This window comes from Sus scrofa, chromosome 2 (genome assembly GCF_000003025.6).
Source record: "Sus scrofa isolate TJ Tabasco breed Duroc chromosome 2, Sscrofa11.1, whole genome shotgun sequence".
NCBI classification, from domain to species: domain Eukaryota; kingdom Metazoa; phylum Chordata; class Mammalia; order Artiodactyla; family Suidae; genus Sus; species Sus scrofa.
The window spans coordinates 112,191,423-112,335,601 of NC_010444.4; the positions used below are offsets into that span (position 1 = coordinate 112,191,423).

General features: G+C 34.4%; 1 long non-coding RNA gene across 1 annotated transcript; it reads left to right on the top strand.

Moving 5' to 3' along the window:
- LOC110259772 lies at positions 41,823 to 95,602 on the top strand. The gene is made up of 4 exons (XR_002342112.1): positions 41,823 to 42,034; positions 47,771 to 47,842; positions 91,323 to 91,421; positions 95,433 to 95,602. It is a non-coding gene; the product is annotated as an uncharacterized LOC110259772 (long non-coding RNA).

Here is a 144,179-nt window from a genome sequence, read left to right on the forward strand (position 1 = left end):
TAATTGTTAGTTCCTTTCCCTCTTTCTCTATGATACACCAAATATGCCCTGCCCATTTCTCATTTTTGAAGCTTTGCTCATACTAAGGCTATCCATCATGCTGAGCCTACCTCCATCAAGCTCATTCAAATCAATCCAGCTTTCAAGAACCAATTAAACCCCACGAGATGATGTTCTGCCTTAGTGCATTCACTTTGGGCCACAAGACTCTTTCAATATTCTAGAATTCACATCATGTCATTGTTAGAAAAAATTAGACTCTATAATCAAACATTGATATAAATTTCTATCTAACATGTTACACATGTACATTTATTCTGCTGAATTAGCTTGTAAAGAGAGGGTCAGTGTCATATGCTTCTGTATATTTCCCCAATGCAAGGACTGTAAGCTGAACATAGCAAGAAAAATAAAATAACTCCTGTCTACCCCATTCTTACTAGGACTGGAAATGTAGTTGGAAAAGAAGAATTTATATCCAACTGAGATACTGAATCTACTAAAGGGTAGCTCTCAATTCACCAGAGACATTGTCTACATTGAAAACATTACACTGTATTTTTAAAAGTTAGCACTAGCCTGCTCGTAGGAGTGGAGTAGAGGTTGATACACTCTTCAGTAGGGAAATGAAGCAGCACATAGCGAAAGTCTTATCCGTGAACATCTCCTTTGTTCTAGCAATTCCATTTCTCAAAATTTGCCATGAGGAATGACAGCTGTGTTTAAAAACAATGTCCATGATATTTTGTTTAAAATGGGGAAAATATGGAAAGAGCTTAAAATAGTCTTAATATGAAATTGATTAAATGAAATACAATGCCTCCATTTAAAATAATGTCAAGAAAGAAATACCTAATGACATTTAAAAGAGCATTTATACTATCTTAGTATAAGATGTAAGTTACATAAAAATATCATATAACATTCTTTTTGCAAAAATATAAATGTATACCAGTTCATAGAAATAGATGAAATGGCTATATAGAGATGATAACCCCTGGTTTGAGGAATTGTGGATGGAAATTTTCTTCTTTGTGATATTCTGAATATTCCAAATTCTGTAATGTTTTACTTTTTACATTGACACTGAGATACCTTAAGAATAAATTTTAACAAAGAAAATATAAGTGAACTAAAGAAGTTAAGCCTTTTTATATCTCTACTTGCAAAATTCTGTTATTAACAATAATATTTGGCATGATCAAACATTGAAATAAAATTGGTACAATTCAGATACTGAACTGATTTAAATGTAATTTTAAAATATTTGAAAAATGGCACTAATCTCCTTTAATGGGACAGTTTAACATATATCTAGAGAAAGTGACAGAAAAGAAGAAAAAAATTAAATATAAATCAAGAAATATATAAAGAAGTGCCAAAAGAAGAGCATAGCATTTCTCCATCTAAACTGTTACATCGGAAATTAAAAGCCTGAAGATTCTCACATGGGAACTGATTTAAGATAATGGAAAGTCATAGCATTGTCAACACCCTTTCCCTGTGTTTTTTGATACTTTTGATCTTATAAACTAGATAGATAAATGCCACAGTAAACAGGATGGGATAATTTGATAGAAATTATGTTTAAACATATTTTATGTTAATATTTCACATGAATTCAACTTAACACACTAATGAAGCACTAGTAGAAAAATGTGTTTTCTTTCTCTATGACCTATTTGTGTGGTCCATATTTCATGAATGTCCAATGAATTCTAAAAGTTGACTTTGAGCACACATTGTCTACCTTTTTTTGTAGGGGAAAACAGTGCAGACAAGGTTACCTGAACAGATAGGTAGGAGTAACTATACCTATCCCAGAAAACAAAACAAAACACAATGGAGTATTTATTGGCATTGCAAAGATAGAAGCCTAGGAAGAAGATTGAGCCAAAAGAACACTGGCTACAAATATCTGGTCATAGTGCTTCAGCATTAGGAGGGAAGTTTGCACAGTGCAGACATACTCTTTCTGAGAGAACACACACTCTTTCCAGATGTTGCTTGATCACTGAACTGGTGGACAGTTCTATGAATATCTGAGCTCATTCACTAGGGATCCAAGAAGAATCCAAACATTCTTATTTGAGACATTAACCAAGCATGGATATACTCTTCCAAAATCAAGAATAAATTAATAGAAATGAAATCCATACACAACTGAGTAAAAATGTTTATAACAAACAAAAAGCAAAGAAAAAAAGTATAGCACTAAAAATAGAAAAAATCCATTTTGGGAAAATATTTACGAAGGAAGCAAACTTCAGATAGTATCTGTTCATGTTGTCCTTTAAATTCAAGAAAATATTTGCTCTCTGAAACAAAAACTCACTATAAAATATAAAAAGACAACAGGCTGAGTGGAAAGGAGAAGTTTTTGAAAAAAAAAAAAAAGCTGAATCAAATATAGCAAGAATATAAGAAAGCTAATGGTGCCAAAGCAGAATTAAAATTGCAAAAGTTGTTGAAAAAGAAAAACTACACTAAGAAGAAAAATTTAACAATGTAAGAGAAACCTGCTTAATTTATCAGTTACATTCCATGTGCCAGACATTATATGATTTCTCTGTGTTAATTAGTTTGCGAAATTTGACACCTTTATAAAGGAAGTACTATTATGTCCAATAATAAATGAGAAAACCAAGACAGAAAAAACCAATGCCACAGCATGCAGTAGGTTGGAACTGAAGAGTTTTTCTTTCTACTAAATATGTAGAAATGCTTTTCAAAACAAACTTTTGAAAGAAATAAAGGTAAATACTCAGGATTCATAAATGAAGACAAAAATAAGGCAAAGATGTACTTTGCAATGATGCTACAGGAGTCCAGGCCAACTGTCCACACAGAATAAGGCTGAGTGGAGGCAACATGAGCTCCAACATCCATCCATTCAGAGGCAGGGGATGTAGATTCTGGAAGCATGTATCTGGGACCTGCAATTAAGTCCCAGAAATAGAGCATAGTTCACGTATCCAGGTTTGAAAATGGCAGGGTAGCTGACAAAGCCACTTAAGGAAAAAAAAAATCTGCAAGAAATATAATAATCCACACATAGTTCAAATATGATTGTGGAATATCAACTTAAACTGTCTTTGTTCTGGAACCCCAGCCTAAGAAGTTAAGACACAAACTAAACCAGGACTTTGAATCCCATACATCTCTACCAGTATCCAATATAAAACTACCCTGAAAATAGCTCTTAACACTCAAGCCTCACCAAACAAGTCTAGACTGTTACCAGAAAAAATGAAAGGATGCCCAGTTATATATGAATTTTGGATAAACAATGGATGAATATATACCATGTATTGAATTTGGAAAGAGAAAACTACACTAAGATGAAAGAAAAATTTACATGAGGCATACATTTATACTATATAAAAAAAAATCATTGTTTATCTGAAATTCAAATTCTAGCCTAGCATTCTGTATACTATTCGCTAAATCCAGCAAACCTAACAAAGGTAAAAAATATTTTTCTGATGATAAGCTCAAATACAGACATACACAGAGGGACAGAAAGAGAAACAAACCACAGCAGAGAAAACACAAGTTACCAGTATAAAAATGAATGAATAAAAATGACATGTTATAAATAATTTCATGCAAATAAAATTTAAAACCTAGATGAAAATTATGCCTGGAATGTAAAGTTGGTGTAATTCTCCATTATTTAAAAGAACAAAGAAAACCAGTCATACCATTGTCTCCATAGAAGCAGAAAGGCATCTGACATATTTAAAATCTATCAGCTAGAGTTTCCTTCAGATAAAAATATTGATATCCTGACATTTCCCTCCTGTGTTTGGGCACAAAACAAAGATATCTGTTCTCACCCCATCTATTTAACATTATAACGGAGGTCATAGTCACTGTAATAAGGCAAAAAAAGAAATAAAAACATATTAAACAGGAAAAATTAAAGCTGCTTTTCTTTACAGACAGTATGTGTAGATACGTTTTTTAATTTATTGGGATTGTCAGTTTGTAACCGTAGCATAACTAGGCTATTATAATTAATAGACAACATTAACATATTATTTAGACATACAGAAATAACTGTGAGAAAAACTAAGAATAAAAATGGCCAAAATGATTTTGTTAGAAGATGGAGATCTGGGAACAAAAGAGGTAGAAGAATGGATTTTGTTTTTTATTCTATGCTGTTATGTATCTGCTGATTATTAACCATTTTCTTTCACTAGGAGACAGTCATCTATAGGTCACTCCTATTTCAATTCATCTTGTGAGCAAGGCTCCAGTTGATTTTTGTTCCAAACTATCTTGTAAAAGATGTTTGTATAACAAATAGCTTTGGAATATAGAGATAGTATCTTCCCTAAAGATTATAAAGTGCAGTTTTGCTTATAGCCTTGGAATATGTGGCTCCCTCCACGGCAAGGGGCAGCCTATTTACTGCCCTTTATAAAAGAGTCATTTTCCCTAAGCTCAGATTTGTTTTCCTGTAATGAAACCAACTGCATAAACAGGTATCATCTCCCTCTCTTTGTATTGCTCTGTGGGCATTAAGGATCAAATATCTGGCATAAAAACAATGATGATATCCAGGCTTCTGCCGTTGCTATGAAGCATATAGTATCCTCACCTCTGACCCAGGGGTCTTGGGTCTTCTGCCATTATCAATCCAACTGTGGTGGGCTAACTTGTTAGCCTGTAAATGAGGTAAACTATCAGGCTCTTCATTGTCTTTTATATGCTTATGACACTCTATGAATATTTTACACATTTTAAGCTAAAAAGTTAAAATGTGAGCATTTATCTATCTCAGTGTGTAGAAAGAAGACTTCCTATGGATAAAAAAAAGGGGGGAATTTAAATTGATTGATAATATTTTTATTTAATCTATTTTATCAAATATAGTCAACAGAATTAAGAAACTTGAGACTGTGGGAGAGAAAAAATGCTTTTTTCAACCTTCTTAGGGTTCCTGGTTGGGTCTGAAAATTAAACAAAGACAGATTAACAGAAGAAAAACATATAAATCTATTCTCTACAAGTTTTACATGACACAGGTGCTTTCATAAGAAAATGAAGACCCAAAGAAACAGACCAAAGAAACTCTTTTTGTTAGGTTTGATGAAGAATAGGCAGTTGTGCAGAAATATGACAGCTTAAGGAGTATGAGGTAAGAGGAATAAACTGGGGAAACTCTCACTTGAGGTTTTCAGGGGAGAATGGTAAGGGAAAGGTCAAAGTGACTTACTGCTTCTGCCATTTTTTCAAACTCCTTCAGCTTAAAATATTCAATATGCCAAGTTGCTGTTTTTGGAGGTAGAATGTCCTGAACTCTATCATGACAAACTTGGGGGGAAAAGATTTGTATTTTTGATAGTACTTATTTAATATTTCAAGAGAATTTTTATGTACAGTTTTTTAAAAGATAAATAGAACCCATTAGAACAAAAGAGGAAATACTTTCCGTTACCATGTGAAAAATGTTAACCTAATTAGTAAGGAATTAATTCACATTTCAAATTACTGAGATATATTCCTTATATTTGACTTTAAAAAGGAAAAAACTTAAAAGAAATGAATCACTTTTGGTCAGCGAGTAGAAAAATAGTCCCTGACATTGCTGAAAATAATTTTTTTTTTTTTTGTCTTTTTGCTATTTCTTGGGCTGCTCCCGCAGCATATGGAGGTTCCCAGGCTAGGGGTCACATCGGAGCTGTAGCCTCTGGCCTATGCCAGAGCCACAGCAACTCTGGATCTGAGTCGCGTCTGCAACCTACACCACAGCTCACAGCAACACCGGATCCCCAACCCACTGAGCAAGGGCAGGGACCGAACCTGCAACCTCATGGTTCCTAGTCAGATTCGTTAACCACTGCGCCATGACGGGAACTCCTTTTTTTTTTTTGAAAATAAATTATTTAAAACGTTTTGGAAATAAAATAAAAATATTTATCAAAGTCTTAAAAAATATTTTACCTTTTTACTCAGTGATTGAAATTTCAGAAATCATGTAAATGAAATATCAGGAAAATGAACACATTTATCTGAAATGATCTAAGAACTGAAAATATTAATTATAACAATTCAAATTTGCAAATATCCTTAATGTTCAACAATATAGCATTTATTAAGGAATAAGCTGTAGTCACACAACTATGCCTGCTTTGGCCATAAAACTTATCCTACAAACTAATATTTTTAAAGAAGTAATATATATAAGTAAAAAAGAATTTTAAGTACTGTTTGCATATGCAGAATAATTTCATTTGTCATATATACAGATGTAGACAAAGTTTGCAAAGTTATACATACTGAGTTGTACTTATAACTCTCACAGAAGGATTTTATAAACTGTTTCAGGGGAGAATGGTGGGGGAAAGAGCAAAGTGACCTTATTCTTGGATTTTGTGAAATAAGAGTTACTCTTTTTTTTTCACTTATACGTATTTTTTGATTTATCTAAAATCAATATCTATTGCTTTCATTATATGAAAATATTTTATTTTTAAAGTCCAAATAGAAATATGTTAATTCCTTTGGGAATATATTCTAAAAAGTCAATAAAAGTAGAGTTTCCATTGTGGCTCAGTAGGTTAAGAACCAGACATAGTGGCCATGAATATGCAGATTCAATCCCTGGCCTCACTCAGTGGGTTAAGAATCCAGCGTTGCCGCAAACTAGGTTGCAGAGGCAACTAGGATCTGGTGTTACTGTGGCTGAGGCATAAGTCTGCAACTGCAGCTGTGATTTGATCCCTAACCCAGAAACTTCCAGGTGTGTCAGTGAAAAGAAAAGGAAAGGAAAGGAAAGGAAAGGATGAAGAAAGAAAAGAAAGAAAGAAAGAAAGAAAGAAAGAAAGAAAGAAAGAAAGAAAGAAAGAAAGAAAGAAAGAAAGAAAGAAAGAAAGAAAGAAAGAAAGAAAGGAAGGAAGGAAGAAAGAAAGAAAGAAAAAGAAAGAAAGAAATTTCTGTAGCCCTCAACTTTAAAAAAAAAGAAGTCAATAAGAGGTGTGCCTTCTAATTTAAATGCATATAAGATTCACCGGTTTTTTATCTGACAATAGAGAGCTGATCAAATTGTGTAACAACCTCCTAATGAAATCACAGACATTAGGTATTATATAGTAGAAAAATAACATTTTGGGAAATTTGTTAATGACATCAAGTAATAGAAAATTATAAAGTAGTATGTGGAATGAAAACCACCTATATTTTTAAAATGCAACAACAAAAAGGACTAGAGGGAAATAAATTGAATATGCATAGTAATTTTCTATGGATTCTATGGATTATAACAAGATTATAAGAAATTTTTGATTTCTTTGATTTTGTTTTCCATTTTTTCTGCAACGATCCTATTTCACTTTATATTGTAGCAATGCAACCTATTAAAAATCCAGTCCTGCAATAAAAAGGATCAGAATCAAGGGAGTAGATGTGAAGAGAAAAACTAGATGATATGTAGTGGGAAATGTTAAGAAGAAATTATAGGATTCCATAATCTATTGGACTGAAGAAAGTTTTGCTTTATTTTTTAGTTTTTTTTTTTTTTTTTTTTTTTTTTTTTAACATCTAGATGGGTTGCTAAATGGGCAGGAAAAATGTACAGAGTATGTGTGATAAAATCTGGTAGAATTCTACATTTGAAAGTCAGCAACATGTTGGAATCTGTTAATTTTTTTAAATTTTATTTATTTTCCCAATACATTATTTTTTTTTTCTACTGTACTTGGTGTTAATAGATGCAGACTATTGCCTTTGGAATGAATTACCAATGAGATCCTGCTGTGTAGCATATGTTGGAATGAGTTAAAATCATTTAGTGATGAAATTACCTAGAGATAATGTAGCTAAGAAAATAAGAAAGCCTAGAAGAGAGCCCCACAGAATCCTGAACAGTTACCAGGTAGTCTGCAGCTAAAGAAGGTGAACTTTGAAGTCAGAGAGATCTAGACACAAATTTATCACTCACCATCACTGTGGCCTTTGGTAAGTTATTCAAACTTTCTACAATGCAGTTTGTAGAAAGAAACTCATTTCTTTAAAAGAAATATTACCATCACCATAAAGTTCTAGAGTGTCTTCACAATAGCAGGAAGTAAGTGCTCAATAAACAATAGCTAATGTTAGTAGTGGTCATTGCCTTTGGTGGTAGTAGATGTAAAAGTCAAGAAAAATAAGGAACAATCAGAAAAGAAAAACATATCTGGATAAAGAATGTCTTGAAAGGCAAAGAAGGAGAATTTCAAGCCAATGTCAGTGGTCAACAAAGCTGAATCCATGTAAGATGCAAATCAAATGCAATGGTTTTGGTATTTAGATCATCAGAGATGTTTGCAGAAATAATTATGTCAAGCTTGTAATCATATTTTTCTTTTTTAAAAAAGCATCCTTGGGAGTTCCCATTGTGGCTTGTCAGGTTACAAACCTGACTAGTATCTATGGGGATGCAGATTCAATCCTGGCCTGGCTCAGTGGGTCAGAAATCCAGCGTTGCAGTGAGCTGTGGTGTAGGTCACAGATGCAGCTCAGATCCCGTATTGCTGTGGCTGTGGCTCTGATTCAACCCCTAGCCTGGGAACTTCCGCATCCCACAGGTACAGCCCTAAAAAGCAAAAAAAAAAAAAAATTAAATTAAATACTCAATAGAGTTACTATTATTTATTTTTCTTAAATTGAGGTATAATTGACATATAGTGTCATATTACTTTCAGGTACACAATATAATAATTCAATATTTGTATGTATTGTAAAATGATCATTCATCATAGGACTAGTTAACATCTGTCACTAAATGTAGATCCAATTTTTTTCCCTTGTGATGAGAACTTTTAAGATCTAGTCTCTTAGCAACTTCCATATATGCAGTACAGTATTAACTATTGTCACCTGTTGGATATTACATTCCCATGACTTATTTATTTTATAACTGGAAGTTTGTTCTTTTTGTCCCACTTCAAGTTATTACTATTTCTTGACAATTTGTTTTGTAATTCATTTAGTGAATTCATAAAGAAATAATGAAGATTTTTTTTATCAAGACAAAAATGAATATATTAAAATAAAACAAAATCTGCCACTGGGCAATTTCGAAAAAGTAAGGGTCACCTTTGGTATGTCATTTTGTTTTCTTTGCATCTGATAATACTGGTGAGATCTCCTTCCCAATAGGGCTTTACAGCGGTTTCCAAATCTTCAGAATTCTTGGCAAGAAATGCTTGTTGGAGAAAATTTTCTCTTAAAAATACTGATATTGCCTCTGCTATATCAATCTCTCAACAGAACTCTTGGTGAGAGAAAAAGACACGGGAAGAAATAACTCTTCAGGAGACTTCCTCCTCTGCGTGTCTTATTTATTTATTTATTTTTTAAGTCAACATAGTTGGAAGCACCTTGCTTCAAAAAGGAGCTGAGAGAAAAATGTCACAAAACCAGAGAATATATTTGGATTTTTAAGGTAGGAGACAAAAGGTCACGGATTAAAACTAGATAAGCAAGAACAAAGGAACAACAGCAAGAACATACTTGGGAACACTGAGGTTCAGCCAAAACTTGGAGCTGCTGCTCAGGGTCCCCAGACCACATACAATAGCAGCAATTTATCAGAGTGGGGGTTGGGGAATGCCCTGGTGCCAGCTTGCAGCAAAGCTGAGCATCTTCAGAGTGAGAGCAAGGAACACTTCGCCTGAGATGAGTTTTCCAAAGCTCTCATAGTTATAGTCGCCGTACTTCTCTGTGCTTCTTTGTCATCAGGGTTAGAGAGGCCTCGGAACTAAAAGCAGGACAGCCAGACCAAAAAAGCACACAAAAGTCCAATATCAAATGTATCATTTTCAAGCTGAGAGTGCATGTAATACATTTTTAGAAAAGGAATATCAGTATAATAATAATGGAAATGGTTTTTTCACATTTAAGACCCTAAGAGATTGTGAAAAGTTAATCCACCTACAATTCACTTTTATCCCACACATTTTTAATTGGAGAGACCGAAAGATGCTATTCTTTAAAAAATAAATTGTCCAGCTTAGAAACTATATCTGAAAAATAGTAGTTTATATTAAAATCAATGAAAAAAAATCCATGTTCCATATGACTGAGTATGACTGCTCCCTGTCAGACTCCAGATAAAGCAGGAGAAAGGCATTTTCTCAGGTCTTTTAGCCTGAGGGCAGCTCTAAAACCAAAAGAATCAGAAATGGCTGGAGGGAAAGGGGGAATTTTAGTCCCACTCTCTCCATCCTTGGTTGTTAAGTAAATATCTTCTTTGTTGACACAGACAACAATTCTCTACATTATGAATTTTTACATTGGTTTTGATCTGTATTTTCTATTTCAAGTATGTTTCTAAATTTGGAACATTATGAAGAATGATGAGGAAAAATGCCTACCTTCCATAACAAGAGTACTCCCACAACCTTATAAGGAATGAACATGAATGTAGCAACAATTGTATTTGGGGCACAATGGATTCTATTAAAATTGCCACAGAACTTTTTTCTACCCATAAATATTTCTTTTCACTTTTTTATTCCTTTCTGCTGTCACTACATCTAAAATTCATTTTTGAAATATATATTATTCACTACAAGAATTTTTTTTATTTTTAGTTATTTTTTTAGTTGTATGTATTTTTTCTTTCTTTTACTTCCTTTTTTTTTTTTTTCTTCCTTTTTTGGGGGCAGGGAGTCTTCCTTAAAGAACATTTTCTGATATGTCCTCTCTTCTGAAGTGTTCTATTTTTTTTCCTAAAAGTAACCCTTTTATTGTGTTAATAAATAAAAATCCAAAGAGCTTTATTCAAGGGTTTTAAACATTTTAAAAATCGGTCCTATTGTAATAGGAAACCTTGGAGACTCATTGAAATAGCAGCAAAGGCACAAGTTTCTTTTTATTATGAAAGATGTTTATGTGAAGAAGAAAATAGACAAGAGAAAGTAACTGCTTCAGAATACTTGATGGGCACTTTAATCTTCTATTAATATGCAAATTTTGTTCTTTAGAACCCCAGTAAGAGTTTTTTTTTCCAATCGGGCTATTTAAAAGTAGTCCTATTCTCCCAAAGGTCCTTCTTGCATGAGTCTAAGTGAAACAGTGTTTTTATGCTAATTCCCAAGATGCTCTTGTATGCATCATTTTCTTTTGAAATTATATGGAGTTTATTGAACCACATTTGTAAAACATTCCACAGTTGATTTCTTTCTAAAGATCTCCTTTAATAGAACTGATTCCCTTGTTGATCTGTGTCATAGGAGAATGTTAAAGAAAATCAGTTTTAACAGCATGGAAAAAATAAGAAAGGGCTTGTGGATAGAAATAAAGATACAAACTTATGAACAGCAAAAGGACATTTTTTGTTGTGTAATTAACCTCATCAAGAATTTGAGCTTACTAGAAACTATTGCATTGATGTTAAAATTGTAAAGTACCTCTTCATAAACATAACTCTCAAGAATAATCATCAAGGTACATACCCATAGGCTTTGACTTTTTTTCAGGCATTTCTTCATCACATTGCATTTCTTTTCAATTCTTTGCCTTTTCAAAAAAGGCTATAATTATAACGACAATGAGATGACAATTCCCTTATTGATGTAAAAATTAGAATGAATAGTAAAATTATTTTTATATAGGCATACTATTCTCCTCACAGCAACCATTTCACCTACCTAGTTCATATTTAAAAGAATGAAACATTTTACCTCATTTCAATTCTTGCTATTTTGGAGAAAGGAGTCTCAAATAGGTTATCAATGTGGTGATAATGTTACAGGCTTCAAATCTTCCTCAAGGAGATTGAACCCAAAAGCCTCTGGCCATGTCATGTTAGAATGCCCCATTCCCCACCTAGACCAGCCTGGGCTGCTCACTCCCTGCTAGGAAAGGAATGTCACCCATTCCCCACCCTGCTTCTGTATAACCTGTTCCCCTTGCAAACAAGGCTTCCTCACCCAAAACCAATCAGAAGATCAAAACTGTCCCCCCAACCCCCCACCACCCCGTATGGAGATCAAAACAACACATTGGCAGGGGAGTTTGGATAGGAAATTAGTGGGCCTGGGCAAGAGAATACAGGTCTCCAAACAGGTCCCTGATAAAGAGTATAAAGAGAGACCCGCAGACCCAGCTGCAGCCAGGGCTAGTCCCTACCCCAGGATGGCCTTCTCTCTTTGAGGGCATAAATTAAACTTCCTGTACACTGCTACCTTTTTTTTTTTTTTTTTTTTTTTTTTTCTTTTTTGTGTGTGTGTGTGTGTGTGTCTCTTTAGGTCCACACTTGTGGCATATGGTGGTTCTGATCTACCCCACAGCAACCTACAACACAGCTTACAGCAGCTCCAAATATTTAACCCACTGAGCCAGGCCAAGAATTGAACCTGCATCCTCATGGATGCTAGTCAGATTTGTTTTGGCTGAGCCAAGATAGGAACTCCTGCTACCTGACTCTTGATTGTGATCAAGCACAGGAGTGTTTCTTGCTCAGGAGGATGGACCGGAAAGACTCATTAAAAGAGCCCAGCTTAGAGCTATCACACTAAGGTGGCAGTTCAAGGGGAAACTCCCTTTGACCCCGAACGATCTGATTGTTCCTGCCAGGGGAAACTGCCTGCCTCCATCCCTTCCAGACAAGACCACGGGGGCTCTATCTGGCACCACCAAAGCGCTTCTCAGCCTGCACCTCCAAATCCTTGTTGTGTGTAAGCAAGGACTGAGGAAGAGACAGTGCAGGGCAGAGGAAACTGACAATATGATAGATATTTTTCCCAGAGAATGGGTATTTATTGTTTATTTACTTTGTTATAAAAAATGAAATCTGGGAAAATTTTTGAATGAATAATTTTTCTTTTGGACTAACAGGATTATTATGAATTGAAAATTTATTGATTAATAGAAGTTGTGACCCCCTCACCCCCCAAAATATCAACCCTTACTTTAGAAATATCAACTCTATATTATTTCCTAGCATAAAAATTCTCTTCAGAGTAAGTTATAATCCATGCATAAAATTCAATCTGATCATAACTCCTTTAATTTTTTTTAGCAACACAGTACCCTTCACCTTTATAACCTAACCTATATACCTTATAGGGGATTCTAAATGACATTTGTCACCCTAAAGATTAAATCACACTTAAAAAGAAGTTTTGCTAACATGAAGGGAAAAAGGGCATGCTTTCTCCTGACTCTGTGCCTTTTCAAATTTTCCTTTGACTGGAATATTTCTCTATCTCCTCCACCTGACAAAATTCTTCAAGGTCTAAGTCAAACACTTTCTCTAACAACTTCCTTTGATCCTTCCACTACCCCAGGTAAAACAGATTATTCCATCTGCTAAAGACAAAAGAAAAAAAAACAACAAAAACAGCTCACTGTGTCTCTTACACATCTCTCTCCCAGCAGTTAACTCATATTTGGAATTGTTTTGTTTACATGCCAGTTTCCTCTAACAAAAGTCCAGACATCTGTCTTTGTTACTTTTTAATTCCCAGAACATAGTGAAGATTCGATAATTTACCTGCCTAGCCCACTGTACATGCTTAACTACTAGTACTGAAAAAATGAAAATAGATGAAAGGGTAAAATTCCAGGGATAAGATTTATCCTGATCTCTATGATGTTTCCTTACTAGGTTAATCAAAAAATCAAAAGAACTACTGATGCTATTTGAAAATAAAAAGCCCACTTTTTCATTGCAAATATTTGGTAGAGTTCAGAGATGTTTTTAGTTATATAGTATTATGTCGATTAGAGAGAGAAAAAAAGTCCCTAAAGCACTGAAATCTATAGAAACTCCTTCAAAATTTGCCAGTTGGTATCTGGAGGAGAACTAGCCTGACAATAAAAAAAAAAAAAAAAAAAATCTCATTCCTTAGCAATAACAACTGTGGAGTATTGATAACCAATGCTTTAAATCTCTCTGCAGATTTACCAAACAGTACCTACTGCTCTGGGACCTAGAGGCAGTGAAAAGCATGTGATTTTAGCAAGCAAGAAGAACTAACACCAGTCACACACAAAAATTGATGGAGTAGGTTTGATGATTGGTTTAGAAAGCACAGAGCTGACTGAGTTATTACCACTTGGTGCATTAGGGATAATAACTGTGCAGACCCTGTATAGTTATAGGTACCAGCTCAGCAAAATCTAATCTTGCCCAGAGAGAAATATTTATATTTGGCATATAAGTTTTTTCAAAGGCATAAAAAGTCCACAGTATACACTTGGAGGGAATTTGTTCCAGGGATAAAAGTAAAAAATACTATCTTGATTGTTAAGAGGATTACTCATGGGCATTAGAATCAAGTAGCTAGTGAGACTACTAGCTGATGCCCTGATTAAAATCTCATCAGTATAACTGCGTTCCCTGGGATAAGTCAGAAGAAATAATTTACTGCAATGTTCTATAATAACATCCTTGAGAAAACTCCTACCAGGCAGATATGACTCACATGGGCTAAGAAATATGTCTAATGTATTTAGCAACAATTAATACTGGCTGTTGTTATCATCTTTGAAGTTGAAGTCGTGGCCTTATGTCAACCCTTACTCTTCAAAGTGAAGAACTTGTCATATTTAAATTTTCCAACCATGACTAAATGTAATCCTCAAAGATATGTGTTTCTGCTACTGAATATTCTGAGAAAATCTGTGGGCCAGAAGGGTAAATGATATTTTTAATGGTTGTTTTCCAATAAAACAACTAAACTTTTGCTTTAAATGCTAAGTAGGCCATAGAAAAACAAACTAGAGAGAATGAAGTAGATTCCTTTCCTTGGAGCAATATAAACAAAAAATAAAATAATCAATGACTGTAGTTTGACACTTTCTGTTTTTGGCATTAGATATACCATTTTTACTGTGTGTTCATTTCCACTGAAGCTTTCAGTTGGAAGAATATGCTTAAAGCTATGGTCTGAGAGGAAAGGCAATTCTAGAGACAGATTTATAAGGTGAACTTTGCATGTCACTGGAACACAAATAAACTCATAAAGAGTAGCCCTATCAGAAGTAAGATTTAACCCTAAAATGCAAAAAGTGGCATGACACAGTGTCTCTCGTTTTGATAACATGAAGCATAATATTTTAAAAGACTAGTAAAAATACAACTGGAAATTTATGGAAGGTATTGAGTTAATGCTGTCATATGTACCATAAGGAAATTTCTTGGTAAATGAAAAATTCTTCAGATAGCTTGTCATGTCCTTACCAGCCAACCAGAGAATTAAATTGCTATTCGTGCTTAGCAAAGTTCAACAGGGCAGTAACTGGGGTCAAATTTTCTAAGACCTTTGAAGCTAATTAGTATGAATTCAAAGGTTATTCTCTGGAACTCTAAGGAAGTTGCTGACTAGTCTCTATTTCTCCTTTCTGGCACTCTTTCCTATAAGCTAAGGCATTTTACAAGGCTTTTCTTTCCCCCCCATTTCCACCATTTAAATTCAATTATAAATCTATACATGTAGTACAACTCCAAATAAAAATCCATTTTTTCTAATCCCAAACTGAAATGAGCCCGATTCAGAGAAAGACTTACAGGACTTTTTTAAGATAGTGTACACATATTGGGAATGATTCTGCTTACAGACCAATAATTTCTTTCCACAGCTAATGGTGCACAGAGGCCTAACTATTGTTTAGTAGTATTATTGTTATATTACTCCATTAGCTCATCAAAAGCACTGTTAGGAGGATTACTCAGAATTCTGGGATCAGGAATATAACTACTTTATTTTAATCCGACTAGAGAGAGATCATCTTCTAAATGAATAAGCCTCTTCATCCATTTGACTCTCTTATAACAAGTTTATGTTTAGCATAGTCAGAACTTAGTTTCACCACCTCCATATCCATCCCAAACCATTGCTCTTAACTTCCCCACTTCAATGTGTGATATTTACCCAGTTGCTTCAGATAGAATCCCTGAATTATTCTTGATTAGTCCCTCAACCTCAGTTTTCACACCCAACCTATTAACACTTGGAATTATCTGTCTATGAAGGTGCCTAGATAGATCTTGAATCCATCTATCCAACGTCATAGTAACCACCTATCATTTATACCTCATTATTACAAAGTCTCCCATATTTCCTATTTCTACCCCTTCCCTTCCTCCAATATGTTCTTTACAGGCTTTGATTTAAAATACAAATCATCTAATCTTACTCAGCTTTTGAAAACTTTTCCACAACTTCCCATTGGACCTAGAATAAAAATAAAACTGCTCACATTCGTGCAACTTAAAATGTGGTGCCAGTTTGTGCAAAAATTAAGAATAAATATTCAGAAATGCTTATACTCATTTGACATTGCTGTGACATATATGTATATGCTCAGTGAACTTGTTTTGTTGCAAAGTTGTAGACCGGCTCATGCTGCCAGAAATCACATGGTGAGTTATATGTGGCTCAATGTGCATATGAGTTATAGACAAGGGGTCCCCGTGTTGGTCTTTAATGGATCAAAATAAGTGTGTGTGTGTGTGTGTGTGTGTGTGTGTGTATACACATTTTTTTAAAGAATAGTCCTTCACTACAAATAGTTTAAGCTCTGCCGTACATAATCTGGCCCCAACCATCTCTCCAGCCACTTGCTTCCACATTTTCCATATCACAGGAAACTTCTGACTTCCAAAACTATTTATTATCCTTCTCTCTTAACCATTGCACTTGCTGTTCCTTATGCCACTAATAATCTTTGCCTCACTCCATCCCTGCTTTGCTTTATTGTTACTTTAAGAGTTGGGTTTGTACCTTTATTTAGAAAAATTTCCACTTGCTTTTTCCTTCCCAAATGATCTTTTTCCAATTCCCTCTCTTATTTTGAAGAACTGTCTGTTTTCCCTTGCTTTGAAGTTTTGTTTGTTTTGTTTTTTAATGCCCTCTTTTCCTTGGTAGCTGTCTTCTAGACATGCTCCTGCACATGAGGGGACTTCCATTCTGCTTTCTATCTTTGAGATAACATATGCCCATTTAATTCTTTCAGCATTCTGAAATATAGTGAGCAAAAAAATATGTTTCCTTTTAGCTTTCTAATCTCAGTTCATTTCAGGTAGCAAATGAAGTTGTCTCCAAGTTTGCTGTTGTTGCTCTGCTGGCATGAAGAAGGAAGTATCCAGAGTGCCAAGTGTTAAACAGTTCAGGGCTCATGGAAGGGAAAAAGCAGGCAAAGATTGTCATAATATTGGAATGGGAGAGCTAAAAAGAAAACTAATAAGAAAAAAAGTGATAGGTCCAGACAAAACTATTTCATCAATTAAGAATATGAAAAGCTAAGTATATTCCTTTAGTTCTACATTGTTTTAAAACTTTTGTAGTAAATTTGTAGAACTCATCCAAAGTAGGTTGCAATTTTCTCTAATTTTGATAAGTTGGATATTCTGCAGGGCCACATTGAATCAAGGCAGAGAATAAAACTAAATCTTGGGTAAAATGCATGTGAAAAGAATTTATTGTCAATTATATGGCATAGACAAAATATTTGCAATTAAGCACGTGTAATATTAACTGGTGTAAAGTAGTTTTTTTACACTGGTTTTTTTCTCAGTGAAATCTACCATTTTAAGATCATAGTAAATATCAGTAATCTTAAATGTACTTTATACATTGGTGGAGTTTTTTTAAATACATCAAATTTTTTTAAAATCTAGAGGATATAATTCTTTAAGGCTATAAGAAAGAATAAGAAATGCTAAATATATCTGTAGTTCCCTAGCAGAAAAGAAAATTTTATAATTCTTTAATTTTTAGAAATATTACTACAGGAAAAAGGACAGCATATGTCTATAAGCTTATAAGCTGTTGATTGCTAGACTTAACAGTATTAGAAAAAAACAAGAGGAAATAAGATATTTGGACAATGCTTTAATTTATAACAAAAATATCACTGTCATTCTATTAATAAAACTCTTTAAGAAACAACCTGTATTTCCAGTTAGAGGGAATGGGGATCAGAAAAAAGAAAATCTCTGTCCAAGTTCTTTCCAAGAATCAGTTTGTTTGTCGTGAAGGTGTTATGCCTAAGATTAGGGGAAGAATCTTGGAAGACTTGCCTCATTTTGCCCCCAACAATGAAAATTTCTTGTCAACTGTCCTGTTTCCTCCTTCTCCGGCCATTCTATGATCCATTCAATCATCCATTACCTGGACAACTGTAGTACTCATCTCTATGTCTCTCTACTTTCAAAACTCTCTGTCTCTAATCCATCATTCCTCTGTAATCATAATTATCTCTATAAAATATAATTGGATCCTCTTAGGTCCTTCAGTCTCTTTCCTATTGTCCTTATATCCTTTCATGACCCATAAGAAGTATATGATGTGCAAAGTCTGAGCTGTGCTTTTCTCAGCCTCACTGCTTCCCACCCTTCCCTGGCTCTCCACTCTCCACATGCCTTTTTGCGGGGTAGAAAGTGTTCCTCCAAAAAAAAAAAAAAAAAAAAAAAAAAAGAGGCAGTAGGAGGAGAAGGAGAATTATTAAGTAGGAGAAGATAGAGGGAATGTTGGGGGAAAATATTTGAGGAAAGATCTGCAAATCTGCATCCTGTTTGTTTCTTAGATGGTAAGTTTGGCAAGTACTAGGCCATGTCTATTTTTCCCATCATTGAACACTTAGAGCCTGGTAGAGTGCTCTACAAAGAATAGGCACTTGATAAATATATATTTATGAACAAAACATGAATTTGTTTGAAATTTTCAAAACCTAGTGAAATGGAGAACTTGGCTTACTCTTTTGTAATTAATTTTCAGTACTTCTGTCTACTGAACAAGCAATATACCATTTGTGGAAATCTTAAAAGACACAAAAGTGGAAGTATAAGGTGGTAAAATAAATACTACTATCACCTCCCGAAGAATAATTATGACTAACATTTGGCATAAATCCTTTAAAACTGCACTAGCCAAATATTTTTTTCTGCCTTTTCCCCTCCCTTTTTAAAAAAATTAGCTACATGCAATTATGTGTTCTTTCCATTTTGTCCAAGAGCATAAGAGATGTTTTCAATATGGCACATATTTACTAAAATTAAAAAAAAGACAACAAAAAAAAGCTTTTTCTTTAACTAAACAATATTTCCAGATCAGTTATTTTAGTTCCAAATAGTTTGGAGGAATTCATTAACCATTTTTCCTAGCAATTCCTAAATGTCCTTTGTCCCCAGAACAGGCCTTGCTATCAAGACTATGGTGTCTGACAATGGAGTGTAGAAAGAGAATTATCTAATTTCTTTTTTTTTTTTTAATTGTTGTTTATTTTTTCCACTGTACAGCATGGGTAACAAGTTACACATACAGATTTACATACTTTTTCCTCCCATTGTCGTGTTGCGATGTATGTATCTAGACATAGTTCTCAGTGCTACACAGCAGGATCTCATTGTAAATCCATTCCAAGAGCAATAGTTTGCATCTGTTAACCTCAAGCTCCTGATACCTCCCACTCCCTCCCCATCCCCTTGGGCAACCTCAAGTCTATTCTCCAAGTCGATGATTTTCTTTCTGTGGAAAGGTTTATTTGTGCCTTATATTAGATTCCAGATATAAGTGATATCATATGGTATTTGTCTTTCTCTTTCTGACTTACTTCACTCAGGATGAGAGTCTCTGGTTCCATCCATGTTGCTGAAAATAGCATTATTTCGGGGTTTTTTTATGGCTGAGTAGTATTCCATTGTGTATATATACCAAATCTTCCTAATCCAATCATCTGTCTATGGACATTTGGGTTGTTTCCATGTCCTGGCTATTGTGAATAGTGCTGCAATGAACATGTGGGTGCATGTGTCTCTTTTAAGTAGAGTTTTGTCTGGATATATGCCCAGGAGTGGGATTGCTGGGTCATATGGTAGTTCTAAGTATAGATTTCTAAGGTACCTCCATACTATTCTCCATAGTGGCTGTACCAGCTTACATTCTCCACAACCCCTCCAGTATTTGTTATTTGTGGACTTATTAATGATGACCCTTCTGAATGGTGTGAGGTGGTATCTCATGGTAGTTTTGATTTGCATTTCTCTAATAATCAGCGATGTTGAGCATTGTTTCAAGTGCTTGTTGGCCATCTGTTTATCTTCCTTGGGGAAATGTCTATTCAGGTCTTTTGCCCATTTTTCCATTGGGTTGTTGGCTTTTTTGCTGTTGCATTGTATAAGTTGCTTGTATATTCTACATTAATCTGTAGAATTATTAGCCCTTGTCAGTTCCATCATTTGAAACTATTTTCTCCTATTCTGTAAGTTGTCTTTTTGTCTTCTTTTTGGTTTCCTTTGCTATGCAAAATCTTATCAGTTTGACTAGGTCCTATTGCTTTATTTTTGTTTTTATTTCTGTTGGTTTGGGAGACTGACCTGAGAAAATATTCATAAGGTTGATGTCAGAGAATGTTTTGCCTATGTTCTCTTCTAGGAGTTTAATGGTGTCTTCTCTTATATTTAAGTCTTTAAGCCATTTTGAGTTTATTGTTGTGCATGGGGTGTGTTTTAGTTTCATTGCTTTGCATGCAGCTGTCCAGGTTTCCCAGCAACTCTTGCTGAGGAGACTTTCTTTTTCCCATTTTATATTCTTGCCTCCTTTATCAAAGATTATTTGACCGTAGATGTCAAGGTCTAATTTCTTGATACACCTATTCTTTCTGGTAGGAACCGCCATGGTTGATCTGAACAACCCCATTTTGTGGAATCAACCACATCTCTAGAATGTATCCCAAACTCTTCTCCTTGATATGGAAGAGAATTTCTAGCCGCATTGGACTCTTAACTCGTCTGCCAGAAGACACAGCAGTGTGTGAAGCAGTTTTCTTCCTTCTGTTTCCATCTTCCTTCTTCTAAGTAAGAAGTTACAATATCAGTCAGGATTTCCTCTGAAACTCAGGTCCTTGTGCCAAATCTTCAGGGAACGATATATGAACAAAAGAATTTATATATTAGAAACCAGATTTGAAGTGCAGAAGTGTGCAGGTTATATTTATTTTATATTTAAAAAGGAAGTTTTTAGGAATATTTTCTTAATATTAAGGAAATTTACTTACAATAATATAGAGTTAAAAGCAAGAAATGCTATTCTACTTTCAGTTGCTCATTATATTTAAGCACAGAGTATATGGACATGGACTGTCTGAGTTTAAATCATGGATCTACAACTTACCAGCCCGTAACCTTGGATAAATTATTGAACATTTCTATGCTTCAGTTTTCTTTTTTTTTTTTTAATTGAGGTGAGATTCATATAACATACAGCTAACCATTTTAAAGTCTGCAATTCAGTGGCATTTAATGCATTCACAGTGCTGCGTGGCCATCACATTGCATCTTTTCAGTTTCTAAACTTTTTTTTTTTTGTTTTGTTTTTTGTTTTTTGTTTTTTGTTTTTTGTCTTTTTGCTATTTCTTTGGGCCGCTTCCGCGGCATGTGGAGGTTCCCAGGCTAGGGGTCCAATCGGAGCTGTAGCCACCGGCCTATGCCACAGCCACAGCAACGCAGGATCCGAGCCGCGTCTGCAACCTACACCACAGCTCACGTCAACGCCAGATCGTTAACCCACTGAGCAAGGGCAGGGACCGAACCCGCAACCTCATGGTTCCTAGTCGGATTCGTTAACCACTGCGCCACCACGGGAACTCCTAAACTTTTTCAATATCCTAGAAAGACTCTGCATACCCATAAAATTCTCATTCCTCATTTATTCGTACCCTCATCTCCTTGCAATTAACAATCTGACTTCTGTGTCTTTTTGACTATTCTGGATATTTTATGTGAAAAGAATGATATACATCAATTTTGTGCCTGGCTCCTTTCACTTACCATACCGTTTTGAGGCTCATCATATTATAGTGTGTGTATATATATATATATACATATATATATATATATATATATATATACACACACATATATATATATATCCTTCATTTCTTTTTATAACTGAATAATATTCCAAGTATAGCTACACCAGAATTTATTAACTGTTCATCTGTCGATGAACACTTGGGTTAATCTCTTTAATGGAGATAATTGTAGTCCTTACTGTGTAGGATTGTTATGAGTGTTAATTATTATTTGTACAGCATTCAGGATAAAGGCTGTTTCAGTGTTTCTTAAATTACATAAATGAGTATAATTCTACATATGGAACTGTATATATGTTATTCATATTTATATATTTATGGAAAATAGTGGTCATAAATATTTCCAAATAGTTAATGGTTATTTTCTTAAATGTCAGTATTATGAATGACTTTTTTTATTTTTCTAATTTTTTTTCAAATTTTATTTAAATATGTCTTTTTTATGTTAAATTTGTGAAATTTGTCTATTGTCAGACACACATAATAATTATCTTTATATAATTTCAGAATCATTTCTATCCATCTGGATTGTCTAACACAAAGAAATGGTTTAATAGGTGCATGGGCCCCTGGCATTTAAGCATGTTCTTTTAAAACTATATTTATTTCAAGTGGCATCTATGATAAATTTGCTTCAGATATTCTCTGCAGCCTCTCCACTCCTGCATATTATTACCATGGTCAAGTTCATGATTTGGAAAACTGTTGTTGAGGCCCAGGCCCCCTCATTTCCTCTATCTTATTAGTGGCCAGGGGGAGGAATATTGGTGATGCTGCAAAGACACAATTAGCAAATTAAAATCTGCTGTCACAGAACCACATTGCAGTGGCTGTCATGAGCCATTTTTCCAAAAAGGATCATTGCTGTGATCCTAAACAGGCTTGTAGTGGTGTCAGTTCTACTAGGGTTGAAAATTCCAAGTGAGACCTGTTAGACACCAGGTAGGAGAGTGAGAGAAGATAACAGCAGTTTCCAGACCTCATGTGTATATGTGTGACCCATGACAGCATGAGGCATTCCTGTACTAAGTTCTAGGTACAGATATCAAATGCAGAGAGTCTGGTGTCTTCTTCAGACAATGGCCTGCTCATTACACCCAATCTTAGTCTTCTGTAGGATGAAATTTAAATATAGAAAGCAGATATACTACTTTACCTTTTGTTACTGAACCTAGATGTCTATGTTGAGAGAAACAGACGATATGCTTTAATCACTCATTTTTAAAAGTAAAATTTACAAAATAAATGTTCTACCCCTTAACTGTGAATCCAGAAAGCAAATAGATTTCACTTAATTATGAGGCCTGGCTTTCTGTGGTGCCAAATGTTCTATTTTGCATTGTAATGAACAGAACAGACCAAAATGATATTGTGATGCATACAAAAACAATTCAATTGCATCATTTTTTCTCTTCTTTCTAGAGTGTATTTTGAAACGTAAGGTATCAAAAGTAATTTCCATCAATATCACTAGGGACTACTTTATATAAAATTTTCTGCATGCTGTCCTTTGCAATTTTTTTCTGTCAATAAATATATTCCTACTGGACCTTATAAAGTCTATAGAAAAAACCCACAAAGTTACTAGAACATTTTCATAAAACTAAAGAGTTATGTCAGTAATAACATCCATAAAGGAAAACAGAGTTCTTAAAAGAAAACAAGATCAAGTAAAGTGTAGGGTCACTTTCAGATTAGACAAAAATGTCTTTTTACTCTCTTTTATTTTAATTAAAGCAAATGAAAACAAATTGGGGTTAGAGAAATCACACCTCACTTCCTACACAGTCCTTCAGGCAAGTCTGCTATATGACATCAGTCAAAATTAAGCAAAGGGTCTTATAAATTATACTTCTGGATTTCATGATGTGGTCTCATGTTACACCAGTACAATGCTTCATAAGACGGCAGGAAATTGCCCTGTCCCGTGGTACCACTGTATATTATTATTAGGAGTGATGTAACAATTCAAATGCATGTTACATTAAAGAGGTTCAATGACTTTACCATACCAAAATGCCCCCTGAAAAATAATTTGTTATTATATCATGTAATACTAGATCTATTGAAAAAAACTTGTCATTTCGGTATGAATCAAATACATGATTGTCAAAATCCAAATATTTCTAACAAAAATTTTGTTTTGTCTAGATTATATCTTTGAAAATGTAGTTAACATAATATATGTATCAAAAATTTCTGGAAAATGGTCTATTCTTTCACAGGAAGGAGAAATAGAAGTAAAAGTTGCTCACTTGTATGTACAGCCATCAACTGTCCTTATTTTCTTCCTAGATTTGCTGCCAACTGAAAATTTATTATCTGTCCAACATTCTCCTCCTGAACTAGATATTTAAGAATGAGAATTTTGCCTATCTCACCTAACTCTTGGCACACAATAAGTTCTCAGATCATATTTGCACTACTCTGAATAGCCATATATAATGACCAATGAATTAGTATTAATTTTTTCAGAAAATTCCTCCAGTCAATATTTATCCAAATATGGGACTGAATAACCATGGTAAAAAGAAGAAAACTGAATAGGAAACTCTTCTTATTAATTTTTAAAGATGGTCTTATATTGTCAGTGAAAGCCAATACCCTTAACTAGGAGAAGATATTTTGAGATAAAGCCCAGAAGGAAGTGAGGTCAAGACCACAGAAAGGTGTTCCCCATATCTGTGATATGTTTCTGTTTTATAGATAGAATCATCTGTGCTATATTTTAGATGCCATATATAAGTGAAATCATATAGTTTTTGTCTTTCTGTTTCTGACTTACTTCACTTAGTATGAGAATCTCCAGGTCCATCCATGTTTCAACAAATGACATTATTTTGTTCTTTTTTATGGCTGAGTAGTATTCCATTGTATATATGTACCACATCTTCTTAATCTACCCATCTGTAGATGGGCATTCAGGTTGTTTTCAGGTCTTGGCTATTGGAAGTAGCACTATGATGAACATAGCTGTGCATGTATCTTTTTGAATGAATGTTTTGTCTGGATATATGCACAGGAGTGGGAGTGCTGGATCATATGGTTTATTGGAAGTTTGGGGTTAGCAGATGCAAACTATCACATTTAGAATGGATAAACAACAAGGTCCACTACTATATAGTAGAGGGAGCTATATTCATTATTCTGTGGCAAATCATAAAGGGAAAAAATATATATATATATGTATATATAACTGAATCACTTTGCTGTATAGCAGAAATTAACACAACATTGTAAATCAACTATACTTCAATAATTTTTTTAAAAAAGAAAGACCACAGAAGGAATATGACTAGAAAACAAAAAGCCTGCTATCATTAATCATACTTTAGCATCCTATAAACATGTAGACGAGAAGTGAAAATATCTTCATAAGCCATTGTTTCCCTAGATATTGAAATTACATAATATTCTACTTTTACCAATTAGTACTAAGGACTAATACAATTACATATCAGAAAATAGCTCAAGATCTTAGTGGCTTAATGCATAAGTAGGCCATATTATATGAATGAGTAAAAGTCAGCCAACATTTGAGTTCTGAAAATCTAACTTGCTTATACTCCTATTTTTGTAGGCAAGTGTTATGTTTATGTTTCTAAAACTGTATTATTAATCTTAAAATTGTTTTATTTTTAAACATTTAATATATGTGCATACGCATATAATGTTAATTATCACTTTGAATGAGTTAATCTGTCTGTATCTGTTTTATCATCAGCAAAATGGAGATAATAATACTGAATACTTAAGTTTGCATAAGTGTTAAATAAGTTCATACTTGTAGAGCATCTAGGAGAGAGCATGACATATAGAAAGCAATAGAAATTAAATAATTATAAATAAATTAATTTTTAAATCACATACATAAAAATGACATATATAATACATAAAAATTAAATATTTCTAACCCCATTAGATCATAGTTTTTATCGTATATACCAATAGTAAACACTTGGTAAGTGCTTAATGCCTAACCAATCATAAGTATTTATAGTAATCCAGAAAAGGGATGATGAAAACTTAAGGGAAATGACTTAAAGAAAAAAAATAAAGAGGGTAATTTACTTCTGATAAATTAATCCATTTATAAGATTAATTTCATTCATCCTCAAGGGGAAAAACATACTAATGGCATTAGCAAAATACTCAATAGTTGACAAGCACTTTCACATACATTATCTCATTTAGGCTTCATAATTATATTTATGATGGCTGAAATATAAAATGTTTATGTTATTTACTCATGATCACATTTCTAATAAATCCTGATGCCCATCCAATATGTAACCAGCTGTTGTTTCACAACATTTTATATCTCTTTTCAAGGCACTGAAGAAAATGTACAAGAATCATAGTTTAGTTTCATCTTATTTTGTTCTTTCAATAAATATTTTTGAGCACCTACTATGTGTCAGGCATTATTCTAGGTACTGGAAATAGAGAAGTTTATTTATTTATTTTTTCAAGACTCAAAGTGCAGAGCTTAAATCCTACATAGTTTAGAGCAAGAGATAGACACTGAAGAAAGTTAGTAAAATATGTAGTGTTTTGATGGTGGCAAATGCTGTATAGTCAAATAAAGTCGAAGAGGGAGCTAGGTGTGCCAGGAAATGAGAAAGCTGCAACTTTAATAATGTGCTCAATAGAGTGTTTAGGGAAAGTCTCAATAAAAAAAGCTATAGACCTGAAACTAGCCTTGTGAGCTCTTGTGGCTATCTTGAAGAACTTATTCCAAGGTTAAGGTTAACTCAATAGGAGAGTGTCTGGAATTTTTATGTACACCAATGGACTGAAGTCAGAGTGAGGAGTAAAGGAAGAGATAAATGAACAGAGGTAATGGGAAGTCAGATGGTTGCCACCCTTGTAGGACATTTTAAAACCTTTGCTTATTTTCCAAGCTGGAAACCAAGTGGAGAATTCTATGCAAGAGAGTGGCATGATTTGACTATGTTTCAGAAAGGATGACAATGTGATGTCTCTTATTGCTGAATTGACTAGGGTGGAAGAAAGTGGTCAGGGGACAAGGGCAAAATAGTCTACTGTAGTAATTCTGGGGAAAGATGACAGTGGCTGGTTCAGGAGATTTGCAGAGAATGTGGTCAGAATAGTTGAATTCTGATATTTAAAAGCTAAAGTCAATAGAAATTGGTGATAAGTGGGACACGGGGTATAAGAGAAAGAGAGGAGTCAATGCTGATTTGAAGGCCTTGGACCTGATACCCTGGAAGAATGGAGTTGCTGTAAGATGGGGCAGCCTGCTAGAAGACTTGGGTTTGGGTGGGGTATGGTGGAAATAAGGTATTTGATTTCAGACTTGTAAAATTTGAAATTCATATTAGATAGTCAATATATTGAATAGGCAGTTAGATATTTAAATCTACAGTTCAGGACAGAAGGTCAGGACAAAATATAAATTCAAGATATATGTGTATATTCACACTATATTCTATATATGTTACCATATATAATATTTATATATAATTATATATTATATATAATTTCAATACTGAGTTTAGAAGGGAGCAGCAAAGAAGTGAGAAGAAAGAATAGAAACAGATCAGGGCCAAGAAGAGGAGAAGGCATCAATAAATTGGTTTATGTTGCCACTGATGTGAGCAAAACTTGTTTTAAAGGACAATAGGCCATCATTAGGTCAAGTTTATACAATGAAATATTTATATAATGGTATATTGAAGAAAACTAGAGAAATGTTGGTCAATCCTTAACCCCACATTCTTATAATTTATCTAGGGCTCATAGGCAAATGGGCAAAAGAACCCATTTCCTAATGGGGGGCAATCATGGAAAAGTTGAAAATATGATTATAGTAATATAAACCTTACAATTAGATAACAATTTTTTCCTCCACATCATGCAAGTAAGTGGGAGCTGTGACAAATTTCAGTCAACTGTGTGGCCAGTACACAAAAGTAAAAGCAGGATTTTTTCCTCTGTTCTAATAGATCTAATCATGGTCAATTTGATCTTAGAAAAAAACAGTTTTCCCTCTTCCAAAGAATGAAATCTTAAATTTATTCCAAATATGTATGTAACTATAAATGCATTTTACTTACTCTAGAGGAGAATCAGAAGTAATATATCAAAAAACTAGCTTTGGATCATTTTTTTTTAATAATCATCACTGCCATAACCTATATGCTTACTACTTGCCAAGATCTTCATTCAAGCCTCTTTAGAACATATTTTTTATTTATTGAATTACCTGTTAATTAAAACATAATGCAAAAGAAATTAAGAAATTTGTGTTCTTTCTCTCACACTTTAAAAGGATTAAATTATAAAGGGTCAAATTATAAATGTAACTGTAGCACTCATAAAGGTTATATGGTAGAGGTACCAACTGAGCAAGAGCTGCAAAATTATTAGAAAGAACAGCTATGTCAGAAGGGCAAATGTAAAGATTTCATTTAAGAAAATAAGAAGTATCTCTTTGAATGCAAGCTTTGCTCAAACCATGATTTTTTTACCTGATTTCTATTTAATCATTCAAGTCTCATAAAAACAGAGAAAGAGCAGATACAGCCACAGAAATATACGTTGAGTATTTTCCAGTGATTCATTCTGAAAGCATATTCACAAACGTATTTTTCTGTTATTTATATCAATGGTGATCAATTTATCCTCAAAATGTACTTCTCTTGCCACCTACACACTGACAGAAACAAACCAAAATGTACAGATGATCTTTCTGTATAAGTCCCACTTAAGCATTTATAAATGTGTCCTGAATACTGCCCTGGATAAAACTTTTTCTAACATAGTAATGTGTAAATCTCCCTTCAAGTTCAAACTGCAACACGATATTTTTCACCATCTACCAAAGTTCAATGACTTAAGATAACTGGGAATAAAATAGTCCTCTAGTAGAAGGAATTTTCTGGGGTCTCAAGTTATTCCTGTATTCAGTGTTCTCACGCATACACTGTTGTCTGAAAACAAAATCATAGGACATCTGTCATTTTGCTTTCCTCCATCGTGTAACAAATAATCAAGAAAATAAAAAATAAACCATAAAGTTTCCAAAGTTTATCAACACCAAAAAAGTAAAATCTTATTTTGGTACAAAAGGAGCAGAAATAGACTTTTTTTTCCCTAAATCAGCACAAGCACATTTACCTTATAAAGACTGGTACCCATGGGGAAGAATGCCATTCATTTCTCATAAGTTATACAAGGAGTCAATGGCAGGTGTTAAGCATGAGATAGAAATGAAAAATCTTCAAAGCAATAACAGACATATGAAACACATCCCAAAGGGAAATAGGAGAGCCACAGGAAAGAAATAAAGTGAAGTGAATACAACCTCACAACTAGTGCAAATCCCTCAGGAATGTTCCTAATATGAACCGTTAAAGCCATGTGTTTAACATTTGATAAATCTAAGTTCTTCTTTGTCAAACGGGAAAGCTCCAGGCACAGTAAGCATTAACCTGATCCCATAAAAGGCATTATATTGTCTGTCTTTACATTTCACTGCAAAATAACTTTACAAACATGTACCTCCATATCTTGCTTCTATGTTTCATTTCTTATGAGTTAAATAAATAGATGACCTTGTTTGAATAGTAAGTTCAGTGAGTTCACTCTTTTAAAAGATGGTTATTGAAATATATCATGGCCATGTCTACATAATGGAAACATCAGAAATAATCTCCTCCATGCTTGGCTCCACACATCTTTTTTCTCAATCAAAGTGACATGTCTAAAAGGTTCAATGAGAAAATGTATCTGCACAGCAGATATGTTGCCAAGCATGTGTTTCAGCCCCATGGAAAAGCTGCCAAAAATAAAAATAGAGGGATGTGTAATAAGCATGTGGTGTGACAAGAATATACAAACTGAGGGATGGATATGGAGGGTCTTATTCCAAATCTTTCAGTAAGTGGCCTTGGGCAAGTCATATTCTTATTTTAGATTTCAACTCTTTATGTATAAAGTGAAATTGTTCACCAAATAATCTCTAAAGCCCTTCCATCTCTAACACTCCATATTTTTAAATTATTCCAAGCTGATATTAAGCAGAAAAATAATTAACTATGACTGTAAATTCCAGGGTGGTTGGTCTGTTTGTCATCCATCCCTGCACAAGCACTTGTGTACCAAGCACTGTGGAAAATTCTTGACAAAATGTTTATTTGTTTAATCCTCATAACAACTCCATGAGAAAGGTATTTTCATTCCCTCCACCATTTTATAGATGAGAAAGATTAGAGAAGTTATTTGGCCACAAACTGCATATTGAATCCAATGTATTAATCCATAATAACTCCATTTTCTACTGCCTCCTAATCAGAAGAATAAAGAATTCTTCCTAGGAAAAGAAAGTTCAACCAAGCTTTTCAGAATAGCCCAGTAAGGAAATGAAGTCATTAAGTCTTATTTGGAAGTCAAGAAAGCAAAATTGATTCCACAAAATCAGTACAAACTGACAAGGATTAAGACTCATTTCCAATTGTTTTCCTTAGTCAGAGAGATTTTTACTACCTGGTGATTACTTGGAGTGGTGACTGCAAAATCCCATGAAAAGTAGAGAAGTGACTGAAGTGAGACAATAAGGCCACCTTAATGGGCTCCCCACATTAGAGTTTTGGCCTAAAACAGGAAAAGTAACTAACATTTATTCAACATTTAATCTTGTTCAATAACTAATCTATCTCGAAATCCAATTCTTCTCTTTAATAGCATTTAGACTTTTTTGGCTTCTCTCACTATAATTACCTCTGTCAGTATGTAAAATATCTGCTCAACTTAAAAATGTATAACATCAAGAACAAAAACTACCCAGGGCATGAGTACTTTAAGTATTATCCTGCCTCCGTATTTTTCCAGAACGCTCAAATTCTATGATGGTTCTGGTTAAGGATGCTCCTCTTCTCAGAAACGTTTGCAATCCAGAATATTTGCCAAAGAGTTCATTTTTATTTTTAAGGTTGAGGTGGAAATAACTAGAATCTTATTTCAGCGAACTTTCTACTTCGAAGATGGTTATTTAAGTAGAATTAATTATGATATAGTGTCAAATTTCACGAACTACGTGGAGGAGGCCAGGGACAAAAGTGCACTTGAGAAATTAGTGGGGAAAAAATATTTTTTTACTCAGAGAATAAGTTCTGTAAACTTCCCGTTATGAAACAATCTGAGATTATAATCTAAAATCCAAAGAATCATGACAGTGCTTTTTTGGAGGCTTTTAAAGTTAGTATCCCTTTCCTTTAAAATACTTCAGTGGGCTCTCCAAAGTAGTAAGACAAGATGCTTTTACAGTGATTTATATGGTATTTTCCATCTTAACAGCTGCACTCTTTATGTTTGTAGTATTGCCATGTGGCACACTGTTCAAAGCAATGGAGTTTTAGAAGTCCTGAAAACAGGATGTTCACTTAAGGACTGTATAGAACATGTTACAAATTTAAAATATGAAAAGGAAAAGAACTCACTTGCAAAGAGCATGAAACCTGAATCCACAAGCTTTTCCAATGCTTTTTATGCAAAGGGGGATGAGAAATGTTCATTCTTCCAACTGTCAGCAAACATATGTATGAAGCTTAACTGGCTTTCATAACCCCCACAGGGCTTTTTCCCTTGGTTTAGCTTCATTTTCCAACAGGTTTTCAGAATCGGTAACATTGTTAAGCAGTCCTTCTCTCTTACAACAAATCTATTTTCTTTCAAAAAGGATATATATTTTTTAGATTAGAGCGTGTTCTCGTCTAGATATTCTGAGTGTCTAATTTACATGCATTTTCTACTTTTTATAATATATTCAAACAAAAAAATATAAGTTGAACATATAAATACAAAAGCTGTTTTTTTTTTCTTTTTAAAGCTGCACCTGCAACACATGGAAGTCCCCAGGCCAGAGGTCAAATTGGAGCTACAGCTTCCAGCTTATGCCACAGCCACAGCAACACCAGATCTGTAACCTACAGAGCAAGGCCAAGGATCAAACCTACATCCTCACAGAGACAATGTTGGGTCCCCACCCTACTGAGCCACAACAGGAACTCTGCAAAAAATATATTTTAACCACAAGGAATAAACCTATTGTTTGTTGGAATAGGAGTCTAAAATATGTTATAGAATAAACTACTAATTAAAAATTATTAATTATAATGATAAAATTTAACGCTAAAGAATAAATAATTTCTTGTCTGTTGCTTAACGACTAAAAGAGATAACTTTTAGAATTAAAAGATAAAAAAAATCTTAGTCTCAAATGAGTACTTTTCTTAATATTAACACTGTATATAGGACAGATTATGCAAATACAAAATTAAAAATTAAACTACTTTCTGCTTTTGCATCTAAAAATCCCAAAAGATCAAAAAATATTAGTATTAATATTCAAGTTTAATTACTTGTTTTAATCATGTTTAATCATATTTATTATAAACTGTATGACAAGAAATCCAAATATTTTGTGGATCATATGTTAGAAATAATTGAATATGTAACACACATAACCTGTCTAGATTTTTAAAATTCGACTATATTCCTTTAAATATTCAATAGCATATATAGAAGGCATAATATGGCCAAAGAAGATATTTCAAACTATATGTTTTTATAAAGTAGTAGACATATGACTGACTTGACCTGAGAACACTTACTATGCCAACTTCAATTTCTTTCAAAATTGCTTACCAAACTATAATACAAGATAATGGATAAAAAGAGTAACAGAATTACTAATTCAAAAACCCAATTTATGATTCTTATCATGGGGTTTGTATATGTTTAAAAAAATCACAATATAAAGAGCAATGACATATATCCACTTGGATAAGAAGCCAAATCTAAAAATGTTCCAACAAAATTTTTTTTCAGTCCCTCTTGCCAGTGTTGGTTTCTTCAACAAAATGCTAATGGTCAAAGCTGATGGTGATCTGAAACCCAGCCCTATCTCAAGCTTTTATCTTCTCTGCAGTCATCTCATAGATCAAGTGATTAAAACATAAACCAAAAACACTTTATATAACGTTTACATATTAAGAGAAAATGGTTATAGATCTGATGAGAGAGATTCCTTCCACAATATCCAAAACCTTTGACACAATCTCAAGTTTCGAGTTAATTATAATTCATATATTTATTCATTCTTGCATTCAACAAATAATTATTGAGCACCTCTTATATGATGTGTATTATTATAGGTACTACAGATGAAGTGGAAGGTACTGTGAATTATTTCTCTCCTCTTATTACCCTATATTATAGAAAATAATCAATAAAAAATATGTAAGATAATTCAGATAGTGTGAAAGTTTTGAAGAATTAAAATTGGGAAATGTGATAGAGAATAATTGCAACTATGCCTCTTAGAAGGACAGGAAAGATGTCTGAGGAAAGACTGAACTTGGATGATGATAAAAAAGAGTCATAGTGAGGTACTCAGAAGAGATAGTAAATATAAAGAGCCTTATGAAAAAGGCAAATATATGTTTATAGAAAACAGAAAGATCATTATTGTTGGAGCATAGTATATAAAGCAAAGGGAATTAAATCACATCGTCAGAGAAATAGGTTTGTGGGTCCTCTGCTTACAGTTGGGCATCTTATGTGAAAGGTACTTCCTAAAGTTTTAAAGAACACAACTACACAATAGTGTACAGTAGAGAGATACAGTGAGCATCTCAACTTGAAAAGGAAACAGGAAACTCAGTCAGTCCTTACGAAAGCTCCTTCCCAGTACCTCAAGTGTGCAAACTTCTTCATGTGTTCTTAAAGCAGACCAGGGCATCAAGGAGACCCCAAAACTCTTTGAGGATCTATTCATACTATTTACCACTGAAAAGCATATTGTCCCAGTGTATCTTTGTAGTTGATGGCTCAGGAGTTTTTGTACTGCATTTGGAATGGTTGTCTTTCATCTGCTGGGAACCCCTATACCTAGGATTCAGCCACCTGCGTGTTCCCCTATGAGTATATTAATTTCTCATGTGCTGCAAGAGAGCAGAAGATAGACTATTATGCTCCCTCAGCTCTGATAGTATGTCAGTCTTCTTGTTCATCCTGGCCAGTGGACCAACAGTGAAGATGCTATTTTCTCATATTTTTTTTTTACTCCAGTTACTAATCGTTACCCAAAAAAAGAAGTTTCTGATATAGCTTTGAATGACATCCCGGATATTTCTTATTTTAGCATGTATTCTCAAATTTTCATAACGCATAAATAGAGATTACATGGAAATTGTTGTTTAAATACAAAATATTTGAGGTTTGTGTTAAAGCCAGTGAAGCTTTTAAAAATTGCACCTAGATGTTAGTTATTATAATTTTTAAATATATTGTTCAAATTATAAAAGACATAATGATTATGTAGAAAATTTAGAAACTACTAAAGAAATGAGAAAATATGAATCAAAGTGAATGAATTCCAGCAAATGGAGATAAACATTTTTAACAATATTTTATAATTCCCTCACTGATTTTCATTTGTACATCTACATATAGTAATAATTATTAGATGGAGACCACAAATTTGAAGCCTATCATCTGCTCTTATCCTATAGACGTTGCAGAAAGCATTCCCAACTAATTGAAAATTATCTGGAACTTCAATCTTAATATATATGAAATATTCCACTGTACATTTGTATCATAAATTTTATATCTCTCTTTCTTACTAAGCATAGTATTTATTTCCAGTTTTTTTATGTTGCTTATACTAATGAGAAAAGAGTCTTCTTTGAAAAATTATCCTCTATTTTTTGGTGTATAGAAATGCTGTGTATTCATTTTATATTTTACAATTTTATAGACTTCTTTGAGTTAGAAAATGCTATGTGTTTTCAATAAATATAAATAAATTATGTTTCTTCTTCAGCCAACCATTATGTCTCCTTTATTTTAAATAATGTTATATTGGCCAAAATATCAACATGTAATATTATGCTCACTACACTTTTTCAATGGCAGTAATTCCTCTGTTTTATAATTAATTATCATGTTGATCCTGGACATAAAAGAGGTAGTCTTTATTATACAAATTAATATAGACATAATTATCTAAATTTTAAGAGAAATTGTTCTTACAAATAGAAGCTAATATTTGTATTGCGTCCTTGATCACTGTTAGCATATTTCCTAAATTAACTTATTTAATTCTCGCTACAAACCTCTTAGGTGCATACGATTATTAGGGACATTTTACAAATGAGGAAACTAACATGTAGAGAGGCTGTGCATCTATTAAAATTATATAAATCTATTAAAATTCTCTATTAAAGAGACAGATATTAAAATTCCCATATGGTTTGTTTTGCTTATACTGTTGATGCTTTATCACAGATAAGAGAACTTCAAATTAATTGCATTTGGGGGATAAAATCTGCTTAGTCTTGATGAATAATTCTGCCACTGTTCCATGTATTCCATTAAGAATTTTTGTGTCTATATTAATATACAAGATTATTCTTTAATTTATTTCTTGTGGAATTTTCTTTTTTTCTGGTTTTGGTATCAAGGTATTGCTAGATTCATAATATTATCAGCTAGCTTTCCACTCTTATTCTGTCTTTTGATACAGCTAATAGTTCCTTAATACTCTACAAATGCATTTTTGATCTTCTCTTTGATCTACAGGTTATTTAGAAAAGTGATTTTAAATTTCGTAGTGGTTTAAATAGAAATCAATTAGCAGAAGCTCAGATGAACCAAATGTTATTTGCTTGGTAGTTTTAGCTTTTGCTAATAAAGGTCATTTATGTCACATTATGAGCTGAAAATATTGACTAAATACTATTTTTTTAAGCAAATTGAAGATTTTTCCAATACTTGTGTTCAACCATCATAAACATGACAAAGAATCTAACCTCTTACAAGAAAGTAAGTGATATAATTTTCTTATATATAATGTATATTTAGTGTTAAATACTTGTATTTGTTATAGTTATATTTGCTTGTATGAAATATCAAAACTTACAGTTACATAAGCTTCCTATTATTTTATTTTTTTTATTCTATCACCTAAGGATAAAAGATTCTTACTATCCATTTTAACAACCATTATCTCTATAAATTAATCCATTTTGCCTTTTTTTTTTTTACTTTATGTATCTTGATACTAAAAGTCATAAAATGCAAGACTATCTTAATTGTAGATTGAGATTTTTATCAATATAAAATTATCTTCTTGGCCATGTTTACTTTTTGGTTACTAACCAAGCTACTTTTCTCTTTAATTTTTTTCATTTTTCTAATAAATCTTCAAAATTATTTTGTTTTTAGATAGGTTGTATTTTGGCTTTAGTTTTCTAGATTAAGTAGCATGTAGCAGCATATTATTTTTTAATCTAACACTTGAGATTTTAACTTTAAAAACTATCACTTAGTCATTTTATATACTTTAAAATCATTGATGTGTCTATTCTTATATCTGATATCCTGTATTTTGATTTCTATAGTCCTAAGATTTTTTACTCTTCTCATTTTTCTATTCTATGATGTATGCATTATTTGATTTTTTCCATTTTTCTGCATTTTATATTTCTCTAAATACTGCCTAAATAAAAATGGTATTTCTTGATTTCCTCTAACATAAACAGAGAAATTACTTTTACTTCTCTGTATCACTCACAGTATTTGATTGATAGAATATGATATTTGAGGTTTAGCTTTCTGTTAAAATTAATATTTCACATTGTACATCTTTTGTGAACAACTTTTAAAAATTGAATTTATTTTATAGACACTTCTCAGCTAACTATACTTTTTCAATGTCTTTTACTCAGCCTCCATTCTTTAAAAAAAAAAATAAAAACTTTATTATGTGCAATTTTAAGGATCCACAAAAGAAAGAATAATAGCTAACCCTTACTGAGCAATTACAATGTACTAGGCAGTATTCTAAGTACTTGAAAATAATTAACTTATTTAATAAAATTTTTAATGACTTTTGAGATAGAAAATATTATATTTCCATTTTATAGGTGAAGAAACGAGGACATAAATAGAGTATTTCATTTGCAAAAAAGTTATACAGCTCAAAATAGCAAGCTCACATTCAAACCTAGGCTCTCTGTCTACTTTAGCCACATACTTCACTCTGCCTTTAAGCATTCCACTAATGGAAGTATATAACAAACTCTATTCTAGAGTTTATTCAGTATGTAATTTTTTAAATTTCATTACTTGAGTAAATTTCTTACCCATTTTTTCTTTCATCATCTCTGCCTATATGATATTCTTATTATTTCAAAATTCTGTAATCCTATAATTTTTTATTTTCTCTGCTTTGAATTTATTCTCCAGTTGTTGAATTTGATATTACTGGCTCTCAAAGTTAGTTTTCTTTGTGGATTTTAGAGTTCGTTTTTTTTTTTACATAAATTGAACTGGGAAAATTTTTTTGATAACTTCCCTTTCTCCCTCTCTTTCTCTCTTTTCCCTCTCTTTCTTTCTCCACTTTCCCTCTCCCTTCCCTTTGCCTTTCTCTCCTTCCCCTTCCTCCCTCTCCTCCTGCTCATCTTTTTTCTCTTCCTCCTCTCTCTGTCTCTCTCCCAACCCAAGCCCTAATCTATCTGGGACTTTTTGCCCAGAATTGCACCTTTTTCCTATAATGAAGAGACTCTTACTGAGTAGCTATGATGATCCAATCATAAGATTATCTTAGTAACAAAGAAGCTTGGGGAAACTCTCATTGTCCATACACATCTGTGTCCTAGAGCTTCAAACAGTGAGAGTCGCAGAAGTGCATGGAGAATCTGAAATTTAGAAATACCTTGGATACTAATTATGTGACTTTTAAAATTTAATTAGCACAGAATATGAGTAGAATATGCAGCATATGGAGAATCTATGGGACAAGATTTTCTTACCATACCACTTTAGAGAATATTAAACATCTATATATGGGCTAGGCTTTTGTCTCCAAGACAAACTTTTCCTATGATAATAATTAAAGTTGGAGTAGACTTACTCCATGGCATGATCCACAGCAGCTGCTAACCACAGAGATTCCAGGAGTTGTTTTTCTTTAGGGAAAGCTGTGACTGTGGCAAACACCTGGAGTTCTGTACATAACTCTTGGTATACTTATTCCCAACCTCTTAGTTTTGATTCACTTCTAAGTATCTTTGATATATTTGTTTTAGTTTATGTTTGTATTAGCCACAACTCCATTATTTTCTTCAGTGCTGTAAGTGTACCCATCTGTTCTGTAGTCCCCTTGGATAAAAAAGTTTGGGAATTCTGGCATATAGCAATTAGTAATCACTGGACTGATTATATTCACTGATTTCTGTTTTGAATCTACATAAATTTATTCCCCAAAATTTCACAACCAAAGTTATGGTCCTAGAAAAATGAAGGATTACATAATTAGCTGGTAAGTGTACTAGGAACTAGGAAAATGTAAATATCAACTTTAATATAAATCATCTAGATTGGCTAGGCCGGATGTCTGAACTTCCCAAATTTATGATCCTAGCTATGTAACATGAGGCACACATTTTCATAAAGGACTACAGACTTTTATAGAACTAGAAAATGATTCTTTTGAAAGAAAACTAAAGTACTTGTTTTATAAAAATGTTGGGCCAAATGTTCATCCTTTATTATTCTCCCATTGGAGTTTTACAGGATGAGAATCTGGCATTTATTAGCAGGTCATTTGGGGGTCGGTGGCTGTGGGAACCCAGACTCTTTGTCTGCATTTTATCTTCACCATATGATTTTGGTATGAGTATTTAAGTCTCATAAAGCATACATTTCATGAATATTTAATAATTACATTTTTAAAATAACGCAAATTAAATCACCTGTCTATTACAATGCTATGGTATCAATAAAGATTCATTTAATTCTTCATTAGGGATTTTGAAATATTTTAGTTTGATCTCTCATTTAGCTATGGGTAATATATGGGTATATATGTGCGTGTATGTGTCTGTATGACAGTAGTTCTGAATGATTTCAATTACTGAAAACGATTTTAATATTTGTCTCCCTAGTTGGATGTCTGAGTAGACAAGTAATTTTAGATTCCATGTAAAATGTGTAAATGGCTTTAAAATAAATGATATAACATAGGTATAAAATGCATTTGCTAAATTGCTAGATAATCAGATAAATCTACTCTAAAATATTAGTAGAAATTAAGAAATTCAGCGAAGCCTACCACAATAAATTAAAGTGGAAAGAAGAGTCCGTTGCTTAAATGATTCATCAAATGTATTTAGAAAGCATTTATTTGAACTTTGTGCTGCATTCATTCAATGCAACCTGAGAAGGCATGATTCCTGACATTTGATAGCTTTAACAAAAAGTACACAACAAAGGCATAAAGAAAATGTTAAGGCAATATAAAGGTTAACACGAAATGGCATCTTGATTAAAAACACAGGACTTGTAATCAGAAGACGCGCTACTGAGTTCTGATTTTGCCACTTATTGTGCAATCTTGGGCAAGTCACAACCTCTTGGTTCTAATTTCTGCATCTTTTAAATGGTTCTTGGAATAATATGTATAGCATTTGTCTGCAAATCTGCGACTCAGCCCCTTGTTTACAGTGCCTCACCCACTCTGACCTCCTTGCGGTTCCTCAAAAACACCTCTACCGCAGCCTTTGGGGAGGCTCTTCCCACTTCCTCGAATGCTCTTTCCTTGAACAGCTGCTTCTCTTCCTTAAAGTTCAGCTTAATATTCCTATATGCCCTTGTTTCAGCTCCATGGGAGACTGGTTCTGCCTCCCTTCAAGACTCAAAAGATACATAATTCTCTTAAACAGACCAAAAATTAACAAATTTCCACTATAGGTGTCCAAAAAAAAAAAACTATAAAATCTTCAGACAATTAGCACTCAGAATGATGGGTAAATTCAGCAGTTTCTAAAAAAATGAGTAATAGTACATCAACAGACACCCAAATAATAATAAAAACCTAAGAGAATAGAAGAATCAGGTAAAAGTCTTGAAAACTACTGTCTCGAGGAGTGTTTCTCCAGTCAATCATTTAGGAGGCTTTTACAGGAGCCAGGAAGATGTGAGTTTCAAGAGAACATTCTTGGCATTCAGTGGGTCATATTGCTTTTATACAATTTAGGTCTTCTTTATATGCAGAAACTGAGGTTCAAAGAGATAAAAATAATTGTCATATGGAATTGCAATTTCTGTTCTGCAATTGGTTATTTATCTGGCACTTTCTGTGTATTACCAGGTGCAAGTATATTTTCTCCATCTTCACTATATTTTCCCCACATTCACCATATCAATAGGGTAAACCAAAAGCTGTAAATATGACCAGAAATGGAGGAAAATAAAGGAAAATTATTTGGAAAGATCAAATTTAATTAGAGCATTGTTTAAAAATTTTGTTTCATTTTCCTTAACTCTTTTTCCATTTTTATCCAATTAAAAAAAAAAAAAAAAAACTTAATACTTACTCTAGTACTGCAAATCTTTTTAGGTAAGATATTTATTTCAATAAACTATTTTATTACTAAAATCTAAACTATGCAAGATATTCAATCACACTTTGTAAGAAAAATACTAATAAAACATAAATACAGGTTTCCAATTCCAATAAGTATAAAATGTTACAGGATAAAAAATATTTGTATATTCTGTCAGGTATTATGGTATGATGAGAGCATTGTTCTGAAGTCAGCATGGCTTTGATTCAAAATCAAATGTCAAGACATATTTCTTTCTGTAAAGTGAAAGAATGCAAACTTTCTAGGGTTGCTGCAAGTATTTCATGAGACCACATGGGTAAAGTACCTAACACATAGTAGGCACTAGGTCATGAATGTGCCTGATTTGTTCCTATGTGGCAATGATGGCATGCTCAGAGTGCCTGAAATACCATTAAATAGCAAAGCTCCAAACGCCACTATATCTTTCATGTTCCATTTAGATCTACTCTCTATTAGAGTAGTCCATTCTGTCTCTTTTGTTGTTAACACCCCAAATTCTTTATCCCTTTTTTGGGTACCAGCATCCTAATGTTCTTTGAGGCAGTAGCCCTTTACCACTCTCCATCCCTGCTGTTCAGTTGGGGATACCCACTTCTAGCTTCAGAAGAAGGCACATGGCCCAAAATGGCCAGTAAGAGTCACATGATTTATTTAAGAATGACCTTGAGACCCAAACCAGGTCAATGATTTCCAGGAGTTTTGCTGTAACTACTAGGAAAAAACACTCCTCCCACTGAGTTGCTAAACTGCTAGGGTGAAAACCCAGAGCCATCGTGGGCTATCATGAAAGGAGAATTTAGTTTACAATGAAACTAGCAGAAGTAACAATGATGGAGAAAAACTAGTATTTGAAGGCATCTTTTAAGTGTCAGGATCCAGTTACAGCTGAGGACCAGCTATACCTCACTTTTTCAATTATGTAAGTAAATCTACCTGGCAGACAATTTTTAAATTGGCCCTTAATAATCCAGTTTTAGCAATCCAACTTTAGGTAGTCAGCAACAATCCAACTTTCTGGTTTACATTCCTTTGTGTTATCCCTTCCCCTTGAGTGTGGGCTAATAACTTCTAAAGAAACAGAACAGAGGAGTGATTAAGTTAAAGATTGTGACTTCTGTCTTACTGGCATATTCTGTTGCCATCTACCCTTGCACATTTTGAAGAAGCAAGCTGTCACGTGGGTAAGGTCAAGCAGTGAGGAACTAGGTGAATCTTTGGGCAAGAGCAAGGGAGAAAGTGAAGCATTCAACCCAGGGAGCTGAAATATTGCCATCAACCACTGAGTTTTCCCAGAATGTTGCCTCAGGCAGCCCAACCCTTCCACAGCCGCTTGGCGAGAACCTAATCGCCTACACCTGACAGTGCTTCTAGGGCAGCCGCCTTGCATGGGGACTCGGGGTGGGGTAGCGAGAGGTGATCTTCGGTGAGACTTGGGATTTTCTTGCAAAGCTACGTGAGCCAGATCCTGTACTGACAATTCTGAGAAAAGGACTCTCGGGGAACCAGGATACCCAGGTGTTCCTCATCCCAGGACTCTCACGGGCTTTTGTAGAACTCCCGAGATCCCGCGAGATTGGGCTTCTTTTGAAAACTACACCGGGCAGCGTCTTGGTTTATTAGCCCTGTCCCTGATGTTCAACTCATTCCAGATTATCCTCTTCCTGATCCTTCATCTGCACGCGGGATCCTTCAGCGTTCTTGCCTTTGGAAGAGCCTTACACTGGGCTGACACCCTGGTTGCAGTACTGTGAAAGATGAGGAAAGCAGAGGACCAGGTATGCTGTGCTCAGATTCCAGACCTACAGAAACTCTGAGATCATAAATGGGCAAGTTTTTTTTTTAAGCAGGCAAATTAGGGTCCATCGGTTATATAGTAATAGATGGCTAATACAACCCATGTAAATCACTTGGAAATTGGATTTCTGACTCTAGCGTCCAAAAGATTCCTGACAACCAACCTAGGAAATACTTTTTCATGGGTAAGAAAGCAGCAAGATTGATTAGCATTAAGATGAACTTTCAGTAACAAATCTAATGGCCTTGTAACTGTCCAAATAAGGGGCACAGCATGAACTCTTTACCAGCGTGCTTTTCCCCCTGTTCTTCATTTTAACCACAAAGGAGATAATCTTTAGACACAGAAGGTCTAAAAAAAGTTTCAGAATAGCTTGAATGCACTTAACCGTTAAGTAAAAAAACTTTCTAGAAATGTGTGGGAACTAGCAAAGATGAGAGACTCTCCTAGAAGAGGAGGGAAAAAAAGAGTAGAAGAAAAAAGAGAGTAAGTTTTAGAGATAGAAAATGGAAATTTGAGGTTTTTTCCTTACAGAATCAGAAAATTGCTACATAATAGACTGAAAATAACTTGTTTGATGTTAGGGACCTTTGATGTAGGGAACATTTATCAAAAGACTGAGTACAAATGACAAGAGAAACAGTACCTCAGCTGAAACATATAGATGAAGCAAATGTTTAATTATCAACAAGGTATACATCATATTTCAAGTCTTTACCACCGAAAGGGACCTTAGAAATGTTTTAATAGAATCTAATTCATGTTAAAGATGAGGAAACTATGCCCAGAACAGTTATATTACTTTCTAAAGATCAAGCAATGAGTAAATACAGAGCAAGGATTGCTTTTATATCTTTAACTGACTCATCCATTTCTTTTAGAAATCATTACAACTGTATATTGTAGATATTTATAATTTACAGAGTCCTGGGAGGATTGAAGATCTCCAAAATTCTCCCATCACATTCTAGTATTTGTCCTAACAAACTGCCTTGAAATAAATCTAAAGGAAGAACTTTAATTCTTCATTTCACCCTAACCTGCCATTGGACCAACCCCATCACCTAGCTCTGGAATTCAGTTTGGAAGCACTGATAGCACAATAACAGTTGTTTATAATTGGTCCATTCTGACTGGTCAGGGCCCACACCATACTGGTTATTAGAAAAATATTTAAAATATTATCCTTGACTTCATCCCTGCATGTCTCAGTCATTACAAGAAGCCCTAAAGCTCAGGTCATCTCTCAGGCCTCAGATTCTCTTCTTTAGAAGGCTCTGAGTAGAGCCTAATCTGACCCAATTTATTACTTCTCCATGACTACAGAAACCTGGAACTCATAGCCTGCCTTTTAGTAAAATCACCTTTCTTCCAAATTTCTCCACTTAGGTTTCTTAACTTCTTTAATTCTTATCTGGATGGCAATGAAAACTTCATTTTTGCTTCTCTCTACTCCAACTAGATCATTATTCCTACCTTTTCAAAAAGATCAAATCAAATCATCTAGCTACTCTAAAGCACATGCCATCAGATAATAGCATCCTCCTCCCCACGTAGTAGTCATGTCATCCTCCTAATCATTTTCCTCACTGAAGCCCTACTGGATCCCATTCTCTCTCCTTTATTTAAAACTTTTGTTCCTGTAATTATCCCTTAGCTTTCCTGAAGCATGATCACTCTCTTTCTCTTTCTCTCTCCTAGATCATCCCCATTAGTATGCAAGCAAGCTGAAAGAACTCCAGCTGAAAAAAAAAAAAAAAAAAAGCTTGGCTCCATATTCTAGGCACCATTTATCAGTCACTATTATTTCTAACTCCTTTAAAACTCCTTAGAAGAGTTGTCTATATACTCTGTCTCATTGTCCTCGCTTCTCTTTCTCGCTTCACTCCAGAAAAGCTCTCATCCCCAAAACACTTCTCAAGCTGCACTCATCAAGGTCACTGTACTCTTCCATATTGCCTAATCCAACAGTGAAGCCTTGCCTTTATTTTACTCTGTCAATAGCATCAGACATTGTTGATTACCCTCTCCATTTTGAAAAACTTTCTTCAGTGGGCTTCTAAAACAACATAGTTTCTTGATTTTTCTCCAACTTCACGGCCAACTCCTTTTCAGTCACATTTCCCCAGTCCCTTTCCTCTTACCTAAACTTAGTGTGTTCGTGGCTTCCTTCCTGTCTCTTCTCTCCTGACATTCACTTCACAGGAAATTTCATCCATTCCTATTGCCTTACATGACATTTGCAACTAAACAACTCATCAAAATACATTTCCAGCCTGAACTCTCCTCTGAATCCGAGACATGTATATTCGGCCGAATTCTAATCACATTTTACTTTACATTCTAAATTTAACAAAATACTCAAAATCAACTATTAATTTCTTCCACTTCATATCTGCATACACTCCTTTCCATCTTAGTAAATAGCACCATAACAGCATAGGCAGTTATGAGGTGTTCAAATTTTATAAATTCATGTAAGTCAAGAGTACTACCTAGGTCAGCTATTGTATGCTGCTTCATTTGCATACAAAAAGCAAGTGAGCAAAGAGAGCAGTTTAGTAGCTAAGAACCAAAAAGTGGTTCAATTTTTACTGAACACTTCTACTTCCATCTCTGATGCAGCTTCCAACATGGATTGATTTACCTTCCTACAAAGAAGTATAATAGCTAGATACAGGTTTTAAAATAGCAGCTTGAAAGTATTGGAGATGAATGTAGTCAGGACTTGAGGATGCCAGGAAGAGAGAAATGCATTGGGTGAGCCTGAATTTATTGTAGTCTTCTCTTTCAGGCATTTGCTGAATTAAAGTGTAGGATGTTGAAGTCAAACCGGTAGTTGGTGGCAACTCACTTGCTGGGGAGATAAAAATTAGGATTTAGGACTATCAAGAGTGTAGTATTCAATAAGCCAGGGTTCCCCCAAAAAAGTGAACTCCCAGGGAAATAAACCTGAATTTCTATATGCAATATCTCCTCAAATCACTTGCCAGATTCTGAGCTGTGAATCTGCAGTCAACAAATCAAGCAACTAAATTGAGATCTTGGCAGTCACAGAGCTATAGAGACAAAATTGAAATTCAGTGCTAGTCAAGAAGGTGGGGTTCTTGTAATCACTCCATGCTCTTCATTGAGACCCTGAAGGGCTAAGTCCCCAAATCCAGCTCCACCTGAACAACAGAATATGCACATACAGTATATGCCTGCCGGAAGAAAATCAAGTCCTCTCTATAGGAAGAGATCCTTAAAGAGCCTCCATGATTTGTCCAGACAATGGCTGGCAGTCAATAAAAATACTATCACGAAGCCCAGAAAGCAAGATATAAAAGGACTAGAAACTAAGAGAAAAATATAACAGGAAGGTGACTGAGGTATTGAAGTCATCAGATTAAAAACTTTAAACAGATAGGATTGTTATACTCAAAATAGACAAAAAGATGGAAAAATTTCAACAGAGAACCTGATTCTATATAAGACTATCAAATGGACATTCTAGTAAAGAAGCAGACAATAACTAAAATTAATTTAGTAGAGTTAAACTAGAGGAAGAAGATGCTATAGAAGTGGAGTCCTATACTAGAGGATAAGTGAATAGAAAACAGACACATTAAAGTACAACTAGGAAAAAATAAAGAAAAGCTAAAGAGGACAAACTTTAAATCTTGAAAAACTCTAACATGCATGTATTTAGTGATCAGAAGAAAAGAAAGAATAAATTAGATGAAAAGTTTTTAAAAATATCAGTAATATTTTTAAATTAATGAAATATTATTAAGCAACAGATTCAAGAAACTCTACTTATGACAAGTAGGATAAACACCTTTGGGCAAATAATAGTAAAACCGACAAAAAACTAAGACAGAAATTTTTAAAAGCAACTGGAGAAGGACAGCATCACCTTAAAAGTAGGAAAGTATGGAATACAGAGGATGATGGAAAACCATGTTTAAAGTGATAAAAGAAAAATAATTACCAACTTAGAAATTTTTCCTAAGAGAACATGACTTTCAGAATGAACCTTCATGTATTTGTGTTGAGAATGTGCAACCATTATGGAAAACTGTATGGAGACTCCTCAAAAAATTAAAAATGGAGCTTATGATCCAGTATTCCTACTTATGGGTATTTGTCCTAAGAAACTGAAATCAGAATCTCAAAGAGATGCCTGCACTTCCATTTTTACTGCAGCATTATTCACATAAGCCAAGAGAAAATGGAAATAACTTAAATGTCCATCAATTCATAAGAGATAAATAAAATGTAGTATATACACATAATGGAACACTATTCAGTCTTAAAAAAGGAAATGCTGCCATTTTCAACAAATGGCTGAACCTGGAGAACATTATGCTATGTGAAATAACCCAAGCACAGAAAGATAAATACTATATGATCTTACATGTGGAATCTAAAATAGTCAAAGTGATAAAAGTAGAGAGTAGAATGGTGGTTGCCAGATGCTGGTGAAGGGGGAAAAGGAAAGATGATGGTCAAAATGTACAAAGTTTCACTTACACAAATAAGTAAGTTCTGGAGATCTATATAGCTTAGTGCCTATAGCTAACAATACTGATTACACACTAAAATTTTCCTCAGAAAGTAGATATTACATTAAGTATTTTTACCAAAAATAAGTATAATAAAGTGGTAGGGAACTTTGGGAGGCAGTGGATAGGTTCGTGGCTTTGATGATGTTGATAGTTTCATGAGTGTAAACTTACCCCCAAACTCATTGAGTTGTATACATTAAATCTGAACAGTTTATTACATGTCAGTTATACCTCAATTAAGTGACTTATTTTTAAACTTTTTTTTAAAAAGAGAGATTTAAGTGATCCTCTGACAAACCAAAGCTAAGAGAATTCACTGTAGGAGGCCTGACTAAAAGAGGTACAAAAAGAAGTTTTTCAGGATAAAAGCAAGTGATGCTAGTTTGAAGCACAGGTATACAGCAAGGAAAGAAGACCATAACACATCAAAACGTGTGAATAAATATAAGTGAAATCCTGATTATTTAAAAAGATAATACTATCATGTGACTTTAAAATACATAGATAATTAAAATATTAGACAACAGTATCCAAAAGGCTGTTGGTGGGAGGAGTGAGAAACAGAATTAAAACATTCTAGGTCCAGTTTATGTCCAGAAACTAGAAACAAACAGACAGAAGATTATTTAAGGTGAATTCTAATAGCTTAAGAATGCTTGTGGTAAAGTCAATGATAATCACTAAAATAATAATAAAAAAGAATCCTAATAGAAGCAGGAAATGGAATAAGGGGAAAAAACTTGACTAAAGCAAGAAAAGATGAAAAAGGAAAGGAAATGGAATAAAAACAGATGACATATATATTGAAATGGTAGATTTAAACTCAAATCTTTAGTCTCTTGAAAATTTTCAAATGTTTTCCAATTCATAACTCCCAGTCAAGTCCTTACTATCCTCTTTTTATATTGGTCTCTCTGTTTCCTAACACACCCTGCCACTGATCTCAGACTCTTAGCTCCCTCTACCTCTAAACCATGTCTCTAACAGATTCCCTTCTGCAGTTTTGATTCATGAGCAGAAGCTAAATAATATATGAACAGATATAACACAAAAACGCTGTATTTGTAGAAGTGCAGAAGAAAAAAGAAAACATTCACAACTGTACTCCCCCGTTATCCCCCCTCCCTCTATGATATAGGTTAATATTCCATTCTTGTTTCCTTTAGGAAAAGTCACCTGTCCCATGGTCAGTGCTTAGATTTGGTCAACGAAAGAGAATTCTCTCTCTGAACCAACAAGTAAGACTTTTCCCTCCTTTTGGGGGGCATGGTGGATGGGGGATGGCTGCAAATATTTATAATGCAATATTTATTCTTGTCCTATTTACATATCCTCTTTCTCATTCCTAGTCTCCAAAGTCCGCTTCTGCATTCCCAATACCATTAACTTAAGCAGTATAGCAAATTCATTGAATTTTATAGGTGAAAAGGGAAAGGGAGATGCTCTTTATGCTGAAAAAAAAAAAGTAGAACTAGAAGGATTCAGTATATGAAGTAATTTTTATGTTCTCTAACTTACTCCTTCCAAAAAGCATTAACCTTCCAATCAAACACCTTGGGTGAGACTCTGGACTTTGCCAGTCACCTAGCTGTATGACATTTGTGCACATTTCTGAGCCTTGCTTTCTTCATCTGTAAAATGGAGACAATGAAACAATTGAGATGAAGATTAGAAAAGATCTGTAAAATACTGTTCTTACATTGTAATGTATGTCCAGTAAATGTTAGCTCCTCCTCCTCTGCATAGGTTGGTCAGTACTTGAAGTAAATGGATGTGATTTTTAAAATTCATTTGTGAGGTCCAGGCTAGCAAAGCTCACATGATCCTCTGCCTCTCCTCCATCTGTCTGCCAACTGACATTCTTTGTTGCTAATCTAAGACCAAGCCATATGTTCTCCGTATGGGAGACTCTTTCCTGCCCAGGTGGGGAAGCAGACACAATGATCTAATAAGTCTTTGCTGTCTCACTAGGGCAAGTCTTGGGAAAACTTCCAAACATTGAGAGGTTCTGGTGAGACACCACAAATTTGGGTGACTATGTTGTTCATCAAAAAACCTTTTTTTTTTTACTTTCTTTTTTCCTCTCAAGATCCCCAAACCATGTTTCAATTCTGTCATTACCTGTTTCCTTGTCTCTGTTTAGTCTAGCAGACAGGTCATGACTCTGAAAAAGATTTCAACATAGGATGTCTGTGTGGTGTCAAGGACGATATAGATGAAAAGTATATTTTTAAGAGCCAGGGGACTGAGTTAAGAGTCAGGCTCTGTTCTGCAAATCCCAAACCTGCAGCATCCAGCCAAAGGAAATATGCCACTTTGAAAGGGAGGTAAAACATACTCTTAGAGACAGTGCTACTGGGTGGTTAGAATTTAATGTCACAATGTTCTTCTAGAAGTAAAATGTATGATCAGAAGTTCAAAAAGGGAACCAGGAAAAAACAAAACAAAACAACAACAAAAAAAAACACCATAGTAGTGGAAAGTGCAGAAGGATATGCAGAAGGAAAATGAAATGATATTCAGAATTGCATAAAAAGAGAAAATAGCAAATTGAGAAATCATTTCCCATTTAATAATGCTCTTCTTCACTGGGTCTAAATAAAATAACACAACCCCTGAACGTTAACATGACAACAGATTGCAAAAGAAATCTGAGACTCCTTTGCTATTTTGACAGTTTGACAATGAGGCTTTCACTTTATATTTGCTTATTTTGAGCTAGTTTTTAAAAATATGGGAAAACTCTTAATCCTATGAAGTTAATTTTATTAATAGCTAAATTCAGCAAAATTGGAATATTAACCTTCAAAGCCATTACTTTCAGAATTAACACATAGGTTTGAGTAACTAAATTGCCTCCTCCTTCTATACAGTTGCCTTCTACTTTCCAAATTTTTAACTTAATTCACATTGTTGGAGCCCACACATATGACTTAGGTAAACTTCTTAAAATCCCTGAACCTCAATTTCTACATCCACAACATAGCAATTAAAATCTCTGCCAGCTAGTTGTCTCATAGGGAGTGTAATATTAAGGCATTTTTACAAGGTGTTTTACCTCTTATGAGGAATTACACTGAGACATTTATTATCATATGGAACAAGTAGGGATTTATATATTATTCATTTAATTGGTTCCCTGCAAAGGATTTCAGGCCTGACCTCAAACCATGTGACCTGCGTATGGTTTTGCAACGTGGTTTGGATCTCTGTGCTATATGCCAACTGATCAGTATACCATCATAAATTATATTTCTAAGATAAATGACTTCTCCAGAAAGAACTGGAAAACAGGCTCAGTTTTCTCACTATAACTCAACACAATCTTTACTCTTCTACTTGCATGAACATGTTGAGATGTTTCCCATCATTTTTTCCAGCTCTCCACCACACACTAGTTCGCACTTTGCCACCACTTGAAAGAAATATACAGTGAACAAGAGTATATAATTAGTGTTTATGCTATATCTAGCCCATCTTGATGCTACTCACAGGTAGAGATAGACAGTATACATTTGAAACTTGCAGTGCATCCGGAAAGTGTGCATGGATCTCAATACTTTTCATTTACGCATCTCCAAAAAGAATTCAATAGAGGGTATCTGTGGTGATTCATACCTCCAAATTTATCTGAGTCTCTGTTCTTTAAACATTAATACAACTATTCACAAATGTAATAAAAATTACTTCTACATTAAATAGGGAGCTCAGTGTATTTACCTTGTACATGAACTTGCTTAGTTCTACCCACCAGGTCTCTACAAAGATAAAAAAAAAAAAATGAGGAGAGAGATCTGATATTACATTCAAGTACTTTATTTCTTTCTCAAATTAGTTCTCCTTTTGGAAGATAATGCTGGATAGTTATCCATGTAATACTTTCATTATAACAGAATGGAGAAGAATTGCATTAGCCTCAAAAGAGATATGAACTGGAAAGGTCATTTTTGTGATAATGGAATTCATCAAGGAGACAGAGCAGACACTAGGAAAGATTCACAAAAGATGTCATTTTCCCACTCTGTCTGAATTTTTTTTTTCTGATTATCAGAAGACTTAGTTCTTTACAAAAAGTGTATATTTAAAATTCACCTGGTACTATGCTTTTAGTTTATCATTGGTCTCACTAAAAAGACATTAGGCATTTGGGTCTAACTGTAAATTACATTGGGTCATCAAGAGGATGTGAATATTTAACATTTAGTAAAGAGGGTTCTCCATCATGTTTGATTTCTAACCATTTATATTCCAAAAATAGCTTTTCTTTTTCAGAAATGAAAGTCATGCTTGGTGGGAATGTCCCACTCTCTAGGGTTCTAAATTTATCTCAGTTTTTTAGGTACTCCATTTGAGACAAGTCTTTAACTTTGGAGGCATGCATCTCACTTTCAGCTTAGGGAATTTCAAATATTATCAAAAGTAGCTTAAGTACATCTTAAAAAGCTTTCGTGCAGCTCTTATAAATTAATTATCACAAGTACAGGTTTTCATAGTCTTTGGCAGGCAAAGCTCAGCTAAGTTTTATTGAAGACAAAACAATTTATAAATATTTGAGATAGAGTCTCCACTCTTCTCTCCATGTTTCTAACCTGCAAGCAATCTTAGTTCCAACCTCTGTTGAACCTCAGTAGCTGTGTAACCTTGAGAAAAGCTCAGTAGCTGTGTAACCTTGACTCTGTTCTTCACCTCTGTGATGAGTGGGATATTCCTGCCATATCTATCATAGAAATTTGAGGTGAGTTATATGAGACAGGATGTGTAAAACTTAATGGCGAAGTGTAAATTGTCGCTTATAAAGTACCATTATTCTTATTTTGTCATTCCTTAAGTAATGCTTTTATCTCCACACAAGCCTAGAAAGCACATGTTTACCTGAAAGACTATACATGTGATAGAAATGAGAACAAAATAGGACGATCAATTAACACAGAACTGGATGAAACAAAAATAATTACATCCTTGATCTTGAGGAAAATTAGGTTTATTTAGAGAGGGGAGATAGATGGAGAGTTTTTTTAAAAAAATTCTAGAGGAAATATCATAGTAGTTTTTAGGACTTTCAAGGTTTTGTATGTCAATTTTGATTTTTTTTTTTTTCAAATGGAGGCCACATGTTTCCTTAATAGTGGTGTGCTCACTCACCTTTAGTTTTGATGAGAGTCATTTGAGGGCTCACAATTCAGAGGAAAGAGACTTTGCAGAAAGAGCTCAGCAAGAACGATAAGACAAGACAAAAGATGTGGTAAAATGAACATGTGGCTGCATAAGAAGGAAAAAAGCCCAAAGTGGTGGTGGCTGTGATCTGAAATGGACAAAAAGAAAAAATAAGCCAAACAACTGTGAACTAGCCAAGATTGATTCAAATTATTCCATGGACCAGCTACAAAAATCCACTATCCTCTAAAGAAAATTTCTTTCAGAAGTCAGAAGCAGGCTGGGGATTAGAGGATCAGTATTTGAAGGGCAGGGAAGAGGGACTCAACAGCAAACAGTGCAACTACAGGATGTTTGCAAGTCAGGGGCTCATAACTTGGGAAATGCCTGCACTTGAAGGAATAAAATGCAGGAAACTTGAAAAGCTGGTGAGTGCCCATAAATATGTGATATTAAAATAGATGTTGAAAAGTTAGGATGCTCCCACACATTTTAAAAATGTTTTATACGAAAGGAAAAGTAAGCATGAAGAAAGAGCTCAGTGGAAGAAAGTGCAAATGTATTAACCATTAGGCCAATAATAGCATCTGGCATTGTCGGCTGTCATGAAACGTCTTGATATATTTCAATGGTTAATGTAAGGATATTACCATGTGATAACTGATGGTTTTATACCACCTTTTGACTAGCCTACAAGTTGCTGAAACAGCAAATCATTTTACAAGCACTCTAACAAGCAAGCAGAAAAATACTTTTCAGTATTGAGATTTTAAGAATAGATGTAGATTACCTTGCTAACCTCCTGGGCCTCATGGTTTGCTGTCAAGACATAGCTGGAAGAGCAAGGAACCATTATGCTTTGGTGAATGTGATAGAGAAGGAGGGGCCCACTAGCAAAAAGAGGGGAAACAGAGGAGATGGTGTGATAGCAATCTACTCATCTTAGTTGCAGAGACAGCATTTTAATGTCCTGACAGTTCCCTATTGCTTGTTAGTCGTTTCATTTGTATTTTTTGACAAGGTTGATATTTAACAGTTGGCATATTATTAGCCAAATATTATATGTAGTAGTAAGAGATAGTCATTGAGAATCATTCTCCAAATATTACTAAATATTAACAAAGTCTTTAATCCAGTGTGGCTAATGATTTATGTTCAAAAAGTTGCACTGTCATGCATTTGCAAGTGAACTTGATGTTCTTTATGAAAAGAATAGGGGTTTTGTTTAACAATTAAATTCAGCCTGGTGTGTTTTACAGAATTAATATTCTGGCTAATAGGATTGCCAAAAGCCATTACCCAAGAGCCATTACAGGGCATGATGAAAGGATACTTTTAAAATACTTGGCCCTATAAGTGAGCATAATTATTGTTTTTACAAATAATGAATTAAGCAGTTATTTTATGAAGTCTTGTCCTCTAAGCAGAAAAAAAATATCTTACGATAAAGTAATAGGAGTCATTACTGTTATTAATCAAAATTGATATTAAATACCTAATGGCAAAAAAATAAAACCCACATCATTTATTTGGTTTCTCCTCTGTGCCATGCATTTAACCTTTTCCTGTAATGTTTTTATTGTTCATAACACTTTGTGTAGAGGATGTTGCCATCTTTCTACAAATGAGGGAACTAAAATGCAGAGAAGGTAACTGGCCTAATGTCACTTAATTAATGTGGAATTTAAAATCCAGATCTGCCTGAATTCAAAGCTTGAGCTTTTTTTTCTCGTGCTGTAGCAATATGTAGATAGAATAGCTTTCAGAGTTTAACATATTTAGCTTATAAGAACTAGAAAAGCAAAAAACTGAAGTATTATTTTATTCTCACTGTAAAGTTAATCACTTTTGAGAAAACAGAGAGCAGGCTCCTGTAAGATTAGCAGACCTAGAATAACTGCTGCTTCGACTTCACGGACCTTGAATCCCTGGTGCTGCCACACCTATCTCAAAACAAGTGAGACAATCTTGCCATGCCTTGGACCATGCTATCTGGTGGGGCTGGGAACATCAATGTATAAATCCTGAGCCTGCCACTTCCTTTCTTATTTTGGGGGCGGTCAAGAACATGATTTTATTTATTTATTTATTTTTATTGATTTTGATTTACAATGTTATGTTTCAGTGTACAGCACAGTGATTTAGTATTTTTGTGGGTTATTCTCCACTATAAATTATTTCCAGATAATTGCTATAATAACCTGTTCTATATCTTTTGTTACTTATGTATTTTATACAAAGTAGTTTGTATCTCTTAATCACATACCCCTAATTTGTTCCTCCCCATTTCCTTCTCTCTCCTTTCATAACCACAAATTTGTTTTATTTTTATTTATTTATTTTTTAGGGACGCGCTTGTGGCATATGGAAGTTTCCAGGCTACAGGGTCTAAATGGAGCAGCAGCTGCCAGACTACACCACAGCCACAACAACACAGGATCCAAGCCACATCTACAATCTACACTACAGCTCATGGCAATGCCAAATCCTAACCCACTGAGGCCAGGGACTGACCCCATGCCCTCATGTTTACTAGTCGTGTTCATTACTGCTGAGCCACAGTGGGAACTCCCACAAATTTGTTTTAGTATCTATGAGTCTGTTTCTGTTTTGCATAAATGTTCATTTGTATTATTTTTCAGATCTCCCATATAAGTGATAGCATATAATATTTGTCTTTCTCTGACTTATTTTACTAATATAATATACTCTAGGTCCATCCATCATGCTGCAAATGGCAGCATCTCATTCTTTTTAATGGGTAAGTAATATTCCAGTGTGTGTATGTGTATGTGTGTGCACACGCACACACGTGCGTGTCTTCTTTATCCATTCCTCTCTTGGCGGACCCTGAGGTAACTTCTGTGTCTTGCCTGTTGTAGATAGTGCTGCTGTGAACATTGGGGTGCATGTATCTTTTTCAAATAAATGTTTTCATTTTTTTCTGGATATATACCCAGGAGTGGGATTGCTGGATTATGAAGTTGCTCTATTTTTACTTTTTTAAGAAACCTGACTGTGCCAGTTTGCATTCCCACCAAGAGTGTGCTTGGGTTCTCTTTTCTCCACATCCTCTCCAACACTCGTTATTTGTAGACTCTTTGATGATAGCCATTCTGAAAAGTATGAGGTGATATCTCATTGCATTTCTCTAATTGTTAATGATGTTGAGCATCTTTTCATATGCCTGTTGGCTATCTATATGTATTTTTTGGAAAAATATATTTTAAGATCTTTTAATTGGGTTGTTTGTTTTTTTGATATTGAGTTGTGAGTTGTATATATTTTGGATATTAACCCTTTGTCGGTTACATCATTTGCACATATTTTCCCCCATTCTGTAGGTTTTTTTTTTTTAATTTTGTTGACAGTTTCCTTTAAGTTTTGCTAGAGCCCATTTATTTATTTATTTTTGCTTTTATTTATTTTGCCTCAGGACACTGAGCCAAAAAATATTGCTACAATTTATGTTGAAGAGTGTTTTGCTACAATGTATGTTTAAGAGTGTTTTGCCTTTCTGCCTATGTTTTATTCTAGGAGTTTTATGCTTTCAGATCTTACACTTAAATCTTTAATCCATTTTTAGTTTATCTTTGTACTTTGTGTGAGAAATTGTTCTAACTCTATATACTTATTTAGTTTTCCCAGCACCACTTATTGAAGAGACTGTCTTTTCTCCACTATATATTCTTGCCTCTTTCATCATAGATTAGTTGATCATAGGTACATAGGTTTATTTCTGAGCTTTCTATTCTGTTCTATTGATCTGTGTGTCTGCTTTTGTGCCAGTACCATTCTGTTTTGTTTACAGTAACTTTGTAGTATAGTCTCAAGTGTGGGAGGGTTATACCTCTGGCTTTGTTCTTTTTTCTCAAGATTGCTTTGGCAGTTTGGGGTCTTTTTTGGTTCCATATGTATTTTAGAATTATTTGTTCTGGTTCTGTGAAAAGCAGCATGGGTATTTTAATAAGGATTGCATTAAATCCATAGATTGCTCTGGGTAGTATGAACATTTTTTTTTATCTCTTTCAGTCACACCTGTAGCATATAGAAGTTTACAGACCAGGGATCAAATTCAAGCCAGAGCTACAACCTATGCTGCAGCTACAGTAACACTGCATTCTTAACCCACTGTGCTGGCCCAGGATGGAACCTGTGCCCCCACAGAGACAACACCAGATCCTTAACCTACTGCACCACAGCAGAAACTCCAGGATGGACATTTTAACAATACTAATTCGTTCAATCTAAGAGCACAGAATATCCTGGCTCTGCCACTTTCTAGCTATATCTGGGAATACATTACTTAACATCTCTGAATTTCAACATTCACATCAAAATAAAAGGAAAAGTAGCACAGCCTTTCATGGTTGTGATGATTAGGTACATGTATGAAAAGTGCCTCAGCAGTAGTTGGGATGAAATAGGAGAATCATAAACTAGAACTTCTGTTCTTCCTTTGAAGGCTGCAACTCTTTTCAAGGCTGAGGTCCCAGTGCTAAGGAAGTCATGAGCTTGGAATGCCCACTCTGTCTAAAGTATTCTATGTTAGAGCTCACTCAAAAGGAAAAAGGGAGTAAGCCTAAGATGGGACTCCTGTCTTGGAAAATGAGGACAAGCTGGCTAACTTCTTACTAGCCTGGGAAAAGTTGGCAAGTTGATCTGTTAGCTTATGCTGCCCATATAGTAACTGGCTTCCTCCTATGGGGATAGTTGTTTTCTCTCTGAACCAGGTTTTTAGAGACACTCTAGGCAAACTTTCTGATATATCAACAAATCCATCACTGGATTAGTTGTCCCTTTTTGATACTTCAGTTTTCTGAATAATGTAAACTTAATGTGCATGGAAAATATCTGTCTTGTATAAAACCATATCTTCCTGAAGCTCAAAGAATTATCTTTGCTTGAATCTTCTAAAATGTAGATAAGTTCCTATTTCCAAGCCAAAAGTTTGCAAATTAATCTTTCAGGTAATATTTCCCCTGGTAATAGAGGAAATAAGACAATAGGAAAATCAGAATTGCTTTACTCACATTTACTTACAACTTCCCTGAAACTCTCCTTTTCCTTAAGAGTTAGTGTTTATATAAATACTGAGATTAATCTAACAAATCCATTAGATACTCCTGTTGTTATTATCAGCATATGTTTATCCTACAAACAAACCACTTTGGAAAACTAGGAAAAAAGTCTGTAAATAAGAATCATGGTGATGAAAGAAAAACCATTTCAACATAGAAAGTCTATGTCATATTTAAAAGAGGTAGGGGTCACTTGCCAAAGCCGATGCTGAAGTGCACATTCATGAATTACAGGTACTGCATGGAGAACTTAAAACATTGTTATCAGAGGGAAGTAAATGGAATTCTGGTTTTAGGTCTGCCTTCATGGCAGACTACTAAGAAAATCTCCAAATCTCTAAATACCTGACTTTTTTGTCAACTTTAAGAAAGAAGAGTTGGAAGACTGCTGTCTGCCCAAACTTTGCTGGAAGCTTCTTCAAATAATTTTCATTTTTAAAATGACAAACTAAAATGCAGAAATTTTGAATAAATTAAGCTAAAATAAAGGCAGTAAGCTCTGCCCTATTTCCTGAGCAGATTGTTCTGGAGAGTAGGGGAAGGTGTGTGCAAAAGCTCATGGGAAAGCTGAAAGATACGTTAGTATGCAAAAGTTGCTGTCCATAAAGAAGGAAAATGATCTTGAATGATGGAAGGTTTCAAGATAGATTTTTAAAATGATGCTGAAATATGCTTTGAGGAAAGGATGTGGGAATTTCTAAAAAGAAAATTATCGAAAACTATTTCTTGGTGTGGTTTATGTGTTAACTGAAGACAAGTTGAACAGTATGATTTCCTGAAATTCCTGTAAGCCTAGAGTCTTTGAAGTTTAACTCATGCTTTCAGACCACACAGTTTTTTTCATTTATTGATTCACTTGAAAATGTTTGCTGGGTGTCTACTATAATGTCAGTTCTGTGCATAGCTCTCAGACTGGCAGTGGTCACCAGAATGCAGTAAGACAAGGTCCCTGAGGTGAAGTCCCTCCCACAGAGAAGGAGATTGTTGTGAGGGCAAGGTGGAAGTGATATGGTGAGGTAGGCAAGGTCATCCTCATTCTGTTTTCACTGGTCTGTTCTACAGCTTCCAAACTTAAGCCTTTGTTTCCTTCTTTTCTTAGTCCTCCACTCAGGTCTGGCCTATTTTGCAGAGCATTGTGCTTCAATCTCCCCCACTTTCCATTTCCCTTTTCCTGTACAAAGGACTCAAATAGGAGGGCATTGAGTCTTCATAAGTGCTTTTTTTTTTTCCATTTTTTTAAATTTTATTTTTTGCTATTTAGGGCTGCACCTGTATCATATGGAAGTTCCCAGGCTAGGGTGTCTATATGGAACAGCAGCTGCTGGCCTACACCACAGCCATTAGCAACACAGGATCCAAGCCGCATCTGTAACATATACCACAGTTCATGGCAAAGCTGGATCCTTAACCCACTGAGTGAGGCCAGGATGGAACCTGCATCCTCATGGATACAAGTTGGGTTCGTTTCCACTGAGCCACAGTGGAAACTCCTAAATGCTTTCTTAATAAATACATAGTTCATAATCATTCCATTTGAGGAAGGGAATTATACTTTAAAAGATGGTGCTTATTACCATGAATAATAATTCTCTATGATACTATAGAGAAAATAAGGCAAAATGAAGAAAAGATACCTAGTTCAGACGTGGGAGATAGTTGATGAGAGGTAAATTCTTGATACTCTTTAAATCATACCACCATAAACTATCTTCTTACAAAGCCAGCCCATGGTCTATTGCCCTTTTTCCTCAGGGTGCCAAAACTAAGTGCCAAATAGCTGGGGTGCCATAGATCATCTGCTTAAGTATTCCATACCAGTTCGCTACATCATCCTGAATGAATGTTTTTAAAGCTATGTAGATTTCAGTTTCAGTCTAAGTGTTTTACTTCTTGGGGGAATCCTAAAAATGTATGCTTCCATTATTTAAGTTGAGGTTGTCTCAGAAGAAACAAAATGTATGGAGCAATAACAAAAGGTGTTGTTGAAATTCTGTTGGCCCCTTGCTGCTTCAACTACCATGCAATTCAAACTACACATAGACATGGCTTGGGTCTATACCATTTGAATGACAAGTTGAGAATGCAGTCAGACATCTGGATGTTACCAAGTATCCAAGTGTTTGGCATTATGTAGACAAATACCTGGATGATGGCCAGTTTGTTAAAATGCTGGAGAGGTTTATGAAGACTCCTTCTCATTACGTGAAGTATTCCAAAAAGGGCAAAATATCTTCACCCCAGTTTTCCTGTGGAGACTGTATAGAAAGTGATTTTGAGAAAAAATAAAGGGAGCCTGTCTTCCTGCATAGTATCAGATACTGGCCTCAAATAAATGCTTTTGGCTAGTCCAATAGGTAAAATTATCTACTTCTAAATTTCAGTGTCTGGCATTTCTCCATTGTAGCTGACCTCATGACACTCTGTTCCCTGAAAGGCATTTCTTTCCTCCCTTGGCTTTCTCCATAGTCAGGCAAGTATGGACAGGACTGGTGCTGCATACATAGGTTTCTTAAAAGCAAAGACAAATATAAAGCTTTAGTTCATTCACATTAATTTAAAACTTTTCATCTCGATGATATTAACCCTATTTGCAGCATAAAACTGACAAGTCCATAGACTTTTAACACCCCATTAATCTTAGTTTGTTAGACTAGGGCATACACCAGCCAAAAACTGGAAATTTGATTAGCTGGTCCCATGCATTAGCTATCTCATTGGTATGGCATTTTAAAATATTTTCCAGATATACAAAGCCATGTTAGTTTTTTTAGGGTCTTTATGGGCTTAGCAAGAAACATACCAAACAACTTCCTAGTAAAACACTTGTACTTTAGCTACCTTAATCTTGATTTTCTCTTAGTTGTGTTTTTGTTTTTCTTTTCTTTTTTCACTGATAATCTTGAAGAGAACTATGCAGAATGAACTTTGATTTGTGGTAACCTTTCAGCTCATGGGATTTTTTTCCTATAATCCTCTAGATTTATCAGGATCTAGTAAATTTTTTTCCAGTGGCAATTTGATAATAATTTTCAGTTTTATACAGTACTCTAGGGTTTTCAGAAAATCCTTCTGATGGACATGAATCCAGTTGGAGTTATTTTGAAATGGATAGTCAATTTATTGGATTAGCTGAGAAGGTGATGAAAATCTCTTCTAATCAGATGGATGTCTTTAATGAATCGAGAAAAAAGGCTTTTTCATCCATCTCTAACTCATTAAAGACTTTGTGAATCTCATGGAATGACTAGATGGTATATTATATGTCCCTTTCTTCTTTTGTGATTTTTAAACAGCTTAGCAAATTCTTCATATAGAAAACTGTGTATCAGGCATAAATGCTTCAATTCACAGGCTAATGCAGCCCCCTTGCTCACAAGAAGCTGGCCAACCAAGCTGAAATCAGGAAGACACCAAAACTAATCTATTTCAGATTCTCTGAGACAAGAAAAATAAGTTGTAATGCACAAGGGCATTTTCTCCTGGAGGTTTCACCTGAGAGTTCCATCTCTTCTCTCATCTCCACATTAAGCAAAAAGAATAGAAGCATGGCCTGAGGCAAAGCAAGGCCTTTTCCTCTAAACTCCTGAATAGTGTCACAGTTGGTGAAAGCAGCTGATTTAACAGAGTGACTTACAACAGATATATTCACCTGAGGATTATTTCAGCTTCGCAGCAAAATGACTGGACAGTTAAAGGCATATGCTCTTTTTGGCTATCTTGTTCTTTAACTGATACTCATTGGTTACACACTCATGTTGTAAAAAGTGTTACCACTAATGAAACCAATGCCTATTTCCATTTTGTTAGTATTCAAATTAATATCTGTTATCTTTCTTCTCTGATGGGAGCCTAGAATATACCCTTTCTGTCACTGAGAAACTGGTATACCTAAGAAGCTCATAGCTCAATAAGCAATCTCATTTTTCTGAATTCACTTCAAACAGGATCAAGAAGACAAAGGCAAACTTAGTGGCTTTCCCCAGGTGTCAGGTCACTTCCCACAACACATGGGCCACCCACACCCCCTTGAGCCTCTCACCTCACCAATTAGCACCTCATCCAGCTCCTACTCAATGGCAAAGTCACCAAATACCAGACTAAAGCTGAGGACTATTTTTAATCACAAAAGGTGTACAGCTATTCTCTTGTAATACAAAAACATCCATCAATCATATGACATTTTGAACATATGTCATTCTAAAATTCACAGAATTTTAAGGTTAGCTCCTTTTAAGCAGAAGATTCTTTTCTTAGAACTTGAATTTCAGAAGATAAATCTAATCATGCCAGAAAGCACAGCTTTTAAATTGGCAAAAGCCTGTAGAAGTTGGCTGTGTAAGTTTTTGTAAGAAAATCACAAACTCCAATGACTCCTATATATATTATTTCTCTCTAAAACCATTGTATTTTGTTAATAACCACTTTATTACAATATTTAAATTTTTAAATGTAGATTTTGAGATTGAGTTTTAACCTGTTTCCTTGATTAACACATCTCATGTCTTACTTGAAAGAAGCTACGTGAACTTTAGCTGAGGAGTTTCACTTATTCTCTTTAAGTGCAGTCTCTAGGGAATAATTTCCTGTGGGAAGTAACTGTAGGAGTATCTCTGTTCTATGAAAAAGAACAGCTGCAAAATTTTAAGAATAACTTATATAGAAAATGTCAAATTAGGGGCATCCCTACCTTTCCCTTGACTAAACACAGCCATCTCCTTTAAGCACTTACTAAAAGGGAATTTGTCAACCAAGCCAATGTCTCAAAAACAGGCCAGATATCACTAAACAGAAATTCCCTAGTATTTTTCTCAGCACACTATAGAAGAGACTCTTAAATACCATTTATCATGTCAGGGTTAAAGTGATTAATGAGGTGTATATATCCTTTTACTTTGGTCTCTCTTTTTTCTTTTAATCAGTGATAGCATTACCAAAGTTATAATACCATCTGCATTTCTTTTTTGTTGTTGTTGATTTTTAGGGCCGCACCCACAGCATGTGGAGGTTCCCAAGCTAGGGAAGGAATTGGAGCTATAGCTGCCAGACTATACCACAGCCACAGCTATGCAGGATCTGAGTCGCATCTGTGACCTACACCACAGCTCATGGCAACGCCAGATCCTTAACCCACTGAGCAAGGCCAGGGATCGAACCTGCAACCTGATGGTTCCTAGTCAGATTCATTTCCACTGTGCCACAGCGGGAACTCCCTGCGTTTCTTATATATGGTAAAATTGTGTGAAAAGAGATGCTTGTCCTCCCATATTAAATAGGAAAAATAGAAAATGTATAAATATTATTTTATGTAATGAAATACATGATATTAATTATATACATTTACACACATAACTCCTGATGATTTTTTGATAGTCATTCATACTAAAAAAGGGTAATTCATAAAATATATACAGAAAACATTTTGTAAAATAACTTTTATTTAGTTCTTTTGTTCATAATGTTGAAACATGTGATGGGGGCAGTGTTTGTTTAAACACCATTTGCTCTGTCCTTGGTAAATTGGCACCTAAATTATACCCCTGGGAATTTCTAAACTGTACTTAGAATGTTGAGTATGCTATTAGGAGAACATCTGTAAATAGTCTGATATATGAGCTAACTTGCAAACATAGCCCTATTGGTATTTTGCATAATCACCCTAGAATTTTTTTTTTAATTTTTAAATCAGCACAGCAAGGAGGTACGTGTCAAAATTAAACACAAATGATGATGAGGTCATTACTTATACACTGATTTTTTTTTTTTTATTCTTCAGGGTCGTTTTTTTGGTTGGAGGTTATGTTTATGTTATTCCCTTTTGAAAGATGAAAAATAGATGATTCTAAATATTGTGCTATATTCTTGACAGCTTTGTCAGAGCCAAGCTAATGATTTCTTTTTTACATAATACACTACAATACTGAATATTTTACCTGAAACAGACATCTATGAAGAATGAAAAATGTCAATATAATGGTAAAAATCAAAGGTCTGACAGGTTTTCCTCTTTAACAAAAAGTGAAAATAAAGAGAGAAATCCTGGGAAATACTGTTAAAGAGCATGTATTAAATTAACTTACTTCTTCATATATCTGTCCCCTTCAGTATATCTCTAACCTCAAAGAATAAAACTGGATCTTTTTCTCTTTTTGAACCCGAATACCCCAAAAGAAAGTAATTAGATAACATAAAGCAGATGCTATTAAAAAATCATTAAGTGCTGACTGGTATGTTACAATGTAAAATAGAAACTATTAAAAGAATATGTGTGGAGTTCCCGTCGTGGCGCAGTGGTTAACGAATCCGACTAGGAACCATGAGGTTGCGGGTTCGGTCCCTGCCCTTGCTCAGTGGGTTGACGATCTGGCGTTGCTGTGAGCTGTGGTGTAGGTCCCAGACGCGGCTTGGATCCCGCGTTGCTGTGGCTCTGGTGTAGGCCGGTGGCTACGGCTCCGATTGGACCCCTGGCCTGGGAATCTCCATATGCCGCGGGAGCGGCCCAAGAAATAGCAAAAAAAAAAAATTAAAAGAATATGTGAAAATAATGGAAAAAAGGTTAGAGGAATAACACATGAAAAGTTTAAATGGGAACACTTCACCTAATCAAAGAAAGATGCAATTATGAAGTGAGGCATCTAGTAGAATCACACGCTGTTAAAGAAGACGCCAGATTTGTTCCATCTTACTTTAGACCAGTGTCTAAGAAATGGGAGACTTAACTGGACCTTGGTCAGTTTCACAGAGACATGGTCTCTGAGCACATACAACTTCTCTGTTACCACATCACTGAAAGGGTGCTATTGGTCTTCCCAGGGCCTTTATTAAATACTATCAGCAAATTAGCCTCGAAAGAGTGATTATTCTGTCAGTAGTCCAGTGGTGTTGCTTTTGGCACATTATAACTGTGGATTAAATTTAGAAGCCATTTATCAATTTTTGTCTGTATTCTTTATGGTGCTTAGTGCTGGGCAAACAGAAGGTGCTCACTTTTTTCCTTCCTGCTCTTCGACATCTAGGAGTACTTTAGATGCAGAGGGAAAGGCTGAGTAGAACCTAGATACGCATTCGATGATGTGATCACAAATTTGGAGCTGATGTGAAAAGTCTGGCAAAATGAACTTCACAAAAGAATAATTTTAGTAGCAAGAAGTAACTGACAAGTCAAAACTCAAGTGGAAAATATTTTGTAAAGGTAGACCATTTATTTTGCCTAGAGAAAAAAACTCTCTCATTTGAGGAAAAATGTATTTGAATATTTAAGTGGTATTGTTGAAATTCCAAAATAACATGTCTAAATTAAACTGAAAGTTTGCAACCATATATTAACAATTTAAAATGGTACTTGTGGAGTTCTCTTGTGGCTCAGCAGGTTAAGGATCCAGTGTTATCACTGCTGTGGCTTGGGTTGCTATTGTAGTGTGGGTTCGATCCTCGGGTGGAAAGTTCCACATGCCATGGGTGTGGCCAAAAGATACTTGTACTGATAGTGATTTATATAAAATACATAATATTAAAGAAAAATAATAAAGCGAAGCAGAGCAATAAAGAGAAAAGAAATCAGTTCTCTATAATTTTGAGTAAAATAATTTGAAAGGATTACTCTTTGTTCTTCTGTTTGCTTCAAAAAGTCTCATAACTGGCCATAATAATTCTCTTACTCTATCCAATAAGTGAATATGTAGGTTATTACTAATGTAAGGAATGTTCTGTTTTTTGTGTTAAGAGTGGAATAGCCATTGAGGCAAAGGAAAAAAAAAAAAAAAAGCCACTTGAGTAGTATTGGGCATGTTATCTCTTTCCAAGCTTGATAAATGTAGTACAGGTAAAACTATTTGCCATTTATAAATAGATTTGAATAGACTTTAAGTAGAAATCACTATGAAAAACCACATGGATTCAGTAAAAACCACTGTTGGCAAATTTCTCGGGAATTGCTCAGATCTAAGGATCTATACAGAACAGCTCAAAACCTGTACCATTGAGTAATCATGCACAGAGTTGAGAAACAAAGCCATATAACGGTAGTATTTTAAGGAAAGTGTCAAAAAGTTTAATCCAGGTCTACACTAAAGCATCCCCTCATGTCTCCAAAGTAAAGTTTAAAATGTAGAATCTAAGTAAAGTTTAAAATATAGAATCAAGTTTCCTGGTATCTCTTAATCCTTGCACCCATCCTTAGTTGCTGTTTATGTTAGCAAATAAAACAGATTTCATGAAGTTCAAAGGTTCTTTGAGCTTATTTCCATTTAAAAAAATAATAATATTCCAAAGAAACTTAACTCAGATTTTGTAAGACCTGACCATCTCTCAGTAGTTGATGATGATGATGATAATATAATAAAAATAATTTTTTTTGTCTTTTCAGGGCCTCACACACGAGATATGGAGGTTCCCAGGCTAGGGTTTGAGTCAGAGATATAGCTGCCGACCTACAACACAGCCACAGCCATGCAAGATCCAAGACAAGTCTGCGACCTTTACTGCAGCTCACGGCCATACCAGATCCTTAACCCACTGAGAGAGGCCAGGGATCGAACCCTCGACCTCATGGATACTAGTCAGATTTGTTTCTGCTGAGCCATGATGGGAATTCCAATATATAATGATGATAATAATGTGGATTATTAGATTCCCTGGTTACAACAACTGGATTAGTCACAGCTCAAATAAAATAGAAGTTAGCAGGTTACAGGGGTCAAACAAATTAAGCTTTCTCTGATATTTGGATCAGCATCTGAGCCTGGTAACTAGGCTTCTTAATTGAATATTAAGAACTATCACTCAAGCGTGAGGAAAACAGCGATGATTATGTAAGGGCTTTCTATTGAGATTATTCTTGGCTAGCATATGGACTATTTCACATCACACTTCACAAGTTTTGATACTTCTGACATCTTAATCTAAAGTTGATACTGTTTAAAATCCTGTGATCACTAAAGTGCTCTAAAATATGAGCTATTTAAATATGTATTTCCTGGCAATTAATGCCTACCAGTGACAGTGACCAAATGTTTCATTACAGGATGGTTAATGAAAAGCCATAGCTAGAGAGGAACATGGGAGAATTAACCTGGCCTTATTTTTTTTTTTTTTTTTGCTTGTAACCTTTCATATTGCCATAGAATAAACAGATTTAACACAAAAGTTCTTTGATCTTTTTAAAAGCATGATGATGAGAAATTTCCTATATAAAATACAGGACCCTGAATATAGTTATTAATCAAATTCAGCATCCAAATCAGGACTTACACAAGAGGTTGTCAGGTTTATAGAGAAAAGGTCAAGTTAGTTTACATAATATGGGTAAATTATTTTCCCATCTGACTATATGATTTTTTAAATTCAGACAATGTTTTTGAAACCTAACAGGAGGCACGACATTGTATCACAAAGGGTAGGGGAAGTATAAGTCAGTGAGTTAATGCTATGTCTGTTTTAATTACTCAATAAAAATTTTTCAAACAGGTTACAAACAGCATGCACATAGAGTAGGATTACAACTATGAAAAGAAAAAAGTTTACCTTGGAAAAAATTAGAATAGAAAACGTACCAAATTATTAACTGTGTGTTTGATTAATGAGACTATCAGTGATGTTGATTTCTCTTCTTTCCTTTTGCTCAGTTTCATCTTAATAAATAGGACTTATTTTAAAGAAAAATTATGTTATTATCAATATTTTACTTGACATTTCTTCTAATATAAGAAATAATTTCAGTTTTCACTGATGCTTTTCAAGAAATTTGAGAACCAACTTAAATGGATGTTGATTTTAGTGGTTGTTTCTGCAGAAGAAAATTCAAGTGTTTTAAGAAGTGTAGTTTAGTAGGGAGATAATTCCTCATACATACTGCCTTAAGTTAGGAGTTCTAAGGTTCAAATCACAAATTAAATGGCTTCTAGAAACATATTTAATATACGCAAGATTAATTTTGTGCTTCATTTTACTTCAAGTATGTTATCTTTTCAGTGGTAAATGTTGGCCTCTTTTCAGTAAACAGTGCATTTGGCAAGAACTGAAGCATTTTCTCAGCTATGCAAGTGATGATTAATGATTCAGTGCTCAACAGCATCATGATGATTTTCACTGGATCCTTGGTAAAATATATACATATATAATTTATATTATATAATATATAAAATATTTTTTCTGCAAATTCATATCCAGCAAGAGCACATGGCATAGAGATACAGAGTGCATTTAAATATAATTATTTCATCATCCTGAATCAGTTCTGCTTCTTCCACTCCCCCTAGTTCATGGAAAATAGAATATTATATTAATATATTATGATGCATGGAATTTAAGTAGCTAAAAAGTAAGGATAGTCCTCCTTTTGGTACAAATAATGCTCATACACATCCCCATAGAAGCAACAATTTTTTGTGACACCAAAACATTCTGAAAATATACAGAAACGTATAAAAAATAACAATAGTGGTTATCATTTATTGAGTGGTTATAAAATACCAGGCATTGGGCTGGGTGTGTATAGATATAGTTCACACTGAGACTTTTCTCCATCTCTTGGGAGTAAGAGTTGCTCTTCTCATTTGATGAATAAAGAAACAGAAACTTCAGAACAGTAAATTACTTACCAAGTCTCATAGCTCATGAAAGGTGGCACAGGGATTTGAAATGCATCCTATCTAATTCCACTGTACTGGGGTACCATCTTCATATTGCTTGAAGGGGCCTGGATTGGTCTGAGTCAGAGCCTTCAAACAACCTTGTCATCATAACTAAGATGTTCATTTGTTCTGTAGTCCAGCAAATCTGAAGAGAAAAATCTTCCCAGGCTAGAAGAAAACTGAATGCTGATCAATGAAGAAAGGTTAAATAAAGCAAGAATATACCCTACAGGTTGGCTTAGAGGGATTTCCTCAAATGATTTTTAAGGGGAAAAGGCAAATTTCTTCCCTTGTCTTCAAAACTCGGGAAAGGAAGTTATGAGAAAAAGCAGCCTGACCCTTCTTTCTGTGTTAAGAACAGCTTTTAGGAAAGAGCTTTAGCTGACATTATTTTGTTATCTCTGCCTCTTTAACATTTAAAAAATTTGACCTTTGAAGAAAAAAATGTTTTTAAAAAGCAAATATTTCTTATGCATAAATATATCTATGATTTTTAAAAAACTGTTAATAAGTTGATTGGCTTAGTTCATTGGTTGGTATTTGGTTTGTCAGTGGCTTGGAGATTTTTATTATCCTTCAAAGCCAGCATGGAATTCTCCCTAAGCAATTAATTTTCAGAATGAATACATTTTTAATATTTTTCCTTGGTAAGCTAAAAAATCCAAATAATGTCAGCAATATAAGGAGGTCAAATAATACATAAAAGTGAAAGCAAGTAAAACATATGCTGTGATTGTGCAACTTTATGATAACCATCATTAAAATTCTGGTGACTGAACTTTCTTATATAACTTTGTTCATGATAGATAGGTGAATAGACAGATGGAAAGAAAGAAAAAAATTTACATAAATAGAATCATATACCCATAGAGATTTTGTTTCTTTAGTGATCATTAATTTTTGCTTTTGTCAACCTCTCACCTATAGCCACATATTTGCCCCTCAGTGCCAGACCTTGGTAATTCACTTTAAGAACTTGTTTTAACTTTCCATATTTTTCTCAATATGTAGTCATTTGCAGTGATATGTGGGGATTTTGCAACCGTTTGTTTCACAAAAAATAAATCAGATCTTTATTTGTGTTATTTCTTTTTCTCCTTAAAAATGTCTTGAGGAAACCTTTCTGAGTTGGTTTAAATATAATTTACTCTTTTTTTTTTTTTTTTTTTTTTTTTTGTCTTTTTGCTATTTCTTTGGGCCGCTCCCGCGGCATATGGAGTTCCCAGGCTAGGGGTCGAATCGGAGCTGTAGCCACTGGCCTACGCCAGAGCCATAGCAATGCGGAATCCGAGCCGCGTCTGCAACCTACACCACAGCTCACGGCAATGCCAGATCGTTAACCCACTGAGCAAGGGCAGGGATCGAACCCGCAACCTCATGGTTCCTAGTCGGATTCGTTAACCACTGCGCCACGACGGGAACTCCATTTAAATATAATTTACTCTTTTTAATAGCCAAATAACATGTCATAGTGTAGAAATAACAGTGTTTTATTCCTAAATGATGGTTACTTTGTGTGTTTGTTTTTACAAATAACATTAAAAGGATCATTATTGAACCTCTCTGTTTTAGATGTATAAGCGTTTTTTGCTTTAATGAGACAGATTTTCAGAAGCAGATACAAAGTAAAAAAAAAAAAAAATGCATGTATGTTGATTATACTAGCTACTACCAGATAGCTTTTCTAAAACCCTGTGAGAAGTTCCATTTAACATGGAAATGTTCAATAACAAGGCAATATATACTGCTTTCCCATAATGGGAACTGAGGATATTAAAAAGCATTTCTTTGATTCCTTGTTTCATTTAATCACTTATTCACTGAGAACCTTGTTACCAGGTTCAAACCTTGTTACCAGGTTCAAACTCTCACTTCACTTAGGATCACCATAAATAAAAATTTAAATTGCTAGATTCAAGAATTGTTAACATGGTTTTAACTACTCTCAGGTATATCACCCAGGAGAACATTTACAAGTCATTGCTGATATGGGATGGTTGGTTGATGGTTTTCAGTCTGCTCTACTTCTCTAGTTCCCAGAATCATTGCCATTGTGTCTCTACTATTGATAAGAGAATATTATATTCTTCAGGTTCATAGGGCAGAAAATAGTTTAAGAACCAGTGCTGCAGGCGTTCATCCACCTAACCAAACTCATTGCAATTTATTGTCTAATTTAAAAATATAGAACATTTCTGTCCTAGAACTCAGTTGGCTTACTTTTCCTGTCTGCGTTCATATACTATTATTTTAGAAATGTTTGCAAAATTTAACTAAACAGACTTTCTGAAATAAACGAACTTTTAAAAAATTTAATACATGCAATCCAAGCAAAACCATATCATTTTAAATATACGTACTAGATTTCATAAGATGCCTTAAGTGGAAGTTAGACAGCAACAATCCCAGAATTCAATAAAGAAACTTTGTAGGATCAACATAACTTACATATCGCTGTGTCTGATCATATCATACAAAGCTATTTTGGATTTTATTTTTAACTGACACAGAGGAGAAAATGCTTTATTAATTGAGGAAAGAAGTCTTTGAATAGGAATACCATTGACTTTTAAATTATTGGCCTTATCTTGCTCTTTTATGTATGCTCAGAATAGTGACAGCATTTTCAACAATGCTCCAAAAGCCATTTAGCTTACAAAGTGGAATTACTGTGATACGGTACACTTAATGCATTTCTTCTTCATAGCATCTTATTTCATAAAAATCAATTGGATTTTATGCCTTGCATAGAAGGCCCTTTTTCCACAATGAGTCAGAGTTATTATGGGTGAAGCTGGCCAGATATCATCAAATGCACTAGAACCCTTCTAGTATTTATTATTTTACAGAATGCAGTGTAAGGCTTACCTACAATAAGTAGCAGTTTCTCTAGCACATCTATTGTAGGAACTCTTTATAGGAAGCTATTAATATTACAAAGGTAGGCAAGGAAATCTTGAAGCTTTTCTAGAGAGTAGATGCACTAATGTAACAAAAAGCTGCCCTAGTGCAAGTTTACACATGTGATGTACCTAGCATAGTGTCTAGACTGTGGTAGGCATTCTAAAGATATTTGTTAAATTAATGATAGCGGTTTTCTAACATAGGATGACACAAGGGTAAGACACCAAAAGACACACAGGTAAAGGGTACAAGTTCTAGTGATGTAGGTAAGGAAATAATACTATATTTTTATACAGACAGAATAATTAGAGCTGAGAGACTAAGAACATATTTCAAATTGGAGGGGGAAACTTCCATGCCCCTTGGGAGCCCAGCAGCAAATGAGATTTCAGATTAAAATTCCACCTGGTTCTTCGGAGGAGCTTGTTTCCTTTCATTCTTAGGGGGCTTGATAACCTCTTTACTCCTTTCAACTTTTATAGAGACCTAGTCTATTTGCCTTCCTGCTCACAAAATGAAAGTGACTGATAACAACCACAGTGCAGTCCTGACCATTTCCTGAATAAAATAATCCAAAGAAATATGGCTTTTAATTTTAAATTTTATTTTTATCTTTTTTACAGTTTGAAAGGTGACTTTCCATTTACAGTTACTACAAAACACTTACTATATTCCCCATATTGTACAGTACATCCTCGAGCCTGTCTTATTCCCAATAGTTTGAGCCTCCCTCTGTCCCACCCTTGTATTTCCCCTCACCCTCTCCCTGCTGGTAACCACTAGTGTCTTCTCTACATCTGTGAGTCTGCCTCTTTATTGTCATATTGCCTAGCTTGTTGTCTTTTTTAGAAATGTTCTTCAATTTGCCATTTCCTTTTTTGTTTGTTTGTTTTTTAGGTTCACACCCACGACATATGGAGATTCCTAATCTAGGGGTTGAATTGGAGCTGTAGCTGCTGCTCTGCACCACAGCCACAGCAATGCCAGATCCCAGCTGCAGCTGTGACCTATACAGCAATGTGGGATCTTTAACCCACTGAGTGAGGCCAGGAATTGAACCTGCATCCTCATGGGTACCAGTTATGCTTGTTTCCACTGAGCCGCAAGGGGAACTCCCCATTTACCTTTTTTAATGGGTCTGGATTTCAGCATCCCCGAGGTCTCTCCCTATAGTATGAATTCCAGAGATGGAGTTTTAACAGCTCAGTAGATGTGTGATGTAGAATCTCTATAATGAAATTAAAATGCTCAAAACGTTTTATCTTCTTTTATGGCACTCAATTATCTTTCCCAACTTTTTCTTTGTTTTTATTAATTTGCTCTAAAATTTCATATGCATATGTAAATATACCTTCACATTAATGCAAAAATGGAATTATATCATATATGTTGGGACTTTCTTAGTACAGTATTTTTTCTTATTTTCCTTCACTTCTTCCTCCTTGATTTCCTTCCCTGTGAGATATAGAATATTAATTACTTCATATGCATATTTTCATACTCTTCTCATGTCATATAGTCATATATGAATACATATGTGTATACATATATGTATACAGATATATATATATATATCTGTATACACATATATATGGGGTTGTTCATGGTTTCTTTCAAAAATGGAATATGGGCTACATACTTTCTCCATCTTGCTTTCTCCTCTGAGAAACACCTCATGAGATTATTGCAAATGACCCAGTTGGTTCTATGTCTCTCTCTGGCATGGCTGCAGAAGAGTCCCGGGCCTTGATGTACAACAATTTAACCATGACTTAGTGCGTTTCCAGTGTTTTATAGTGAAGATGAATTCAAAGATAAATTCATTTCCTTCTGGATACATCCATGTATGTGGGTGTTATTCTTTCAATGGCATGGATTCACAAGAGTGGGATTGTTAAAATTAGGGCAAGAGGGAGAGAGCAGAGGAAGAGAGAGAGAGTGATATTGGATGGACTCAAATTGATTTGAGTAGTGTTTCCAGACTGCTCTCCAAAATGGATAAAGTATTTCACATTTCTATCAATCCTTTATTCATATTACTATACTGAAAGTAGTTTCTGGTCTTTCATTTTTTTTTCAAATAGTAAATATAAGCCCCATCCCATCAGATTTCCCTGAATACTAGTGAGTTTAGAGATTTTTCTTATAATTGCAAGCTGATTGGTTTGGTCGCCTATAAATTGCTATTTTATTCCTTCCCTCTTGGTTTTTACAAATACAATTTCGTAGTAAATTTTCAAGAGCTGCCCAAATGCAGTAATATATTTAAATTAAAGTACAGTTGATTTACACTACTGTGCTAGTTTCAGGTGTATAGCATTTTTTTTCTGATTATATTTCATTATAGGTTATGACAAAATATTGAATATAATTCCCTGCGTTGTACAGTAAATTCTTATTGCTTACCTATTTTGTGTATTGCACTTTGTATCTGTGAATCTCATACTCTTAATTTGCCCCCCCTTTGGTAACAGTAAGTATGTGAGTCTGTTTCTGTTTTGTATACAGATTAATTTGCATTATTTTTAGATTCCACATGCAGTTAATCTATAGTATTTGTCTTTCTCTGACTTACTTCACTAAGAGTAATATTCTCTAGGTCTCTCTATGTTGCTGCCAATGGCAATATTTCACTATTTCTTAATGGCTGAATAATACTTTGTTATATGTATATATACCACATCTTCTGAAGATACTTGTCTGTAGAGAGCACTTGGATTATTTCCATGTCTTAGGTATTGTAAATAGTGTTGCTGTGAACACTGGGGTGCATGTATCTTTTCAAATTAATGTTTTCATTCTTTTCTAGATATATACCCAGGAGTAGGATTGCTAGATCATAGGGTACCTTAAATTACTGCATTTGTATTCTACATTTAGATATTTCCCAAATATATTATTTATCTATTGCTTGTATATTATGTCTCTGTAATTTCGTATGGACTACAATATACATCTTTAATTTCATAATTTCTTTTTTTCTTAAATTCAGTTAAGCACCTTTCTATTTTCCCATATTTCCCAAACTAAAATAATTTCCCTAGGTTCTTTTGTAAGGTTTTTATTATTCCACTCTTTACATTTCTTTTTTTGCCCCATCTAGAATTTAGTTTTTATATGCTATAATGTGGAGATCTTAGTTTCTTTTGTCTTCCAGATAGAGGAGTAGTTGATCAAGAACCAGTCTTTTCAGTCTAAATTGAAAGGCTGTTATATCCTATATTAAGTTTTTATATACATTTGGATCTTTTTCTGGAATCACTATTCTGTTGTATGATGTGCTTATCCATACCTGTACCATTACCATATCAATTGGCATTGAGCTATTTTATGTTATTTTATAGGACACATCTCTGTTATTATTTTCTTTCATAATTTTTTGACTGTCTTTAGATATTTTTTCTTATATGAACATTTAAAAATAATTTATCCAGGTTAAAAAAAAAACCTCTTGAGATCCTAATTTGTAATTTGTCCAACTTATTTTTAATGGTAGCAAGTTTTTTTCTATCCAGTTAAATAAGCTTCTCTTTGTAGACATATTCTTTGTCCTACCTATGTCCTTCAGTAATAGTTTATTATTTTCTTTATATAGATCTTGTTCCTTATTAATTCCTAAGAATTTTATGTTTTTTTCATGGTATTATTAAGATTTTTTGCTATATTTATTTCCAGGAGCTTATTATTAATATAGAAAAAAGCACATAATTTTGTGTTTTGTGTTTTAGCCAAATGATGTATTAATTCTTATTAATTCTAGTGGCTTTTTTAAGCCAGGGTTCTTTGGTTGTAATAAGATTTATTTCTACTCTTTCATCACTTAATCATTTTCCTTTATTGTCTTCCTGGTCTACATAGTACTTCTAGACTAATGAATAATAATAATAATGGTGGATATATTGGTTACATTCTTGCTTTTATTTATTTATTTATTTATTTATTTTTTTGCCATTTCTTGGGCCACTCTTGCAGTATATGGAGGTTCCCAGGCTAGGAGTCGAATCAGAGCCATAGCTGCCGACCTACACCAGAGCCGACCTACACCAGAGCCACAGCAGCGCGGAAACTGAGCCGCATCTGCAACCTACAACACAGCTCACGGCAGCACCAGATCCTTAACCTGCTGAACAAGGCCTGGGATCGAACCCACAACCTCATGGTTCCTAGTCGGATTCGTTAACCATTGAGCCACGATGGGAACTCCCCAACATTCTTGCTTTTAATTGTAATAGTTTTTGCCAGTTAGGAAAGCACTGTTTTTGTTTTTAGTAAATTATCTTTATCTTTTTAAATTTAATTTTTTAATTTAACTTTTTTTCATGAATGAAAGATTAAATGAATGAATAATTCTTTAAACTCTGTAGCACTTTACAATTTTCAGAAGTTTCACAAACCTGATTTCATACAATCCCATAGGAATCTTTTTTTTAATGCCTTACCCCTGTGTTTCCCTTCCCTCCTTCTCTCTCCCCAGTGGTAACCACTAATTTGTTCTCTGTACCTATGATCCTGTTTGTTTTTTGGTTTATTCACCAGTTTTACTTTTTAGATTCCACAAATAAGTGGTATTGTATAGTATTTGCCTTTCTCTGACTTATGTCACCTAACATAATTCCCTCCTAGCCCATCCATGCTGCTGTAAATGGCAAAGAATCTCATTCTTTTTCATGGCTGAGTTATATTCCATTGTATAAATATACCACAATTCTTATCCATTAATCTGTTGATGGACACTTAGGTTGCTTCCGTATCTTAGCTATTGTCAATAATTCTGCCAGGAACATTAGAGTGCATGTATCTTTTTGGATTAGTGTTTTTGTTTCTTTCAGATGTATACCCCAGGGTGGAATTGCTGGGTCATATGGTAGTTTCATTTTTAGTTTTTTGAGAAATCTCTCTACCGTTTTTCAATGTTGCTGCAACAATTTACATTCCCAGCAACAGTATAGGAGAGTTCCTTTTTTTCTACATCTTTGCCAACATTTGTTATTTGTGTTCTTTTTGAAAATAGCCATTCTGACAGATAAGAGGTGATAGCTCATTGTGATTTTGATTTACATTTCCCTGATGATTAGTGATATTGAACATCTTTTCATGTGCCTATTGGCCATCTGCATTTCCTCTTTGGAAGAATATTCAGTTCTTCTGCTCTTTTTTTAATCAGGTTGTTTTTTGTTCTGGGGGGGTTTTGTTTGATGTTGAATTGATTGAACTGTTTGTGTATGTTGTACATTAATCTCTTACCAGTCATATTATCATTTGCAAATATCTTCTCCCATTCAATAGGTTCTCTTTTGGTTTTGTTGATAAGCCCCATTTGTTTATTTTTGCTTTTGTTTCCCTTGCTTTAGGAGACAAAAAAAAATACTACTGCAATTTATGTCAAAGAGTGTTCTGCCTATGTTTTCCTCAAGGAGTTACATTTAAGTCTTTAATCTATTTTGTATATGATGTTAAAGAATGTTCTAATTTCATTCTTTTAAAAATAGCTGTTCAGTTTTCCTAGCACCACTTATTTGAGAGGTACTCTTTTCTCCATTGCATATTCTTACCTCCTTTGCCATAGAGTAATTGATGGTAAGTGTGTGTTTTTATGTCTGGGCTTTCTATCCTGTTCCATTGATCTATGTGTCTGTTTTGTGCCAGCATCACACTGTTTGTTGTATATAGTTTTTTAGTGTAGTCTGACGTTAAGGAGCCTGATTCCTCTATGACTTTTTTGTACTTCTGTGGTATTGGTTATTTCTCCTCTTTCATTTCTTAGTTTTGTTTGTTTGTGCCATCTTTCTTTTCCTCTTGGTTAGCCTGTCTAGAGCTTTGTTGATTGTGTTTATCTTTACAAAAAATCAGCTCTCAATTTTACTGATCTTTTCTATTGTTTTTAAAGCTATGTTTTCTTCATTTCCTCTCTAACCTACATTAGTTCTTTCTTTTTGCTGTCTTTGAGTTTTGCTTGTTTTTATTTGAATTGTTTTAGTGGTAGGTTAGGTGGTCTATTTTAGATTTTTCTTGTTTGTTGTGGAAGGCTTGTATCACTAGGAACTTTCCTCTTAGATTTGCTACTGCTGCATTCTATAGATTTTGTATGGTTGTATTTTCATTTTTGTTCGTCTTGAGATATGTTCTGATTTCTTCTTTGATTTCATCATTGGCCTGTTGATGTTTTAGTAGCATGCTGTTTACTTTCTCTGTATTCATTCTTTTGCCATTTTTCTTTATCTCATTAATTTCTAGTTTCATACCATTTGGATCAAAAAAGATCCTTGAAATAATTTCTGACCTAAATTTTTTGAGCCTTGTTTTGTGAACCAGTATATCATCTATCTTTGAAAAAGTTCCTTGTGTGCCTGTAAGGAATTTGTATTCTTGTTTGTTTTGGGATGTAGTGTCCTGTTTCTATCAATTAAGTCCAACTAGCTTATTGTGTCAGAATCTCTGTTGCCTTATTGAGAATCTGTTTAGGTATCTATCCATTGATGTCAGTTTCTCCCTTTGTCTTAGTATATGTTTTATATATTTAGGTGTTCCTATATTGCATGCATATATATTAATGCATGTAATACCCTCATCTTGTATTGATCCCTTCATCAGTATATACTGTCTTTTTTATGGCCTTTGTTTTAAAATCTATTTCATCTTCTATAAGTATTGCTACCCCTGCTTCCTTGTAGTTTGCCTTTGTTTGGAGTATGTTTTTCCATCTCTCACTTTGAGTCTCTTGTAGGCAGCATGTTATAAGTTCTTGTTTTTTTAACCCACTCTGACAGTTTTCTTTTGATCAGAACATTTAATCTGTTAACAATGAAGGTAATTATTGATAGGTATGTAATTATTGTCTGGTTTAATCCTTGTTTTCCTTTTGTTTTATAGCTCTTCTTTTTTATTTCATCTTTTTGTTTTTTCTTGTATTGTTTGATGATTTTCTGGTCTAGCATACCTGAGTTTCTTTCGTTTTGGTTTTTGTGCATCTGTTGTATATTTTTGATTTGCAGTTCTGTAGAGTTCAAGTATGTTCATCCGTAACTCTATCTGCTTGCTTTAAACTGATAGTCATCCAAGTTCAAACATTTTAAAATATCTTCATTTTTATTCTCCCCTCATCCACATTTTTAAATTTTGATGTCCTATTTTACATCTCCATAATCATCCTTTAATTGTTAGTTTTAGTTATAATCACTTATCCAATTTTTTTTCTAATTTACATCCTCGCTCATTTAAGTCATCTTCATCATTTTATGTAGTTACCTTTCCTATTCTGATTTTTCTCTTTCCTATAAATTCTTGGTTATTTTCTAATTGGAGAAGACTAATTACTCTTTTAGGGTAGATTTAGTACTTCCTTTAGGGTAGGTTTAGTATTGCCAGATTCTTTTGGTTTTTGCTTACCTGAGAAATCCTTTATCCATTTATTCAAAAGATAATTTTACTGGGCAGAGTAGTTTAGGTTACAAGTTTTTTCCTTTCAGGACTTTGAATATATCATGCCACCTCTTTCTTGGTCTGCAAAGTTTCTGCAGAGAAATCAGCTGATAGCCTTATGGAGGTGCCTTTGTAACTTGCTGCTTACTGGGGCTCCCTCATAATTGGCTGTTTGCTCTTCTTTTGCTGCTTTTAGAATCCTCTTTATTTTTAACTTTTGCTGTTTTAATTATGATATGTCTTTGTGTGAGTCTTTTGGGTTTAGGACCCCTGTGCTTCCTGTACCTAGATATCTGTTTCTTACTTTAGATTTGGGGAGTATTCAAATAATTTCTTCAATACATTTTTTTCCCCACTGTACAGCAAGGGGTCAGGTTATCCTTACATGTATACATTACATTTTTAATTCCCTTTTCCCCCCTCTCTTCTCCTTCAGTAACCTTTATTATGCATAGGTTGGCATGCTTTATATTATCCTATAGATAGTGTGTGTTGCTTTATTTATTTACTTATTTATTTGTCTTTCTTTCTGCTGTTCTGATTAGGTGATTTCCATTATTCTGTTTTCCGGATCACTCATTCCTACTTATGTGTTATTTAATCTTCTCTTTATTGCTTCTAGATTGGTTTTTATCTCAGCAATTGAATTGTCTGTTTTTTATCAGTTCATATTTATAGTTTTTAGTTCCATGTTACAGTGATCTGCATTTCTATCGATAATCTTTCTTAATTCAGTTAACATTTTTACTACCTGTTTTAAAACTCAGGGTCTAATAGACTAATAAAGTCTATTTCATTATTTATTCTTTTAGGGAATTTCCCTAGTTCTTTTAATTGTGAGTAGTTCCTCTGCCATTTCACTTTACTTAACCTTCTCGGTCTATATGAGTTTAGGAGAAACAATTATATACTGAGGTCTTAAAGAGGTATTTTTATGTTAGAGCATCCCTATGTAGATGGTGGTGTCCAATGTTGTTGGCATGAGGTCTGGTTTTTCTATTGACATGGGCCACAGCTTTCTTCAGGGTGTGATGGCCATTATCCCCTTGATAGGCGATGTGGTTATTATTACAGTATCTATAGCTTGTGCTGGACATGAGGCAGGGCTTCTTCTTTCCTTTGTCACTGTCCTGTCAAGGGTGGGGTCTGCTTCCCAGTTTGGGGAGTAGAAGCACTGATAGTTGGGTTCATTCATGCTCCTTTGCCCTTGGTTGTACACCCTGTCCCAAAAAGGGACAAGCTAGTTCATGAGGTGAGGTAGGCCCAGGTGGTCACAGAGGAGACAGATGAATTAAAGTTGAGCAATAAATAGAAGTGAAAAATACTCAAGTAGCCAAATTCCAAAATCCTCTTCATTGGTTAAGATAATAAATAAGCTTATTCTATAATCATTCCATCATATAATATTAGAACTAAATTACTAAAAATATAGAGGTCAATATCATTCCTTCTTGTCTCTTTTACATTGTAAAATTCTTTCAAGACAGGTTCACTTGCCTTCCTCTCATTTCCCATTGAATTCTTCATTTCTTATTATACCCATGGCATCTGGTAAATGAATTGACTGCTATAGCAATTCAATATGTTATTATAATTAATTATTCACATATCTGTTTTTTAAGGAGAAGAAAGTATCATTTATCCATGAATCTGAAGCAGTTATTATAGTACTTGTAGTGTGTGTCCAAGAAATTAAGTTAATTAGCTTGTTGTTTTTGCTATCAAAGACTGATTCCTTAAAATCTGATTTTAAAAAATATTTTCTTTTACAAAGCTTAAAATTCAGCTTTCCAAAATTTTATCTGCTGTAGTAGGAAATCATATTTGAAGGAGAGAAAGCATTTTCTAAAAGGAAAGAAAGCTATAAATGTTCGTGTAATCAATTAATAACAATAATAATAATGACAGTAATAATGCAGAGAAGGAAGCTAGAGAATGAGAAAAAGCAGCAGCAGCAGTAGTGATAGTAGTAGAGAATGTTACTTGAATTAATTTTATCTCATCTTAGAGCATTGGACTGGTTCAAACCACAAAGTCTGGCTTTTTAAATAGATGATACAGTGAATCACAACCTCGAACATGTAATTCAGTTTATTTGTCCAGGAACAATGATTTTATGTCCTCAACCTTATCACCAGTAGCATGTATACATAAAACAAATGGTTAATATCAAGGGCTGCATGATAGCTATAAAAAAGGGTTTCTCTCTGATAGATTTTGGATCCATGAAAAATGGAGTTCACATCCAGTAATGCAAGAAAATTACTTAACCCTCTGAATTTCAGTTTTCTTACATAGAAAACAAGATTAATAATTAACCCATTTTATAGGGTTCTTGTAAGGATTAAATGTAGTAGTCAATTAAAGTATCTGACACATTGTTAATACATTGCTCTTGTTTTCACTATTTCAGTGTTACAGTGTTAATTAACCAAACTTTTGTATAGGGTAAAAACCAATATGTTATACCAGTTACTGCAGTAGGAATAATTCCTAGATGGTTAAAAAGCAAGGTGAATTACTGAACCAGTGCACTTAAAATAAAACAGTAGTAGTCTATTAAACTGAATTTTGATGACAGCAAACAGATTTTACTTATTGTCAAACCAACTTCAATAGAAAATAAATCTAGGTATATTGCTTATATATAGTTAGGTGATCTAGAATCATAGATATAACTTTAATTTTCATAATCTTTACATAAATTTTAAAATGCCTGTTCCTTCTCTAATCATGTTTAAATGTGAAAATCTCAGATAATAGGTATAGCAACAAAAAAATTCCAGAAAGAATATGTTCTAATCTGGTGAACTTTTTTGTTAAACATGTACGTATTTTTTTCTCTCTCTCTCAATTGCTTGCCTCAAAGATAAGCTTGTCTGCATTCTCATAGAACAGAACTATTTTCTGAAACACAAATAATTGAGAATATAAAGTATATTACAATTGTCCAACTCATTTGTCTAATAGACAATCAAAAAGAGTAAGTCTTGGAAAACTATTCAATTCTATTTATTAAGTACCTATTTCATGTAAGCATTGAAATATGGTACAGGGACTGTAAAACACATCTTCAATATGCACTCCTCAATTTTTTGCCAGTATTATTTGATTGCAGCATTGCTCACAGAAGTGGTCTCCAATTATTTTCATATAGTACTTGTGCAAGAAATGTGTGTCTTTACAAGCTGATTATGGATACTATTACCATATTATGTATATTTTTAAGTAATGTGAGTTTTGTAAGGATGAAATAAAAATTAATATGAGTAGGACTAAAATTTTTCTGCACTTCAAATGCTCGTGTGCCCTCCTAGCCCAGGAGGCTGGAGGCCTAGATAAGGGAAAGGCTAACTGAACACCTGATGTCCTTTCTGCCCCAAGAGATCTGATTATGCCTTTATGGTTTTAAGAGCAGCTTACACATTTTTTTTTTCTTTTTAGGACCACACTCACAGGATATGGAAGTTCCCAGGCAAGGGATTGAATTGGAGCTGCAGCTGCATCCTACACCACAGCACAGCAACATGGGATCTGAGTATCTGTCCCACTTTCCCAGCACCACTTACTAAATAGACTGTCTTTTTCTCATTTTATGTTCTTGCTTCCTTTGTTGAAAATTAATTGACTTATAGGTGTCTGGGTTTATTTCTGGGCTCTCTCTTCCATTCCACTGATCCATTCATTTGTTTTTATACCAGACCATGCTGTTTTGAATGCTGTGGCTTTGTGGTATTGTCTGAAGTCTGGGAGAGTTTTGCTTCCTGCCATGTTTTATTCCTCAGGATGGCTTTGGAAATTCTAGGTCTTTTATGGCCCCATATAAAATTTCGGATTATTTGTTACCATTCTTTGAAAAATGTCATGGGCAATTTGAAAGGGATCACATTAAATCAATAGATTGCTTTGGGTAATATGGCCATTTTAATAATATTAATTATTCTGATCCCAGAGCATGGGATAGCTTTCCATTTCCTAGAATCCTTTTTAATTTTCTTTGTTAATGTTTTATAGTTCTCAGTGCATAAATTTTTCACCTCCTTGGTCAGGTTTATTTCTAGTTTTTTTTGGGGGGGTAGAATTTAAAAGTTTTTTATTTTTTTAGGTTTCTTTTCTGGTATTTCATTGTGGGTATACAGAAATGCTGCTGATTTCTGAATGTCAGTCTTGTATCCTGCTATTTTGCTGAATTCGTAGATCAGATAAGTGGTTTTCGTGTGGAGTCCTTGGGGGTTTTATGTATAGTATCATGTTATCTGCATATAATGAAAGTTTTAGATCTTCATTTTCTGTTTTTATACCTTTTGTTCTTTTTATTGTCTAACTGCTATGGCTATAAATTCCAATATATGTTAAACAGAAGGGGTGAAGGTGAGAGTCCTTGTCTTGTTCTGGATTTTAGCAGGAAGGCATTCACCTTTTCTCTGTTGAGTATTATGTTGGCTGTGGGTTTGACATAAATAGCTTTTATTATGTTCAGATGCATTCCCTCTATATTCAGTACATTGATGTTTTAGGTAATTATTGATATGTATTTATTGCCATTTTAAACCTTGTTTTCCATTTGATTCTGTGTTCCTGCTTTGTGACTTTTTTGTTTTTTGGTTGGATGATTTCCTTTTACTTTATGCTTGTAGAATCTTCTTTTGCACTTTGTGAATCTGTTTGGTTTGTGGGGTTTTTTTTTGTTTTTTTTTTTTTTTTTTTTTGATTTGTGGTTGCCCTGGTTTTCAAGTATGTTAACCCCTTCCTATATCTGCTTGCTTTAGACTAATAGTCATATAACCTCAAACATATTTTCTTTAAAAAAGAGTACATTTTCTTACTCTCCTTACACGCATTTTATGATTATAATGACCTTTGTTACATCTTCATTTTTATCCTTTTGCTCTCCCTGTGTTTATCATCACTCTTAAAAAGAGTTTTTTTTTTTTCTTTTTGATTTGTATACTGATATATTTAAGTGATTCTTCTCCAGTTGTGATTTTCTCCTTTGCAAGTGTTCTTGCTTCTTTTCTCTTTATAGGAGGTCTTTCAATACTTCTTTTAGGATAGGTTTAGTATTGCTATATTCTTTTAGTTTTTGTTTGTCTGAGAAATCCTTTATTTTTCCTCCTATTCTAAATGATAATTTTGCTGGGTAGAATTTCTAGGTTGCAAATTCTTTCCTTTTTGAACTTTGAATGTATCTTGCTACTCCCTTCTGGCCTGCAGTGTTTCTGTAGAGAAATCAACTGTTAGCCGTATAAGAGTTCTCTTTGTAATTAACTCTTTGTTTTTCTCTTGCTGACTTTAGAATTCTCTCTTTGTCTTGCTGTTTTTATTATGTTATGTTTTGGTATAGGTCTGTTTGGGTTCATCTTGTTGTGGACCTTCTTTGCTTCCTATATCTGCATATCTGTTTCCTTTTTTAGATTTGGGAAATTTTCAGCCGTGGTTTCTTCCAATATTTTTTCAATCCCCTTTTCTCTTTATTCTCCTTCTGGAATCTCTAGTATGTGTAGATGGGCATACTTTATATTATCCTACAGGTCTCTTACATTGCTATTGTTTGTTTGTTTGTTTTCATTTGGCTTTCTGTCTGCTATCCTAATTGGGTGGTTTCCTTTATTCTAAGTTACTTATTTGTTCCTCTGCATTATTCTTCTGCTATTATATGCCTTTAGTTCAGTTTTTGTCTTGGAAAATGAATTTTCTAATTTTTCTTGGCTCCTCCTTATAGTTTCTAGTTCCTTTTAACAGTAATTTGCACTTTATTGATAGTCTTTCTTTACTCCTTCAGTGTTTTCATTACCTCCTTTTTGGATTTTGTTTTTGTTTTTGTTTTTTTTTTATCTTATTGTCTTTTCAGGGCTGCACCCACAGCATATGGAGATTCCCAGGCTAAGCATCTAATTGGAGCTGCTGCTGCCAGCCTATGCCAGAGCCACAGCAACACCAGATCCAAGCTACATCTGTGACCTATACCACAGCTCACGGCAATGGTGGATCCTTAACCCCCTGAGTGAGGCCAGGGATCAAACCTGCAATTTCATGTTTCATAGTCAGATTTGTTTCTGTTTAGCCACATCAAGAACTCCCCATTACCTCCTTTTTGAACTCAGTGTTTACTAGGCTAAAGAGGTCTGTTTCATTGTTTGCTTCTTCAGAGTATTACTCCTGTTCTTTTACCTGGGAATAGGTCCTCTGCTTCTTCATTTTGCTTGTATTTTTTTTTTTTTTTGTCTTTTTAGGCGGCACCCATGGCATATGGAGGTTCCCAGGCTAGGGGTTGAACTGGAGCTGTAGCCACTGGCTATACCATAGCCACAGCAATGCCAGATCTGAGCTGTGTCTGTGACCTGTACCACAGCTCACAGCAACATCAGATCCTTAACCCAGTGAGCAAATCCTGGGATCAACCCTATGTACTCATGAATACTGGTCAGATTAATTTCCTCTTAGCCATGACAGGAACTTCATGCTTGTATTTCTCTTACTCTGTGAGTTTAGGGGAAACAGTTATCTCTTGTAGTCTTGGAGGGCTATTTATATGCAGGAGCATCCCTGGGTAGCTTGCGTGTATTTACTTTTTTTTGGCATGAGGGCTGCTTTGGTTTGGATTCTTCCAGTTTCTTTCCTCAACATGCACAGGCCATTATCCTCTTTATAGGGGGTGTGTAGAAACATGGTTGTGTACACTCCCAGGAAGGTGGGGGTGGTAGCTGGCACCCTATCATGGGGCCCTCATCAGTGGCAGTGGTGGAGCGTGCATTCCAGAAGAGGTGGTGGTGACAGGTGGCACTGATTACAGGGTCCGTAGCAGCAGCATTGGTGGCAGGCCATGTGTGCTCCTGGGGAGGCAGTGGCACCAGGCAGTGCCAGGTCTTGGGACCCTTAGTGGCAGCATGCCATGCCCACTTCTTGAGTCCGAGATCACACTGGCAGCTTGCTCCTGCCCCTGAGAGCCCATGCACATGGAGAAAGGATTTTCTGTGGTAGTCCCATCCCACCCTCCTCCTCCATATTCCCCAAAAATGGCACCTTTCTTCTCTGGCAGCCTAGACTTCTTCCTGCACTCCCTTGGCTGTGGCACATCACTGTTTAGCCCCCTTGACTGTTTCCATGCAGCCATCCCTAGTCCTCTCCCTGAGTCTGACCTCCAAGGCCTGAGCCTCAGCACCCAGACCTCTGTCTCCAAGCAGACAAATGTCTCAACCTGGGGTGCTCCAGGCAGCAGCACGGTCTCTTTGACTCTCTCCATTTTGCCCTCCTCAGACTGACTGCTTAGCTTTTCTTTGAGGGTTTGAAGCTCCCTTTCTGCCTTGCTGATATCCTCACCAGTCAAGTGTCTCACAGTGTGCAGAAACCTTTAATCTTTTACAGCTCCCACCCAGGAGTGCTGGTCCTGTCCTGATTCCTTTCTCTCTCTTTTCTCTCTCTCTCCTTTTTTTTTTTTTTCTCTCACTGTAGTCCTACCTGATTATGTGGACATTTTGCTGCCTTTTTAGAAGTCTGAGGTCTTCTGCCAGCATTCAGTAGATATTCTGTGAGAATCATTCTCTCTGTAGATTTTTTTTGATGTGTTTATGGGAGAAGGTGATCTCATTTCTTTGCCGTCTTCATCTGGTACCTCCACAGTTGTTTTAAAATGTCATCTCCCAGTGATAGAATTAGGTAACATAGAACATCATGGCAAAAATTCAGATTCAAGGTCTACCCTGATTTTATAAGTTAGGTACAGTAATATAAGCCAGTACTATTTTATGTTAGCAAGTGTGATAAGTTATTACCTGACCACAAATATAAATACTCCAAAACCATAAAAATTATGCTAGCATTTCTTAAAATATTTCCTTACCAAATATATCAAATAAAGAAATCATATACAAAGTAAAACCAATTGTTAATTCCTAAATCTAAATGTATTAATTTTGTGAATTTTATATAACCATGATCACTCCTACACTAAAGATGAAGTGAATCATGTTTTTTAAAAAAGAAGATAACTGAAATACGTTGAACAAATTGTAGCACATAATTACTTACAGTATCTAAACCATTATATTAGACTTTAAAATTAAGGACTTCAAAGTGTGAATCAGGATTCTGTATTTTTTTTTTTTTTTTGCTTGTTTATGTCATTCCAGCTGGCTGCAGGCTCAACCAGATAACAAGATGTTCAGTGATTTTCAGTGTAAAGGTTTAGCTTCACAAGCAAAAGGGTTTTACTTTAAATCCCTCATTGTCTTTAAATGAGAGCTTAGGAAATAGAGCACAATCTTTGGATTAAAGCTAAATAAGATTTTGTGGATTTCTATGGCCCATATTCATAGATTTAGTATGTATCATCATAAGACAGGAGTAAAATGCCTCTAACTTGGAATATTCCCTATTTATTTCACAAAATAAGAACACTTCTAGTCAGTAGATTAAAACAGTTCAAAATAATTCTTAGAATCATATCTTAAGTGATTCCCACTCATTAAGGTCAGATGTGATTGTTAATCAGACAGTTAGGAGAGGGCTTCCAGACTAAGTCTTTTCAGTGATTTGATAGAAAAATTGCTGACTGATGAGAATCAAAATGTAATTATATATATAATTCCTGAAAGGATGAAAACCAAAAGATGAAAGCAGCTATGGACTATCAGAGAAATCTTCCTTCTCAATCAGGGAACTTGAAGAAAGATATTTAGCCTACAAGTGGGTGCTCCAGGAAAATTATTTCTCTAACAGACTCAACACATCTTGCAGTGGATTCACACTGCCTTGGCAAGCAAATGGATTAGCTTTGATGATGCTGCCAATAAAACCACAGTCTTTTGTTGCTGCACAAACACATTTCTCTCTTTCTTTATATGGCCTCCAGCAAACTACACATGTTACTTTTGTTTGGGTAATTTATTGTCTTGGAAAAGGAAGTATGAAACTACTTTTCAGAGAAAACCATTGAAACTCCTTGGCTGGCAACATCAGAGTCACTAGTTTCAGAAATATCACCACAGAGCTTTCTCTGATCAAATGGAAATACTCAGAGTGGAGGGAAAACCATTCTTAAATCCAATCACCAAAATTCCCGCAAACTTTCGTTCATAAACTTGTTTTTTACAAGCCATCTGTTTTCCAAATAGACCATATTCTTGGCTTTAACCATCCTTCGTGCTCCTTCCTGCCATGTTCCCCATTATTTATCTACAAGATTAATGAAGGCCTCTGAAATGAGAGTACTAACTCATCTCATAGCCTCTTTAAATTACCTTTGTCTCCTAAAGAAGATATTTTAAAATTTAAATACTGACAGTATTTCTTTGGCATTTCTTGATACTCAGTCTGACTATTGCTTTAGTCAGTTCCATAGTTTGCTTGCTTATTTCTTTGGGTGTAAACATTTTCTTCATATTTCAGTATACTTTTTACCTAATGAGGCTGCTACTCATATAGTTGAGAAATTAAGTAGTAAATTAGCAATTTACAGGGTGTATAAAATATTTCCATTATTTCAATCCAAAGAGTAGTTGTGATGTTTTTTTACTTATAAATGAATTTAGTTAAAAATTTAATTTAATATGCAGTGTTTTTTTAAGTTTTCCTTTAAAAAAATATAATAGTAGATCAATCCAAATGATTTTATAAAGAATTTTCAACTCTCTGGTTTGAGTGGTGATTGTAATTAAAAAACAAACTCAAAAATTATTTTCTTTTTGGATGTTCAATGTATCCAATCATTAGTGAAATACAAATCAAAACCATAATGAAATATCCCTTCAAACCCACTAAGATGACTATTATCAAAAAAAAAAAAAAGAAAATAACTAACATTGGCCAAATGTTGAGAAATTGGAATCCTTATACATTGTTGGTACATATGTAAAATGATATAGCCTCTGTAGAAAAGAGTAAAGCAGTTCTTCAGAAAATTAAACATATATTACCATATCATTCAGAAATTTCACTTCTAGGTATATACCTTAATTAATGAATGTAGGGACCGAAGCAGATATTTGTACCAATGTTCATAGCAGCATTATTCACACAGTCCAAAGATGGAAACTACTCTGTGTCTGTTAATGGCCTAATGGATTAAAAAAGAATGGTATGTACATGCAGTGGAATGAAGTTCTGACATATGCTGCAACATGAATGAACCTTGAAGACATTATTTTACATGAAATAAACTAGACACAAAAGGGCAAATATTATATGATTCCACTTATATGAGGTCCTTAGAGTAATCAAATTCTTAGAAATAGAAAGTATAGTGGTTACCAGGGACTGGGAAAATTGAGGAATGGGGGTTGTTTAATGGATATGGAGTTTCAGTTTGGGAAGATGAAAAAGTTCTGGAGGTGGATTGTAGTGATGGTTGTATAGCATGTGAATGTACTTAATGCCACTGAGCTGTACACATAAAAATGGTTAAAATAGTAAATTCTGTTATGTGTATTTACCACAGTAAAATTACTGTTTTTCAAAAGATAAACAATGTTTCTTAATGGAGATTAAATTAAACAAAAATCAAATATTCACATTACTTTGAAATTTTGTCCATTTAACTGAGAAAGTTAATTAACTTCTTGGTTGAGGATGTTTAAATTCTAGTTCTCTACTCTGAACCTAAAAACCTCAGTGGTTATTTGGGACCTAATAAAGATGAACTCTATTCAGAGCTTGTGCCAAAGAAGCCATCTTTAAAAGTCCTTTAATGAGTTAGATATTCCAAAAACAGATTTGGGAAACCTCATGCCAGAAGCACCTTTAGGATATGGCGCATTTATGTCCACCACGGATAGATAAATAATAGGCTTATCTTCGTGTCTAGAAAAAAAGTCTCTGGAATATTATTGTTGATGCTCTAGAAGTCACTTGTAGGGATTCAGATGAGAACTAAGCTTATGTTACCCAATGAAGTAAACATCCACCAAACTGTGCTATTGTAGAAACTTCTCAAGAGTATATATAAAGCATACATTGTCTAAAAGGCATTTGTGTGATTGACATGGACCACATGACTAAGACACTGAAGCGTTATGTATAGTTTATTTACTTCTCTTAACCATTTTTGGTTCTTCTTTCTTTTCCTTTAAAGTCCATCATTTGCTTTTGTTTTTGTTTTGCTTTGGCTTGTCCTGCTTTAGTTAGAAAGAAGTTAGGTAACCATGATGTTAAGTTAGTCTTAAAAGAATTTCATAATAATAAATTTGGCTACTTCAAACCACGTTTAAAATATTTAGATGTTCAGGAGATTTCAGCTATTTATAATGAATTGATATTCAAACCACAAAAATATGTATCTAAGTTATTTTAAAATGACAAAGTATTATGGGACACATTATGGTTGTGTTGTTGGTAGTTGTAAGTCACTGTTGTTTTTAAAGGAAAGAGCCTTATTTCTACCATTAACTATCCCTTACATTTACTATGCAAGAAAATGAAAGAGAAAATGTTTTTTTCTCACTTCATCTGCTTGGAATGTAAACAACTATAAAACTGAACATTTATATTGTGTACATTCTTTGCAGAGAAAATTACAGTAAAAGTAGGTTACTAATAATGAAGGGAGGGAACATACCATGTGGACACCATCTCATTGCTTTTCAGCAGTGCAGATTTGCCTGGAGGAACATGCATGTGCTTGCGTGCACGCATGCACACACACACTTTATTACCCTTGCTTTGACCCTATACATTTATATTAAGAAAACCCTTCTTGATTTCTGACATTGTTATAAAGTTCCAGTGAATCTAGAAAGTCATTTTTTCCAGTATTTTGTTTTCGCATATCCATGGTTGTACACATAAATGCTCAAATAGGAAAAATCCAGTTTTATAGATTCAAAGAAACTAAATTTCTGGATCATTTTATATTTATCTGAATAATGTATTTTCAGTATTCTTTTTTTCACTCTGTAATAACTATATGAATATCAGTTTCCTGATGACTAGGAACATGAATGCTATAATTTTTATAGTGACTTGGTATTTTCAAAGACTGTCTGTTCTACACTCTACCCTCTAGGCACAATATCATCAGAGCCATTCCAGGCAGATGTATCTTTATTCCACTTGTAGCTTTGGAAATGATTCTGTTTCTTTGGCCTGCAAAAGGCATTCCAGGTGTCTCTTAGGTCAAAATGCGCTCTTCAGGGAACTATTCTCACAATTTATTTTGAGGAACCCCTCTGGAGGATAGTACTGCTTCAAATGTTTTGCTTTCATAGTTACTTTAGGCCAGTCCCACTAGTTGCTATAACTGTTTTCTGCTGTCTATAATGTAGATTATTTGAGGCTTTTGTTTGGAGAGGCAGGAAATTCATTTGTTTTGAGGGTCCTTATGTGGACAGGCATGGTTCTCATTTCAGTTGATTTTCACCGTAAATGTCATTTTACTCGTATTTTCTGCTGCTGTCACTCACGTTAGGTATCTAGGCATTCACGGATTCATTTTCATTTTATTATGTCTTTTATCATTTTATCAGGATTTAGGGAAAGAAGAAAGAAGATATTAAGGCATTTTAAATAAGAGTCTATATCAGTCTGTCCAGGCAAGAAAGAGATGACACAATCAAACAGGTTTGTTAAGGAAGTTTATTGACAAACGTGAGCATGCACAATGATTTAACATGTCAGGGGTAGCTAGAGTAGAAGCTGTCACCTCCTAGCCCTAAAGAGGCAAAAAAGAGAACCATGAAAGTTGTTATGGCTTCTTTCAAGAGGAACCCACCCAACCAGCAACATTCTAACAGGGATAAAACAAATAAATACCCAGACATGATTTTCCTTACCCTGTCCAATATCCAGCTGGTAGCTCCTCTTATGCAGATCTACCTGGAAGCCTGAGAACTCAGAAGCCAGTTTGTGTCATTCAGAGAGGTCAGCCTCTTGGGGCACAGAGAAGACAGAAAAGAGTGAAGGAGAGTAGAGATTGGCTCTTGGGTGACAGATATGAATTATCTAGTCTTTGGAGCTTCTCCCATATACTCCAAATCCATTTTTAATAATATCTTTATTAATGAGTATGTGCGCGTATACTCTGTATAAAAACAAATTTTGAGAAAAAGGCCCAGAATAAGCATGTATAACAATAAATGTGTATTAAGACCTTGGTATGTGCTCAGTACTGTTTGAAGCCCTTTAAATATATCTAGTCATTTATTCCTCAAAGTAATTCCATGGGGTAGGATCCTGTTATAATTCCCATTTTCCAGGTGAGGAAACTGAAGTACAGAGAGTTTTAGGAACTTGTTCTGTCAAACACCTTGTAAGTGGAAAAGCTGGGATTTGCCACATATTGGGACCAATCAGTAGAGACACATAGTTGTGTTATAGCATATGGCATGTGCATTTCATCAGAGAAACTGATGTACATTTTCTCTTCTTCCATTAGAAACTTGAATGTTAATTCTAAACACCCTCGCCTCATGTGTTGTTTCACTGATTTACATTACTTGCCTTGTCCTCTGAAGGAATGTAAATTTGGGGATAGAAGACCACCTGATCTAACAGAAAGGTGGGCTGGATGAACCTCATATATATTGTTTCTCTCTTGACAGGTCTTCTTTTGCTGGATATAACTTGGCAGCAGTTATAGCTTCTCCTCCCTTGGCAAGAACCTCAAGTGCAAGTATACTTTGTTGCCAGTTTTGAACAAGGTATGTCCCTTAAAAGATGGCTTCTCTCACTCTCTAGGTTCCTGAAATCAAGTCTCTTACTTTTTCAATAAATTCAAGGGCAACTCAAGACAACTTGACAATTGAGTCTTCTTAGGGATTTCTGCCATACCAAGAAGCTCCTTCTTCCAAAAGAGCCAACCGGAAAGCAGGCACATTTTATGTATAGAAGAAACAGAATCTATAGACTAGTCTCACAGTGGAGGGAAAAAAAAAAAAAAAAAAAAAAAAAGATTGAGGCTCCCTTCATATGTTTCTAAAAACAATAAAGAAGTTCTTTTTTTTTTTTTTGTCTTTTTGCCTTTTCTAGGGCCGCAACCCCGGCACATGGAGGCTTCCAAGCCAGGCATCCAGTCAGAGCTGTAGCCGCTGACCTATGCCAGAGCCACAGCAACGCGGGATCTGAGCTGCGTCTGCAACCTACACCACATCTCACGGCAACGCCAGCTCCTCAACCCCCTGAGCGAGGCCAGGGATCAAATCCACAACCTCATGGTTCCTAATAGGATTTGTTAACCACTGAGCCATGACGGGAACTCCCAGAAATTGTTCCTTTTACCATGTGCAATTTATAGATCTGAATTTAGCCAAAAGGAGAAAAAATTAGAAAACATTCTAACCAAATTGCCTCTTCTGTCAATTCCTGAAGGATCTGCAAAGCAAAGTATTATTGTCAATTTTATATTAGGGGTATGGATACCTTTGTATTCCCAGGATATAATTAAGCTGAAGAAATAAAATACTCTCCTGTTGTTCAATCCAGTTTAGTCCCATTCCTTCCCTTAATTTTGTGCGGTATGTTTTGTTTAGCCTTTAATATGGAGTCTGGGGAGCTAAGCAGTGGGTGGTTCTTAGTTTTATTCTGAAAACAGTATTATTGGGCATTATTAAAAATGTTTTATTATTTTCACATGGAGTAGTAAAAAAAAATCCTTTAAAGTTAAATCAAACACAGGGCAGAACTGAACAGAAATAATTCAGGTTTTTGTGTGACATTCCCACTGAAAAATAACCTATATCTGGATTGTCACCTATCTCAGCCATGATGCAAAGCGACCACCATAAAACTAGGTGGGTTATATGGTAAAGAAATATAAATAATTGCTGAGGAAGGTAAGAATCATAGATCATTGTGATAAACACTGCAAAACTCTCTACCTAATACTCTTGCTTTTCCTGTTGTGACTATCGAAAACTTTTAGATATGTTCTTAAACTTATCAAAAAGGAAACTTACCAACATACAATCAAAATTTTAAATATTCATCTGTTCTAGTTTAAACTATGTATTCTCTCCCATTATAGGCTATCATTACAAATACTTACTGAAAGCAATTGGCAGCACAATCATAAGAAAACTATCTCCCATAGGGCTCCTACAAATGCACATAGGAAATCAATTTCTATATTCACAGGAGAGGAAAACACAGAATTCCTCACTGGGAAACTTTCCTGCTGTGGCTTTACCTCATACTTCCCAAGAGCTGTGTAAATATTAAAAGGATACATTTATTTTATAAACAAGCTAAATATCAACCCAATGAGACATACTTACCTCGAGATAATAAGGAAGTCAATTTGGATCCCTTTGAGGGGGAAATGAAAATAGAATTGAGTAATAAATAACAAACACACATTTGGGAGAAAAGTTTTTATGGAATTAAGGTTGGAAGTTGCATTGATAGTATTTGATTGGAGGAGAAGAACAGAAATAAATGTAACAAGACTTAAATAGTTTTCTTTTTTTAATACTAAGGAATATGCTTTTTAACCTATGATTCCCTTATTTGTGCATGTGTTTATATAACATTGTGCCTCGAGGGTAATTACAAAGGCACAGATATTGATTTGTTCCCTCTAAAAGGAAGGATGATATTCTTTGTTGCATTTAACCAAAAAGAAAAGGGAAATTATTGTAAATGTATTCTATTCTGCTCTAACATTTTTTAATTAAGCTACTTCTCCTTTTATGGTTACAGTACTTAGATTAATCAAGACTGAAACAGCTGCAGCAAAGAATCTATGGGTTCTTTATTCTAGCATAGAAAAATCAGCCTCCCAAAATAGGAGACTATGTAACATATTCTTTGACGAAAAAAGCCTTTGATAATTACTCGCAATAGTTAAACATTTATTTCAACCTTTTACTTTACTAATCTAGATGTCATATTTCTACCCTTAATAATAATTTTGGTTATTCATTGCAAGTGTATCTCTTCAGATTCAGATAATTCTTTGTCCCTATTTGACTTATTACTGTCTGCTTCTAATGCTAAAGATAGACCATGTTTAATGACAATATTATGTAAAATACCACCCGGCAGGAATTTTTTGCTTGCTTTATGAGGGCAGAGAAATAATGTTTTGCCAAATTTGCCTAGACATCAAAACCTAACTTTTAGGATAATATCCAGAGTTACCTCAGTAATCATCTTAGTTAAAAAAAAAATTTTGATGCTTTTTTATTTTTTCAGTGGCGGAGATACTCAAAGTCAAACCAAAAAAAAAATGGCAGCTAACTTGAAAACAATCTGATGTCTGTAATTGTTTTAAGAAAAAATTTACAGTTATAAATAGCTTTTTATAGAATTACTCAAAAGCCAAATTCTCTCAATTTATAAAAAGCCATGCCTTTCTGAAGCAGATTGTCTTAAGATGAATGAATCATGACATGATCCTGGGTACTTAGCTATGACATCTGTTAGGTGGTAAATTGCATCGCATGCCACATGCATAATGAAGGAGAGAACAGTTTTTAGTTCCTAGAGTGTTCCTCATGTGAAGATGTACAAATAGAGGCAGCAAAACTCAAGCCAGCTGGAAGATCTGTGATGCTGGAAACTGCCTTTGACTTGCCGGTAGTGCTAGGTGTCTCTTAAAAAATGCATAAGCTGATGAGGTCTCCAGGGAAATGTATTTGTAAGCTGCGCAGTATTCCAGACGGTAGCAAACCCGTGCATTTTGTGAGACTTCTGCTGTTAAAGAATCAGTGTCAAAACTTAGACCAGCCATGTAAGAAATTTTACCTTGTTAATGTACTAGTCTTTTATTCTTCACAATAAGACATGCAGAAAACATTCAGAGGTCAGCATAAAAATAACAAATATGCTCTTGAATATAAGAATAAGTTAATTAACATAGCAAACTGCTTTGAAGATTAAAGACTATCTTTGTAGTTTCTAAATGATCAAATACTGTGTTTCCTAATTAGTTTAATTAGATAAAAATTGAGAGATCTGATGTTGGGTCAGGAAATAACCCACCACATTCCATTATTTAGCAAGCTAAATTTTTAAACTTACTGAAAGGGATGTATAACATTCCTTGCGTGTAATAGATATGTGTACAAATATGTGTATTTGTATATAAATGCACATGCACATTTACACTTAAGTTATTGAATGATCTCTGTTCTTAAGATTCAGGTTTGACACAGTCTATTAAAAAATGCTAAGACTTTGATCTTGGAGCTGGGTGAATGTACATCTACTTCTACTCTGAATGTATATCTACTTCTACTTTGGAATGTACATCTACTTCTACTTTGAGTTGCCCTCCAGGCAAAGTTTGCTGTCAGTCACACTGTCATTTACATCCCCAAGTTTTTACTTCTTCTAACTCAGTGGTCATAATATAGAACAAGTTTAAAGACTTCAGTGTATCCTGATAAATTGAAAATTTTAAAAGATGTGGATACCATTTAGTGGAAATTTTGAGTATCCGTTTTCAGCTACTCTACCGTGGGCAACTTAACTCAAGCACCTCACTTTTCTTTGTTCCTTTCTGGAAGTGCTTGAATGCACTAAGGTCTGCATGCCTTAGTGACAGATTCTCTGCAAATACAAAGCATTGAGCAAGATTTATACTCACAGAAACTTGAAAATGAATGCACCTACACAGGTTCATAAGGAGGGTGGAGGGAATCACTGCCTTTTGCTAAAGTTGTTACTTACCACAATATACATGCAATACAGAATTTATCTTTCTCAAATAGGTTGGAGGGAAGTGCTTTAAAGACTGGACAACTCTGAAAACCCTTTAGGAGGCAAAATTAATGACACAGAGACTGCTTCTTTCAGGTATGTAATTTGTCATTCAAGTAAGGGGTAGATTCCTATCACATGGAATTTAAGAAAAAACCTCAGAATCCAGAGGTTAAAATTTATTTCCCTAAAGCCGAAAAAGTAGAGTAAGAATGAATTTTTACTGTACAAAACAAAAATATTTTTCATTTTATGAAATTACACTTTCACCATAAAATTGTACATTCTAACCAAAAAGCATTTCAGATATGTAGAAGTATGTATTTAGAAAGTAACCACCTAAAGATCTAATAGGCAAATATAACGACTACAAATATTTTGATTATTTTCTTTCACTTTTTTAAATCTATCAATGAGTGTTTCTCCCTAAAGATCTGATTGTAATGTTCTTGTGTCTATTTACACTTATTATGTACTAATTATGTCCTTATTATTGTTCCTCTAAAGCATTCCTAAGTTCTGCATCATAATCAGAGTGTGATGACATAGGTATATTCATAGATACCTATTTCCTTATTGAATATTTAGGTAGAATAAAAAATTTTGCTTTCATAAATATTGCTGCTGTTAATAATTTTAATGATTAAATTTTATTTTATATATATATTATTTTCTCAGGAGAGAGAAAATAATTTATATGTGGAGCATAACATCTAGAAGTGTGCGCTTTAGTAATACATTGCTTTCTAAAATTGCTGCTAGCAGTTTATTACAATGTCCATTTCCCTCTTGCCAGCCACAGGATTTTCTCAGTATCTTTCTAAGTGTTTTATAATTGATACATTAAATATAGTATGTTATTTTAATTTGTGTTTATTTGGTTTCTAGTGAAATTGAGAATCACTATTCCAGATATGTGTTTATGGCCTAATTTCTCTTTAACATAGTTTTTCATGTTTTGGCCTATATTAAGTCTTAATGTTTAGTTTTTTAACGTCATTTTTATGTAATAATATGTTTTATATTTATTAAAACCAATATCAATCTTTACTTTTTACATTTTATCATGTGCTTTTCTAAAATATTGAATGTTTTAATTTGCTTATTATGCAAAAATATTCATTTTTACTAAAATGTATCTTTTTTCTATCTTTACTAAAACTTGTCAATTTTTTCTACCTTTTGGAGGTTTTGAAAGTTCTTTCCTCTTAAGATTGTAGTTAAATATTCATTCCTAGTTGGTTGTCTATTGCTGCTACTGCTGTGGATGGTAGATGTTCATCCTTTTGGTGATATGACTTTTAATATTTAACATTCCTGGAGTTCCCGTCGTGGCGCAGTGGTTAACGAATCCGACTAGGAACCATGAGGTTGCGGGTTCGATCCCTGCCCTTGCTCAGTGGGTTAACGATCCGGCGTTGCCGTGAGCTGTGGTGTAGGTCGCAGATGCGGCTCAGATCCCGCATTGCTGTGGCTCTGGTGTAGGCCGGTGGCCACAGCTCCGATTGGACCCCTAGCCTGGGAACCTCCATGTGCCGCGGGAGCAGCCCAAGAAATGGCAAAAAAAAAAAATTTAGCATTCCTATTTATTCGAAGTTGCTTTAGGTTATAAAATGTGAATATATAAATTTACCTTTGTTCAAAGAACTAAGCAGTTATCTCTAGTACCTCATGCAATTAAATTCTAACTGCTTAGGTGGGAGTTTGGCTTATATATAGTATAATGAATTTTTTTAAGAATGAAGAGGGTATCACATATAAAATAATAATCTGCCTTGATTTGGGCATTTATGGAACCAAAATTCATAATCACACAGGTGTCCCAAGTCCCAGCGACTAAGGAAGAACTCCCTTTTCTCCTCACACCAATTAAAACTTTATTCTCTGTGACCTCTGTCAGTTACTATTTTGACTTTAAACACATGAATCACTTAACACAACAGTTGTTCAACTTTGAATAACCTTGTTAAAAAACCTCACAAACTTTTGATGAAAGAGCTACCTTGCTGTAAAGCATTTTGACAGTATTAATCAGACTTTAAAATGCATGTACTTTTAAGCATAAATTCATCTATTGGGATGTGTTCTACAGATCTGTATACTTCTAAATATGCACTGGTGTGCATATAAGGATGTGCCCTGGAACCCTGTTAGCAGGGGTGAGTAATCTAAATGGAAACAAGCTGAATATCAGTCAGTGGGTAGCCGTTTACTCAGACTCTTGAATTTTGCAACAGTACAATACTATGCAGCTACTAGAAGAGAGTGGGATGGAGCAGGGTATGATGACATGGAAAGGTCTCCAAGGATTATTACTAAATTAAAAATACAGTCTATGATGATTGAGTATACTATATTCCACATCATGATATATATATATATATATATATATATGATTATGTGTATATATGTATATAGGTATAGAAATGGAAATGAATGTAAAATGGATGTAGGTATAGACAAACATACAGTTATGGAGCTTTAGAGAAGAACATGGATATGACTGTAAGTATACATAGAGAGAGAGATGGAGATAGAGAGCAGGGATTCTCATTTTTCAGAATTTGGCATGCCCCAATACTCAAATACTTGACTTCTTAGCATCTCTTTTCTACTTATCAGTCTCACCCTAGTGATCTCTTCCAGACTCAACTTTGAATACAACCTATATACTGACAATGGCAAGATTTATATCTCAACCTGGTCCTTTACCCTGAACCCTCTTCAGTCATTTATTCAAGAAATACTGTGGCAAGGTTATGGAAATCCCACAGTAAATAAGGCAACTATCCAAGTCTTTATACGTCACGTATCCATTTACTAACTATCACAAAATTAAAATGTCCAACACTAAACTTCAGATTTTTCTTACCCCAACCTCATTTCTCCCACATTTCCTCATTTCATTAAGTAGAAATATCATTCTTCAGGTTGCTCAGATAAATACTTTCTTTTCATCCTTGAATCTTTTTATCTTGCCCCATGTCATACACTGTACAGAACCAATATTATAGACAGTATATTTGCCTTCACCATATATGTTGAGATTATTTGTATTATTTTCAATTTTAAAATATTAGTGATGTTAATTTAGCAGGATTAATAATTGCACATGGAAAGATCCCTGACCAATACATAGTTTTATGGGTACATAATTTTGATCCACATCAAATATTTTAGAACATAAGCTATTTTTCATACAAACTCCAGTTTAACAGTTGTATATGTCATGCAAACTGGGGATGCTTTTTTGAAGAATGGGAGTAATATTTTGGTGGTATGTGAATATTTTGTTATTTATAGTAACAAATCCTATTTCCTTATTTTCATATGTAAAGAGAAAATATTAAAGGGATAAGAGTTTATCTCCTATTGAGTCTAATTCACATATGGCCTAATATTCATCAGTTTTCTACATCAGACCCTCTGTAAATAGTATTTACTTTTTTAGGATACAAGCAATGCATAAAACTAAAAAGGAAAAAAACAAAGAAAAATCTGATTAAAATGTCATCAGAACATTCAGGTTGTTGATCAGTTTACCTTAGTCTCAAAAGGATTGCATTGAAAATCCATTAGTGTTCTCTCCATCATTCTTCTCCCTCTCCCATCCCCTACCCCTCCCCACCTTCTGTCTCCCTCTCCCTCTTCCTTCTCTCGTACACACCTATGTATACGTATTTCTTTTATGTTCAAAAGAGCATAGGAACAACTTCTTTAAAAATTTCATCACTCTCACATGAAGACCTACTGAGCAGAAATATTAATTTAATTAATTTAAATTCCACCAATACCAATCAGAATCAATCTGAATATAAATCTGCTAATTGGGACCATTTATACCATAAAGAATATCATGGTTCCAAGCAAGCAATTACAGTGACAGCCAAAGACAGAAGTTACAAGTAAGGAGGCTAGGAGAAGCATTTCCAGAATTTGATGACATGCAGTTTCCATAACCAAGTGGCCAGCTGAGGAACACAGCAGCAGCACACCTAATAGCTATCTTCATGTAAATTATGAATCCAGCAAGCAAATAAAAAATAGTGACAAACACTTAAGCTTGAGTTATAGTCACTAATCAAAGGCTTGCCTTCACCTGTGCTCAGTGTGAACCGTGCTTTACTCTTTTACTGGCCTTTACTTTCAAACTAACGGAACACAATTAACAAAGAAGAAATGCAATTAACCAAAGAAAGCCATCAAGCAATCAGTTGTTCAGGAAAATGCCATGCCAATGTGTTTCATTCTTGGCTTCCTCTATAGCATACAATTTTATTCCCGTTTTATTAAGCAGAATAAGGATTTACAGCATTCCACTTTCCTTCTCTCCACATTCATGCCTCTCTACTGCCTCTCTGAATCCTCCTTGAATTTTGTTTGCTGCTTCCTGTCCCTCCAATGACCAATTAAGAATGGATAGAATTCAAGCATCCATCATTGGCCTTCTGTCTTCCTATTCTCTTATTTCCTGTGGTGAATATCAGAGCTCTCGTTTTCAGCTTCTGTCTCTAAAAATCGCATGCATATCTGTGTATCTAAATATGGTCTTCCATAAGAATTTCTCTCATAACTCTACCAAAATATGACCTGGGTGCCTCAAATTTAACGTATGGAGTATTTAACTCCCTTTTTTTAAAAAAAAAGGAAAGAAAAAAGCCCTGTTCCTCTATGTCTTCCAATCTCACTTAAAGCCCCCACATTGTCCTGCAGGGCCACAGTCACAAATTTGCCTTCTACGTATCCTGCCCCTTATGCTAGATTAGTCACCAAATACTGTTGCCCTGACCCTGATATCCCCCTTAGTCATCAGCTCCCTGCCATAACCTGCATTACCTCTCAGCCAGAGTACAAAGATCATTATAATCATCCAAATTCTATCCATCACATGGGTATTTGAGGCTGAAGAAAAATCTAAGTGACTGGCCATGGGTTTTGCATGGTGGGTAGTCTTCTAGGAGAGGAAAATATCAAAGTCTCTGGTGGAAAAGAATGATTCAGAGGCCTTGAAATTGGAATACAGACATTCCAAAAACAAGAAGTATAAACTAAGGATTTAAATTTGGGTCACAAGTATATAGAATGAGCAAGGGAGCCCTAAGCAAATGCACTGAACATCCTAGGGGCAGCTGTGGGCTGCTTTTGTCTATCATTCAGTGATTTTTGTGTGCACAGCTAGCTGACCTCAGTCAGGAAGAATACCACTAAGTAATTTCGCTGTGCTCATTCTCTTTCCTCAAATCCCTCTTCTTAGTTCTACTGACACCATCCTCTCAAAGTCTAACCATGATCCTGCCATTCCTTTTATGGGTCCCCTTTGCATGTGAAATAAAATCTGAAGTGCTCCTCCTAGCATTGAAGTCCTTCTCAAATCAGGCCCTGTGAGTCTCTTTACTAATCTCCCATCACTGTGAATGCTATGTGATGATGAGATACCCTGGGAAATGTGAGGATAGGCAAAAGGATTTTTCATGTAAATGGTGGGGCAAGGCCTTTCAGGCTTTTTAAATACACCATCAAAAGCTGCTTCATAGGATGCAGTGTAAGGGTACTAAAATCTGTCATTTCAGTTACTAATTTTCAGCTAAAACATGATTGAGAAAGACCCTAGATAACCCCATCTCCCAGGCCTTCAAAAAACAGTTATGTCTCCTACTTACCAGTGTGACATTTGTACAAATGGAATGTGTTGGAATCAAAATCTGGTCTTTAGTCATCGTCTATTTGATGGAAAACATACCCTTCACCCAAGTATTCAAGCTTACTTCTTAATCTCCATCACTTTAAAAACACCAGATAACATCTTTTTCATCAGTAGCATTCATTTTATCTATGTTCTTGTCATAGTTCCCCTGAGATGTGTCAAATTTCTTTTATTAAGACCCTCCAGGACTTTCTGTAATATGTAATAAGGGTATATTTACATCACACTCCCACTGAACAAATCAGTACAACATAAGTAAATTATTCCAAAAACTTTCTCAGAGTCTGGCTCCTTGGCTAAAAACCATGTGTATCACAGTTTTTATAAAAACACATACCACTTCCTCAATAGAATAGGGTGGCTCCATCTGTGTGGTTCTATTCAACTATTGTAGAGCATGGGAACACATATTTGTGAATCATTTGTCCAACAGACCTTATTGGATCCTTAACACCTGCTGTGTAAAACATATCTTCAGGCATATGATGGAAATATTTCAAAATTCATGAGAATCCCAAACAGAGCAGCTCTTTTTAAGTTTGACATAGCAAAAAAAAAAAAAAAAAAAAAAAAAAAAAAAAAAGAGTTAAAACATATTCCTGAGCTGGACTTGAAAAAAAGCAAATACCTCTTTCAAAAGATAATAGTGAAGAGACTCTAAGAAGACTCAAAGAGACGACTATTACTGATAGGTGGGCCTCAAAGGACCACAAGGGTCTGTCAGCTTCAGAGTAACCATCTCATTCAAGCTCTTTCTTTCTTCTGGCATCTGCCTTCTCATTAATTTTTAAACCTATGCTTGTACTTTCAAGGGAGGCTTGCCTCTTCTGTCTTTTGCTTTTGCTATCTCTTCAGTTTACTGTTTATTCTAAAAAGTAATGAAGACTGTACATAATATTGAAGGGTAGTACCGATACCAATAATGTTAAAATCATAATTTCACACTGTTTTTGTTATGAGTAGATTGCCGGTCCAAATAGCATCTATCCATACAATTACCCTGTGACCTGAGATGTTTTGGTTCATTCACATGTCCTGCTTTTCTCACTATAGCATTACCCACTCAACACTGAAATAGCTAATCATTTCACAGACAGCTATCTGACTGATTTGTGGATAGAGTACTAAACAACTGGGTGGCTTGCTATTTCCCCCTGCATTTTCCCGTGCATTGATCAAATAATCCTGAATCACTGTGCCGCAGCCTTCTTTCTCACCTATTGACTCCGTGCTCATTTTCTTCTCTACAGACTCTATTTCATTTCCTCTTTATCTGACTCAGCCTCGTTTTCACTTTATCATAGGTAGCAAGTCAATTTCCAGTCACAGGGTTATCAGTAAAGATTATCAGGGGGGACATCTGTCTCCTGCACCAAAAAAAAAAAAAAAAAAAAGAAGAAGAAGAAGAAAGCCCTGAATGCCTAGATGTATGGGGCATACCACACATGTGTGTGCGTGCACACACACACATTCATGTACTACCATGCAAAAAAAAAAATCTGCCAGCTGTCACTTTGGGCCCCAGATAGCTCATTCGCTTTGACTATCAGTGGCCTCCAGGTTAAAGGGTGTAAGAATAAAAACAGGGAAAAGTAATAAATGAGTTCTTCTGACAACAAAGATTTTTATCACAAACATTGATGTAGTCACTAAATACACAGAATAATAAAAGCTTGATTCTTCTTACTCTCTACAGAGAAGACACTTAAAAACATTCTGAACCACTGGAGTGGAATACTGTATTTTTTTAAGAAAAAAAAAAGAATTAACTCACTCTTGTTATTTGAGATTTAAAGTAGTTTGATAGTACAAAAATTCTATACAAGAGAATACCATGAATGTTTGAAATGGAGACAGAGTAACATGATATTCCAGTTTTAAATATGTAAATGTTTGTATATAGCCTTTGACTACCTCTATACAATGATAAATCTCTCTACAATGATAAAAGTTTAATGGTAATTGAAATGAGGAATAATATTGCTATTTCTTTGGAATTAGATTTTATATGTATATATATATATGTATATATGTACACAAACATTTGGGATTAATGTTTTAATAATATTGTGAATTATCTAGAAGAGGCATTACAGAGTGAAATTCTCAAGTTTAAAAATGAAATGGTTCTTCTGAAAAGTAAAATGGAGATCCTCTTGTGCACTGATCTTCATCTAGGGTGATTTTGCACACATACACACACACACACACACACACACACACACTCACACACACACACACTCCCCAGAGATGTATAGCAATGTCTAGAGACGGTCTTGGTCATCACAACCTGGGGATGCTACTGGAATCTAAATGGGTAGAGGTAGGGTATTGCTACTTATCCTACCATTCCCAAGCCATTATCTTTCTCTGCAGCCACAAATTATCTGGCCCTGAATGTCAGCAGTGCCAAAAATAGGAGCTTCTCTACTGAGAAAGCACTCAAGGCTGAAGGAGCCACTTGTACTTCAGAATGAACAAAGGTGAAATTAGAAAATTAAAGCCCATAAAACTTTGTTTACATTAAGATGAGTTCTAAGCTGCCAGTTGTTACTTAGGAAAGAAAGATATCCTAAATTATCTTTCAGGAGTCATGAGAGTACAGTACAAACTTAACAGAGAGTGAGAGAGCATGGCACACTGAGAAGGCATGCTGCATGCTTCCCCATAGTTTGTACACTCCTGGATGGCAGTGGTGGTTTGGCAGAGTGGGATGGATTTGATTTTTAGTATCCAACACAGTCCTCAAGCCCCTTGGGAACCATCTGAAATGTTCAGTTTAATCTGTACAGCAAGAGTAGGAAGGGATATTTCTGAAGGTCATATCATGATTAAGGAAAAGAGGGGTAAGTGATTATTTATTCACCAAACATTACTATACAAAATTAAAAGAAACCCTTGGAGCTTGAAAGTGAATAAATTTCAGGGAAAAGGGCCTACACACAAAAAGAGCCCACATTCAGCAAATTTTTGAAATTTGTTGTTCTTGAGAGGAGGTTTACACTTTAAAAATCAGTAGCTTCCAAAGATTTTATACAAATTTATGGAAGAGAAATTCATAGCAGGATCCTGAAGGAAACCAAGCTGTTTGGGAGTTGTGTTGGGCAGAATTGTGCTGAACATGGCTGTTTGAGACCAAAACGATGCCAGGTAGTCCCCAGAAATGTTGAAAAGGATGAAAAATCAGGCTAAAGACTACTGCAATAGCCCTAAATCATGTTTAAAAACTGCTCAGATGAGGATACTAGCTAAGCACTAATCAGCTAGGCAGCCACTTTTACACCAGGAACACTGCTCTGGTGGCAACTGTATCAATCAGGATGCTCAAGGTTATGTCCTTGCTTAAAATAACAAAGACTGTCTCTCACTCACACTACTTGCCCATCACAGGTCATAGGCAGCTCTGCTCTGTATTATCTGTACTCTGGAACCCAGGCTGATAGAAACCAATATCTGGAATTTTACTGTTCACTGTGGAGGAAAGAAAGAGCTCCAGGGAGTTTCCTGCCAGCTCTTAAATACCTGAGCCAGAAGTGACACTATCATTTCTGCTCATAAGTCATTGATTAAGACCTAGTAACTCAATGACAAGAAAGCCAGCAAAGAGTGATCATACTATGTATCCCAAAGAGGAGCACCTCTATACCACCCTGATACCATTCTGCTCCTGGAACTCCACTGAGCCTGCACCACTGCTGTCGCCACCAATGCGGGAAAACGGGTCTTTCTCAGCCCCTTTTAAGTTGTGACAGAGCCTGAGTCCAAGCCTGACATAGGTGAGTCTGCTTGACAGAGCCCGGGTCTATAATATTTTCAGCTCCCATGAGCTTGAAGACTTGTCTTTTCAAAATTCCTGAAGTAGAGGAATTCCTAAATATAAAAATTCCATAGACAATTATATGCTGGATGCCTATAAAATGTAATAAATTACTACCTATGAATGTGACTTTTGAGACTTTGAGCTGTGTATGTCCCTTCAAGCAACCGCTTAAGCATTATCTTGATGGGTCAGTTCAGTAACCCCTAGCCTGATTTCCCGGATTCCCAATCAGAGGTGCCACACACAAGCAGTGATATGGAGAAATTAAATTGCATTAGGAGGAAGCATTGGTTTTAAGAACACCAAGAAGAATACTAGAAAAGAGTGCTGAAAGTGACTCTGTCAACTTAATACCAGATCTCCTAAGAGCAGAGCACACGAGAGAGAGCTCAGAGCAAAGATGAGAAAATTGTAAAAGACTAGTTTATATTTGTGGAAATGATCTCTGCAACAGCCAGAGGCAATCTGCAGTCGGCACCTCAGTGCTGGTCAGAAATATTGCAAGCTACCCAGAAGATGTGCTAAATTATACTCTTGACACACCCAGAAGCAGCCATTCCCATCATCAATCTAGATGATTTCATTCTCCTGATGACAGGTTCCCTTTATTCCTTTTTTTTTTTTTTCTTGACTCTCTACTTTCTCACTGGAAAAAGAGAATGCAAAATGAAGAAATAAAAAGCTGAAATTTTAAAAGTCTATTAGAATAACTCAAAAGGTAAATTACATATGGTCAAATATTTCATCTTGCCTAACTGTGAATGGATTTTGTCTTTGAAGTTTTCGGCTAAAAGAGTTTATTCTAATTATAGAACTTCCCAACAGTAATGAGAAAGTTATATTTTATTATATGAAACTTTCATAAGTACACATATTCTTATAATATTCTTATACTTGACATATACCTTTTGTTATCCTTCTTATTCAAATATGGAATTAATAGTCTTTTGAAACCCAGGGTTTCTTTCCATTGATATTACCTTTGTCTTATTATATTACAATATGTACATTAGAAAAATCTTACACACCTAGAATTTTCTCACTCTACCAAGCTGATGGAAGTTTTGAGAGTAACCATTTATTTTAAAATAAAGTATTTGTACTTATAAAGGAGTTAATTTAAATTAGAAAAAAATAATTGTTTCCTATCATGAAGCAGGTATTTGTGTGTGTGTATATATACATATAGTATATCCATGTATATGTATAAATATTTTTATTTTTAACCCTGAATGGGTTTACAGTGATTTGTCATTTCACATGCCACAGTTGCTATATGTATCACCCCTTTCAGGACGGAGGCACTGTTTCCTCAATTGCTAGGATGGTTGTCAGGTGGCTGAGCTCGACTGAGCACTCACTCTCAGGGAAAATGCCCTCAGCCAGAGAAAGCGGGCTTGCCAATATCATCCCTTTTACTCTGTCACACCCATCTATTAATGTTGTTCGTGTTCACCGTGGGTCTATAAAGGCCAAGCCACATTGCTTCAGTTCAGGACATTTCTGAAGGGCCACCCCACCTCCAGAGTTGCCCTGTGGGGTCTCCTGAGACCTTTATTGTGACCACACATCTGCATCACGTTTTAACTCTATTTCCTCTGCTTTCCTTCTAAGATCGATTCTTGTGGGTGCCCCCTCTTCCTGCATAATTTCAAAATCCCTTCTCTGGAGAACCTGACCTAAGACAACATAAGGGCAAGTTGGTGTATCATTATAAGGTTCAACATAAGGTTTGTGTATCATTATAAACTTTTCATTGGGCAAGTTAATTAACTTTTCTGTGGTTCAGTTTTCTCATCTATAAAATTAAGAAAAATTAAAGACCCTGTCTCACAGAATTATTCTTAGAATGAAAAATGGTAATACATTTAAAGATTTTAGAGCAGTGCCTGATGTGGAGTAATAATAATCAGTAAAATATTAACTATTGTTATCATTTTGATAGCTGTTTTAATATCTTTCAAATGAATGAGCCGTATTGTATATAGTCAATAAATTTAGAATTTAGTTAAAACTCTTTATTTTAATATTTATTCAGCTATAAATTTATACATAATAATTTTTTCATTTCCTAGAATACGTTTATGGAAGTAAAATTAATGAGTCAAAACGTAAACATATTTAACAATAAAGTCTATTTTACAACTAAAAAATCATTAAATGTTCATTATAGGATTTTCTTAAGTATAAAAAAGTTGAAATGACAGAAGACAATTTCAGTGAACTTGAAAATGATCCAGTCTGAAGATCGAGAGAAAACTACTGAAGAAAAATAAAGTTATAAGACCTCAAGCATTCTAGTATTTGTATAATGGATGTTCCAGAGAGAGAAGGAAAGAAAAAGGTAGAAAAAGTCAAACAAGGGTCTATTTGATGAAAAAAATAATGAAAATAGTCAAAAGGAAGTTCCCATGTGGTACAGTGGGTTAAGGATCTGGCATTGCTTTAGCTGTGGCTCAGGTTTCAACTGTGGCATGGGTTGAGTCCCTGGCCCAGGAAATTACACATGCTTCAGATACAGCAAAAAAAAAAAAAAAAAAAAAAAAAAAAAAAAAAAAAAAAGTTGATAAGTAATAAGTTCCAAATACTCTTAAGCAGGATAAACATAGAGAGAGCCATATCTAAGTATGACATAGTTTAATTACTAAAAACCAAAAATTTTGTCACTTTTTGGAATAATTATGTTTTTTGTTTTTTGGGTTTTTTTTTTGTCTTTTTGCCATTTCTTGGGCTGCTCCCACGGCATATGGAGGTTCCCAGGCTAGGAGTCTAATCGGAGCTGTAGCCGCCAGCCTCAGAGCCATAGCCACACAGGATCCGAGCCGCGTCTGCAACCTACACCACAGCTCACAGAAACGCTGGATCCTTAACGCACTGAGCAAAGCCAGGGATCAAACCCGCAACCTCATGGTTCCTAGTCGGATTTGTTAACCACTGAGCCATGATGGGAACTCCTGGAATAATTATGTTAAATGTGAATGGAATAGATACTTCATTCAAAAGGCGGATAATTAAACCGAATAAAAATTAAGGTCTCAGTTTTATGCTATCTACAAGAGATACATCTTAGTTTCTAAGGCACATGTAGAGTAACAGTAAAAGGATAGGAAAACATACACCAAACAAACAGATGAATAAGAGACTAATATGGTAATAATACCATACAAAATAAATATTAAGTTTAAAAAATAGAAATAAAGGGAGATGTTTTATCATGATAAAGGAATATTAGAAAGAAATAACAGTTATAAATATATATTTACCTAACAACAGGGGTCCAAAAGTGCATGAAACAAAAACTGACATAATTGAAAGGAGAAATAGACAATTCAGCATTACATTTGGATATTTCAATACAGCTTTTTCAATAATTGATAGAACTACTAAACATAAAATCAGTAACTATGTGGAAGATTGTAACAAGTGGAACAACAATTTGAACAGCCTAACCAATACTATAGAACAATATCTCTGAGAACACCAGAACATACGTTCTTTTCAGGCGCAAGTGAAATATTTTTTCAGGTTAGACCATATGCTAGCCCATAAAACAATTCTGAATATATTTAATTTAATTGTATAATACTTTGGTTCATTTATCTAATGTGATTATACTGTTTATCAATTTGATAAATTCCTTATGTAATAATTACATTATGCCTCTGTCTTCTCATATTTGTTACATGTATTTTTCCAATTTGGCTTTATTATTCATTTAGTGGAAATTTTTTATTTTTATTTTTATTTTTTGGTCTTTTTAGGGCCACACCCAAGGCATATGGAGATTCCTAGGCTAGGCGTTGAATTAGAGCCATAGCCACCAGCCTACGCCACAGCCACAGCAATGCCAGATCTGAGCCTTTCCATGACCTACACTGCAACTCATGGAAATGCCAGATCCTTAACCCATTGAGCAGGGCCAGGGATCAAACCCACGCCCTCACAGATTCTAGTCAGGTTCATTACCCAGTGGGATGGGAACTCTGAATTTTTTAAATTTTTATGTTACTCAGAACTACTGACATTTTCATTCACCATTTCTATCACTTACCTTCTTAGCAATTGTCTCCCACTTTAGGAAGATTACTTTCTTACAAGACATATTTTTATTATTTAAATCTTTAGTTTAGCCAGACTGTGTGAATGATTGAATTAAACATCTATGTTTTCCCACAGTTAACTGATTTTTCCATTTTCCCAAAAGTTTTCCAACTCATTTAATTTCAGTAATCCTTTGTTTATTCATTGATTGAGAGATCGTCTTTATTGGATATTCTTTAAAAGTTCCAAATTGTAAGACTGGGTATTATAAAGTATGATTAATGATCAAATAATTCATAAGTGTAATGCTGTTCTACTCATGGTCTCCTTATAATACTTTTTAAAATACTTAACAAAATGATTATAAATTTTTACTGGAAAAATAAATAATATTTAAAATTATTATTCAAAGGAGATACACTCTCACAAAATTAAATAATATATATCAGATATATAAAAGACCAAAAAAATAGTCTCATCAATTTACTATACATCTATCTCGACATAAACATGAGATAACAGAGGACCTATAAGGTATGCTCTTGTATAAACTAATCTGTTATAATTATAACCAAATCAGTGAGCATAAAGGATCTATAAAACATAATTCATTATAAAATATATTACAGATGAACTTTAAGTGGAAGACAGTAGATTTTTGTTTCTGGAAATATGGCATAGTAATCACCAAGAGTAGCAGCCTGTCAAATATTTGTCTTTTTCTGTGTAATTTATTTCTCCAAGCATAATACCCTCCAGGTTCATCCATGTTGTTGCAAATGGCAAAATATTGTTCTTTCTTATGACTGAGTAATATTCCATTGTCTACATATATACCACATCTTTATCCATTCATCTTTTGGTAGAACTTAGTTGGCTTCCTTACCTTAGCTCTTGTCAGTAATTCTACTATAAACATTGGCGTGAATGTGCCTTTCTGAATTAGGGTTTTCATTTTCTTTAGATATATACGCCAGGGTGGAATTGCTGGATCATATGATAGTTCTATTTTTAGTTTTTTAAGGAACCTCCCTACTGTTTTCTATAGTGGCTGCACCAATTTACATTCCTGCCAACAGTGTACAAGAATTTCCCTTTCATCCACATCATTGCCAACTTTTGTTTTTGTGGTCTTTTTGATGATAACCATTCTGACAGGTGTGAGGTATTATCTCATTGTGGTTTTAATTTGCATTTCCCTGATGACTAGTGATATTGAACATCTTTTCATGTGCCTGTTGGCCATCTGTATTTCCTCTTTTGAAAATGTCTATTTAGCTCTTCTACCCCTTTATTATTTTTTTTGATACTGAGTTTATGAGCTGTTTGTATATTTTTGAATATTAACCCTTTGTTAGTCATGTTGTTTGCAAGTATTTTCTCCTGTTCGGTTGTTTACTCTTCATTTTTGTCAATCATTTCCTTGTTGTACAAAAGCTTGTAAGTTTAATTATGTTCCATTTATTTTTGTTTTTGTTTTCTTCGTCTTGGATGGCAGATCCCAAAAATTTTACTATAGTTGATGTCACACAGTGTTCTGCCTATGTTTTCTTCCAGGATTTTTATGGCTTCTAGTCTTACATTTGGGTTCTTAATCTATTTTGAATTTTGTATATGATGTGAGAAAATGTTCTAAATTTATTCTTTTAAATATAGCTGTTCAGTTTTCTCACCATCACTTGTTGAAATGAAAGTCTTTTCCCTATTTTATATTCTTGCCTACTTTGTCATAGATTAATTGACAATAAGTACATAGGTTTATTTCGGGGCTCTCTACTCCATTAATTACATTGATTTATGTGTCTGTTTTTGTGCAAGTACCATACTTTTTGATAACTGTAGCTTTGAAGTTAAAGAGCTTATTGCATTTAAACCACAGATACTTATGTGCTATTAAAAATATCCTAGTATACCAGTATGATAAAGATTTCTCTAGGGCTGGGCCTAAAAGATAAATAATTTACTATAACACTTGAACCAGTATTCTCATGTCTTGTGCAAGCATCTATGAAATTCTGCTAGACAAACTTGTAAGCTTGTAAGTAGGATCAGATTGCAGACCTCTCATGGTTCCTGCCATGTGCACAGTCAGAATTAAAGTAGAACACTTATCCTCATAATTTTATCCAAAATTGCCATTTTAATTTTATCACAATTACCTTAGTATTTTAGGGTTTTGGATTTTTTTTGTGAATTTTGTTTACTTTCTAGATCTCATAAGTCTTGTAAAATTCCTGTACTATAGTTTATATCTTAATCGTATTTTAGTTTTATAGTTACTGGAATTAAGATGGCCACAAAGAGTAAACATCGTAAAGGTGTTATAAGTCTTGATTTGGAAGTAAATAAATTGGGTTCAGATACCAGCTCTGTGAGTTATGAGCTGTGAGATCTTAGTGAAATTGTTTATTAAAGTATCAGCTCCCTAATAGGCAAAAATAGAGCAAGTAATCATCTTTCAATGTAATTATGAAGACTAGTCAAAATCATGCAAGTTTTAAGCACAATGCCCAGACTGTAATAGCCATAAATAACTTTTTTCAATATATGGGAGATTATTTCAGTAATCTAGGCAAGAATGATGTTATTTAAGCAATGGTGGTAACAATGAAGACGCCAGATCCTAGACATATAGAAGATAGCGTCAAGAGGCTTTGATTTGGGTTGGTCTTGGGGTATAGAGAAAGAAAAGAGTTATGGATGATATTGATGTTTGAGAACAGAAGCAAGTGGAGAAGATGGCAGGAGGTATAGATTTGAGATAAGGAGGATGCTATAAAGAGTTTAGTTTTGGACATGTAGAGTTTTGCATATGAAAAGCTACATATACATGAGGAGTAGGCCATTAAATATGTGAGTTTGGAGTTCAGAACAGATCAGTTGCCATAAAACCATTCAGCATCATCTCAGTGTCAATGACCATTGTCTGCCTCTCACTGACAGACATACCCATAAAGATTACCAGTAGCTAAAAGTTATGTAGATAGTATATTTAATTGATTTGAAAAGCTCCCAGCTTATTTAAACTAGTTTCATAGGGTGGCTGAACTTTGATAAAGCCACAAAATGCTGGAGATTGGTCCTCAGTTTTGAAGGTTCAGCAGACTTCCTAGTAAAATCAGCCCATGTTTGTAATTGGATGGTATGTCTTCTGTGAAGACTGTACAAATGGCTGATCTAATTTTTTTTTTCTTAATCTTTTGTTAGGACCAGTTTAAGGTAGGGAAATTATTTAACTTGCTTCTAAATTTGGGGAGTCCTCCAGGTCCAGTAATATATCATTAAACAACTTCTATTTCACAAAGCTGATAACCATAAGTTCTGAAAAATTAATTTGTAGAACTCTCCATTGCAGTATTTTATTTACATTTAGCCACTTTGCTTGGTTGTTTGCATTTTTGTCACATTTTTACATCTAAGTTTTCTAAATTGCAAGAACAAATTCTGCACATGAAAAGTCTTCAGTAAAGCCATGATTTGCATATGAACTAGAGAAAATAATTGCAATTACTGAAACACAACTGGAAGGAAAGGAAATGTTGAATTAGAAGTGCATGGATAGGGTGAATGGGTGTCTAAAACTTTAATAAGACTACTTACTCATAAAATATGAATGCATTGATCATTTATCATATGTTCAATGTAATAATAAATTTGAAGAGTTATTCCAAAATAGAATGTTTTCCTGAGTTCTTTAATGAGGGAAAAATAAGTATATCAAATCCTTTTGAAGTAGTGTTCTCCTTAGATGAAAATCATGTATATGTGAGTCAGTAATTTTTTCTAGAGAATTTAACAGAGAAGGAACCCAGGATGGAACAGTAAATAGGATGTGAAAATAAGTGAAAGATCAGGTTAAATGCATGAAAATGCAGTCACTCTAGCTCACTGGGACCACAAAGGAAGTCAACCACCCTGAGCTGTAGTCTTAAGTCAACCGTTTGCATGTATTATCAAACATAAAAAGAAACATTGAGTGCACACATTAACAGCAATAAAGGAATATGCAATTACAAATCTTGGGTTCAGGGTGAGAAGGCAGGACACCCATTGTTTTTAGCAAACAATTGATTATATATAGATTAATAGTACAGGACAGCTTATCACTAAGTAAAATACAGTGAAACAGGATATTTTCATTGCTTTACTTTGGTAAAAGTAGAAACTATTAATATGATCTTTTATGGTTTCACTGAGAATACACAAGCCTAAAGTTTTACTGTCACACAAAAAGCACAGGAATTGTGTTAGCAGTAATTTCAAAGGAAATATAAGTGGAGACAGAATTATTTTCCAAGTGAGATGTCAGTTAAGAAAAGGCAAAACTTTTTTGATGCATAATACTAGGTAAGAAGAAAAGAGAATTCTCAGTCTCCAGTATACATCAAGTACAGTTAATAAGAAGAAAATGTGTAGAAACATTTTGAAGGAGTGGAGTGAATTTAAGAAATTTTTTTAAAAAATGCTAAGAGTGGCAACTAAAAACCACTACTTGGGTCTGCAGGATGAATGAAAGAGGATGGGACCCAGCTGCTTCAGTCTTTACTTAAAATCAAATAATGAAACATGGGTTTTGTTATGTTCAAAAATAGCCATTATAATCTGATCCACGCCAAATACTTTGTCATGTAAAATTCTATGTTTAACACATGTTTTTTCCTTTTGTTGTTTATTTAAAAACTACTATGAAATATATTTAATGTTAAAAATCTCATTAGGAAAAGAAAAATCTAAAAACTAGAAAATAATAAAAGAAAGAAAGCCCAGATTTTAAATTCTATATCGTATTAGGTTAATCACATGCTTTCAACTATTAGTCATGTTGTAAAACGTGATAAGCTTTAAAATCTAATGAAATCAGCAAGTGTTTATATCACATCACTTTAGACCTTTTCATGTCTTCTATTATGTGTTGAAACATATAATGTTAAGTTATACCATGTCAAATTTCACTTTTAATTTTCTTTAATATGAAGAAAAAATTAATTACAAATATTTAGTAACCTACCAAATAGGCATTTTGGTTTCACCTCCTTATTGCCTGCATTTTTGTAGTTAGATGCTTTAACCACCCCAAAATGAGACAATAGGTATCAAATCAGGGACAGCTTTTGAGGACACATGTCATAGTACCAAAACAGAGATTACTCTACCTCTACCTGTACCAATATTTGTGGACAGTGAGGTGTCCTTTCTTCATTGTCTTAGGTTTTGCAGTGTTTATCAGCAGTAAATATAATATCAGGGCATCTGCTTATAGAAGATTGGAATTATCACCTTCCATTTCCACTTAATGAGAATGTCTTCTCCTTTTTAAAACAATGTGGAAACTTCACTTCCAAATATGAAAGATGAACTTGTATCAGATTTGCCCAAATGTGTAAGTAACTATAAAACTGGACAAAATACATGAAGTGACTGGTTTTTTGGCATTGGAAAAAAGGCAGCACAGGAATTCCTTCTGGAAAAGGAATAACACAAGATGTGAGTTCCATGATCACCTAGGCTTTTGTCTAGGGGCATATTTCGTAAACCAGAATAAGTAATTGAAGACCAACAGAAACAGGGCAGTCCCACTTGGCTGAGGAGGTAGAGTCCAGAATTTAGGGCTACAGAAAGTATCTGGAATTTGCAGGACAAAGTTTTAGAAGGTTGCTGGGGAAAAGAGTCGTTCTAGTAGTCTGTTTAAGGACGTTGGATCAAAGGCTTCACTTTACATTTTAGAGAGTAAGAATCTGAGTCTAGCAGAGAATGGTGGTTACAAACACTGGTAGTGAAACGAAGATCCCAGAGTTCACACAATGTGGACTTAAGTTCTAGCCCAGCCACAGTTGAAAGAGCTCATAAACACCCTGGGTATTCAACTGAAACACTAGAAAATTAATACCTTAAGAGTAATAAGGACCATACCCTCATAAAGGCTAAGCCAAGCCTTGATAGGATCTAGGAGCCCCCTGGTAAATTGTGAAACTGCCAAAACAAAAGTTAACACTATTTAAAGACTACATAATCTATAATGTTTATATGACCTGCAAACTTCCAAAAATAATACAGAAATTAATAAGCATGTGGAATAGCAGAAAAAAATATGACCCATTATAAAGAAATAAAACAGTGAATAAAAAATACTCCAGAATAATCCAAATATTAGAATTAAAGGATAATGACTTTAGAGTAGCTAAACACTAAACAACTACAATGATGTTCAAGTCAAGGGGAAAAATGGCCTTAATAAGTATAGAGATGGGAAATCTCAAAAAAGAAAGGAAAGTACAAAAAAATGAACCAAATTGAAACCTAGAATGAAAAATTACAATATTTGAAATGAAAATTTTCACTTTGATAAGCTTGATGTCAGACTGGAGATGGCATAAGGGGTCAGAAAACTTCAACTTGGTTTGATTGAAATAATCCAATCTGAATGATACACAGAAAAAGATGGAAGAAAAATTAACAGTTATTCAGTGACCTGTGGGAAAATATCATTCAAACATCTGCAAATAGGATCCCAAAAAGAGACAAGAGAGATAAAAAGTAGTGAAATAAATTATGAAGATATGATGTTTGAGGTTGTCTCAATTTGATGGGAAAAAAGGTCAAATTACAGGTCCAAAAAGCTGATCAAACCCAGAATAAATTCAAACCATGCCTGGACACATCATAGTAAAATTGCTGTAAACCAACATAAAGAAGGCAGGCAAAGAAATGAGCACAGGCAAAGAAAATTAACAAATTATATATAGAGGGCTGGAATACATAAAATTGACTTCTTATCAGAAAATACTGGAGTAAAAGACATTCTAAGTATAAGCAAGTATAAATGATTATCTTCTTTTTGTCTATGAATTTCTTTTTAAAAACAGATGAAACATTAAAGCAAAAATAATACAAGGTGCTTTACAACCACTGTAAAGTGAAAATGTTTGACAAATTAGAACAAAAAAAGGTTGTAAGTATACTTCTGTAAGATTTTTACATCTGTGATGTGTGATGTGCAAATAGTGTGATGATAAAATACTCTAAATTGACTCTAATGAGAGAGAGAGATTACTAAATTTAGTAGAGAAACTACAAAAATAAAAAATAAAAAAGGGACAGCTAAAAAGCATGAGAGAAAATAAATGAAACACTAGAAATATTTAATTAAACCAAAAGTAGACATCCAAAAAAGGAACAGAGGAATAAAAGACAAATTATACAAATAGACTGTGTTGGTTAAAATAGTAGATTTTAACCCAGCCATACCAATAATTACATTAAAGGTAAATGGACTAAGTATTCAAAAGATATTGTATAGCTGCTTTCAAAAAGCAAATTCCAACCATATGCTCTCTACAAGATGCATTGAAAACAGGCACAGAGGTTGAAAGTAAAAAGATGGAAGATATATACCATACAGCAATAAACATTAATAAAACTGTTATGGCTATATTAGTATGAAACAGATATTCAAAACAAGGAGTATTAAAAGAAATAAAGAGATGTTATAATAAAAAGGTCAATCAACAGAATACATAACAAGCTTAAATATGCATCTAATAAGAAAGTGTTGAAAGTATAAAACAAAACTGATGTAACTAAAGAGAGAAACATATAAATCTATGATCACAGTTGGAATGTTAAACACATCTTTCCTATTTGCTAATAGAACAGACAGAAAAAAATAGTACAAATATAGAAGATGTGCGAAAAACAATTATGAGCTAATCGACATTAACATAAGACTGCAAAAGAAAAAATTCTTGTCAAGTACCAAGAGAACATTCACCAGGGTAAAGCCTGTACCTAAACAGTACATTTCAATAGACTTCAAAATGCTGAAATCCTACAGAGTATGTGCTCTGACCACAAAGAATTAAATAGAAATTAATTAATAGAAATAAGATATCTAGAAAATTCCCCAAAATTAGGAAATTTTAAAATACATTTATAAATAAACAATAGGTAGCAAAAAATCAGAAGGAAAATTTTAATTGAATAATAATGAAAGTAAAACATCAAAATTTGTGAGGTGCATTTAAGCAGTTCTTAAAGGGAAGAAATATATGGCTTTAAAAGCCAATATCAGAAAAGAAGAAAATTATAAAGTGAATCACTTAACTTACCAATTTAAGAAGGATTAAAAAAAAATCACATTATACTCAAAAAACAAGTAGAAAATAGGAAGCAATAAAGAACAGAAATCTATAACTGAAAAACTTGGAGAAAATTAACAAATTCCTAAGTTGATTCTTTAAAAGACTAACAAAATGGATAAGCCTATATGAATATTGATGAAGAAAAAATAAAATTAGCAATAGCCAAATTGAAATAGTGGCTATTACTACAAAATATTCAGGAAAGAGAATATTGTAAGCAACTTTATGCTAGTGAACTAGACAATAAAATGGAAACATTTCTTGGGAGAGAAAGAGACTTAAAAAGCAGTTTGAATTTTTAAAATGACAAAAGAGGAAATAGAAAAATCTGTCAAGTCCTATTAAAGAATTTAATTTATAATCAAAAATCTTTTCAAAAAGAAATCCTGACTTAGTTTGACAATTTCCATCAAGCATTTAAGGAAGATAAAATAACACTATCACACAAAATATTTCAGAAAATAGCAGAGGAAGGAATTCTTTTAAACTTATTTTTTTGAAGACAACATTGCTCTAATAACAAAGAATGACAAGGTATCATAAGAACAGAAAATTAGAATTCCTGGTTTCTGTTCTGGCATGAAAGACCTCGGAAGTCATCCCTCTCATCCTTAAGCAATATGAAGATAAACAAATTGAAAATCAACAGCTCTTCTTAAACCCATGAGAGAGCTGAGGCAACAGGGCAAGCTGCCACCACAAAATCTGGAGAGATGGGCAAATTCAGAGTCACAGCTGAAGTTGACTTTCCTGGAATAAAAGTCATAATGTGGGAGGAGCACTAAATGGTAATGTTGATGAATTGCTGAAACTTAGAGTAAACCAGTTTGACAAACTCTTTGACAGTCTTAGGAGGGGCTCACACCTTTACCCAGGAACCCCACCAGATTCTCACAGTGAGGAGCCAAGAAAGATGTCCTCTTTGCTCTGGCTGGGCGGGGAGAGCTAGAGTAACCATTATGAAATGTACTCAGAGTCTTCTCCTTAACAAATGACTACTCTCCAGGGGGAAAGACTTTGCCAGAGCCTTATTCCACCTGGGAGAAAGGCTTTTCTATGACTCTAGCATAGAGATGAGAACTCTGAAAGAAACAGAAGGAAATGTTAGAAACCACTGAAAACACTTCACAGTAATGAAAATGCCTTCAGTAGACTGGACACAGCCAAGGAACAAATCAGCAAGCTTGAGAATGAGAAAAAAATCAGAAAAGAACATTCAAAAACTGTGGGAGAATTTCAACATATGCGCATTTAGAATACTAGAAGGAGAATAAAAAATCAAGCAAAGATATTTTCATAATGGCCAAGAAATTTAGAAAATTGACAAAATATTCCAAACCACAGATGCAGGAAACTCTGGGGTAACTAAGCAGGATAAGTGCCATAAAATCAACATTTTGACAAATTATACTGAAACTGCAGGAAACCAGAGCAAAAAGAAAATACTGAAAGATGCCTCGGGTGCGGGTGGGGATTTTTCCAAAGAGAAATAAAAAGAATTACAGCACACTTCTCAATAGAAGTCATATAGACAAGAAGCGAATTGAATGAAATATTTAAAGTATTGAGGGGGATCGCCGATTATCCTTCAAAAGTAAAAGAAAAATAGAGACATTTTAAATGAAAAAAAAAAAAACCAAAACTGATGGAATTTGTCAACAACAGACCTGCCGTGAAATAAATGCTAAAAGAAGTTCTTTAAAAAGAAATAATGTGTGTGTGTGTGTATATATATACATATGTATATATAGAGAGGGAGATTATCAGAAATGTGGATCTACATAAAGAACATTGGAGTAGAAAAATATAATGGTAAAACAAAATTGCTTATTTTTCTTAATCTCAATTGATCCAAATTGTTATATTTTGTTTAATGCAATATAATGCATACTTATAGTATATGGATAAGTAAAATGAATGACAGTAATATCATAAGGGATGAGATGGAGGCATTAGAAATACTCTAAGATCTCTGTACTACTTGTGAAGTGGTAGAGTGCTGTTTTATGGTAGACTTGGGTCAGTTTATTTTGCAAACTCTAGGACAACCATTAACATTTTTTTAAAAGAAACATTTAAAATGTAAAGAGGGTAGATGAAATGGAATCAAATTAAATACTTAGTTAAAACTAGGAAAGGCAGAAAAAAGAGGGAAAAATAAAATTAGAGGACAATATCTCTCATAAAAAATAGACAAAAAATTGAGTAAATTAGAATACCACAAAATATAAAAATATTTAATAAGTCTTAGGACTTATTCAAGAACTAAACAAATCTGTTTCAACATTAATATACTTTAACAGAATGAAAAAGTAAAATCGAGTAATCATCTTAATGCAGAAAAAATCAGTTAACAAATTTCAGCAGCTATTCATAAGAAAAAAATTCACAGCCTTAAAAAATAGTAGGAACTGCTCTATTTGATTAAAAAAAAACTTTATAGCTAGCCTCATAATAAATGGTACTATACTAATGATTAAAACTAGCGAGAACAGATTTCTGCTCTCATCAGCTTTTTTTTCTTTTGAGCATTTGTCAAAGATATATTTAACTGATTATTAAGAAAACCAGCAGGATGATAAAGCTAGTTCAAAGGAAAATAAGAAAAAACTGATATATAGTCAACTGGCCAGTAGAACACAGAATGCTAGACTAAGACTGCAAAGTTGAATAAAAATAAAAATATAAATAAATAAATAAATAATAAAGCCTTAAGACCGTAAACTTTGAGGTTTTCTTTTCTGTCACACAGAATTTGTTTGCATCTTTTTTCCAAAAAAAAAAAAAAAATTGGTTTGCAGCTTACCTATTTTTCCCATAAATTACTAATTCATTTTAAGAGTTTAATTCATTTTAAATTAATTTTTTAAATTGTAGTAAAATATACATAGCATAAATTTACCATCTTAACATTTTTTAAATTTTTATTGAAGTGTAGTTGATTTACAATGTTGTGATAATTTCTGCTGTACAACAAATTGATTCAGTTAATACATATACATGTCTATTCTTTTTCAGATTATTTTCCCATATAGGCTGTCTTAGAATAGTAGAGTTCCCTGTTCTATACAGTAGGTCCCTGATGCTATCTATCCCATATACAATAGTGTGTATATGCCAATCCCAGACCCCCAATCCATCCATTCCCCACACCTTTTCCCTTTGGTAACCATTAGTTGTTTTTGTTTGTTTGTTTGTTTGTTTGTTTTTAAGTCTATGAGTCTTTTACATTGTAAATAAGTTCATTTGTAACATTTTTTTCAGATTCCCCATAAAGTGATAATATCATATGATGTTTTTCTTTCTCTGTCTGACTTACTTCACTTAATATGACAATCTGTAGGTCCTTCCATGTTGCTGAAATGGCATTATTTCAATCTTTTTATGGCTGAGTAATATTCCATTATATGTATGTACCACATCTTCTTTATCTGTTTCTCTATTCCTCTCTCAGTGGATATTTAGGTTGCTTCCATGTCTTTGCTATTGTAAATCATGCTGCTATGAACACTGAGGTACATGTATATTTTCAAACTAGAAATTTCTCTGGATAAATGCCCAGGAGTGGGATTGCAGGATCATATGTTAGTTCTATTTTTAGTTTTTTGAGGAATCTGTATACCCTTTTCCATATTGGTTGTACCAAGTTACATTCCCACCAGCACTGTAGGAGGGGTCCCTATTCTCTGCACACTCTCTAGCATTTATTGTTTGTAAATTTTTGATGATTGCCTTTCTGACTGGTGTGAGATGATATCTCATAGTAGTCTTGATTTGTATTTCTCTAATAATTAGTGATGTTGAGCATCTTTCCATGTCTTTTGGCCATCTGTATGTCTTTTGTGAAATGTCTGTTTAGATATTCTGCCCGTTTTTTGATTGGGATTTTTGGTTTTTTTTTGACATGGAGCTTAATGAGTTGTTCGTATATTTTGAGGATTAATCCCTTGTCAGTTGCTTCATTTGCAAAAATTTTCTCCCATTCTGTGGGTTGTCTTTTTATTCTGTTTATGTTCCTTTGCTCTGCAGAAGCTTTTAAGTTTAATTAGATTCCACTTTTTTATTTTATTTTTTTATTTTCATTACTCTAGGAGATTCATCAGAATATATTGCTGTAATTTATATCAAAGAGAGTTCTGGCTATGTCTTCCTCTAAGAGCTTTATAGTGTCTGGTCTTAAATGTAAATCTTTAGTCCATTTTGAGTTTATTTCTGTGTATGGTGTTAGGAAATATTCATTCTTTTACATGTAGCTCTCCAGTTTTCTCAGCACTATGTATTCAAAAGGCCATCTTTTCTTCTTTGTATATTCCTGCATCTTTTGTCATAGATTAATTGACCATATGTGTGTAGGTTTATTTCTGGGTTTTTGATGCTTTTCCATTGATATATATTGCAGTTTTTGTGCCATTATTATGTTGTTTTCATGACTGTAGTTTTGTAGTATAGTTTCAAGTCAGGAAGGCTGATTACTCCAGCTCCTCTTTTCTTTCTCAAGATTGCTTTAGCTATTCAGGGTCTTTTATGTTTCCATATAAATTTAAAACTTTTCTGTTCTAGTTCTGTGAAAAAAGCAGTTGGTAATTTGATAGGAGTGGTATTGAATCTATAGATTGCCTTTAGTAGTATAGTCATTTTCACAGTATTGATTCTTCCAATCTAGGAACACATATCTTGCCATCTGTGTTATCAGCTTTTTTTTTTTCCATCAGTGTCTTGAAGTTGTCAGAGTACAGGTCTTTTGCCTCCTTAGGTAAGTTCACTTGCAGGCATTTTATTGTTTTGGATGCAGTAATAGATGGGATTGTTTCCTTAATTTCTCTTTCTGATCTTTTGTTAGTGTAAACAAATGAAAGAGATTTCTGCATATTGATTTTATATCCAGCAATTTAACTGAACTCGATAAGCTCTAACGGTTTTCTGGTAGCATCTTTAGGATTTTCTAAATCCTATATGGTGTCATGTCATCTGCAAACATTGACAGTTTTAGTTTTTTTCCAATTTTGATTATTCTTATTTCTTGTTCTTCCCTGATTGCCATGGCTAGGACTTCCAAAACTACATTACATAAAAGTGGTGAGAGAGGGCATCCTTGTCTTGTTCCTGATCTTAGAGGAGATGAACTTTCAGCGTTTCACCATTGAGTATGATGTTAGCTGTGGATTTGTCATATATAGCCTTTATTATATTGCGTTAGGTTTCCTCTTTGTCCACTCTTTGGAGGATTTTTAGTCATAAATAGCTGTTGAATTTTGTCAAAATCTTTTTCTGGATCTATTGAGATGATCATATGATTTTTATTCTTCAGTTTGTTAATGTGATGTATTACATTTATTGATTTGCAAATATTGAAGAACCCTTGCACTCTGGGATGAATCCCACTCAAGCATGGTGTATGATCCCTTTAATATATTTTTGATGTTGGTTTGCTATCACTTTGTTGACAATTTTTGCACTATGTTCATCAGTGAGAGTGGGCTCTAATTTTCTTTTTTTGTGGTATCTTTGTCTGGTTTTGGTACCTGTGTGATGGTGACCTCATAGAATAAATATGGGAGTATTCCTTTCTCTGCAAGTTTTGGAATAGTTTCAAAAGAATAGTTGTTAACTTTTCCCTAATTGATAGAATTCACCTGTGAAGCCATCTGATCCTGGACATTTGTTTGTTGGAAGATTTTTTTAAGTTACAATTTCAATTTTAGCAAATGTCATTTGTTCTTTTTTTTGTTTGTTTCTTCCTTGGTCAGTTTTAGAAGATTGTACCTTTCTAAGAATTTGTCCATTTCTTCTAGGTTGTCCATTTTATTGGCATATGGTTGTTTGTAATATTCTCATATGATCCTTTGTATGTCCATGGTTTCTATTGTAACTTCTCCTTTTTCATTTCTTATTTTATTGATTTGAGCCCTCTCTTTTTATTGATGAGTCTGGCCAAAGGTTTATCAATTTTGTTTATTTTTTCAAGAATAAGCTTTCAGTTTCATTGATCTTTTCAATTTTTTTTTTCTCTCTATCTCACTTATTTCTGTTCTGACCTTGATGATTTCTCTCTGTCTACTGACTTCATGTTTTGTTTGTTTGTCCTCTAGTTGCTTCAAGTATAAGGTTAGGTTTTGTTGGTTTTTTTGTCTTTTTTTGCTATTTCTTGGGCCGCTCCTGTGGCATATGGAGGTTCCCAGGCTAGGGGTCAAATTGGAGCTGTAGCTGCCAGCCTACGCCAGAGCCACAGCAACACAGGATCCGAGCCGCATCTGCAACCTACACACAGCTCACGGCAATGCCAGATCGTTAACCCACTGAGCAAGGGCAGGGACCAAACCCACAACCTCATGGTTCCTAGTCGGATTCGTTAACCACTGCGCCATGACGGGAACTCCTAAGGTTAGGTTTTTTATTTGAGATTTTTCTTGTTCCCTCAGGTAAGATTGTATTGCTATAAACTTCCCTCTTAGAACTGATTTTGTGGCATCCCATAGATTTTGGATCATTGGGTTTTCATTTTCATTTGTCTCTAGGTATTTTTTATTTCTTCTTTGATTTCTTCAATGATCCATTGTTTATTTAGTAGTGTATTGTTTAGTTTCCAGGTGTGTGTGGGTTTTATTTTGTTTTGTTTGCAGTTTTTTTCTTATAGTTTATTTCTTATAACTTTATAGTGCTGTTATTGGAAAAGATGCTTGATATGATTTCAGTATTTTTATATTTACCAAATCTTGATTTGTTGCCCAGTATGTGATCTGTCCTGAAGAATGTTCCCTGTGCACTTAGTAAAAATGTGAATTCTTCTGCTTTCAGGTGGAATGTTCTATAAATATCAATTAAGGCCATCTGGTCTAATGTGTCATTTAAGGCTTATCTTTCCTTATTGATTTTCTGTCTAATGATCTGTCCATTGTAAGTGGGCTGTTAAAGTCCTTCACTATTACTGCATTATTGTCAATTTCTCTTTTTATGGCTGTCAGCATTTGCTTTATATATTAAGGTGCTCCTTTGTTGAGTTCATGTATATTTATAATGGTTATATCTTCTTGGATAGACACCATTATGTGGTGTATTTCTTTGTCTCTTGTAACAGTCTTTATTTTAAAGTCTATTTTGTCTGTTATCAATATTGCTACTCCCTTCTTTTGATCCATTTGCACAGAATATCTTTTCCCATCCTCTCAACTTTAGTGCGTATTTGTCCCTAGATTTAAAGTGGGTCTCTTGTACAAAGCTTATGTATGGGTCTTGTTTTTGTGTCCATTCAGCCAGTCTATATCTTTTGGTTGGAAAATTTAATCCATTTACATTTAAGGTAGTTATCAAAATGAATGTTCTTATTGCCATTTTTTAAATTGTTTTTGATTTGCTTTTATATGTCTTTTTTCTTCCCTTCCTCTTTTGTCCTCCTGTGATTTGATAACTATCTTCAATGTTGTGTTTGGGTTCCTTTTTCTTAGTTCTGTGTATCTATTGTAGATTTTTGGTTTGCAGTTACCATGAGATTTGGATAGAACAATCTGTGTATATAAAAGATTGTTTTCAGTTGCTGGTCTCTTAATTTCAAATGCTTTTCAATGGCCTGAATTCATACTCTCCTCTTCTCATGATTGCTGTTTTATTATTATTATTATTATTTATTTTTGATTGTTGGTTTTTATATATTTGTATGTGGGTGAATTCCTACCTTTACTATGTTTGTCTTTTCTCATTTGTAATTTTCTTGGGTTTTTGGTCTTTTTTTTTTTTTTTTTTTTTTGTCTTTTTGCCTTTTCTAGGGCTGTTCCTACAGCATATGGAGATTCCCAGGCTAGGTGTCTAACCGGAGCTGTAGCCACTGGCCTATGCCAGAGCCACAGCATCATGGGATCTGAGCTGCGTCTTCAACCTACACCGCAGCTCATGGCAACACCAGATCCTCAACCCACTGAGCAAGGGCAGGGATTGAACCCGCAACCTCACGGTTCCTGGTCAGATTCGCTAACCTCTGTGCCGTGATGGGAACTCCCATTTTCTTGTTTTTAATTGTAGCCTTTTCCACATAAAGAGGTCCCTTTAGCATTTGTTGTAAAAAGCTGGTTTGGTAGTGCTGATTTCTCTTAGCTTTTGTTTTCTGTAAAGCTTTTGCTTTCTCCATTGAAACTGAACAAGAGCCTTGCTGGGTAGAGTGTTTTTGATTGTAGGTTTTTCTTTTTCATTACTTTAAATATATCATGCCACTCCTTACTTTAAATATGTCATGCCACTCCTTCTGCCCTGCAGAGTATCTGCTGAAAAATCAGCTGATAACCTTTTGGAGGTTTCCTTGTACACTATTTGTTGATTTTCACTAGTTGCTTATAACATTTTTTCATTGCCTTTTATTTTTGTCAATTTGATTAATGTTGATCTTGTTGTGTTCCCCCTTGGGTTTATCCTGAGTGGGCTTCACTATAGTTCCTGGACTTGAATGTTTGCTTTATCCTGTTAAAAGTTTTTGCTATTATCGCTTCAAATATTTTCTCAGGCCCTTCTCTCTCTCCTCCTTCTGGGACTCCTATTAATATGAGTGTTTTTGTATTTAATGTTGTTGTAGAGGTCTCTTAACTATCGTTATTTCTTTTCTTTTCTCTTTTTCTTTATCCTGTTTTGTATCAGTGATTTCCATCTGCCTTCCATCTTACTTATTCATTCTTCTGCCTCATGCATTCTGTTACTGATTTTTTCTGGTATATTTTTCATTTAAGTTAATGTATTGTTCATCTCTGTTCTTTAAATATTAAACTCTTTGTTATACATTTCTTGTATCTTCTCCTTCTATGCCTTCATTCTTTTTCTAAGATCTTGGATCATTTTTACTATCATTACTCTGAATTCTTTTTTGTGTGGGTTTCCTATCTCCACTTCACTTAGTTGTTCTGGGGGTTTATCTTGTTCCTTTATCTGGAACATATTTCTTTGAGGTTTCATTTTATTTGGATTTCTGTGTTTGAGATATCCTTTCTGTATGCTGCAGTGTGGTATCCCCTCTTGCTTCTGGTGTCTGCCCTTGGGTGAATTTGATCCAGGAGCTTGCTCAGGCTTCCTGGGGAGGGACTGGTGCCTGTCTACTGGTGGGTGAAACTGTCTTGTCCCTCTGTTGGGCTGGGCCATGCTGAGGGGTGTAACTAAAGGGGTCTTTGTGCCTGGGAAGCAACATGTCTGCTGATGGGTGCGGCTGTGTTCCCACCATGTTGGTTGTTTGGCCTGTACTGTTTCATGCATGCTGTTGAGTGGGGCCATATCTTTTTAAAATGCAGCCTCCAGGGAAGCTCAAGCTGATGATTTTTCCCTGGGTCCTGTAATTCCAGTGTCCTGACCCCACATTGCTGCCTTCATGAGTTTTATTTATTATTTACTTGAGATTCTAGCCAGGGTAATAAACCAAGAAAAATACAAAAAAAGGCATAACTATTGAAAACAGAATTAAAACTCTATGTATTCTCACATAACACAATTACATTAATAGAAAAATCCTTGCTTTTATTAAAATTATGAAATGAATTAATAAGTTTGAAGGAAAGAGTATATAAAAATCAAATATATTTTTTATTAACAATAAGCTATTTGATCATGAAGAGGAATACACAATAATTCATTCAAAATGGATCATAATCCTAAGTACAAAAGCTAAAAATGTAAAATTTCTAGAAGGAAAGCCAGAGAAAACTCTTAATGGCCTTAGGTTATTCAAAGTATTTATAGATAGAACAAGAAAACACAGCCTTAAAAAAATAAAAATATATTGATAAACTGCACATTATCAACATTAAAACCTTTTGTTCTTCACAGTTCCCCTTTAAGAGTAGAAAAGTCAAGCCACAGACTTGGAGAAAACCTTTGCAATATGTGTATCTGGTATTCAGATATAAAAAAGAACTATTAGAATTTAGCAAAAAAAAAAAATACAAAACATTTTTAAATAGGTAAAAGGCACACATATCATAAAATAAGACATACTATTATACACTAACAAAACACATGAACACATGTGAAAAGAGGCTAAATTCATTAATCACCAGAGAAAGTAAAATATATTACTTTACCCCAGTAAGCGCTGACGAAAACAAATGTGAATGAAGATGTAGAATAAGAGGAATCCCATGTATTGCTGTTGTGGGTGTGATATGGTTCAATCAAGTTGAAGAAGAATCTGGTATTTTCTTGTAAAATTAAATATAAGTATATATAACTCAGCAATTCCACTCCAATAGGCAAAAAAGACATGTATATGAGTATTCAGTGCAGCTTTGTTATTTTTAAAAAAACGAAAAGAGTTCAAATGTCCATGGGTAGTTGAATGATAAAATAAATGATGGTATATTAACACAATCAAATACTGCTCAGCAATAGAAGCAAATTCCAGATACAGTTATGTGGTTGAACTATGGCAAGCAAAACCTGCCACAGAAGAATATATACTTCCTGTTTGAATTTAAATGAGGTTCAGAGGGAGGCAAAACTAATCAGTAGGAATGGAAATCAAACTGTTTGCTGTCTTAGATTGAGGCAGTGTGGATATTTAGTGCAAAGGGGCAGGAGGGAACTTTCTATGATAATGGATATGTTCTATATTTTGACTGGAGTGATGGGTTAAGTAGATATACATATTTGTGAACTTTTATTGGAATGTATGTTTAATCTGTTTATTTTGTTGTATAAAATTGTGTCTTAAGGTAGACTTAAAAAAACATTGAGTGTGAACTAAGAATATTTGTAAAAAAAAAAAAGAGTAATGATTCAAGAGTATAAGAAAAGGAAATAAAATTTTCATTTAAAAATATTTTAAAACACATATTATGTACCAATAACTAATAAAAACAAACAATACATTTATAGAGAGGACTGAAAGAGAATTCACACACCAGTAGGATAAATGAACAGTCCTTATTAGTTTTAGACTACAAATTGTTAACTAAGTAACAAAATGAAAAAGAAAATATAGCCTTCAAATCTTTTCTCATTCTTAAATCCAGATTCATTTAATAGAAATTCAAGGCAAACAATATTCCAATAAAACTGAAGTGAATTTACAACTCAGGTATATTTTCACCTTAGATTGGCCATTCCTTATAAGTTTGCTATAAAACTGAAGTCTATCATAAATTACCATCACATTTTTGAAAGTAAAATACTAGTACAGAAGCTTTCAGAAACAATGTAATAACTACATCTATGAGCCAAAGCAATTATTTTCTAATTATCCATTACTTTTAAATTAAATTATCATTTATTGTTAAATGCATTGAGATCTGGGAATGAAGAGATTTGCACCACTCATTTATATGAGTAAATTATATAACTTCTAGGATTCTTGATCTAATTCATGTAGTATTTTACTTATTATATATGCTTAACATAAAAGATACAATATTTTATTAACCAAGTATTGAGTTTGCATATAAAACATACTCCATGGTTAAAAAAAAAAAAAAGAAGATAGGAAGTTTTATATTATATATATATATATACACACACATATACATACATACATATATATGTGTGTATATATATATAAAACTTGATATATCTATAACATATCATGTCTAGGCTTCAGAGAATATAAACAGAATATAAACTTAGAGGAACTCAAGTATACTCTAAAAGATCATAAAACACTGAACTCTGATTTTCAAACTGGTTAAAAATCAAAAACTACTTTTGACATATTTTATGCCATTTGGCACTTTGTGATATTTCAAAATACCTCACCTTTAAGTTTCAGATTTCAACATGAAAGCCTTCTGGAAAGCTAGGCTTTATAGAAGTCATTCTCAGCATATTTATTTGAAATCAACAGAAATAGTTTACAATAGCAGTTACTTCAAGGCCAACCCAATTCATGGCATCTTCCTTTGTGAGAGCTACTGAAGCAAAATATTCTGAACTGTGATGTTATGTTAGTGTACACAAAGCCTGGTCCATGATCTCTATTCTGTAACTGATATTTAGAAACCATTCTAACAACACTACACTATTCTGTGTTCTAAGGTAAAATAAAAATTTCCTCAAATATACCTCTTTATTTCTCTGGTTATATAACGCAAACTTAACTTTTCCAAACCCAATTAACAAAGCTCTAATGACTAACTCAGTTCACCACACTATATAAATGCATGCTTTGATATAGTTTGCATATATTAAATGGTGGGAGATTATTTCTTCACTAAGTTTAGAAAAAATTTAAACTTTAATCCATGTAAAATAAGGGCAGATAATCTGATTTGACATATCTTGAGAAGCCTGGAGGCTAGAAAAACCCCACTGGGCCAGTAGATGATTAGTTAATAAAGGGAAAGCAGCCTCACACCAAGGTGAGCAATAATTAAACCTGTAGTGAAATTCTCTAATAGAATTCAATAAAATGGCACATTGTTAGCAGAACAATGTTTCTTCAAATGGCATTGATGATAAACCTCAAAGAGACCAGAGACTCTGTTCAAGGAAAAATGCAGACACTCATTTTTATGAATTTACTGCTCTCTGGATCATTTTCTGTACAGGCAATGTACAGGATATTCAGTATGTTTGATTACCATTGTTTCTGAAAATTTATGCAGAGAAAAAGTATTGAGTTATATCTTCAATTCATTCATTTATTTTTCATTGAAATGGTAGTTTGGTTTGATTTTGTAGATATAAGGGTGGAAAAATTTCCCTTCTTCTAGGTTCTTTGGCTGGTATAATAATTAAATTGATACAAGAGAGATTAACAAGGAAAAAAAAACAAACAAATGTTTAGTGACAAGTACACCTTCTATATCATAGGCAACACCCAGGAAAAATAAGTAACTCTGAAATGGCTGAAGCCATCACTTTAAATACCATCTTCATTGAGTAAAGACCAAGGAAGATGTTGAGGGTGAGGAGTCGCTTATGGGAGGTTACCAGGAAAAGCACAGTAAATAAGCATATGGTTATGCAGATTTAAGTCATTACCTTCCACACTGATAAGTTTCTGAAGATTTAGTCATCCTTCTCTGCCTAGTACAGCCAGGGAGACTCCTGTAAAAAGTGGCAATTTCTCTTATAAATCTCCTGTAAATATTTCTTACAAAACAGTAACTCAGTTTCCAGAGTTTTTCTGTCTGCTATTTCTTAAAAATAATCAGCCTAAAATAATTACTATGCCAAAGAGGCATATTTTGGTGTGGATATTTTGCTCCCTTAAATTGCTAAAAGCTAGAAATCCAAAGATGAATAAAACAAAGCCATTGTCATAAAGGGCTTGTAATATCACAGTCAATCCAATAGTATAAAGAGGTAAATATATCTAAAGTAAAGGCCTGCAGGAAGAAAACCCCTTGTTCAGCCTGAGAGGATCAGGAAAGTATAGAAGAGATGACATCTAGAAGGAGTCTCAAAGGAAGGGTAGATATTTGTCAGATGGGGAAGGGCATTTCAGGCACAGGGAACTGAATATGAAAAAAGTATGAAGTTATGAAAATGAATGAGAAATTGTGAATCAATATCACTATCAGCTTGGCTTGTCAGCAGTGGAACACAGGGGGATCACAAGCAAATGTGAGAGATAAGAAAGAGTGAATAGCTTTGACTCTAAATGTAGCCTTATTCCCATGGACAACAGAAAAATAGAGGACTCTTCAACTGAACAGGGGAGGAAAACAGCATGATTGCAGGTTTTTACGGCTTCCAGGAAGCAATGATCTACTCTTCTCAGATTCACACTTACTTGCAAGGTGCCTGAGCACCAGTAGAAAAGGAAAAAACATTAATATTTCACAATCACAAAACTGAAATATTTATGTAAATAGTGAAGATAGAGAAATAGCATGAGACAGGAAGATGAGAGACCAGTTAAAACTGTGTAATCTAATTATGATAAAATAAGGTCAAGACTAAGAGGCAGCACTAGGGAGAAAGCAAGGAGAAATGAGATTTGCAATAAAACCATCATGTCTTGATGGTAATAAGTTGGAGGGAGAAGATGAAGAGGAAATTGTCAAAGATGGTAGCTAGGTTTTTGCTTTGGGAGAAGAGGTTTAATGCATTATTAAGCATCACTGTGAATTTAAGGGGAAAAGTAGCGTTAAATTTATTGAGTACATGAAGAAGTCTGGACAGAGGCTTCCCAGAAGATATTTTTGAAAGGAAGGAGAGTCGAGACCCGTGCTTCCTGTTTCGTTTTGTCTTTTTCACTAATTATCTATTTCCAGGCTGCACTTAAAAAATTCTTTCAGGAGTCCTCATGGTCATCTAACCCCTCTTTTCCCAAATATCATGCATCTATTTTCCCAGGTTCTGTATCTTACAAAAACTGAACACTGAATTTTCTAGAATAGAAACAGAGAAGATTAGACAAACTTGTTTCTCATTATAGTCCATCACACTCTGCAGGAAAGTATCAAAATTATCATTAGATTACTGAGTTACTTGATCCACAAAACAGAAAAATAAATAACTAAAAATATCCTATATTCCCATATTTACAAGAGGTGTGGACTCAATGGATTGCAAGGCTATCCCCTGAAGTAGAAATACACCTCTGAAGAGATCTACCCTGCTAACCAAAGGTAAAATCAGAGACAGTTTGTGCCCCTAATGGGCTTTCTCCAAAGCTTAAAGGGATTGGAACAGGAGTTGAAGGACAGTGTGACAGATGAGAGTTCTCCATTTTCCTCCAGAGAAGGTTCTGCTATGTACCCCCCCCATACCATCCTCCATATGTCTCAGGCTCCAAAAAGCTTCAAAATCTATTGAGAAAGATTTCTTATTTCAACTGAATTAAAGAGCTCAGACTTAATTGTTAAGGTATGTACTTAGCCCTGTGATTTTTTTCGAGTGCTGATATAATGATGATGATGTAAGACCATCTGGAATCAAGACAAAAGTTACCTCAACCTGAAAATTATATTCCTAAGCCATACTCATGATAACAGGTTCAAGCAAGTTCTCAATTTTCATTAGCAGTCCTTGATCTAACGAGGATTCTTTGGCTCATCAGCAAATGCCATGTTTCTTCCAAGTAGCTCATTCCCATTCCTCTACTCAGGCCCCAGGCTCTCACAGAGAGGGTTCCTAATGGCCTGCAGCCCAATCTTAAACTCACCACATCGCTGCAGTATGTCATATTCCATCAGGAGCTACTGTGCAAATAACATATTTCCATTTTTAAAGTCTGAAAAATGTCACAAAAAGCTTTTGGCATTTACATGACTCAGGCTTACACCCTCTAATTCTCTCTGCAGCTAATTTCTTATGTTCGATACATATCCACCACAGGAAACCAGGAATAACGATTACAGGAAAAGCTGAAGTTCGACAGCCCAGCCATTAGCATTCACAAGTCTAAAGAGTAGGGATTTAAATGGCACTATCGACAGTTATTTCTTATATAACGAAAATCAGGACTGTCAACATGTGAGACATTAAAAAATATTCAGTAATTTTAGTTATAGCCTGTAGGGTTCTTTAATGCATTCCTGAGAACTAGCAAAAATCTACAAAGATGTGCACCAAGAGGGCCTAATAGATCAGAGGAGTGAAATTATATTCAATGTGGTAAAACAGCTTGCTGTATGTTCTCTAACTACTGATCTTATCTCTCATAATCATGCCCCATGCTTCGTTTAATGTTGGACCACACTCACTGTGAGAGGAAATTCACGCTTGCATTTTATGAGGCTCACATGCAGAATCCACATGCTACATTTCCATTTCTTCTGTGTCACTTTACATAGATTGGGCTTTTATCTTTCTGCTGAATAACAATTTTTTGTTTTATTTTCAACTGCTTATTATACAAGGTCTTACCAAAGGAAATAGACCAGTGGCAGTTCTATCCTAGCCCCAGGAAGAGATTCAAATGCTCTCTGAAAATCCGCTCATTTGAATTTGGTTACACCGTATGCATCACCCCAATGGGAGGAATGTGCATGATTCATAACTCTGCATTGTTGAGGTGTCCTATGTCAGGTAAAATGGCACAAGCTCCTGAATACTATTATAATATGCTGTACATGCAGTATGCCAACACAAAGTAACACACATTTATTTTCTTTTTAAAAGAACAACTGCTGTGCCACAGTTGTCTACAAACCCAGACTTTTAATTCATTGCTTGATTTTCACATAACTGAATAGCTGATTATTCAGATTACAAATGGCTAAACAATTGGTCTTCATCATTTGGTTTTGTCCTCAAAACTATTCACCTAGTTGTATCACCTACAGAACACATAGTCTTCTACTAGTGCTATTCCTGCAAAAATTAAAAACCATAATTATGGCAGATGCCTGTTAAGAAAGAAGCACCATTTTTTTTTTCACCATTAAGTAGCTTTTTCGGTCAACATGAAGGAAAAGTTCTTAGAGGATGCCTTTACACTAGACTGCTAATTTAATCATTAACATTTCCAAATTAATCTAGATTTTTTAATTGAAATCAGGTTTGAGTTAGGCAGTTTCCTAGAAGACTCAAGCAAAAGACGCAGGATAGAAGGACTTAAGCAGATTTTCACTAATGTGTGACCATACTAAACATCTCTGATATAGACAAATATATTTCAAATAATTATTTGTGCTTTATAATAAATACAAATCAGATGAAATAATGCCAGGAGGCTTTTTTATTCAAATTCATCCTGACTTACTTCTGAAAAAATTTACTTTATAACTGCTAGATCTTATGTAGCATATTGCCTCAATAGTAACTGCTCAGTTGTGATATAGAAGCCTTACATAGTTACCTCAATTACAATAAATAAGGGATATGTTAAAAGGTCGTCATGGGAGCAATGGTTACATCTCCATTATATATATATGCATATATATATATAATAACATTAATTTTAATTTGCATTTTAGAATCAGAATTTAAGAACCTATTTTATTGTGGTGGGAAGTGATTTAGGGGTTATAAGCACTGAGAATTTCTGATGTACTACTCCCTAACTCTTCAAAGAATAACCTGTCCCATTAGTTGACATTAACTTCCTGTTTAATAAATATATACTGATGTCTTCCATATTCACACCCCTTCCTGGGAGCAGAGATGTTTACAAGGATACTTAAGCCTTCAAGTTGCTTTCTAATATTCATTCACTTATCCCTGTATTCATTCAGCAGATATTTATTGTCTATTATGAGGTAGATACTGTGTGATGTTGATAAAGAAATAAAAGGAGAATTTTCCATATGGATCTCATATTGTAACTGGGGAGACCAACACGGCCACAGATATTTAGTTTGTGCACATTATGTTATGTGCTAATTACAATATGTGCCAGATACCATGGCAATATAACAAGAAAACAAATTCATTCTCCAAGGAAGAGAGATGGTAAAGAAACGGTTTTGAAAAAGGTAAGGGGCTTAGAAAGGCCTTTTTAGAAAGGCAATCATCAGTGATTAGTCCAAGGCAGAGAGGGCACCCAGAGCTTGAAGAAGAGCAGAAGCTTGCAAGTGAGGCAGAGAAGTGTGAGTCTTCAGTTTCTTGAACTTGGGAACAGAAGAAGTGTGTGAATTGTAGTTATTGCAGCATACTCCCTTCAGTTCAAAATAGGAGTTACAAACTTGTGCCCTTTGGATCATTTATGGCCTTTGTATGTGTTAGGTTGACTTATGCAGTGTTTGAATTTGCGGACAAAATTTAAATATGGGAAGAATTAAAAAAAAAAAATCCACATTTCAAGCTTCTTTTGAAAATGTTTTAGCAAAACTGGACCGAAATGTCTATTTGGAAATAATCTGATAGAGACATGCAATGATGCCCCCCCATCTAGAAACCTCCCTTTTAGTTTTACTGCAATCCTCAGTAGGCCAGCTTCACTCATTAATGTTACTTGACAGGCTCTAGCTGATTTTTATTTGTGATGCCTGGTGTAAGGTTTTAATACTTCTTTTTTTTTTTTTTTTTTTTTTTTTTTGTCTTTTGTCTTTTTTGCTGTTGTTGTTATTGTTGCTATTTCTTGGGCCGCTCCCGCGGCATATGGAGGTTCCCAGGCTAGGGGTCGAATCGGAGCTGTAGCCACCGGCCTACGCCAGAGCCACAGCAACTCAGAATCCGATCCGGCCTACGCCAGAGCCACAGCAACTCAGAATCCGATCCGCGTCTGCAACCTACACCACAGCTCACGGCAACGCCGGATCGTGAACCCACTGAGCAAGGGCAGGGATCGAACCCGCAACCTCATGGTTCCTAGTCGGATTCGTTAACCACTGCGCCACGACGGGAACTCCGGTTTTAATACTTCTGAAAAGGCAGTTGACCCTGGGAGAAAAAAAAGTAGAATGTCACTGTGAACTGTTAATCAGTCACTTGTCATTAATTCTTCAAGTGTAAATGAAAGTTTGGCAAGCAAGCTAGAATAGAAGAATAGAAAACAAAACACAAGGTCAGTAAGCATTAGAGTTTTGGTTTTGCAGGGAAGTTGGGGGACTTGGAAAACAAAGAAAAAAGGAAAGAGAGCATTACAATTTCATGCTTTTACCATGGTAATCAAAAAATAAATATTTATTGCAAACTAGGAACCCACTATAAAAATTTGAGTTAAAACACTGACCTTTTGGAGTTCCTGTTGTGGCTTAGCAGTAATGAACCCAGCTAGCATCCATGAGGATGCAGCTTCCACCCCTGGCCTCACTCAGTGGATTAAGGATCCAGTGTTGCCATGAGCTGTGGTATACATTGCACACATGGCTCGGATCCCGAATTGCTGTGGCTGTGGCATAGGCCAGCAGCTGTAACTCTGATTTGACCTCTAGCCTGGGAACTTCCATATGCTTCAGGTGTGCCCCAAAAAGCAAAAACAAAAAAAAAAAAAAAAGAAAGAAAAAGAAAAAAACCTGACCTTTTCTTAATCCTGGACTATGCTTATTTGTTTCTAGATAGTTTCCCTATTTGCAAGCCTATAATTTTTAATGGTTAAAATTCTAATTCTCTCTCAGGAATCTTCTGAAAAGTTACTGGCCCTTTGCCCACTCACTGAATTCCAGTCATGAACATTATCCCCAGGTAATTAAAATGTTCACTTAAAAAAAAGAAAAAAAAGAAAAAAAAAAAGCCAAGCATCACATAGCATTGTTAACCTTCTTCTCAGATAACGTACTCAGTGTCAGAATTATCTGTACTGCCTTGGGGCTTTTTTGAAGAGTGAATATCTTTGCACACACTGTCAGCATACACCATGTAGAAATAATTATCATCATTAACCTGAGTCTTATTAAGCTGCTTGCTTATTAATATGTATTGCCATTCGCTGTAAGTGCTAAGTTGTGGCAGAAAAACAAAAGAGATAGCTGAATAAAGATGGCATTCCAGGCTTCAGTAACATTATTAAAATATTTAGAAAGTGAAGCTAATGAGTTCACCTTTCTTCTCAAAACACACAGATCCCAAATGTTCCTAACCTTTGAAAGAACATGTCAGCTGAATATATAAAAGGAAGGAAGAGGATGCTTGAAAAGAGCCAGACATCATGTATTGTTCATTCACAGGAGACAATGGGATAAAATCAATGATTTGATCAAAATGCTTATGAATTACTGAATTCCACTTTCCAAATGTGACATTTGGAAACCATGTGCTTAGAACCCACAAACCAAAAGCAGATGAAACATTTGCACTAGCTTTTTTTATCAGACCTTTAAAGAGTTCCCAAACTCTAGGGGGCAACCCCTATAGAGGAAAATGTTGGCCTTAACAAGTAGGGAATTATTGCTGCAAAGCCAGGGCTAATGAGGGAGCAGGGCCATGGAATTTACTGATGGCGCCATCCTTGGGTAAAGCAGTATGCTGGGGCTCCTGAATGTCAGGATGTTTTGAGCTGCAAGAGAATCAGGACTGTGTGAAAGGCGGTGTGTAAGAAGAAAGCTAGACCTGCTCCAGTGAAGAATATGGCCAATTAATGAGAAGGTTCCAAACCCTGAAACATTTCATTGCAAATAGAGGCATATTTCAGACAGCCAAACTTGAAAGAGTTACACCTGGCCTCCATGGGCTACTTTGTCTTACCATATAGCTTCTAGATACAGTTAGAGGTAACAACTCTAACCTAAAAGCTATTCATGGACCTCATTTTTCCTTTACTTCTCCTGAGAAAGAGTGAATAAGGACAGCTGAACCGATGAAGATGTTGCTTCCTCCTTTCATGAACCCACCAGGCTTTACCCCCACCTCTGCCCTTTTACAGCCCTACTTCCTGTTTGTACACATCTACAGTTACTCTAGATTCAGTTACAAGGTGGACTTACGTTTTGTGGAGCCTGAAACCTAAGTAATTTGGGTAGTTCTTTCAGAAAAAGGTTATAGCATTAGGACTACAAAAATAGGTGTGAACATGAACATTTATTTGGAATGAGCTAGGAAATCATAGCAAAATCAATCTTAAAATATTTAGAAAGTCTCTCAAATATTACAGAACATTAAAAAGTAATATGTAAGACTTATTTAACAAACTCTCTGACATATCCCTTTCATTTTGGATGCATAGTCTTTAACCACCTATTCAAATGATAACAGTAGAAAGATAATTTAATATTCCTAACATAATTGGTTAAATTTGTTTTTATTAGTTGTAGTGAGATGCATAAAACACTAAACATCAGCACAGACATAATCACCATTTGTTGAACTGCTAGGAATTTGTGTCCTATAACACAGAAATTCTCATATATTCCATGTTGCAAAAATCCATCAAAAAATAAAAATAACGTAGGGTAAATCTGAATTTCATAGAATGCATTACTGAGTATGTTCAGGATGGGAGAGAACTTCTGTTTTGACTGGGTGTTGATGTTATTTGAACCTTCCACTTATAATTTAAAATATCTGATGACTGGAAACGTTTTCTACAAAGGAGCTTCTATATTTTGTGCTTTGGACCTTGTTTCTCATCCTCTAACATGTATTTCTGGTGCTAACCATTTTAAGACACATTTCTAATCATGATAAGACTTCTGACCCTACCCACTGATGGAATTCAGCCCAGTGGGCATTTGGAGTAATCCAACTATACCTGGATGGCCAGTAATTTAACTTGTTAAAAACCATGTAAATATTTATCACTAAACCCAAATTTAGTGTATCCACAATTTACTTTATCCTGGACCTAATTTGAAACATACCTCCCATCATTCCAGGGTCATCTAACTTAAAATAGTCATGAAAAGAAGCAACAGTGGGCAGAAACAATGTATCTTACTTTACCCAACTTTGTCTAATTCTGTGACTCTGTGGATACATTTCTAGTGCCTTTCTTATTATCATAGAAGTAACTTTAAGTTTCATTAACTTCAAGGTAAAGTCTCTTCTACCACTTCAAATATCTGGTAGAATTTTTATCTCAGAATTCCATTATTCAAGGCATAAATATATGTGTGTAGAATGTTGACTTTTCAATTAAAATAAAACCATAAAATAAATAATTTGGTATACTCACATGGAGAAATATACTTAATTGAGAAGTTAAAATTAAGCAATAAAATCTGTAAAGTGAGGGGTTGATATTAATTAATCCCAGTTCCAACGTCCCTAGAAACTCAGGATCAGATCCAATTTTTTGGTACTCAGCCCTCTTTTAATGTGTTTTATTTTTTTTATGTAATTATCTCCATGGTTTTAAATTATTTGCTAGCATATCTGTCTCTGCTTCCTACAATTCTAATGCATCCCTTATTGGAGAGTTTTAAAGCAAAATACATAATTCTTCCACTAAACCAGTGAGGAATCAATCAAATGTGTAATACTAAAGAGGGAAATTTCTCATTTTGAAACTGCTCTTTGAAAAAAAAAAAAAAAAAAAAAAAAAAAAAAAACAGAAAGTTGATTCTTTCTTCTCCCAGAGAGGGAGAAGAGCTAAGAATTAAACTGTTAGACACAGAGTCCAAGTGCCCACTTTACTCCTGCTCTAGAGCTCTTTCCAAAACTTCTTTCCTATCAGTCTTGGCCCTTATCTTCTTACCATAGCAGTAGCTATATTTAGCTATATTTACTGCTGGTCTTTCCTGACTCTGTTATCTGATTAATGTAATAATTTCCATACCAACCAAATGGAATTAATGATTCAAAATTTGCAGGTTTTATTTTTTTAAACCCTTGAAGATGTTGGTTTAACTAATCACATACATCAACATTGAATGGCTGACACTTGGGTTGTACAAGGTAGAGCTGCATCGTAGTAGGATTTATTTCCACAAACAACCCTCTATACCCTACTACAAGGCTTAAGCATTGCCAGGAAATTATTGCTTTGAATGAACATGCTGGAAAGACAAGGATGAGAGGCAAGGGGCAGGAGTCTATAAGGCAACACTTTATCTAAAAGATATGAAACATTTAGCTGTTCATTTGATAGCATTATTAATGTAATAGGATTGAGATTGCCCCTGACAACTAAATCTATTTCTTTTTTCCCACAACTTGAGAAGTCTCAGTTTTAGAAGTCATCATGGAAATTAGGGTCACTATAGAGAAGTAAAGAGGTTCACTTCTCTTGCACATCAAGTAAGTCTGTAACCCTAATCTAAACAATTGAAAGGAAAAAGAAGGAAGTTGAGGGAGGAAGAGTGTGAGGGAGGAAAGGAGGAAGGGGAAAGGGAGCAAGGAAAGCATCGGAGAGCAGGAGGAAAGAAGAAAGGGAGGAAATCTGGAAAACTTTCACAGAACAGAGAAGGCTTTCATGAATCTTAAGGACAGCCTTTCTAGGGGAAACCCAATTCCAGAGCAAGTGTCTCAGAGCATGTGAATCACCAATATCATTCTAACTAGTTTTTTTAGCTAGAGGAAGCATCAGAAAAGAAATCTAAATATTTTCAGTTTTGAAAGGTTGAATTTCTTTGTGAGACATCTTTATAGGGAGATAATTTAGCTCCTATTATAAAAGTTTTGTGTACAGTGACTTAATTCTCATATGTCTTTTATTTTACATATGCACTTTGCAGTAAGAGATTATATCTAACTGATGTCAAAGTATCTGGTAAATCAGTTAGTAACCTGAGTTAGAATGAAGTTGTCTATATATAGCAACTAAAAACTATTGCAATAATCCTTTGAGTAGTTGAAAGTTAGATTTCTTTCATCCTCTAATCACTTTATAATAAAGTGACCAATGGAGTTTTGGAAAGCTAAACTTAGAAGGCAATTTTCAAAATTCTAAATTTTAAAAATTCCTGGAGTTCCTGTCGTGGCTCAGTGGTTAATGAATCCAACTAGGAACCATGAGGTTCGGGTTCGATCCCTGGCCTTGCTCAGTGAGTTAAGGATCTGGCGTTGCCGTGAGCTGTGGTGTAGGTCGCAGACATGACTCGGTTCCCATGTTGCTGTGGTCTGGTGTAGGCTGGCGTCAACAGCTCCGATTAGACCCCAAGCCTGGGAACCTCCATATGCTGCAGGAGTGACCCTAGAAAAGGCAAAAAGAAAAAAAATTCCTGATAGGCATCATTATTTGCATAATATTGAATATTAGTAGAGGAGTCTTAGGAAATCCTTGCAGAAACAAAGCCAGGTGTGTACATTCATGAAGTGTACACTAGATTTAATATTTTACCTAGGATTGCTAAAGGTTTTTCATTTGTTATTAAAGGAGCCATAATACCTTCTTGTTCTCTTTCCCTGTCTAGATAGGACTAAAATTTTACCCACCCCCAAGAAATCAGCACTGATAAGTGAGAAAATCACCCAAGGCTCCCAAGGCAAACATTATACCCTGGAAATAAATTAAGCACATCTGGAAGCAACATTAAAACTCTCTTAGGCCACTTGGGTACAGCTGCAATCATTTGTTAGTAAACGATACTCTAGCAGTGTAGATGAATGTACTTTTAAGAACCCATTTTACTCCCAAAGAGAAACTGAAACCTTAAGAGAGTCTTACTGAATATTCAAAATATAATGAGATTTAAATCGCATTTGGAATAGATCTGCTTTTTTTTTTCACTTTCCAGTTCTGTACAGATACATTGTTTTTTGTGCATCTAGCTCTACTTGGATTATCTTCAGAAATCAGGAAGTTTATCTCTGTTTTCATGCCTTGTAATACCCACCACCAAAAGCTGTATGAACTCTTACTTTTTTCATTGCTATAGGTTTTATGGTAATTATAGTTCAGGTAATCTGAACCATTCTTATTATTTTTTTAAAAATACTTTAGATTGTTTTCACTGCTCATATTTCAGGCTCTACATTTGAAGCCAGAGGATGCCCACTTAATTTGTCACAATTTTAAAAATAATAACTGGACAGACAAGTGTATATATCATTAAAATTATTTCAGTCCACTGACAAATGGATGACTACAGGCATTGCAAAGATGTCTGTGTAGTTTCCTGTTGCTGCAGTGCTCTGGAGCAGAAAGTGTCCTGGGTTATGAAATTTATCAGAAAAGGAAAGGTACAGGGAGGCAAAATAGATCCAGTTCCAGAACACTGATACCTTGAAACTGCTTCCAGCCTACATTAGATTTTTCCTTATTTTTTACTCAGTCATAAGAGCAAAGATAACATAGATAAAATAACAAAAAATAATCCCAGCAAATATATTTCAACTCCAAATGAGACTAGGAGCAGACCTTATCTCTCTTTTTTTCTCCTTCTCTCTTTTTTTTCTCACAGTATATAGTAAAGTTATTTGGTAGAGTTAATATGGAATGGTGTTTTTTACAAATACATCTTATCGAAGCATATATTATTCAGTACATTTTTTGACAATGTTTCATGTAGAAAAATAATGATAATTAGCTTTAGAAAATTATCACCTGTCTCAGAGTACCCATTGTTGTTGTTGTCTGCTTGTCACTGGACTTTTAACTGAGAAACATTTTTATACTCTGTGAGTGACAGTTTTTAAATTAATAGCACCTTCATATTTTTCAGAGAACTGTATAGGAAGAGAAACACACCAGCATATTTTTTACTGGGAAGTTGGACCCTATTGTCATTCAAAAGATAGAACTGTGGAACTTCCATACAATACAGGCCTCAAGAAATATGCCATTTCTCAGTTTCTAGGCCTTCACTGCCATAACTCACAGCTTAATGCAAGACACTCACAGGCCACTACACATGAAATTTGGCACAGTATCCTAAAATATTGAATTTGTCTATTTTGTCCTGTCAAGCTGCTGAAGACCAAAATTCCTATCAGAGCCTAAAATATAGAAGGTAGCAATATATTTTTTTTTCTTTAACTTTCATGACTTCAGCCTCTGACAGGAGCCTTAATTTATTATAACTACTACAAGGGGCTACATTTTAGCATCAAGTACTGTAAGTCAGCTCCAGACACAGAAGCCTGCCAACTCTAATTCATTTGGAATGAGGTGAAATTCAATCATTTATTTTCCCTCCGAGAAGATTTGTGTTGGTTTTTAAAGTAAAAGAACTCAATATACCTTCAGAAGCTGTTCGGGATGTATTGAAATTTTGTTGACAATCATGCTTTTAGGAATAAGTGAATATGACATGGACTAGAATAATCAGATATTTATCCAAGAACATCTTTCATTCCTCTGACAGTAACCACTATGACCTAGAAAAGCTGACCATGTAGAAGTGACACCTCACAATCTCCTAGGAGAGAGAAAAGGGTACTGGGGAAGTAAAGAGCACATCAAAAATTAAAGCAATGTAAAAAATGAAACAAAAAGTTTAAGACTTATGGGCCGAAAGATATTAAGAATTTTCTCAAAAATTTCCCAAAATTCTTAGATCACCAAACTAGAGTAAGGTGATATTTTCATTAATGAAAGTTAAATCAAAATTATCTGTTGAGGAGTTCCCGTCGTGGCACAGTGGTTAACTAATCCAACTAGGAACCATGAGGTTGCAGGTTCGGTCCCTGCCCTTGCTCAGTGGGTTAACCATCCGGCATTGCCGTGAGCTGTGGTATAGGTTGCAGATGCGGCTCGGATCCCACGTTGCTGTGGCTCTGGCGTAGGCGGTGGCTACAGCTCCAATTCGACCCCTAGCCTGGGAACCTCCATATGCCACAGGAGCAGCCCAAAGAAATAGCAAAAAGACAAAAAAAAAAAAAAAAAAAAAAAATCATCTGTTGAGTTTCAAAAAATACAAAGTAAAGCCCTATACGAAGATGTGAATAGAAGTGTTTACAATGCATATGAGGAAGACATGAAAAAAGCAAAATAACTACATTCTAAATGACAGTAGAAAATAGTTAGAAAATCATGTATAAATTATAAATGAATTCTTTAGTCAATAAAGACTAGGAGAGAGTAGAGAGGAAAAGAAAGCTATAAAATATAGGAAGGAAAAAAGCTTTAGGATTTAAGAAAAAGAGGAAAAATATTGGTGAATTTCATTATAAAAAAATGTTCTCAACTTCACAGACCACATTTCTTTCAACTTTTTCTTTAAGAATACTTGAAAAGTAATCTACATAAGAAAATATTTTTTATTGGAAAAAATCATTTATGAACATAGATGTAAAAATTATAAACAAAAAAAATCTAACAAAATATTAGCAAGATGAATCTCCCAAGTTAAAAAAAAATCATATCTTAGCTAGGTTTATTCCAGGTATTCATGAAAGGCTTAACATTAATATATTATTATAATCTATTCATATTCACATTTTAAATCCAATGCCATATGTTTAACTTTACAGAAAGGTATTAAAAAAATCAACTCTCATTCAGGAAAAACCTCTTAACAATAATGGAACATTTCTAATCTAATAAACTGTACCTAGCAAAAATTTGCATCAAATATCATATTTACATATGAAACTTAAGCAGAATTTCTAGGAATAAATTTAGAAGTAAGATAAGAATGCTCATAACAGTAAATTATCTGAAAAAGAAATAAAACAATCTCACAAGAGCATCAAGACCAAAATATTTAGGAATACATTTAACCAAGGAGGTTGAAGATCTCTATGCTGAAAAATCTCTAAGACATTAATGGAAATAAAGGAAGAAAACAAAATAAATGGACAGATATCCCATGTTCATGGATTGGAAGATATAATATTGTTAAAATGTCCATACTAGCCACAGGATGGATTCAATAAAGTCCTTATCGAGATTCTAATGGCATTTTTTATAGAAGTATAAAAAGAAATTTTGAAATTTGTATGAAAC